Source organism: Rousettus aegyptiacus, unplaced genomic scaffold (genome assembly GCF_014176215.1).
Source record: "Rousettus aegyptiacus isolate mRouAeg1 unplaced genomic scaffold, mRouAeg1.p scaffold_m13_p_8, whole genome shotgun sequence".
Lineage (NCBI taxonomy): Eukaryota > Metazoa > Chordata > Mammalia > Chiroptera > Pteropodidae > Rousettus > Rousettus aegyptiacus.
The window spans coordinates 20,392,101-20,513,996 of NW_023416311.1; the positions used below are offsets into that span (position 1 = coordinate 20,392,101).

The following is a 121,896-nucleotide window of genomic DNA, read 5'->3' on the forward strand; positions in this document are numbered from 1 at the left end:
CAGAGATGTTCTAGCATCATACTTTCTGAATTGGGTAGACTGTAACAGAGACACAAAAAGAAAGCAGTGATGCTGCCACAATGCACCTTTCCTCAATAGTTGTCCCAAAAGGAAGCTTTGTGGGAAAATAAACATTCTTGTTGCAGACAAAGGGTACTGGGGAGGCACATTTCTCCTGGGAGTCGGGTAAAAATATAGCTCCCAGGACCTAGGCAGTCCCCAACAGTTGGATATTCCTGCCTTGTCAAGTTTTATGCCCCTGTCTGCAACCCTGCTCTGATTTCTCCCAGAAAAAAAAATCCCAGGTGTATAAGGAACAATCCAGGATGCTCTGATTCTGTGAGGCAAAGCCTTGTAAGTGGTTCTAGGGCAAATGAAAGTCCGGAGTAGATGAGAATGGGTGTCAGGGAGGGCGAAAGGGGCCTAGGGGATCGATTATATGGTGATGGGTGATCCAGAGTTTTCCTGCCCACAGCCGACATATCGGGAATGCTCAAATTGCAAGGCCAGCCATTTGAAATGCAGGTCATTGAGGACAACCAGGTTCCCACAATCACCTGAAATTCACCAAAATGTTGTGAGGAAAAGGCTAGAATGAAGCTCGAGGTCACTTCAAAGCAAAGGAAAGGTTCTGTACTCACTCTGTAGAAAGACATGTGAGACAAGCCACAGCCAGTCCCCATCCTCAGCCATCAGGGCCCTGGACCAAGGTTTGGCTTCAGGCTTACTGGGCCTCCTTGAGCCCCAAAGGCCACATGGGGTTTCCTCCTACTGGTGACAGAAGGCTCCAGGTCTAATGTGGATTCTCCCTTAACCTGAGCAGGCAGGCAAGCAGGAGCAGGCTGTGTGCTGCCCGGTGGCTATCAGCATGCAGCACAGGAAGCTCCATCCAAAGGATCTGAGGCATGTTGTGGGCAGTGTTGCATTCAGACAGACTTCTTAAATTAAATTCTTGGACTGTTTAAAATTGATATCCTTGACTGAAGCATGAACAGTCTCCAAGTTTATATCGGTTTCGGGTTCACAATATCATGATCTGATAGTTACATACCTCCTAATGTTTTCCCCACAAAAGAGTCCGGCCATCATCTGGCATCCAGCAAACTCTCACAATAGGACTCAGATGGTTCCCTTCCCTTTTGACACTCTTCCTTCAGACCAGACCCAGTCTAATGTTTACAGGACTTTCTGGGGAAAAATATGTGAAACACTCACACACTCATCTGGACATTGATACATGCAAAGGATACTTTATGCTCATGTGCTGACTTGCACTCACAATTTAGCAAAGATATCAAATGCCCACATATTAACCAACCCGGTACTCAAGAAATTTTCGCACAGGCACACACATGCAAACATTCACATATTGCTACCTTCCTGGATATCCACACATCCACATCTCTCTCACACATTCTTACACACACACATACAGACACACACACACACACACACACACACACACACACACAAAGACATCAATGTGGTACCAAACATATCCAGCGTGGTGCTTATTTGTTTTTTTCAATTTATTTATTTAATTGAAGAAATTATTTAAATTATTTTCCCCCATATACTTCCCCTCACTCCCTTCCCCCTACCTTCTGGTAACCCTTAGTCCATTGTCCATTTCCATGAGTCTCTGTTTGTCCGGTTCCTTTGTTGCTTTTAGGTTTACGGCCCACATGTAGGTGCTATCATGTGATTTTTGACCTTTTCTGTCTGGGTTATTTGGTCTAGTATGATTATTTCAAGGTCCATCCACATTGTTGCAAATGGTAGTATTTCATTTCTTCTTATGGCTGAGTAATATTCCATTGTATATATGTACCACACTTTCTTTAGCCAATCATCTATCATAGGACACCTCGGTTGCTTCCATGTCCTGGCCACTGTGAATAATGCTGCTATGAACATCAGTGTGAAAATATCTCTTCAGATATGGGCTTTAAAGTCTTTGGAATAAATATCCAGTAGAGGGATTGCTGGATCATATGGTAGATCAATTCTTAGTTTTTTGAGTAAACTCCATACTGTTTTCCACAGTGCCTGTATCAGTTTGCTTCCCATCATGGTGCTTATCGAACTCAGTTCACCTGATATTTAAGTACATGGCATAGCTATACAAGTCACACAGGAGGAAGGACCAATGAGGCAGGTAGGCCATGTCTGACTCTGTTTGACCCAAACACAGAAAGATATCTAAAGCACACCAGCATCCCAGCCAGGCCCTTGAAGACACCTAGTTTTTCACTTCAGGGCCCCGGCAGGCCTGGGCCTTCCACAGTCTTCTAAGCCCTCTGACATGCCTTACTAAATGAAGAAGGAGAATGTGCCTGGTGGCATGGCTGGGGCCAGGACATGTGGTCTTACTTTCTGAGCCACTTGCCAGGCTAAATGAGACATCATCAAATTTCATGTCCCCAGAATCCAGTCCCTGGCTGCCCTACCCTGACTGAAAACAGGCCTGCTCTTAGAAGCTGGGCACTTTCCTGGGTCTCGCAGGCCTTCTATTTGGGGCAAGAGTATCTAGGGTGAGGATTGGGGATGGGGAAAACTGACCTGAAGTGAGCTGTGAAATAGCTGGGCTGAGGAACAGAGGAGTGGTTGTTGAAGGGATGAAGATGGGAAAATGGGTGAGTGGAGGAATGCAGAATTAACAACAAGAGTTCAAGAAACCTGAAAGAAAAGGGAAATGGTCTGCTGAAAAATTCACATGAGTTGGAATGGAATGGGGCATAAAGGTGTAAGCTGTAAGTAGAAGGTAAATGGAATGAGGGAGTCAGGGAAAAGAATGGGGCTTGAGAGTAATGGTTAGACATAGCAAAAGGGTGAGGAAGGGGAGAGTCCCTGGTCTGGCCGGCATCAACTGGACACACAACAGCTGTGATTTATTGAGAGCTAGTCCTCCCTCCTACAGGCATTAATTGGGCAACTCACCTGAGCCAGTCCAGGGGACCAGAGAGGCTGAATTTATGTCAACTGGCCTCTGCCTGGCCAGAGCTCCCCTCTGGTTTTTCACCTGCCTTGGGCCTGGCCTCTTCAAGATAGCAGTAGAGCCAACTGATGACAGGGCCAGAGAGAATGAAAATCCTCCAGAGGGAAAATGCCAGGCTGAATAAGTTGTTCTTTTCCCTTGTTTGTCAGCTAACTTGGCTCAGTTTTGGGTTAGGTTTAGCTCTGAAGGGAGGGCTTGATTTAAATTTGGCTTGCATTTAGTTTCAGAGTTAAGGTGAGGACCAGAAATTTTTTCTAGTGAGAATCGGGGTTAGGATTTAGCTGAGGGGTAGATATGAGTGTACATTTGAATTTTGGTTGAGTTTTGCATTCTAAAAAGGCTAGCCTAGGGTTTGGGTTAGGGTCAGGTTCAGCGTAACTGTTGAATTGGGATTACACTGAGGGCGAGGGTTGTAGTTTGCTTTGAGGTTAGGGTTTGGATTCAAAATTGGATTAGGGTTTGGTTTGGAGTAAGGTGAGGGCTATGTTCTAGGTTGGCTTTAAGGTTAATGTTAGGATTAGGTTTATAACAGATTGAGAGGTTGCCTTGAGCTTCAGGTCCAATGTCAGTCACATCAAGAATCATGATAAAGGGATAAGGTAAGGGAAGGTTAGCACAGTCTTACTGTCAGCATTAGGGTCAGGGCTGAGTCTATGAAGGCAGTTAGCTTTAGGCACACAGTTAGCCTTCAGGTCTGGGATTCTTTCTAAATTCAGCTCAGGGGTCAGGATGAGCTCTGGTTCCCAGCTAATAAAAGCAGTTATGGTCAACCTTCCACCACAGAGGGCCCTTGTCTCAGAGAAAACCCAGGAGAAGGTCTGAACAGCTCCTTCCCAGTTCTTCAATAAGTAGGCCTGAAAATCGACTGGATGTTAAAGGTCTGAATGTCTCTGCTCTGCCCACTCCTGAAGCATTGAAAGTTGGTCTGGTCCCAGGGTGCCCATGACACAGAAAGCCATGTGTGGTTCCAATCTCACCTGTGCTCTGACCTCCTGGTTCTCCAGTTGGCATGATTTATCTTTAAGGCTTTTGGTTGACTGAGAAAGACCAAAAGCCACTCCGTCTACCCATCCCCTTAACCCCAGGAGCTTTGTCTCTCCCTCACCTGGTCCTCAGTTTCCTCCTCTGCCAAAGGAAAACAGTTCAGACCCCAGGCAAGTTGAAGCTCTGGGATGGGAGGGGAAACTTGTACATGTATTCAGGTTCCTTCTACATCATGACCAGCCCAGGTGAGTTGCCCAATCAATGCTCCGTGGAGGGAGGACTAGCTATCAATACATCGCAGCTATTGTTAATGCTATTGATGCTAGCCAGATAGTGAGGTCTAATTTCTCAGCTCTTAGTTTTGTGTTTGTTTGTTTGTTTGTTTGTTTTTGTCTTCTTTTTATTTCTCATTTTTTCTTTTGTTTTTCTTTTACTTTACTCTTTCATAGTCTATTTGTCTTTCAAAAATTTTGGCCATATCACTTAATTTTTTTTACCTATATTTGTACCCTTGCAGGAAATTTTTCTTAAGCACTTCTTCATCTTTACCTTTCCACTGGCACATATTATCAATACCTTACATATTTCATCCTCAGTAAGTGCTTCCTTGCATGCAGACTCTCTGTCTCTATATAAGTTTTTTGCTCTGCTGTTCTTTTGATTAGGAAGCCAGCTGTTTTTCTCTTTGATATTCATTATTTTCTGGTGCTTTTTATTGACTACTTCTGCCTCTTTTTATTTTATTTCTTATTATATTAGGCTGTTTTCCCCCCAGTGTTCATCAGCAAACTAATATCTTGTTTGTCTTCATAATTCCTCAAACCTTCATTTTTTATTTTTGCATGTCTCCTTAGTTTCTTTAATATTTTTTACTTGCTTGTTATCCTTCACCAGTATTTACTCTTTAATGGATTTCTTTACACTCCACTTATGTTAATTTTATCAACCTTTTCAGTCTTTCTCTAAACCTCACCTTAGATAATTTTTTTCCCTTAGAACTGCTTGAGCTTAACAAGGTGATTTAATTCTGACGAGTATGTTGCTTAGACTAAAAATATAGGAATTGTGGTCTGACAGTAAGTTTTAAATATTTTCTAATGCATGCATTCTGAGGCATCCATCTATATTGTTGTCATGTTCATTTCCATCTCACTCTGGGGCACGACAACGGACTGAGAAGGACCTATGTCCAGACAGATGAATGGCAGTGGGCAAAGGCATGTTGACTTGAGGTCTTGGGCATGCATGCCTGACTTGTGGGAACTTAAAATTTTTTAAATATTATATTTTTGTAAGAAACATTTTATTTCAGACTGTATTTTTCTCTTTTTTCTCTTTTTTTTTTTGGTAAACTTTAGGAAGGTTTTCCTGTGATAGTTTTTAAAAATGTTATTTGCAATTAATTCTTTTAAATCATTTTTAATCTTACATTTGAACATTCTCTTACTTAATATTAACTTACATATAACATAAGTTGTTTGATCTTTAAAACAGCTCTTCTATTTAGATTTTTCTAGATTTAATGTTTCATTTCCTATCATTAATTTTTTATTATTCATGCCTTTGAATATTTGGTTATAAATTTAACTTTTTCAGTATTAATTTGAAAATTCAATAATTAGTTTCTTAATAATTTTTGTTCAACTATTTTATCCAATTATTGGTTCTTAGCCCTTTCATTCATTCTTATGTTTAAATGTTTTGAGTTTTTGCATAGTGTTCAATTTTGTGTGTTGTTAATTCTGACTAAATCTTTCAGATATCTTTAGGCTGTTTTTATGGAGTGGTTTTTTATTTTGAACTGAAACATATTTTGCAAAATTGCTCAAATAATTTTGTCTTTATTACTCCTGTTTATAGACTTGGAAATTTTCTTCTAAAATGGCCCATTGTTTCTCACTCTTCCCTAAGCACTTGATAGATATTTACCATTCATGTAGAATATAAATTTAATATATGCCAAATAGAGCCACCACAATAATTATGTGAATGAGTGCTTTTGAATTCCTAATTTGATTTATTTAAACTTTCCTAACCTAGGAGCACTGAATTAAATTTTTCTCTACTTTTAAAGAGTTTGCCTATTTATTAATGATTTTTCATTATGAGGGTAATTTATTTACCATTCAGATATTTATCATGCCTTATATCCCCTTAAAGTTGACTTTTTAAATTCTTTCTGTTCCCAGTCCTGTAAGATACTAATTTCTTGACTCTGCTCAAAGTTGACAGAAAACCTGAAGAGATCTTAGCATCTCATGTAGATTAATAAGTTTCTTGCTCACACAGCATTCAAAACTCCATATATAGGTTGCTTTACTAAACTTTAATGCACAGATGAAGTATATATTACACGTTCTGTATCACAAAATAAAGTGGAGAAGTCTCCAATCAATTTCTTCACCCTTGAAGAATCTTGACGCAAATTGAATATGAGACAATGATCTTTCCCATTCCATTTACAAATCTAGTTGCAATCATTCTCCATAATGTATTAGCTTTGGGGCTATAGCAGAATATCAGACAATAAATTTTAAATGGTAAGATTAACTCCAGAACCAAAGATTGGGGAGAAAATAACATCTATGTTTGCTTCACTGGTGAATTTACCCAGATGATCAAGTTAGAAGTAATACAAATTCTATGGATTCTGGATTAAAACATGAAGGATATGTAGTACATCCTTTCTTCATTTGGGCAACCACATTAACCTGATACCAACAGCAGACAAAGATATTATAAGAATATAATAACGCAGTGTCTCTCCATAATTTAGATGCATAAATTCTCAACAATGATCTTAGTAACTTGAATCCAGATATGTATATGGGAATATATTATGACTCGGAGATCTCATGCAGTTATTCAAATGTCCCACAATAGCTCTATATCAAGTAATGTTAGTCAATGTATTAGCAAAGGAAAAAGATTCGTTGCAGAAACCATGTGACGGAATGTAACATTCTCTCTTAATAAAAACTCTCAGCAATGAAGAACAGAAAAAGGGCATTTACAAAAACCTATGGCTGATATCATACTCAATAAGGGAAAAAATGAATGCTTCCTTCCTACCATTAGCAAACATGTCGATTCTCACCACTTATCTTATGCATTTACCATAGGCTTTCACAAGTACAATATGGCAGGAAAAATGAGTGACAGAAATCCACAAAGGGAGAAGTAAAACTGTCTTTATTCAAATATGATGTAGTTATTGATCTAAAAACTTTCGATTTACAAAACCATGCCATAAAATCTAATATGGGACTTTAGAAACATTTCAGAATACAAGAAAAACAGTAAAATCAATTGTCTTTTTATCTACTAATGGAGATAAAATAGAATTTAAAAATTTCCCCCATTTACAATAACATACTGTAAAATGTATTAGGAAGAAATGACAAAATTTGTGCAAGGTTCATGCACTAAAAATCACAAAATTTCTGAGAAAATCTTAAAAATAACCAAATAATATATGTGAAAAGTTCATGGGCCAGAGAGCTCATGTCAAGATGTCTATTCTTCACAAAATGATTAATTAATTTAATGCAATACCAGTCAAAATCTCAGCAGATAACTTTTTGTTGAATTAAGTAAGATTATTTTTTGATTCATATTCAAATAAAAAGCACCTGGGAGAAATAAAAGTTAAGAAAATAAGAAGAAAATTGGAGGAATTATTCTCCTTGGGTTCATCTTATTATAGAGATAATATAATGTGGCATTTTGTAATAATTGACAAATAAATGGAATACAATAGAAAGTTCACCAGTTGACATAAAGGACTAGCTTGCAACAAAAATACAAAAACAAATTTGTGAAGAGAGACTGGTGTTTTCAAATATCGTTATGGAATAATTGGCGATTGTTCTAAAAGTTAACTTTGATTCACCCCTCAGTAATATATTAAGTCAAAATGTATCATTGGCCTAAATGTAAAACTGAAAAGATGGAAACTGATAGAAAAAAATAGAGCAGGAAGTGTGAATTTTGAGATTGCTTTCATGTAACAACAAAATCACAATGCACAAACTAAAATGAAAAATTGTTAAATTATGTTTATGGTGTTTAAATACTTCGGCTCTTTAAAAGATGCTATTGAGGAAAAGGAAACACAAGCCACAGACAGGGAGTCACATATCTGAGAATGGACTTGAATCCAAAATGTATAATAAATACTCAGAACTTTATAATAAGAATATAACCCCAAAGGGGAAAAATATTTGAATTGATACAGCATCAAAGAAAGTACATGAATCGCAAATAAGCATGTAAAATGATGTTTTATGTGTAGTCATAATGAAAATATAAATAAAAAATTCCAGGGCTTTCCAACTACATAATGCCTGGACCTCTTCTGCTCAGAAGTTGGTCAGAAATTTTTTTGGATGTGGCTTCCAGGCTCGTGATACAACCCAAAGGCCCTACTCTCCCTGACCTTCATGGACAAGACAAGTTCTCACTTTTCCCACATAGTGACTGGTCAGAGGATCCCTCCTCTGATATGCACCTCCTGCCACCCTAACTCTCCTACACTGACCATAATCAATAGCTGCCATCAAGCCAGGGATTATGTAAAAAATTTCACAAAATGCCACATTCCATATTTTGGCCAATGTTACAGAAAGAAACAAGGAGAAAAGGAAACTCTCAGCAAAAAAAAAAAAAACAATCTAGATGGGACAAAAAGTGCATAGACACACTCACAATGCACATGCACACACACAGGTTCTCACACAGGTAAGAGTAAAAAATGCTGAAAATTTACTGCAAACATAAGCACACCTTTTAACACCTTCCTGCAATGCAAGGGAGCCAGCTGAGATGACAGGTATTAATCCTAGAAGGCACTGCTAAAGACAGAAATACCACATTGAAACAAATCACCTAATCCTTCTCTAAGGACATGGGCATGTTGATAAACTGAATATTTTAGAAGCATTGTCTCCTATTACAACCACAACGGATGCACAGAACATAGGCTGTATCAAGTAAATCCCTCATTAAGCATCAGTATACTCAGTCAAACACAGATACATGCTACATGGTTAGATAAAGCCCCAATAATGTAGTTTTTGCATCTTTTCCTGTAGAAATCAGTAATCAGAATCAAAGAAGCCATTAGCCTCTCTCAAAAAAGAATCTCCTTATCTTCTTTTGCCTCTCAGGATCTTGGGCCAGAATTCCTCAGGTCCTCAGAGTCAATTCCTGATCATTTGTGGGACATGTTCTCTTTAGGCTAGTTGAGCTCTGAAACCCCTGGCTTCTCAAATCTCACGTCAACAGTGCCCTTGCCAGCAAAAGGCACCCAGACAGACTGAGCCCTGGCTCCTGACACTGACATCAGGCCATCAGTGTTTCAGGAAGCTTCTGTGACCTGATCTGTGGGTCCTGGCAGTAGAAAAAGGTGGAGTTTCAACAACCTCACTTATTCTAAACCCTCCAGGAATAGATGGAGAAAATCACGCTGACAAGACACACACACACACACACACACACACACACACACACACACACACACACACGGTAATGGCTTTCTTCTTTCTTCAAAGTATTGAGAAATACAAAAGGAAAGAGAGGGGGCACAAATTTATAACTTATCGGTCAGTGCTTGTGACATTTCTGTGCCTAATTTACATAATTATCAGAATAAACAGCAACACCACCAGATAGTGAAACATACACCAACACACACAAATGCACACACAAATTTACATGTGCTGCTGTTACATTTTTCTTTGGCTAAAGCACAAAAGATATCCAGAGTAGCTCTGGTTCCTGTTTTAAATAAAGGATGGTGGGGAGAAACCCCACCCAGGACCAAGTCATCATCTCTATAGACACTTGGGTTCAGGTATACAAGACAGTTCCCAAAAGTCATATTGCATCAAATGTGTAAAAGCTGTGGGGGTCAGAAGAAACAAATCAGAGAGGTCCACATGGTAGGGTTTGCCCAACAAAGAGACAAAGCCCTGCTTTGAAGCTGAGCTGAACAGAGGATGGAACTGGAACAAGACTGTGAAGGGCAAAGCACACTGCAAGGACAAGAAATCTCTGGGTAGGTTACAGCAGATTCCCACTGTCACCATAAGCCCTCAGCCTGTGGATTCATCATAGAGCCTGTGCCAGGCTGGTGTGCTTAGACCTCACCGTTCTGGTTATGGGAGCAGCTAGACTTTCCCTTTTTTTTCACTGCTTTACTAAGAAACTCTGGGGATCACACTGCTGTAAAACCCTGTGCCTATCTCCTCCCATCCTGTTGAAAAACAATTCAGAAAAACATGTTTGGCACTCTTCTCCTCCCCTGAAGCCTATGATTTCATAATGATTTAATGAGGCTTTTGGAACCACTGCATCCTGAGACAGAAGGCTCCACCATGCTGTGCCCAAAAGAGGCTGGGGGCGGTTGTGTCTGAGAAGTGTTCTAAGGGATTCGACAGCATTAAGTTAAAAAGGGTTGCTGTTGGAATCAACAAGAGACCTAGTAGAATATTTTATGTCACTTTAGCAGAAAAAGGCTGACGCCAGTCACTGATGACCACATACACAACCCACGGTAGACACTTTATCACCCTGTCTTAACATGACTCCCAGATCTGCAATATCTTCAAATGGTTTTAAGGTTTTTAATAAGCTGCATGTTTTATTTTGTTTCAGTGATTAAAAGTTTATTTCTCCCTTTCACTAGGTGAAACTCCTTAGCCCTCAACCTCAGAGGCTCTGCCTGTCCATTGATAATTCTGCCACCAAACCCTCATCATTACATGGTTTAATGTGCCACAGCTGAAAATAACTCTGTTTTTGACCCAACATTTATTTCCTTTCTGTCATCATAATCTTTTGATATCACTTTTCATTAGAAAAGTCTTCAAAAGAATTTTCTGAATATGTTTCTTGCATGTCCCTCCCTCTCTTGAAAATGCTTGGATCAAGCTTCTTATGACCAATAACCACTTAAGCTCAAATGCTCTTTGTCAGGTTTGTATGCCACTTGTATGAGTTACCATTTGCTGTGTGAAGATCCACTTTAGAATGTAGTGACTGGATCAACTCTCTATTAAGTCAACCTTCTGGAGTTCAGCCGTGTGATCTGGGCTCAGCTGTGTAGTTCTGTAGGTCTTTCATTGCCCAGTCTTGTGTCTGTAGTTGGGGTGATGAGCTGGCTCTAGAATGTACTCAATCACATGTCTGGTGATCCACAGGCTGTCAGCATTGGTGCCTAGATTTAATTTCATGCCTCCTCTATGCACAATAACTTGGGTTTGCTCACATGGCAGTGACACTCAAGAGGACAACAGAAGAACCTACAAGTTCTCTTGAGAACGAGGCTCAGAAATCGTACCGTTTGCCCCATTTTGTTGCTTAAACTGAATCTCATGGTCAGCATGGATTCCAGGCATTGGGAAGAAGAATACATCTATTGAGGAAAGGTTGCTCTTTATAAACTAATGTCACTCCTCTTCTTCCTGAATCAGTTAGCATAACTTTATATTATTAACCTTTGATCTCTCTTCTTTCTCTTTTAAAACAATTTTGTTTAAAACAATTTCAAAACCATCAGCACTACCAATATAATAAACTAAAGCTATCTTGTGCCTTGGAAGTGTCTCCTGACTGCCCTTCACTGCCTTCCATCCTTGGAAAACCTTTGTCTAATTTCCGTCACTGTGGATTAATTTGCATTCTAGAATTTTATATTAATGAAAACAAACAACAAACATTTCTCTTGTTTATCTGGAATCTTTCACTCAGCAGACATATCTTGAGATTTATCTATGTTTTTGTGTGTATCGTTTTTTTTCTTACTACTTGGTAGTGTTTTATTTTACAGATAAACTAGAAATCGTTCACCCATTTACCTTGATGGAACAAAGGTTATTTCCAGTTTTAAACTCTTACAAATACTCTGATAAGAGAAACTAGCCCATCAAGCTGTACATCTGCACACCCAGACTGATTCAAATCACTAGCATTCATTGTTGTATTGCAGTGTGCTAGCCAGTTAACAGACAAATTCTTGACAACTACTTGAGGACCTGGCTCTGCCTCCTGTCAGTAGCCTGCACTGTTAGGCTCTCCTGCAGCTACTCCTTCCAGCTATACAACCACATGCACCCAGCTCCAATCCTTTTGTTGTTTTCCAGTGCCATGCACACACACATAAGACCCAGCAGCCACATTTGTGTACACTGACTGCCAGAGATCCCACAGCTCTCAATGCATCTGCAGTAGGCTTTGCCCTTACTGCTGGCTTTGCCTTCCACCACTATGTTTGTGCCAGCCACTGCCCCCTACCACTATGCAGGTCCCTGCAGTTGGGCCTTGCTGCTCTGGCTGGTATTGCTGCCCAACATGGTTTCTAGCTGCTGTGCAAGGAGGATGGTTTCGGCTTAAGAGAAAGAATAAAAATACTATTTTCTTCTGTATGTTTTTATGTTCCGTATTAATTTCATTTTAGGCCTTGTTTGCAGAAGTATAAAAATATTAACAATATTTCCCTCTTAGGAGAAAAATTTATTCAGGCCTTGAATAATGAGGGCAGACAAACTGAGTAGGAAATGAAGAGTATTTGTCAATCTTCCCAAAGGAAAATTTACAGATTTGGAATAAAATAATGTTTGTGAGTTCTCAGTCTCTAAGACTTTAATTGTTTTAGTACATGGAAGAAGGGGATGCATAGGGTTGAAGGCAGAACATGTGACATCTGGGTCAATTAGAACAGACTAAAAGGTGTTGTCAATCTGAATTGATGCTTCCAAAACAAATTTTTAGAAAGGAGGGGAAGCAGCCTCTTTTTCTCCCCAGAGCCTCATCAGATTTCATCTTTTGCAGGTTAGAATCTATAGGTTTGTTGGTCATTGTTTAGTTTTGAATTTTGAGCAGTCCCTTTCTGAATAACCAGGATTGGTACAATAATGACAGATTATTTCAGGTTTAGGTTTAACTTTACAATTGGCCTTTACCTCTTACAATTGGCCTTTGCCTCCAATAATTAGAGTTGAGGAATCATGATATGATTTACTTTGTTTTCTCTAGTTTCATGGAAGTTTGCATTAGGTAATCAGCATGGGTCACACATTGAGCACTGAGAAAAACTTCCTAGTCTCTCTGTTCTTTTAGAGCAGTTACCTTTCGAACCCATTAGGAAAAAACTGGATTTAAGGCAGATGTTGTTATCTCAGCATCATTAGGCAAGCCCAAATTTTCCTGAAAGACAGTGTGGACCCAGGTGAAGTAAATATAAGTGGGTGGATTTCTCTTGAAGACTTTTACACTCTTGAATTTGAGAGCAATCTATAACTTTTGTAAAAGCTTGAGGAATAGAGTCCTGCAGCCATTCTACAATGCAGTTGCCTTCTTCCAAATCAAGGGACAGATTCCAAAGTAAGACTCCTAAACAATCTTTAAGGTCTCAACAGCCTGCAAGTAGTATCCAGAGTTGTGCTTGTCCAGGCCCCACTAGCAATGTTAACCAGTTGACATAAATCTGATAATGTGGGCTCTGGGAATGTGTGGTAACATCAATCTCTCACTTAAACAGGTGATAGTCTTTATGTACCTATGGAAAGATCTTAGCTATAGTGCTTAATAATGCCTTAGAGGGGACAGTATCAGATATATCAGTGTTTTATCAGGAGGCTCTGCCGAGGCATTCTAAACCTAAACCTAAACCTGGGCCTTACCCTAGCCCTAACTCTTACCCTAAATCAAACCCTAAACAGAACCATAAACATAACCCTAATCTTGTCCTACTCTAAACCTACCCACAACCTGAACTAATTTAAAACCAAACTCTAACATGGCAACTCATTCTGTCACAAGTCCAACTTTAACCCTAATTAATCATAAATTCAATGTTAACCCTAATTCAAAACCTGCTCTAATTCTAAAACTGGCCCTAATTCTAATGCTAAACCTAAACCTGACCACAGTTTTACCCTAACACTAAATCTACACTTAACCCAAATTTAGACCCAAACTTCAAAATCAGAGGTAACTCCAACCCTACCCTTTATCATAAACTTAAGGCTAAACCTAACCCTAACCCTTAAACTTAACTTGAAACTTAATTCTAACCCTGAACCAAAACCTAATTATAATTTAAACCTAAAACTGAATCTCACAACTAACTCAGCCTAGCTATAACCCTAACCTAATCACAAACACAACCGAACCCTAACGCTATCACAAGTTCGCACCCTAACCATATCTCAAAACCTACCTTTAACCTTAAATCTACACCAACCCTAGCTCTAACCCTAACTCTAACACTCTCTCTAACTCTATCATTTATCCAATATCTAGTAGTAACCCTAAACCTAACCCAAACCTTCAATATTGGCTGAAACCTAACCCCTATTTAAATCCAAATCCTAACCTCAAAGCAAATTGTCACCCTAAATATAAATCTGACTTTCAAACTAATTCAAAAGCTTTTCCTATACATCTCACCTTATCCCTATATCTCACCCTAAAACTAAAATTCTAACTCAAAATCTAATCCCAATGTAAACATAACTTAAACACAAACCCTAAACTCACAGCAAAATCTAACCTTAACCCAAACCCTATCCCTAATACTCATCATAAAATCAAAATGAACTGGAACCCTGGCCCTAACCATAACTCTAACTCTAAACCAAATGCTAAACCTAACCTAAACTGCAAAGCTAACACTAATCCTGAACCTAAACGTAAACCTAACTTTAACCCTAGCCCTAATTCTACCTCTGATCCTACCTTACCCCTAACTACATATTCAACCCTACATCTCACACTAATCATAAACCTAAAGTTATGCCTTACCTTCATGCTAACCCTATAACTAACCCTAATTTGAACCCATGCTCTAAACCTAATCATTAACACTATTTCTAACCCAATTCCTAACTCAAAATTGAACATTAACCCAACCCAAAGAACTAAATCTAAGGCTAATGCTAAGTCCTTACTCTAACTCTCACTCTAACCTTAATCATAACCTTAACTCAAAACCTAACCCTAACCAAACCCTAAGCCTAAAGCTAACACTAAACCTAGTCCTTACCCTAATACTTACTCTAATCCTAACCACAATTTAAACCCAAAGCCTAAACTCAAAACTAACTCTCACCCTAAGCCTGACCCAAACCTTAACTCTAACCCTGACTCTAACCCTAGATTTAACTCAAAACTTAATCATAACCCTAACCCCAAAACCAACTCAGAATGCAACCATAAACCTAACACTAACCCTAAACCTGATCCAACACCCATGTCTCACCCTGTTAACTTAAATACTAAGCCTCTTTTTAAACTCAGTCTTACCTCAAAGAATTAGCAAACTATTCCAACTTTCACCCCAATCATAAACTTAACAATAAATCTGCCCCTAAACTTAACCCTAACCCTAACCATAACACTAACTTTAATTCAAAACAAACCCTAACGCTAAGCCTAACCTTAATCATAAATTTGACACTAACCCTAACCTTAACTCTAAATATAACTCTAAATTTGATTCTAATCCTAATTAAACCTAAACTTAAACCTAACATTAGCCTGACCCTAAACCTAGCAGTTACAATAATTCTAACTATAAACTTACTATAAACACCAGCCATAAAACTAACTTTAAACTTAACCCTTACTCAAGGCTTCACATTAAACTTGAATTAACCCCATTTAGACCCAGTCACTACCCTCAAGGCTAATACAAACTTTAACTCCAATCCTAGTCATAAACTGAGCACTAAACCTAAACCAAGCTTAAATTGCGCCCATCTGGCATGATCTCAAAACCCAACCCTAAATTCAACCTTAACCACAAGCCTAAACCTAATTCCAACCAAAATGCTCACCCTGACCCTAATTCAGGAACTAAGTGTAATCCTGAACCTGACTCTAACACTAAACCCTAATGCAAACTCTAATTTAAACCTAGGCACTGACTGCCAAATCAACACTCACTCTAATTTAAATTGCAAAGCTAAATGCAAGCCAGACCTTAACCCTAACATGAAGGAAAATATGAGCTCTCAATTTAACCCTAACCCTCAACCTCACCATACCCTAACCCTTTCTCTAGCCCTTACACAAACAGTAGCCCTAATCAGCAACCCATTCCTAGTCCTTCCCCTAGTTCCTAACTTGAAACCTAACAAATACTTTCCAACTCTAACCCGCCACCTGACAGTTACACTAAGCTTACCACTAACCCTTATGCTGACCCAAAGCTAATTCTAACCCTAAGATGAACCCTAACAGTAAATTCACCCTAACTCTAACCCTATATTGATCTCTGTTTCTAACCTCACCCTAACCCTAAACCTGACCTAAACTCCCACCTGTATGTCACCTTTAACCCACCCCAAAATCCTACTTTTAGCCCAAAGCCAAATATCAGAGCTAAGCTTAGACCTGACCCTGACCTTTAACTTAACCATAACATTAATGTTAACCCTAATACGAGACCTAATTTAAACCCAGGCCTTCACCTCAAAGCTCATTTTAACTCTAACGCTAACTGAGGCCCAATCAGAATTTCAACCCTAACCATGACCCTCACGGTAAACCCCACACTAACCCAAGGCTGAAACCCATACACACATACCCAGCCCTAAAACTAACCCTCAGTTTGACCCTAATCCTAGTTCTTACCCTGAACCTAAACTCAACCTAACAATAGAGACAACTCAAACTCTACACTCAAAGCTATGTCTAGTCCTAACCCTAAACCTAACCCTCATCACAACCCCAACTCTAACCCAAACCCAAGCCTGAATCTTAACACTCATACTACCTTAAACTTAACACTATCCCTAGCATCACCTTCACCCTAACCTAAACATAAACCCACACTCTACCTGCATGAAGGTTAAGCCTAATCCTAGACTGATACCTGCTTTTACACTCAAGCGACATCTCACCCCCTAACCCTAATGTTAACCTTACCCTCAAACCCCCACTCAAAACCTAAGCCTATCCCGAAACCTAAACTCAACCCAAAATTCAATCCAAAACCTTGAATTAACCTTTAATAGTTACCTTAACCTATAAATGCACTCAATCCTGACCCTAACTTTAACCTTATTTTGGAGCTTCGCCTAAGGCTCAGCTATGAACCTCAACTCAAAGCAAACCTTCAACCTAACCCTAAGCATCAACCCAGAGCTTCACACTGACACAGACTCTAACCCTAATCTCAAATACAACCCTGAGCTAACTTCAACTCAACCCCAAACTCATAACTCAACCCAAAACCTCACCTTAACTGAAACTGGATGTACTCTTAACCCCAAGCCAAATGCTAACATTCTCACTCACAGTCACCCTAGTTCTAGGCTAAAAAATAACTACAAGAACCTGAGCCCTAATGCTGCCTATGACTTCCAGTTTATCCCTCAACCTAAGCAAATTCTAATCCTACCTCAAAGTTACCGCTAATACGGAAGATAAACCTAACTGGGGTCTGACATTTACTCCATATTATTGACAAGTCACTTCCATATAGTGTGATTCATCACACTTGTCTCTCAGTGAGTTAAAACAAAATTGATTCTCTAATGCATGTGGTTTTTAAAGATGGTGTCAATGAGAAGTTTTCGACATGGGACTGGCACATCAAGATCACATTAAGAGTCTAACCAGAACACAGCTTTGATGGAAAATGTAATTCATACTTAGCTTACAGCTAAGATTAGGGCGTGATTTTTTTTCAGTAGTGTTTGAAAAGGCAATTTTAAAATGCTCTTTAGCTTAGTGGCCTTATACTCTTCCAACTCCCACACGATGTGTAAAGCGATTAGTTAGAACCAGGATCTTTCCTGTTGTAAATTCATACCAAACAGGAGGTTGGAAAAGGCGTTTTGAAGAGAGTGTATATGCAGAAAAGACCTAACACCCTAGCTGTAATACCTGTGTTTCAACACAATGTGTTGTCCATACATCATAGAGAATGTATTTGAAAATTTTGTTCATCAAACACAGGTTATCTGAAAATGGCCACAAAATGCATTCTCTAATGTGTGGGGTCTATAACCCAAGTTCCCAAAAGACGTTTGTGGCAAAATCTTAACACACTATGTGGACACCAAGCTTGCGCTCTGAACGATACATAAAGAATGGATACCTCGCTTACCTCTAATACATGCTCCATCCCACTGGGTTCTTGCTTGGAATAGAACTCAAACACATCCTGTAAGGCATGTAGCTAAGTTTATCATGTGACTTGTTAAAAAAAAAATCTCCCTTCTAAAGAGCCGATTGTCTAAAACCTTTGGAACATTGGTCTTTCAATCATGAAATACATATGTACTGCGTAAAGGGATTTTTAAACATTGTCATCTTACCTGTAAATAATTCATACCACATGGGATATTTCCAAAGAGTATTAACAGAGAGCTCATATGCTAAATAAATCTATAATCTTTATTGTAATGCATGCACTAATGTGCTTATTATGATGTGTAGTTTGTATGTTATAAAGAAGGTACTTACAAACTTTGTTCATCAGCAAAGGGGAACTAATCCATTCCCTAATGACTGTGGCCCATGACCAATGTGTCCAAAAGATGACTTTGACAAAGTCCTAACACACTGCATGAGAACAAAGGCTGTGCTCAACAGTGCCTACTTACAAAATGCAAATCATACCTGCTTGTAATTTACACAGTCAACTGTTTCACTTGTGCACACTCTATCAGCAGGAGTTTTTTCGTGGTATAATACCCAAATCCATTCTCCAAGAAATGTATCTCAGAGTAGGATATGGCTTGTTGTTGAGCTTTTCTCATAGACTAGTTTTTTAAAAACTTAAGATCATCAAACACTTTATACTTTGTGTATTGCAGGTAATAGAGGTTAGTATTACTAAAGAATATGGCCTTCAGTGACACATCAGAACCTCAAACCTCACCATAAACCTATATCTGATTCTAACCCTACTGTTTGTTAAGAACCAACCTAAATCTCAAGGCTGTCTTTAACCCTAACTCTCATTTTAACCATAATCATAAATTCTCCCCAACCTTCTCTACCCCTGAACATAACCCTAACCCTAATTCTAATCTTAAACCTGACCCTAATCTATAACCTTGCCCTAACCCACATGTTTACCCATATTTTAATTTAACACTAACCCTGATATTTGAGCTTATGCCAACCTTTACCTCAACCCTAAGCCTCACCCTAACCCTAAAGCACATGCTAACCCTAAACCTAACTGTATCTCTGGCCCTTCCTTAATCCTAACCCTGATTTAAATTAAACCTGAACCTCAAAACTACTTCTCTAGCTAATCCTAAACTTAACTCTAATACAAAACCTAACTCTATCCTTAACATTAAATATAACCCTAAATTTAGCTCTAACCTAAACTTAAACAAACTCTAATTTTATTTTAAACACAAATCCTCAGCTGAGGGTTCATACTAACTCTGACACTAATCCTAAATCTTTCCATAAACTCAATTTGAATTCTACACTGACTCTAATGATACTTGGAATTCTAACCCTAACAGAAAACCTAACCCTTACTCTAACCTAAAACCTCACCCTAAACCTACCACTTTCTGTAACCCTAACCCTAAACCTAATATAAACTCAAATCCTAACCTCAAAGCTAACTTGAATCCTGACTCTAACCCTAAACCTCTCTCAAAACCTAACCCCAACCCTAACTCTAACTCTGACCCAAACACAGGCTTAGAGCTCACCTTGATCCCCAACCCAAATTTAACACAAACCAAGACCTGAAAGCTAATTGTATTCCTAATGCTAATCATAATCAAGACTCAACTCAAACCCTAAAGCTAACCCTTACCTTAACCGAACCTCCACTCATCTTTATAGTAGTTCTTGACTTAATTTAAATTGAACCTAAAACACAAAGCAACCTCTAAATCTATTATAAACCTAACCCTAACTCCAAATCTGACCCTAACATTAACCTTAAACACAACCCTGAACATAGTTCTTACCTTAATTCAAACCAAACCCTTATTCTATTCTTAACCCAAATTCTAAACTTAAAGCTAACTATAACCTTCACCCTAAGTGTACCCAAGTTCTAAAGTTACTCAGAACTTAACCCTAACCCTAACATTATGCCAGCATTTACATGAATGCTAAAGCAAACCAAGCTCTAATTCAAACCCAAACTCTAACTCATATCTACTTCTAATTCTATCCTAACCCTAACCAAACTCTAATTAAAAACACGAAGCTTACTTTAAGCCAAATGTAAAACCTAAACATTATTCTAATCCTGGCTTTTAACAAACCCTTAATTTACTCTAAACCTAATCTTTATACACAACCACTAAACTCAAAGCTAACTCAAAAACTGATGTTCACATTAACTCTAATCCTAATCCTAAACCTGACCCTCACTTTCACCCTAACACTAAACCTAACAATAACTCAAAACCTATCCCTAACTCTGATGGTAACCCAAAACATATCCCTAATGCTAGCCCTTACTCCAATCCTAAACTGAACCCAATTTTAAATTAAACACTAACCTCAAAGTTAACTATGCCCCAATAGTAACTGTAAACCTAAAACGAATCCCAACCCTAACCTTAAAAATAACCTAATCTTAAATCTAACCCTATTTTAAACCCAAACTCTAGCCTCAGAACAAACTCTAACCCTAACCCTCACAGTTGTAGTTGTATGTCAACTACAACTGAAAAATAAAAAAATATTTTTAAAAAAGAATATGCATCACTTCCACTCACTGAAATATCATTGTTTTCAACGCAGTCTGCAAGTATATGTTTAAAAACATTTTATTTTTAAGTGTTTATTACACTATATACTATGTGCATTAGAGAATTGGTATGACTTTCATCCTGGAAGGAACATTTTGATATTAGGAAAAAATTATCTTATTTTCGAAACCTTTGGTAACTTTAGTTTTAACACATACCCCAAATCTGTAAGGCATAATATTATCACCAAAATGTAACACATGGTTTCCCATTGTTCTCTGGCTCTCTCTAACTTCTAAATATTAGTTTTACAAAGACTAAATCACAGTATAGAAGTTCTAACTAAAAATTCAATTTTTATTGTAATAAAAACTATCAAAAATTATTATCGGTAGATTTTGATAAGAAAAATTATCCCTAAAAGATAGTTTATGACTCTCCAACAAATTTACCTCTACTTAGATTTTTTAAATAGCAGCCATATTTGTATACTGGAGCCACAGGCAGTGTTATGGTAAAGGAATTTCTACAGATAATCAACACTTTTACACTGGGTCATATAATTCTTTGATTTTATTTTCATTTTAGCAAATACTCACTGAGGGTCAACTTTGTGCTAGTCTTTGTTCTAAATTCTGAGGATATAGCAGCTAACAAGATGGTTAAGTTACCTGCTCTCAAGGAGCTTACATTCTAGTTGAGGAAAATATACAATAAGCAGAAAAATTTTTAAGTAATATAATTTTGATCAGAATAAAATGCTATGAAACAAGCTCAAAGAAAGCTAGAATCAAGAGTGATAGGGCTCAATAACATAAAGAATGATAAGAATGGACTATTTTTTACGATCTTTCTCCTTTTTTATATTGGTACTACCCTGAGTCTGCAATGTTTCAGACCCAGCTTTCATTTTATAAAAATTTATTATTTCTGCTTCCAATTGTCTTTTTTCCTCTTCAATCTTTATTCTCTCCTCTTGTTGGACTCTTTTAAGATGCTCAGACTTGTCCTGTAGCTGTGAAACAAATATGCAATTGTGACTCAAAGCACACTATGGTGGCACATCCCCAGGAATTTGTTTTCTTTTATCTGGTTATTAAACATATATTAATCATCAGGGTAAAGCTTGATATTAATAAAGACTTCAAAATTTTATATTTAAAGTAAACATTGAGATATAAAAATGTTTTATCAATTAAATTTCAAAAATGTTTCAATCGAACCAAATATAATAAAACCCACAGTTATAAAGAGCACTCAATTTTTAAAATACTTTGCTTTTTCTAATGAGGAATATATTATCACTCACTTTCCCATCATTCTCTTCAGCTGAAATTTGATAGATTCATGCTCACTAAAAATATATACATTAAAATATAGCATGAATTGTGAAACATTTGTTGAGACTTTAATTGTTAAAGACTTTATGAAAAATGTCATAATTTTCTTGTTAAGTAAATTAGCATAATTATAGAAACAAACAAAAATCTTCAAGGACTTCATTCAGTTACTTTTTATTTACTTGTGAGGTCTTATTTAATCTGTGGGATTTAAAATAAATCAAATTAGCCATATGAAAGAGTTGCTATCACTGTGGATTCCATTAGAGATGGGCCTGGGTCTTTAACATGACTTTACTGAAGGACATAAAAATGCTTATATGCATTGGAGGAAGTATATGTTAACAGTGGTTGTTTTATTATTCTAGATTTCCATTAGAATTATTCAGGAAGCTTGCAAATCTCCCAGTATTCAAACTGTGAAGAAACTAATTATATAGGACTATCTGGAGCTGAAACCCAAGCATCAGTGCTTTAAAAAAAAATTGCACAAGTGATTTGACTGTGCAGCCAAGGTTAAGTTTCATGGCTCTAAATAAAGATTTTTTTTTTTCCTTTCCTGGAATCATATGTCTCTTGGAATTACATCTTCAGCCTGGAGAAATAAATGAGCATCTAAAAACAATGGCAAGAAATTGGTACAGCCACTATGGAAAACAGTATGGAGGTTCCACAAAAAACCTAAGAATTGATATACCATATGATCCAGCAATCCCTCTACTGGGTATTTACCCCAAAGACTTTAAAACACATATCCAAAAACATATTTACACACTGATGTTCATAGCAGCATTATTCACAGTGGACAAGACATGGAAGCAACCAAAGTGTCCTACAACAGATAATTGGCTAAAGAAGCTGTGGTACATATATACAATGGAATAGTACTCAGCCATAAGAATAGATGAAATACTGCCATTCGTGACATGAATTGACCTCAAAATAATCATACTAAGCAATATAAGCCAGACAGAAAAAGTTGAATGTCACATGACATCACTTATATGTGGGATATAAACCTAAAAGGAATGAATGAACAGTACAAACAAACAGAGACTCAGGGGCATAGACAATGGACTAGTGGTTACCAGAGGATAGAGGGTGGGGGAGGAGGGGAGAAGTAGAGGGGGTAAAGGGAGTCAGTATAGGGGGATTGGGAGAGGGTGAAGTGGGTAAAGGGGATCAAATACATGGTAGCTGAAGGAAACTGGACTTTGGGTGGTAATCACACAATAGAATATATAGATGTTGAATTTTAACATACACTGGAAAATTATATAATTGTATTAACTAATGTTATCCCAATAAAAAAAATAATAATAAAAGAAAAAAGAAAATAAAGGATGTTAAGTAATAAACAAACAAACAAATGAACAAATAAAACAATGGCATGAAGAATGATGGAAAAGGCTGGAGATATGAGAGTTTTCTATCTGTAAGTGATGGCAAAATTAACTGAGAAAATGTTTTACTTAAAAATGGAAGGATGAGAGTAGAAATCAGACAAACCTAAACTTCGCCTTAATATATAAATACTTCAAATATTCACCACTCTGGTGAAAAGCTTGATGTTTTCCCCAAAATCAGAAACAAGGCAAGGATGCTCCCTCTTACCACATCTTTTCAACATTGTATTGGAAGTCCTTGCTAATGCAATAAAGCAATAGAAGGAAATAGAATGTATACAGATTGGAAAAGAGAAAATAAGATCATCTTTTTCATGGGTAACATGCTCATCAATGTAGGAAACTAAAAAAAAAATGACAAAAAAACCTCTCCCATAAGTAATAAGAAATCTAATAAAACATATTTAGCAAGTAAAGATAGTCTCTTTAACAAATGGTACTGAAACAACTGAACATCCACATGCAAACATATAAATCTAGACATAGCTTGTTTTCATAAATATCAGCTAAAATCGATCATAGACCTAAATTTAAAATGGAAAACTATAAAACTCTGAGAAAATAACACAGAAGAAAATAGATGACTTTGGGCAAGGTGTTGTTTCTTTTAATGGTGATGGCTTTAGATATAACCAAAGACGCAATCTATGAAAGAAATAATTGATATGCAGGGCTTTGTTAAAATGAAAATCTTGTCTGTAAAAGAAAATGTGATATAATTATAAGAAAAGTCATAAATTGGTAGGAAATATTTGCAAAAGGCAGGTCTGACATAGGAGTCTAAGTTATATAAGATATACAAAGAACACTTAAAATTCAGCAGCAAGAAAACAAAACGTGATTAAAAATGGACCAAATACCTTAGCAGACACCTTCCCGAAGAAGATATAAAAATGACAAATAAGCACACAGAAATCTCCATCATATATCATCAGAAAAATGTTCAAACAACGAGATGCCACTACACACCTATTAAAATGGCCAAAATCCAGAACACTGACATCTAATGTTGATGAGGATGTGGAGCAATAGGAACTCTTCACACAATGCTGGTGGGAATGTAATATAGTACAGCCACTTTGAAAGAGAATTTGTTTTCTTACAATACTAAACATGCTTTTATCATATGATTTAGCAACTGTGCTCCTTAGTATTTACCCAAAGGAGTTGAATCTTATGTCTAAACAAAAACTTACACATGAATATTTACAACAGATTTACTTATTATTGCCAAAACATGGAGGCAACAAAGATGTCCTTCAGTAAGTGAATGGATAAACTGCGATACATTCAGAGAATGGATATTATTCAGTGCTAAAAATAAATGAGCTATCGAGGCATGAAAATACATAAAGGAATCTTACATATTGCTAAGTGAATGAATTCAATCTGAAAAGGCTACACACTATATGATTTCAATTATATTACACTTTGCAAAACTTTAGAGATAATAAATATATCAGTTTTTGCCAGAGGTTGAGGAGGAGATATAAATAAGCAGAGCATAGAGGATTTTTAGGGCAGTGAAATTCTCTATATGACATATTAATGAATATACATTATTATATATTTGTTTAAACCCATAGAATATATAACACCAAGAGTAAACCCAAAAGTGGACTTTGGGTGATTATAATTTGTCAATGTAGGTTTATTCCTGGTAAAGAAAAATGCACCATTCTAATGAGTAATGCAGATAATGAAATAGGCTGTGCATGTATAGGTATAGGAGGTATATGGAAAATCTCTGTATATTCCTCTCAATTTTCTTAGAAACATAAAACCACTCCCAAAATATAAATTATTTTTTAAAGTTTATCAAAAAATATGTTTTAAATATGTGCAGTTATAGCAATTAGCCCTCAATAATGTTTTTAAGATTAAATTGACACCACCTCATAAGTAGAGGATCCAGCAGCATGTTATTAATGTGATATATGATATTTACAGATTTAAAGAGAAAACCATATTATCTCAGTACATATCAAAATATCAGTTTATATTAGCAACATAATTTTAAAATGTATTAATTTGGAGGGGTCTGGGCAAGAAGGCAGAGTAGGGAAATGTGCTTGCCTCCTCTCATGATCATATTAAAATTACAACTCAATTAGAATGATTAACCTGGAGACCTATCTGAAGTCTAGCTGTACAGAAGTCCTGTAATGAAGGATGTAAGGAATGTCAAGACTGGTAGGAGGTGTAGAAATGAGAAATGGGTTGGCCCTACCCAGGTGAGATGGAAGGCTGCTGGAAACCGTGGCACCCTCTTAAAGAGCCTATGCACAGACTTGCTCATGGGTACACTGGGCTCCAGGGGAGGGATGGAGACTTGGGAGGTACCAGAGACACAGGGAGAAACTGAGTTGTGTGGCTTAAGAGCGAGGAGTGGGGAGACAGCTGCCATTGTCCTTGTGTTGAGCTCTTCTCCCATGCAGCCTATGGGCAGGCACCAACTTTCCTGTGTTGAGCCCTCCCCAAACAGGGCCAAATCTGAATCTGCACTAACCTGGTGAAATCACTCACTCCACACTTGTGACTACCTGGGAACCCAAGCCATCCAACTTACACACCACTGAAAACACTTTGAGCATACCCCAGGAGGCATTTTTAATGATATGCAGCCATCCCAGACCCATGCTGTATTATATTTTGGACACCTGGCAGAGTGTGCAGGCGTCAAGTGGCTGGCAGCTGGCTGTGATGTGTTCTGATCCTTTGGCTAGGCAGCCTCAGGCTCAGCACTGGCGCCAACCCTGAATCTGCATTAACCTGATGAATACCACTCTCCCCGCCCTTTTATCTCCAAGAGATCCCGCCTCACCTAACTCATGTACTATTGGAGATTTTTCAGTGGCTGAGCCTTATAAGCAGCCAGCAGGTGGCGGCAGGACTTGGGCTGCCTTGGGGTTTTTGTTGAGCTGCCCAAAACCTATACTGGTGGCAGCCAGTCTCAGTTCACAGTATGATCTCTCCCATATGACTACAGTTAGCAACCAACTGCAGATCACTAATAGTTCCTACCAGGTAGCTTCAGGTTGATCACAGGCAATGGCTGAATTTGCCCTTCATGGGAGGCCCTCCCAAGAGGCCCTATAATTAATATACCCAGAGGCTGGATTCAGACCATAACAAAGTACCACCCAGTTAATGCCACAAGCAGTGCACACAAAGGGAGGTCCCAGCAGACACCAGAGCTCCTGGGGCTAATCCAGCTTTGTGGAGTCAGGCCTCATACAGTAGTAGATCATATGCTGTGAGCATGGTGAATAGTCAGAGCCAGTCAGCCAGAGGGTCAATGCCACCCACTGACATGGCCAAAGTAATCAAGGCTCACTACAATAGGTGAGCACATGCCATAAAATAGACACTCCTAGAGGACTCAGTGCAGGTAATCAGGGAAATTGTACCCCTGGGACCCACAGAGCATCTACTACATAAGGCCACCAAACCAAGCAAACACACACACACACACACACACACACACACACACACACACACACACACAAAGAGGCAGCCAAAATAATGAAACAAATAAACAAAAAACCCTAAAGGAAAGAACAAGAGAAAACTCCAGAAAAAGAATTAAGTGAAATGAAGAGAAGCAACCCACCAGATACAGAGTTCAAAACTCTGGTTGTAAGGATGCTCTAAGAACTCAATGAGAACTTCAAAAAAGAAATAGTAAGCATAAAAGCAGATATAAAAATAAGAAAACATATAAAGAACCAGTTAGAAATAAAGAACACAATAACTGAAATGAAGAATACATTAGAAGGCATTAACAACAGATTACATGAAGCCGATGATTGAATCAGTGATTTGGAAGACAAGGTAGAAGAAAACGATTGAAAAAGCAAAAAGAACAAAGAATCTAAAAAAATATTAGAATAGTTTAAGGATCTCTGGAACAACACAAGAGTAACAACATTTGCATGTTAGAGGTACCAGAAGGAGAAGAGAGAGAGCAAAATATTGCAAACTTCAGTGAAGAAATAATGAATGAAAACTTCTCTAACCTAGCAAAGGAAAAAGACATACAAATCAAGGACATGCAGAGAGTTCCACACAAGATAAATCTAAACAGGCCCACATCAAGATGCATTATAATTAAAATGGCTAAGTTTGATGAAAACATCAGAACCATGGCAGCATAAGAGGTCACCTTGATCTCTCCCTTTGAAGATTTAAAGTTGAACAACAAAGGATTCCCTGAACAACATGAACACATATGAGAGATCCATGCATCAAAACATCTGAAGGTGGATGAATCAGAGTGAACAAGGGAGGGGAGAAGAGAGGAGAGCCTATATGGGTGCCAGCTTACTGCAGGTCTTAGGAAAGTAGAGCAATCAAGTTGCAGTGTGAACTGTCTATAGCCCCAAGCATTCCTGCCTGAATGATCAACCTATACTGTGTTGAATCCAGTGATGGGACAGAGATGGAATACAGAGGTGTGACAGCTGTGGTCTAGCAGCCACCGTTACCAGGCAGACAAAAAACCATGGAGCCTGGCTGCTTACTCCCACCCTCCCAGAGCTCACCTCTCATCACATTGCTAGAGATAGTAGTAGACTCCAGAAGAAGCTGTAGCAGTGAATGTCAGTTACAGTGCATAATATCTATCTACAGCACTTAGAATTGAAGAGACAGTTCCTAACAGCAGATGCATGCCACAACTAATCTCAGTGACGGGTAAGGGTGAAGAAACAAGGCAGCTGAGGTCTAGTAGTTGCCATTACTGGGAGGAGAACAAAGTCACAAATCTACAAGCATCCTCTCCCAGTAAAAAGGCATAATGGTAACATCCAGAACTTAGACATATAACATAAAAAGAAAGAAACAGAGGAATAAATCATAGAATACTGCCAAACTGAAATAATAGGGAAAAAAACAAGAGCAAAGAAACAATAGAGACACCAAGCTACAGGCAAAACAAAAGATAAAATGGCTATAGGAAAACTTATCGATAATCACCCTAAATGTAAATGGACTGAACTGACCAATAAAAATGCACAAAGAAAAGGATCAAAAAACTTCCAACCATATGCTGCCTTCGGGAAATGAATCTCAGCTGCAAGAAAAAATATAGACTCAAAGTGAAACAATGGAAATGATACTCCAAGCAGATGGCCATACTTATATCCGACAAAATAGATTTCAAGGTAAAAAAGATAACAAGAGAAAAGGATCGACATTTTCTAATGTTAAAGGGGATGATACATCAAGAAGACAGAACAATTATAAATACATATGCACACAATCAGGAAGCAACAAAATATATATATAAACCAACTAACAGAACTAAAAGGAGAAGCTGACAAAATCACAATTATAGTAGGGGACTTAAAGATCCCAATAGAGAGATTATCCAAACAGAAAATCAACAAAGAAATATAGGCCTTAAATGATACATTAGACCAAAGAAACATAATCAATATATACAGAGCGTTCATTACAGAATACCAGATTATACATTCTTCTCTAGAGCACATGAAATATTCTCAAGGATCAACTATATATTGAAACACAAAACTTGTCTCAACAAATTTAAGAACTTGAAATTATAAAAAGAATATGCTATAACTGCAATGATTTGTAATTGGAAATCAACTGCGAAAAAATGCAAAGAAAAACCAACAAATATGTGGAGATTAAACGACATTCTATTAAAGGACAACTGGGTCACTGAAGAAATTTAAAAAGATATCAAAAACACAACGAGAGAAATGAGATGACAATATGACACATCAAAATTTGGAGACACAGCAAAAGTGGTAATAAGAGGGAAGTGTATATCATTGAAGCCCTACCTCAAGAAATAGAAAAATCTCAAATAAACAAAATAGCATTTCACCTTTAAGAAGTACAAATAGATCAAATGAAGCCCAAAATCAGTAGAAGAAAAAATAATAAAAATCACAGCAAAATTAAATAAAATAGAGATGAAATCAAGAACAAAAAGATAATAAAAATGGAACAGAGAGCTGGTTCTTTGAAAAGATGAATAAAACTGACAAACCCCTGGCTAACCTCACTCAGAAAAAAAAAGTCAATTGAACAAAATCAGATACGAAAGAGAAGTTACAATGGATACCACAGAAATACAAAGACTCATACGAGAATATTATGGAAGACTATTATACCACAAAATTAAATACCCTAATAAGACATACATATGTTCTTAGAAATATAAAACCTTTCTAGAAAAAATCACTAAAAAATAAAATCTAAATAGCCCAATCAAGAGTAAGGACATTGAAACAATCATGGAAACCTCCCCAAAAGTAAAAGTCCAGGACCAAATAGCTGCACTAGTAAATTCTACGAAACTTTCAGAAATGATTTAATACTTATTCTTCTTAAACTCTTTCAAAAAATTGAAAAAGCGGCAATACTTCCAAACTCATTTAATAAGGCCCACATTATAAAAATCAAAACCTTGCAAGGATAACACAGAAAAAGAAACCTACAAACCAATATTTTTAATGAATACGGATTCAAAAATTTTAAAATACTACCAACGAGATACACCAATACATTAAAATATGATACATGATGATAATTTAGGATTTGTACCATGACCGAAGACTGACTCAATATACACAAATCAATCAATGTGATCTATCTCATAAACAAAATAAAGGATAAAATTATATAATTATATCTAGAAATGAAGGAAAAGCATTTGGCAAGATACAACATCAATTTATGATTAAAACACTCAATCGAATGGATAAAGAAAGTGAGTATCTCTACATAATAAATGCCAGGTATGACAAACGCTGAACTAATATACTCAATGTTGAAATCTGAAAGCTTTTCCACTAAAATCAGGAACAAGACAAGAATGTCCACTCTCACCACTATTATTCAAAATAGTATTGGAAGTCTAAACCAAAGCAGTCAGGCAAGATAAAGAAATAACAGACACCAAAATTTGGAATAAAGAAATAAATGATTCATTTTTCACAGACAATGTAATTCTTTATTTTTCTGTTTTTTTTTAATCTTTTAAGTTTATTGGGGTAACACTGGTTAATACAATTATATAATTTTCAGGTGTACATTAAAATTTGACATTTATATATTCTATCTTGTAATTACCACCCAAATTGCAGCTTGCTTCAGCTACCATATATTTGATTCCCTTTACCCACTTCACTTTCCCTGACCCTCCTATATTGACCCCTTTTACCCTGTCTGCTTCTCTGTTCCTCTCCCACCCACTATCCTCTGGTAACCAGTAGTCCATTGTTCATGTCCCTGAGTCTCTGTTTGCTGGTCCTGTTCATTTGTTGCTTTTAGGTTTATATCCCACATATAAGTGATGTCATGTAATTTTCAAATTTTTCCATTCATGTTGTCACAAATGGCAGTATTTCATCTCTTCTAATGGCTGAGTAATATTCCATTGTATATCTGTACCACAGCTTCTCTAGCCAATCATCTATCTTAGGACCCTTTGGTTGCTTCCATGTCCTGGCCACTGTATATAATGCTGCTATGAACACCAGTGTGCAAATATTTTTACAGATATGAGTTTTCAAGTCTTTGGAGTAAATACTCAATAGAGGGATTGCTGAATCATACAGTAGATCAATTCTTAGTTTTTTTAAGGAACTTCCATACTGCTTTCCATAGTGGCTGTACCAATTTGTAGTCCCACCAGCACTGTATGAGGGTTCCTTTTTCTCAGCATCCTCTCCAACATTTGTTATTACTTGTCTTGTTGATTAAAGCCATTCTAACAGGTGTGAGATGGCATCTCATTGTGTTTTGATTTGCATTAACCTAATAGCTAGTGATGTTGAGCATCTTTTCACATATTTGTTAGTTATTTGTATTGTTCTCTAGGGAGAAATGTCTGTTCAGGTCCTCTGCCCATTTTTTTGTTGGATAGTTTGTTTTTCTGTTGTTACTGAGTCATATGAGCTCTTTGTATATATTGGATATTAGGCCTTTATCGAAGTCGTTGCTTGCAAATATATTTTCCCATTCAGATGGTTGTCTCTCTCTTTACCTTGTTGAGGGTTTCTTTTACTGAGAAGAAGCTCTTTAGTTTGATGTAATCTCATGAATTTATTTCAGCTTTTACTTCTCTCGTTTTTGAGGTCAAATTACTAAAACCCTCTTTAAGTCCAAGGTCTTTGAGTTTAGTTCCTATGTTTTCTTCTACACATTTTATTGTTTCAGGTCCTGTATTCAGGTCCTTAATCCATTTTGAATTAATTTTGGTGTGTGGTGATAGACAACTGTCTAGTTTCATTCTTTTTCAGGTGGCTTTCCAATTTTCCCAGCACCATTTATTGAATAAGCTTTCTTTTCTCCACTGTATGTTTATGCTTTTTTGTCAAAAATTATTTGTCAATATAAATATGGATTTACTTCTGGACTCTCAATTCTGTTCCACTGGTCCGTGTGTCTGATTTGCTGTCAATACCATGGCGTTTTAATTACTGTTGCTTTGTAGTATAATTCGAAGTTGGACAGAGTGATGCCTCCAGCCTCATTCGTTTTTCTCAGAATGGCTTTGACAATTCAGGGTCTTTTGTGCTTCCTTACAAATCTGATGATTTTTTATTTCTTTAAAAAAATGCTGATGGCATTTTAATGGGGACTGCATTAAATCTGTATAATGCTTTAGTTAATAAGGTCATTTAACTATATTGATTCTTCCAATCAAAGAACACAGAATGTCTTTCCATTTCGTTGTATCTTCTTCGATTTCTTTTAATAGGGTCTTGTAGTTTTATTATATAGGTCCTTCACATGTTTCACTAAATTTAGTCATAGGCTTTTTTATTCTTTTTGGCGCAATTGTGAAAGAAATTATTTTTTCCATTTCTTTTACTATTGATTCATTATTAGAGTATAGGAATGCTGTGGATTTTGTATCCAAACAATTTACTGTATTTGCTTATTGTTTCTTATGGAGTCTTTAGGATTTTCTATATAGAGAATCATGTCATCCTCAAATAGTGACATTTCGACTTCTTCATTTTCTATTTGGATGCCTTTTATATTTTTCTCTTGCCTGATGGCACTTGCTAGGACCGCCAATGTTATATCGAATAATAGTGGCAATAGTGGAAAGCCTTGCCTTGCTCTTGACCTTAGAAGGGAGATTTTTCACTTTTCACCATTAAATATAATGTTGCCTGAGGGTTTGTCATATATGGCCTTTATGATGTTTATGTACTTTCCTTCTATACCAGTTTTGTGAAGTGTTTTGATCATAAATGGATGCCGAATCTTGTCAAAGGCTTTTTCTGCATCAATTGCTGTGATCATATGATTCTTATTTTTTAATTTGTTTATGTGGTGTATCACATCAATTAATTTGCATATGTTGAACCATCCCTGTGCCCCTGAGATGAAGCCCACTTGGTCATGATGTATAATCTTTTTAATTTGTTGCTGTGTTCAGTTCGCTAGTATCTTATTCAGGATTTTTGCATCTGTATTCATGAGAGATATTGGTCTCTAGTCTTCTTATTTTGTGTTATCTTTACCAGGTTTTGGTATCAGAGTAATATTGGCTTCAAAAAATGAGTTTGAAAGTATTGCCTCCACTTCGAATTCTTGGAAGAGTTTGAGAAGCATAGATATTACATTTAAAAAAAAAATATTTGGTAGAATTCACTGGTGAAGCCATCTGGTCCTGAACTTTTACTTTTTGGTAGGTTTTTGATGATTCTTTCTATTTACATACTGCTGATTAGTCTATTTAGTTTTTCTAATTCTTCTTGATTCAGTCTAGGGCGATTGTATTTTTCTAAGTATTGATCCATATCTTCTAGGTTTTTAAATTTGGTGTTACATATTTTCCGTATTATTCTTGTACAATCCTTTGTATTTCTACGATATCAGTCATAATTTCCCCTCTTTCATCTCTGTTTTTGTTTATTTGTGTCCTTTCTCTTTTTTCTTAGGTGATTCTAGTCAGGGGTTTGTCAGTTTTATTAACCTTCCTAAAAAAGTAGCTCTTTGTTGCATTTATTTTTCTATTGTTTTTTTGTTTTCAATTACGTTTATATCTGCTCTAATTTTGATGGTTTTTCTTCTGCTGATTTTAAGCCTCATTTGCTCTCCTTTCCTAGTTTTTTAAGAGGAAGCATTAGGTCATTTATTTGGGCTCATTCTTGATTTTGGAGGTAGGCCTGTAATGATATGAACTTTCCTCTTATGACTGCTTTTGCCTTGTCCAAAAGTTTCATATGTTGTACTATCACTAACACTTGTTTCTATGTATCCCTTGATCTCTGTTTTTATTTCTTCTCTAACCTAGTTGTTCTTCAGTAGCATGTTTTTTAATCTTCATGTATTTGTGGTTATTCCTGATTTCTTTCTGCAGTTGATCTTTAGTTTCAAAGCATATGATCAGAGAATATAATTTGTGTGATTTCAACCCTCTTATATTTGCTGAGGCTATTTCTGTGTCCCCGTACATATGTGGTTGATTCTTGAGAATGTTCCGTGTGCACGAGAGAAGAATGTATAAGCAGCTGTTTGGGGATGGAAGGCTCTGTAAATGTCAATTATATCCAGTTGGTCTAATGTTTCATTTAAGGATGTTATTTCCTTATTGATTTTCTGTTTCGATGATCTGTCCATATCCGACAGTGGGGTATTTAGGTTTGCTACTACAATGGTGTTTTGGTCTGTTTCTCCCTTTAGTTCTGTTAGTAATTGCTTTACATATTTCGAGGCTCCCTGATTGGGAGCATAGATATTAATAAGTGTTATGTCTTCCTGGTGCATGATTCCCTTTATCATTATGAAGTGTCCCTCAATATCTTTCTTTACCTTTTTTATTTTGAAATCTAGTTTATCTGATATTAGTACCACTACTCCTGCTTTAACTGAAGCTATTTGCTTGAAATCTCATTTTCCACCCTTTCACTTTAAGTGTATACTTGTCTTTGGAGCTGAGATGTGTCCTAGAGGCAGCCTATGGTTGAGTTTTGTTTTTTGATTCAATGTGCAAATCTGTTTCTTTTTATTGGTGAGTTCAATCCATTTACATTTAGGGTGATTATTAAAAAGTGAGGTCTTCGCATAGCCATTTTATCTTTCGCTTTCTGGTAGCTCGGTATTTCCATTGCTTCCTTGTCCTTGTGTTTCCCTTTCCTTTATTTTGGTTGGCTTTTGTGGGTTTTCCTTCTGCCTCTTTTTCTTTTATGTCATATACTTCAGTTCTGAATCTTCAGTGTGTGGTTATCATTACAAATATGAAAAAAAAATAGTTATATGTATATACAATCATCCATTGTCTTCTGCCCAATCCTTATCTCCAGTCCCCTTTGCAAATTTGGTCCTTCGAATCCTCTGCTTTTTAGTGATTGTTATCTCAATTTGTTCCTGTGTATGCTGAACATTCATTACTATCTTGCTATAGTATTTCTTTTCTTGTTATTTAAGCTATAATGCCCCGTTCTTGGTAAGGGTTGCACTCCTCCACTCTATTTGCCTGATAGTGTCATTACTCCCAATTATGTATTTTTTGTATTTTGTTTAGAGAGCTGACCCTTTTCAGTATTTCTCATAGTGTAGGCCTCATGGTGGAGAATTCCCTCAATTTTTGTATGTCTGGAAACGTCTTGATTTCTCCGTCACATCTAGTTTAAATATTTAGTTCCATTCCTTTCTGGCTTGTAAGGTCTATACTGAGAAGTCTTACAATAATCTAATGGGCTTTCCTGTATAAGTTACCATTGATTTCTGATAACTTTAACACAATGTGTCTTGGTGAAGCCCATTTTGGGTTGAGATAATTGGGTGTTCTGTTTCTTCTTGAATTCCAAGCTCCAGGTCATTCCTTAGATTTGGGAAATTCTCATCCACTACTTGTCTGAAAATGCTTTCTAGTCCCTACTCTTTTTTTCACCTTTGATAATGCCCATTATTCTTTTGTTTCCTCTCCTGATGGTATCAGCTAGTTCTTGTATTTCTCTTTCATTATTTTTTATTCTTAAGTTTCTCTCTTCTTCCTTTTGATCTATTTCTAGATTTCTTTCTTCAATACATCATTAATCCTTTCCTTAATTTAGTCGACTCTGTTTTCCAGGCTTGCTATTTCATTTCTTAACTCTTGCAGTGTCTTCTTCATCTCCAGTTAACAGTCTGTTCTTCTTGAGGGTTTCAATCTCCTTGCTTTGCTCATATAGTTGTTTTTTTAGTTCCTCAAATTGTTGCTAGAACTCGTTTTGGATATCACTGAGATTTTTTTTTTCAGAAGTATCATCCTGAAGTCTGTCATTTAAGCTGCATATTTCCATGTCCTTAAGCTTGTTTTAGGAGATTTTTCTCTTCTTTCTGAGATGCCTTGTCACCTTGGTTGTTCAACATGTTTAATGGACTTTTGGTTGTTCAACATGTTTAATGGACTTTTTCTCTGCTGTTTTATTCGGAAAGAAGATTTACTATATAAAGGTCTCTCTTTACCCTGCTGCAAAAAAGGCCCTTTTTGGGGGGTTTCCAGTAGGTGGCTTCCAGGCCTCTTGGCCCCTTGTTTTATATAATATCTAAATCATGTCTTTTTTATTTTCTTGTAGATATTTTATCACACTCCCTCCTTTCAGTTTCAATCATGGTCTATGTTAGCGTCAGTTTTGGTAGTGTTTGCTCAGACTCCCCTGGGACTTTATGGTGATCAGTTATATGTAATATGAAAGATAACTTTAAAGACCTAAAAATAAGCTTAACAAAAAAATGAGCGAACCCTATATATATAAATTCTAAATAATTTTTCTGAGTAATATAAATGTGTATTCTGAATAAATTGGAAAGAATACAATATCCTCAAGGTAAGTCTCAATGTTGGTAAAGTTGTTATTTTTCTGGAAATTAACCTATCAAGTCAGTGAAATTACAATCAATATATAAAGAACTTATACAACCCAACAACAAAAAACCCATACAATCCTATTAAAAATAGGCAGAAGACCTGAACAGATACTTCTCCAAAGAGAAGAGGGAACTCTCATATACTGTTGGTGGAACTACATATTGGTACAGCCACTATGGACAACAGTTTGGAGCTTTCTCGAAAAAATTAAAAATGGATATACCTTTTGACCCAGCAACAACACTTCTGAGTATTTATCCAAAGAAAATCAAAATAATAATTTGTAAGGATCTATGCACCGCTATGTTCACAACAGCACAATTTACAATAGTCAAGATATGGAAGCAACCTAAATGCCCATCAACAGACAATTGAGAAGTTATGGTTCATATATACAATAGAATATTACTCAGCCATTAAAAAAATGAAATCCTATCATTTGCAATGACATGGATGGAACTAGAGGTTATTATGCTGAGTGAAGTGAGTCAGACAGAGAAAGATAAATACCATATGGTTTCACTTACATGTGGAATCTAAAAAACAAAAAGAACAAACTAATTAAAAATAGTCTCACAAATATAGAGGACAATCTGGTGATGGCCAGAAGAGAGAGGCATTGGGGGTCTGGGAGAATGGGATGAAGGGTTAAAAAAGTACAAATTAGTAGTTGATAGAGGTCACAGGGATGGGGAGCATGGCGTAGGGAATGCTAGGTGGAAAGCCAGAGGAGAGAAGGAGCAATTAGGGAAATAATTTCATAAACTATAGAAATGTCAAATCAATATACTGTATACTTGAAACTAATAACAAAATTAAATTAAAAATATATACGTTCAACAGGATGTGTTAGAAACTTGATAAGATATAAAATGTATCTGAAAAATACAATATGCAATAGTAGTCAAGAAAATTTGACAATATCGAGATGAGAAGAGAGATTTGCCTTAATAGATACTAAAACAAACTTGTAAATCTGTGATAACTAAAATTCAGTAACACTGAAATAGAATGAGAAAAACATATCGATGAAACAGATAGAGAGAGTCCATAAATAAACCATTTATGGAAATTTAATTCTATAATATGTAAAGTAGCATTTTGATTCCACTAGAGAGTGGATCACTCAAATGATATTTGTATAATTGTCTACCAAAAAAAACCCCTATTATCCAAATGTAAGATACAAATTTATTAAAATATTAGGGGAAAATATAGGAATATACATTTATACCCTTCAGGTAATTACATAAGTCCTCCTTAAGCAACAGAAAAAAAACACAAAGGTTATAAATGACAAGAGTAGTACATTTGACTACAACAAGGTATAAATTTTTCTTTGAACAAAGACTATAAATAAAGCTAAAAGACAGGAAACAAGTTAGGAAAAATATTAATATATTTGTGAAATATATAAAAGAGAAAGACAAACTAAAAGGAACATGATAAACAGGTAATCCTCTGAAAAATACATGAAATAAATTAAAATATATTTTTTAAAAAACTTTCCAGAATTTAAGAATGTACAAACATGTTATTTTTTTTAAGATGTGAAAAATTTTAAAGATGTAAGATTCCAGTTTAATTTACCTCTGCGAGCCTTCACTGTCCTCGTCCGTTAATCAGAGTTGCTATTTATTTATCATGTTTTAAATAATTGTTTCTTTTCTGAGCAAGCCAGGTAGGGCTGTTTTCCTGTCTCCTTATTCTCTATGGATGACTTTAAAATCCTGGTTACTTTATTTCTACCAGAAAGAAATTCATTTGCTTCTTCCTACAGGCATTATTACACCCTATTAAGAATACCTACTACTCATCACTTTGAACAACTAATTTTAGGCTTTGGTTTGTTCCTGGGAGGAATGAAAGAAAAACTGATCTCCAGAGAGCAAAAATAAAGCAGATGTACAGAGATAAGTACTGTAAATAAGGGGAATGAAGTAGGGAAGAAATACAAAACTTAAATGGTTGATTAGGTTTCTGGTCACTTCTTACTTTGGGTTTAAGTCCTCCTGAGATCCAGTTATGCTCCCTGTTCTTGAATTTAATAAGATATTTTTGAAAATTTCCAGAATATTTCCCTTATATGTAAGCTAATGGAATTTCTATTATTTATAGTTCAATTATCCCTACTGACACATTTGGTATACAGCACCTAGTGACTATCTTGTTTCTATGAAAAAAAGAAGTTCATATTCTAATTTACTTACTAAAACTAAATATTCTTAGGTTAAAACAACATTTACATGAGACAAAAATACTTATGTTCCTAATATATTTCTTTGCCAAAAACTACCAGTGGCAAATAATCAAAACTATATTAATAGTCCCTTTTCCCATTTCCTTGGAAACAGAATGAAATGAAATGAAAAGGAGAGCCACATAACTCAGCAACTAAAATGTCTTTAATTAATTAAGACATGCATTAGTCAACATTTACCTGCTTATTTATAAAATGTGGAAAGTTTCCTAATACAGTAGTAATGTTAGAAAGTACATGACTCCCCAGAAGTAAATAGCTTGAATTTGTTATAAATTAAACTCTATGCATGAAATTTTAAATTATAAATAAAGAAAAATATATTTTTAAATTTTTTAGGAGTTACTTATAAAAGGAAATTTTCCAAATGCTCCAAAAAAAATTACAGACTATAATTTTGAAAGGCTGTATTCAAAATCTGTGGTAAATGGCCTCTTTTTAAAAAATAGCAAGTGGTCTCCAAAAACATCAGCTAAATTCTTGAGATTAAGTTCCCTAAATTACTAGGACACTTAAACTGAATACAAATTATACCAAACTAGAAGTACTTGCCTCTTTTTCTGCGTCTTTAAGTGTCATTTCTTTGTCCTTTACTTGCTGCATAAACTTCTGTTTTAATTCTTCTTCTTCCCTCTGGCATTGATCATAGAACTCCTGTCTTTTGGCTTCATAAATCTCTTGAAAACTAAAAAGAAATTTTTATTACTTATTAAAATGTTAATATAAATAAAAATGCAAAGATATACTGTATATTAAGTCCCATGTAAGAAAGTTTACCAATATTCTTTCATGTATAGAAATGGAAATTTCTCTATCATGAGATGCAGAAAATGAGGTTAGTGCAATACGGAATATAAAAGCATATAAAGAGTACATGTAAAGAGTAGTGAAAATTTTTAAAAAGTTACATTAGTAATTTATTGCTTTCACCATTTTTTATTATATCATACTTCACATCTTTTCACAATAAAATTTAGGAAAACCTCTAATTTCTGAGATTCTCAAAGTAATCGAAATAAACCAGGTGTTTTTCAAACTATGACTCATTTAATATAGACAGTTCAATTTTGATTGTCTTCAAAGTACCATAAATAATAGAACTAGATTATACTATACTATCATTCTTTCACAGCACAAATCCTGTTCATATTCAATATAACTAAATACACCTGCTCTCCAACTATTTTCACCTGGCTTCCATGACACCAAGCTTCTGTTATTACTCTTTCTGCCACCCAACTCTCAATACTCTTTGCATCTTTTTCAATATCCTTTTCTAGCCTTTGTTAGTCTTTATTAATATTTGTCAATTTCATTCCTAAACTTCTCTTTTGGATATACATATTAGCACATATTTTAACATCTAAATGATCTCTTGCATTGTTACTCCTAATAATGCTCTCCATCTATATCTGAAGATGATTAAAAAACATAAAATTCAGGAAAACCCAAGAAATGAGTAGTAGTTATTCTCATTCTCAAATGATTATATCTCACAATTGTAGAGGTGTTATAAATCATCCACTAGCTTGTTATAAAAAAATTTCTACTCACCTAACAGGCTGGTTGTCTGGGCCCACATCAATAAAGCCAATTTTATGCAGTTTGCAGCACCTATAGCGTTCATAGTGCTGAGTATGAGTTTGTTCTTTCAGGTCTTCCATATTTGTGCAAAGAAGCATATCCCGGAGCTTAACAAAGTCGCAGTGACTTTCATTTTCCACTAGGCAGAGAAATAATAAAGCCATGACACATGAATTCCTGGACTCGGTAAGTTTTACTGAATAAATGCATGCATGAAAAACATTTTAACATAACAGTTAAGAGATCATTCTGATTAATAGCTATAATTGTTTTAATCATGTAACTATGTTTATGTGGTATATACAAATTATAGACAGAATTTATTTGTAGATCAGAAAATTTGATTTAAATTTATTACCCAAAGAATAAATATGAAACAGTGAAACAACATGCTGCATTAGTGAATAGCACAAGTTTTCATTAATAATTATGTTCATATTTTATAAACTATCCTTGAGGTATTTTACAGAATGCTAACAAAGCATATAATTTACTTTCACTAAAATAAATGATTTCAGTAAATTAAATCCAGCTAACATAAAGATCTTGATAATTATACATGCTTAAGTTATCAAATTTCATTTATTTATTTTTATTAAATTTATCGAGTGACATTAGTTTAAAAAATTACATAGGTTTCAAGTGTTTAATTCAGTAATACACTGTATGTATATAACAAATATAAGGTGACAGAAGGAAATTTAACTTTGAGTGGTGATCGCACAACACAATATACATCAAATTCTATTTATACAAGATATTAATGCGACTGAATTAGTCAATATTCAAAATAAATCAGTAAATTCATAAGGTTTTCTTCTGTGTTTGTTATATCCAAAAGACTGAGCACAACATATTGTACATTGTGTACAATATTGTAACTAAATTTAATATTTATTAAAATATATGGTTTTAAAGTATGTTTCAAATATTTAAATTGTCTAATATCTCACTTAAAAACAATATTTGGAAACTAGTACCTAGAGATAGAATCCAATCCCTCATAAGTATTACAAAAATATGAACTAGACAATAAATGACTGATTATTAGAATATTCCAACTCATCATGATGCTAGACAACTAATATAAAAGTCTAGTTATAATTTATACAAAGGTGATTTATATTTATTTATTTAAAAAATAGTTTACTATCCTTTTTTCTAGTGACCAATTTAAAATGTTTTATAAATTAGGTAGTATTTAATTTATACATCTTTTAAACAGTAGTATTTAGGCTTTAAGGTTGCTCAAAGTTCTTTTGTTCAAAGTACTTCTCAACATTCTGAATGTGATGGCTCAAGTATAGAAAGATAATATGCACGTATAGATTGGGGTAAATGAGGGGGTTCTTTCCAGACTCTGTGGATTTTTTCCTAAAACACCATCCAGCAAACTCCTATGAAAATTAATGATAAAGTAAGTGTTAGCTTAAATAAAACAGAATCTCTTCTCCTTATTAGTAACTGTAAATATATTGTTTAGCAACAGTTACCAAAATTGGCTCAAATTAAAATGATATTTTGAGATTATGATAACATACATATACTATATATATGTAGCTTAAATATAGTATACATCATTATAAATAGAAATATAAATATGTGTATATATATGTGCATATATATAAATATGTGTATATATATAAATATGTATATATATGCATATATTTATGTGTGTGTATATATATATGTGTGTGTGTGTATATATATATATATATATATATATATATATATATATATATATAGTCCAGAGTAACTCTGCTTACTATCATACCTTGTAAAACTCCCCAAGGGTACTGGCGACCTCTGACCATCCTTTTCCCAACTTTCACCTCATCTATACTTCCCACTACAGCAAACGGTAAGTGCCCCTAGAAAGAAAGAACAATTTAAATCGTGTTCCCTTATGCCAATGTAACATATTCTGTTACTCTTATATCTGTTATGGAAATAACAGAGATAAGCATAACATAATAAATTTATTCAAACAAGGGATCTATCCTGCCTCAGATTTTATGACTTGGCAGTAAATATATGCAAATAGATTTCTGCAAGCATTAGCGTCAGTTCATACACACAGTGGAAAACTATTGAGTAGAGTCTAAACCAAGACATTATGCTGTGGGAAATACAAAAAAAAATTTTTTAGTAGACATTTTTCTTACATTATCTTTACCCTGAAACACAAAGATAATGTCAAGAAAATAATATACAAATTACCTTAACTTCAGTACAAAGTTAAAAGACAAAGTATTGAAATAACTATAATAGTTAATGTGTATACAATATAAAATATTTTAATAAATAGTGCTATATATACATATTCATATATATATATGAATTCTAAATATAATTAAAGGGTCATTTTGGATGGTGAGAGACAAAGGAAGTTTGAAAAATGAGGTCAAACGAGAGATTTGAGGAAAAGATAAGCAAAGTGGGAAAGGTAATTATAGGTAAAGATAAGGTTTTGAACAGAATGCAGAGGCAAAATATGTAAGATTTTAATGATCTGTCAGAAGTTATATAGATTGTCCGAATAGAAGAGTTGATATACAATGTCTAAGATAAAAATTATTAAACATTACGTTAAATATTGAATTAACAGTACTGTATTAATCAGTTTTGATGAAAAATTACTCCCATGAGTTCCTTGCAGTACAATTAGATAAGAGATGTCGAAATATTTAAGACAAGATATAAAGAAAATATAATGCACAAGAATAAATAAAATTTTATATTACTCAGCTTTTTGATTCAGAAAACTTAAGTTTTGATATCTTAAAATAATTGGGGTATAAAAACAAGAAAAGGAAAATTTTTAAAATGAAATTAATATTTACCTGTTATATTCTAGACACCATGTGTCAGGCACTTCACAAATATTCTCTCATTTATACCTCACGAGAAGCCTCAATAGAGGTATCAGTAACCCCATAGTGTAGATAAGTTAACAATCTGAGGGAGAATTGAAATTGTACAGGATACAATGGCTTTTACGTAGAGGACCTAGGATGGAAATCTAAATCTATTAACTAAAAATTTTATCTTTCAAAATATAATCTGGATCTTAGATGTTTATTAGCATAAAGAAATTTACAAAAATAAAGAACTGAGTCAATCAGTATTTCCCTGATACCAAAACAAAAGAAAAATAGTACAGCATTTTTCACTCAGTACCCATCTACATATCTCTGAGACTAAATTGTTGGGAGATGTATTTGGGAAACAAGGTCCCTTCTATCACTCAAGCCCCATTTGTGAAATAGAGACTCTACCTTGGACAGCACATGACTGGGGCCTTGATTATCCTTGCCCCAACTTGTGAGGCAGTAGCTCCATGCCTGATGGGGCAAGCGAAAGAACCTCAGGCTGATGTCTCTCCTCACTGGGCACTCAGTTATCAGAATGTGCTGACACTTAGGGGAAAACTTGCCAATGTCCCTACCAAGAGATTTTTCTTGGAAGGAGAAACAAGAAATAATACAGGGAGCATCTAATCTCTTCCCAAAAGAGCCGACTTAATTTGCAATAACGGATGGAGAAAGAAGTCTAAGGGTGCTCTGAAAAAATAATGGAGAAGACCTTTTGGACATGTAAAGAACTTTGAAGTTATCATCCCTGCTCAAACATTAATTAAAAAAAAGTTGAACAAACTGAAATAAACTCAAAATCAATACAAGAAGGAAAAATCTAAAAATCCACAAATATGTGGAAATTAAATAACATACTCAAACAAATAATGAGTGAAAGAAGAGATTGCAAAAGAAATTAGAAAATGTCTTCAGACAAATTTTCAAGAAAATACAACATACCAAAAACTATGCTATACAGTCAAAGAACTGCTAATAAGAAAGTTTGCAACCGTTAAAACATTTTTAATAAGAAATATCTTATTAACAACCTAATTTAACACCACAATGAACTGGGAAAACAAACAAAACTCAAAGCTAGCAGAAGGAAGAAAATAATAAACATTAGAACAGAGAGATATAAAATACTGATTAGAAAAACAACAGGAATAATCAAAAGGGACTGGGCAAAATGACATAGATGATAGAAGCTTTGTTCATCCCTCTTGCGACCACATCAAATCTATGATGCAAACATGGTGCAAACAGCAAGCAGAGTTGCCTGGGGTGTAGAAGAACAAAAGCCCTACAACTAGGGAGAAAAATAAGAAATCGCCATGCAATGGTAGAAGGTAGGAGGGGGCGAAGATGTGAGGCTACCCAGTCTGGAGCGGCTGAGTAGTACAGAAGCTACAGCAGCTGCAGCCTGTAGGTGTAGCCACTCCCCTGAAAGGAATTGTGTCCACAACCAAACTTTCATGGTGACAGACTTGCTGGCTCTTAGCACCAGCATCAGGTGGGCTGCCCAGAGGACACCAGAGAGTTTCAGAGGAACACTGAATTGTCAGAGCAAGGACTGGAGGTGTTCTCCCAGGTAGAAGTGCTGGTGGTATCCACTGTTCCCCTGTTGAGAGCTTACCCCTCCCAGTGCACAAACTGCCATAGCTGAGACTTCATTGAATTGGACAATAGAGGTCTCTCTGCCCAGAGGATTCCCTGAAACTCTGCCTCCCCAAACTCCCATATTTACCCAAGCCACATTCAGTTGTATCCTCAGTGAGTCTTGTGCCACTTACCGAGGAGCTCCCAGACTCATACTGGTGGCAGCTGAAATCAGTTTCTGACGTGGCTTTTTAAGGAAATTATATGCAGAGCATCTGTGGGTTGCCTGCTGAATTTTAATAGGTGGGCCCAAAAGGGCACAGTCTGGGGATAAATTTTGCCTGTAGGTGAATCCTACTCAGGACTGTGCCTCTGGACACCTACTATGCAAAACCACACTAATAAGATTGGGAGACTTAGGAGCTTGGATTAGTACGTAGAAACAGACACAGAAAGGCAGTCAAAATGGGAAGACAAAAAAAGCAGAAACCATATGAAAGAACAAAAAAGAGATCCAGGAAAAAAGGAGTCAAACAATCTCACAGATGCAGAGTTCAAAACACTAGTTATAAAGATGCTCAATGAATTTAGGGAAAGTGTAGATGACTTCAGTGAGAACTTTAACAAGGAGATAAACACACACACACACACACACACACACACACACAAATGAGAGTGATGTCAAAAGCATAGCAGAGTGAGATATGTCCCAGATCTTTCCCTTTGAAATAACAAGAGGCTGAACATCTAAAACTCAACAAATAACACCCAACCTTCACACAAGCATGTTTGAGTGAAGAATCTGTGAATAAGAGCTACCACTGGTCAGAAACACGGGAGTCAGGCTATAGACCAGGAGAAACAAGAAGCTGCCTCTTGCAGCAGAGTTCCCTACAAGAAGCATAGGGAAGAAGGTGCGGCAGGTTCCCTGAAAATCCCTGCCTGAGAGAGCTGTGAGCTCCATGCAGCAGCACTGCCCAGGGATAAGAGGAGAAAACACAGAAGTGGGACTGGCAGAGAAGAAAGAGGTGATTATTACCACTAACGGTTGCAAAACACAAGGCTGAACCACAGCCCCCATCCTCCAACCCAGAAAGCACTTGCTTCCATATCCTCCAAGACCAAACACCACAGAGCCCCAAGGGAATCTGAGCAAATGCGACCAAAATTGTCATTAAACTGACAGGTACAGAGACTAAGAGAAGTGAGCATGACTGAATACTGAGTACTAAAATAACTCCCTTTAAGTTTATGACCTAGAATGGGCAAATGAGACTTTGCCATACTTGTTTCATGTATCTCTACATGTTATAGAATGGAGCTATAATATATATATATTTTTTCTTATATAACCACAATGCTATTGTATTATTGAACAATCATCTGTAAATGTCTGATAGAATTCCCCATCTGGTTCTGGGCTTTTTGATCAATGATTTAATCTTCTTCCTCATTCCATTTTTTCGTGATCTCATCTTGATAAGTTACATATTTCTAGGAATTGATTCATTTTTTTTCTGCAGATTATCCACTTTCTTGGTGACATTTTCTTCGATCTGTATTATAATCCATGTAATTTTTGTGACATCAGTTGTAATATCTCTCTTTTAATTACAGATTTTATTTATTTGAGTCTTCATTCTTTTTTTCATAGTTAATCTAGCTAAGAGCCAGTCAAATTTGTTGATCTTTAAAAAAAAAACCTATGATCTTTGTTGATTCTCCCCAGTTTTATTGAAATAAATCAGACAATTAGTTGTTCATATTTACATGGTATAATTCGATGAGTTTTTTTTCAATTATACTTGGCATACAATAATATATTAGTTTCAGTTGTACAGCACAGTGATTAGAGATCTATACAACTCACAAAGTGGTCACCCCTCTAAATCAGGTAACTCTCTTCCCCCTTAAATATGTATTACAACATGGTTGACTATTTTCCTTATGCTACACTTTATACCTCCATGTCTGTTTTGTAAGTATCCATTTGTACTTCAAATCCCTTTGCCCTTTTTCACCATCCCTCCAAACTCCCCTCCCATCTAGTAGCCCTCAAAATATTCTCTGTGTCTATGAGTTTATTTCAGTTTTTGTTGTTGCCATCGTTTATTTTGTTCTTTAGATTCCACATGTATGTAAAATCATGTCTTTCTCTATCTGACCTACTTCATTCAGCACAATACCCCCTAGGTCCATCGAGGCAGTATCTTTTTCCATTCCTTTCCTTTAAGTCTGTGTGTGTCTTTAAATCGGAAGTGAGTCTCTTGCAGGCAGCATATGTAGGGGTCTTGTTTTCTCATCCGTTCAGCCACTCTATCTTTTGGTTGGAGCACTTAATTCTTTCCATTTGAGGTACTTGTTGATAGGAACGTAGTTATTAGCATTCTTAAATCATGTTTTTGATATATGTTTTTTCTTCTTAAAGAAGTCCCTCCAACATATCCTGTAATACTGGCTTGGTGGTGATGAATTCCTTTAGCTTATTTTTGTCTGGAAAGCTCTTTATCTGTCTTTCGATCCTAAATGATAGCTTTGCTGGGTAAAATATTCTTGACTGTAGATCTTGAATTTCCATCACGTTGAATATTTTGTACCAAACCCTTCTGTCCTGCACAGTTTCTTTGGAGAAATCAGGTGCCAGTCTTATGGGTGCTCCCTTGTAGATAACTAACTGCTTTTCTCTTGCTGCTTTTAAGAATCTCTTTTCGTATTTAACCTTTGTCATTTTAGTTATAATGTGTCTTGGAGTGGGCCTCTCTGAGCTTCCTGGGCTTGTATGTCTATTTCCTTTACCAGGTTAGGGACGCTTTCCATCATTATTTTTTAAATAGCTCTTCAACGTCTTGTTTTCCTTCAGGTACCTCTATGACACAGATATTTTTACATTTAATTATGTCCCATAAGCTCTTTAAATTATTATTATAGTCTTGGCTGCTTTTTTATTGCTGTACTGATTGAGTATCCTTGGCTTCCATTCCCTATATCGGTGTTTCAATCCTCTTCTTCCTCCACTCTGTTGTTACCCTCTAATACACTCTTCATCTCAGATAATATATGCTTCATTTCTGAGTGTTTCCTTTTTATAATTTCCATTTTCCATTTTTATGGTTTTTATCTCTTTGTTAACATTCTCACTGAATTCACCTACACTTCCCCTAAGTTCATTGAGCATCTTTATAACCAGTGTTTTGAACTCTGCATCCGTGAGATTACTTGACTCTATTTTTCCTGGATCTCTATTCTGTTCTTTCATATGATTTCTTCTTCTTTGTCTTCCGAGTTTGGCTGCCTTGCTAAAAAAAACTTATTTTGCTGATCTAGTTGTTTTTTCAACTCCTGAAATTGTTGATATGATTCGTTTCAGATCTCCTTGAGTTTTTCCAGAAGTACCATCCTAAATTCTCTGTCATTTATATCGCATATTACTATTTCTTTAAGCTTATTTTCTGGAGATTTTTCTCTTTCTTTCTCAGCTGCCTTGTCACCTTGGTTGATCATAGTGTTTAAAGGGCTATTTTTCCACCTGGGCATTAATGGAAATACATCTTGCTTCCCTTCCCACCGCCCCCCTCCTGAAAGATTTATTATGTAGAGGTCTCTCTGTAGGCTTTTGCTTAAAAGGTGTTCTTCTTTTGGTTTCTAATAGATGATGTGCAAGCCTCTTGGATCCCCGATTTATATAAAAGCCTTAATAATGTTGTTTTTTCTTATTTTGTGTGTGTTTGAAACCTTTCGTAATAAAACATATTTACTGGCAACCCCCCAAAAAAACATTTACAGAAGAATTAACACCAATGTCTACAATCCTCCTGAAATTTTTACAAATGTATTAAAAAGTAAGAAAATTGATTCCACAAATCAAGCATTAACTTAATGCCAGAGCCAAACAAAGTCACAGGGAAAGGAAAACTGTGGACCAAAATCCCTGATAAATATTGATGCAAAAAATGTAAACAAAATGTAAGAAAACCAAATTCAACAGCATATTAAAGGATTATACACAATGACCAGGTAGTTTTATGCCCAAAATGCAAGGATGATTCATTATATGAAAATCAATTAATGTAATACACCACATTGACAAAATGAAAAACAGAAGGCGCATGATGCATCTCACTTGAGGCATAAAGCATTTGACAAAATGCAACACTCTCATGACAAAAGCACTAAACAAACTAGGATTAGGAGGAAACCATTTCAACATAACAAAGTTAATTTATGAAAAATTTACGATTAACATCATATTCAACAGTGGAAAATGGAAATCTTTCATCTAATATCAAGAACAAGACAAGGATACTTCTTATCATACTTAGTATTCAACATTCAATATAGTACTGGAAGCCTTAGCCAGAGTAATTAAGCAAAAGAAGGAAAGGAAGAAGAAAGAAAAGAAAGGAAAAGAAATGAAAGAAAGAAAGAAAGAAAGAAAGAAAGAAAGAAAGAAAGAAAGAAAGAAAGAAAGAAGAGAAGAAGGAAGGAAAGAAGGAAGGAAGGAAGGAAGGACCAGTAAGTCTAATGCAAGGAAGGAAGGAAGGCACTGGCAGGTAGGGAGTGAGTGAGTTATTGTTATGGGCGTTAGGTTATCCTTCTTACTTCCTTGGCGCGTCCGTCCTTCCGTACTCCTTCGTTCCTTGCCGGCCGTCTTCATTCCTTCCGTATCCTTCCTTCCTTCCTTCCTCCCTCCTCCGCCCAGTCCCCCCCACTAAAAAGAATCATCGGTAAACTCTGCTGAGAGAGGACATGGTTATATATATATATATATATATATATACATGTGCACACACACATATATTTTAATCGAGATACAATTGGCATATAACATTGTATTAGTTTCTCATGTACGACATAATAATTTGACATTTGTTTACATCGTGGAATGATCACTACAATAAATCTAGTTAATATCCATCACCATACATCGTTAACGTTTTTCTTGTGAAGATTTACTCTATTGGCAACATTCCGATACGTTTAAAAAAATTATATTATAATCAACTTGCTATACATTGTATTCCCAGTCTTATTTATTTTATAACTGAAAGTTTGTACCTTTTGATGACCTTCACCCATTTTGTCCACCTCTAACCTCTTACATCTAGTAATAACCAATCTGTTTTCTATGTATGTGAGTGCAGGGTTTTTTTTTTTTTTTAAGAATTCATAGTAAGTGAGATTATACATTACTTCTTCCTCTGGTCTGGCTTATTTCACTTAGTATAATGGCCTCAAGGACTATCCTTCTTGTCACAAATGGCAATATTTCATTATTTATAGCTGAATATTATTCTATTTTATATATATGTAATCTTTTCAAAATTAAATTTATCTTTTCTTCCATTCTATAGGTTGCCTTTTCACTTTGTTGATTTTTTTTCCTACTGTGCAGAAGTTTGTTAGTTTGATCTAGTTTCAATTGTTTGTTTGTGCTTTAGATGACAAGTCTCCCCCCAAAAAATCACTGACTGATGTCAAGGAAATTACTGCCAGTATTTTCTTCTAGAATTTTATGCTCCAGGTCTTACATTCAAGTCTTTAATCCATTTTGAGTTAATTTTTGTGTATTGTGTAAGATAGTGATCTAGTTTCATTTTTTTTGTGTGTATGTAGCTGTCCAATTTTCCCGAAATCAATTTATAAAAGAGACTATCTCTTCCCCATTGTATAGTTTTAGCTCCTTTGTGTTAAATTGATTAAGTATGTATGTGTGAGTTTATATCTGACCTTTGTTTTGGTTACACTAATCTCTGTGTTTGTTTTTTATGCCAAAACCATACATTTTGATTACAAAAACTTTGTAATATTGTTTGAAATCAGGAAGCATAATAAATACAACTTTGTTTTTCTTCTTCAAGATTGCTTTGGCAATTTAGGGTCTTTGTGGCTCCACTGAATTTTAGGATTTTTTTCACTATTTCTTCAACATATGGTGCTGGAAAAATGATCAATAGGCAATAGAATAAAATTGGTCTCTTATCTCATAACATATAAAAATTAACTTGGTCAATTAAAGACCTCAACATAAAACCCAAAATGATAAAACTGCTAGAATAAAACTAAGAGGTGGATTTGGCAAGGATTTCATGGATGAGACACCAAAAGCACAGGCAACAAAGGCAAAACAGACAAATGAAACTACGTCAAACTTAAAAATGTCTGTGCATCAAAGTACATACTCAATGGAGTTAAAAGGCAAGATTTGTAATGGAATATAATATTTTCATGCCAAATCAGATAAGGGGTTAATATCCAGAATATATAAGTAACTCCTATAACTCAATAAAGTGAATAAACAAATTTAAAAATGGCAAAACACTTGAATAGACATTTCTCCCAAGATGAATACAAATGGCTAAGAAGCATATGAAAATATTTTCAACACCATTAACCATCAGATAAATACAAATCAAAACCAATATAAGATATTATCTCACACTCATTAAGGTGGCTTCTATTTTTTAAAAAAGACAATGCCAAGTGTTGGTAAAGATGTAAAAACATTGAAACCTTTCTGAACTCTTGGTGGAACTGTAAAACAATGCAACCATTATAGAAAAAAGTATGGTTGTTTTCAAAATTAAAAATGAAATTGTCATATGACCCAACAATTCTCCTTCAGAATATATCCTAAAGTACTGAAAGCAGAATATCTGAGAGATATTTAAACACTCATACTAATTGTGTCATATTTATAATAGCCAAGAGGTGGAAGCAATCTATATGAATATATATATATATATATTGATTTGTCCATCAACAAATTAATATATATATTCATATAGTCTTAAAAAAATGAAATTCTGTCAAACACTAAAACATGGATGAACCTTGAAAACATTACGCTAAGTGAAATAAACTAGCCACAAAAAGACAAATAATATATAATTCCACTTTCATGAGATATCCAAGACAGTTAAATTCATAGAAAAAAGAAAGAGAGAGAGAGACAGAGAGAGAGAGAGAGAGAGCGAGAGAGAGAGAGAGAGAAAGAAAGAAAGAAAGAAAGAAAGAAAGAAAGAAAGAAAGAAAGAAAGAAAGAAAGAAAGAAAGAAAGGTAGGTGATTGTCACAGCCTGTGACAAGTTGTTGGTAATGAGCATGCAATACTAAAATGTTGAACACCAATGATATCAGTTGAACAACAATGATAATATATTCAACATAAAATAACCTGAAAGAATAGAAAAGTATGCTCAGATCATAGTAGAATAAAACTAGAAATCAATAACAAAAAATAGGTGCAAAACGTGAAGATAAAACTACACACTTCTAGAGTGGGTAGTAAATGCTGCACTTACCTACTGTCATGACTACATAAAAATTACAAAGAAGTTATAAAACAGTCAACCTGGAGAACCATTTAAAGATAGCTGTACAGACTCTTATTACCAAGAATATAAAGAAGTCCCATTTAGAGTTGTAGGAGAATCAGAAACAAAATGGGTTGCTTCTACATCTACATGTTGTGGTTGAGAATTGGAAGGCATCTCAGTTGCAGAGGTCACCTCTGAGGAGCAAGGGATCCCAATCCTACACTGGGCTCCCCAGCCTAGGGCTCCAGTGGCCAGAAAAAGAGTTCCAACATCTGCTTGTGAAAATCAATGGGGATTCTGTCAGGATGAGACAGAGGGCTGTTGGAAACACAGATATCATCTCAAAGAGTCCACAAAGACTTACTCGCTCACAAACACTCACCCTAAGCTTCAGCAAAGGGACACCTGCTCAAAATGTATCAGAGTCATAAGTGGAGAAACTTAATTGTATGGCTTCAGGGCAAGGACTGGAGGGATAGCCACCACTGTTCCTGTGTTGAGCCCTCCTCCTACACAGTTGGCCCACAGTGCTACTTTTCTGTGTTGAGCCCTTACCTCACACAGGATGCAGGCACAAACAAGTGGAAAATATGAATTTGCAATTAACTGGTAAAATAGCTCTTCCCACCTTGGTGACTCTCTGAGACCATTCTACCAAACTCACACACTGCCAGAGGCCTTTATAGCTGCTATGCCTCATGGGAAGCTAGCTTTCACCCATGCTGCAGACTTTCTTAAAATCTTTCCAAGGCCTACAAGACAAAAGCAGGTAGTAGCTGGCCTCTGCATGCCTTGTACTTCTTGCTGAGCAGTCCCAGGCCTGGTACTGCTGCCAAATCTTATTTGCATTAACCTGGTAAACACCACTCATCTCATCTTGGTGACTACTTGAGACCCCACCCTACCAAATTCACACACTGCCAGAGACTCTTTTAGCTGCTGTGCCTATGGGAAGCCAGAATCCATCTGAACTGCAGACTTTCTTAAAAATTTTCTAAGGTCTGCAGGCCATGAGCAAGTGGGAGCTGCCCTCAGTGTGCCCTGTACTCCTTGCTCAGTGATCCCAGGTCCAGCACTGGTGGTAGCCAGTCTCACATTGCAGCATGTCTTCTCCTACACATCTGGAGCTAAAAACCACAGATCATTTTGTAGCTCCCACTGGGATGTGCATAAGCAGCAACTGAGCTTGGCCTACACCAGAGCCTCTCCTAAAGGGCCCTGAAACTAAAACACCTGAAGGCTGGCTTCAGAACACAACAGAGCACCAACATTTAAATCCACAAATGGCAAACCCAGAGGATGGTATTGACAAATACCAGGACTTAATTAATTGAATCTCACTCTAGGAGTTCAGTCCCCACAAAGCAGCTTGTTTGCTGTGGTCATGGCCAGTCCTCAAAGCCAGTCAGCCTGAGGGCCAACCACATACATTGACATTTCACCAGCAATCAAGACTTAAATAAAATAAGAGAGCACACACAACCCACACAAGGGGCACTCCTGAAGCACCTGCTTAGTTGACATGGACGATGGCAACACTAAGCCCCACAAAACAACTACTATATAAGGTCAATCTTCGAAGGCCAGTCCAGGTAGCAGATCTACCTATACATACAGACAAACACAAAGAGGCAGACAAAATGAGGAGACCAACAAACATGTTCAAAACAAAAGAACAAGACAAACTCCAGGAAAAAAAATTAAACGAAATGAAAGCAAGCAATCTACTAGATATAGAGGTCAAAACAATGATTATAAGGACATTCAACAAACTTAGGAGAAGAATAGATCAATTCAGTGAGAATTTTGAGAAAGAGATAGTAAACATAAAAAAAACAAAACCATAATATGTTGAACCATCCTTGTGTCCCTGGAATGAATCCCATTTGACTGCACTATACAATCTTTTTAATGTATTTGTGTATTTGATTTACTAGTATTTTGTTTAAAACTATAGTATCTGTATTTCTCAGAGATATCGATCTGTAGTTTTCTGATTTTTATTATTCTTACAAAGTTTTGGTATCAAAGTAATGCTGGCCTTATAAAATGAATTAGGAACTATTGTCTCTTCTTTAATTTTTTGGATGAGTTTGAGAAGGACAGTATTAAATAATCTTTGAATGTTTGGTAGAATTCACTAGTAAAGCCATTCAGTTCTGGAAACAAATTAATCAATGTGATACATCACATAAACAAAATAAAAGATAAAAATCATATGATTATGTCAACAGATGCTGAAAAAGCATTTGACATGATACAACATTCATTTATGATTATAACACTTAATAAAATGTGTATAAAAGGAAAGTACCTCAACATAATAAAGGCCATATACAAAAACCCTCAGCTAATATCATACTTAATGGTGAAAAATTGAAAGTATTTTATCTGAGATCAGGAACAAAACAAGGATGTCTGCTCTCACCGCTCTTACTCAATATAGTTTTGGAAGTCCTAGCTAGAGAAATCAGGCAAGAGACAGATATAAAAGGCATCCAAATTAGGAATGCAAAGGTCAAATTATCACTTTATGTAGATGACACAAATCTCTGCATAGAAAAGCCTAAAGACTCCACCAAAAAACTATTAGGAATAGACACAAATACAGTAAAATTGCAGAATACGAAATCGATGTTCAAAAATCCATTGCATTCCTATACACTAACAATGAAGTTTCAGGAAATGAAATAAAAAGACAATTCTTATTACATTGCAACATAATGAATAAAATACCTAAGAATAAATTTAACAAAGCATGTGAAGACCTGCTGAAAAATATAAGATATTAATAAAAGAAATTGAAGAAGACACAAAGAAATATAAAGATATTCCACATTCACGGATTGGAACAATCAACAGTTAAAATGGCCATATTACACATATACAATAACATATTACTCAGTCATTTAGAAATCTTACCATTTGCAACACATGGATGGACCTTGAGGGTGTTATGCTACGTAAGACACAGAAAGTCAGATACAGAAAAACAAATACCATATAATTTCACTTATATATGGAATCTAAGAAACAAAATAAATAAGCAAACAAGAACTGACTCATAGATACAGAAAACGAACTGATGATTGCCACAGGTGGTTTGGGAGGTTCAGTGAAAAAGGTGAAGGGATTAAGAAGTACAATTTGGTCGTTACAAAATAGTCAGGGGGATGTAAAGTATATCATAAGTAATATAGTCAAGAAAATTGTAATAGCTATGTACAATGCCAGATGGGTACTAGACTAATTGAGGGAATCAGTTCATAAATTATATAGATGTCTAACTACCATGCTGTACATCTGAAACTAATATAAAATAATATTGACTATCAACTGTAATTGAAAAAAAATAAAAGAGAGATAAAAATGTTTCCAGACAAATGAAAATGGAGGGAGTTTATTACCATTATATCTACCTTACCTTAAAAGTTATTGAGTTCTTGAAATTAAAATAAAAACGTGCTAAACAACTTGAGAGCCAATAGTGTATAAATCTTTCCACTAGAGGTAACTATAAAGACAGAGTATTGTAATGCTGCAATGTTAGCACATAAATCACTTTTTACACTAATGTATAGTTTATTTATATTTTTAAATTAAATTTATAGCGGTGACATTGGTTAATAAAACATATAGCTTCCAAGTGTACAATTCAGTAATACATCATATTTATATTGCATTGTGTGTTCAATACCCAAAGTTAAATTTTTTTCTGTCACCATATTTTTGACCCTTTTACCTCCCCTTTCTCCACTTCACTCTGGTAACCACTAAACTGTTTTCCATGTCCACAATTCTCAGTTTGTTTGCAACATTTGTTAGTTGTTTTTAGTTATATATCCCACATGTGAGTGAGATCATATGATTCTCAACTTTTTTTCTGACATATTTCACTTAGCACATCTCAAGATCCATCCATGTTGTCGAAAATAGCAATATTTTATTTTTTGTAATATTCTGTTATAATTTAAAAGATAAAAATATAACTATAACTACAGAAATTTGTTAATTGAAACATCATATACAAAGAAGTAGAGTTACTGTATACCAATTACATAGAGTGAAATGTAGAGTTACTGTATATGATTGAAATTGTTTTTAGCATAAAGCAGACTTTCATAAATATAAAATGTTTGATGTAATCCCTATGGAAATGATAATTCACAAAGGTAAAGTAGATGAATAAAAGATAAGTCGAAAATATTCAAAGCACATCATCACAAAAGAAATTAAGTCACAAATAAAGGCAAGAGAAGAGCTAGAAACAAGATAACCTACTACAAAAGAGATAGTAAATTAAACTTGCAAAAGTTAGAAGAATAAGTCATTACTTATCAATTAAATCAAGTGTAAAGTGACTAAACTCTCAAATCAAAGACACAGAGAGGCTGAATGGATAAACAAAAGACTCTACAATAGGCTGTCAAGAGACTAAATTTAGGTTTAAAGACACACATAGGTTTCAAGTGATGATGGAGGAAGATATTCCATACAAACTGTAACCCAAGAAACAGGAATGGTTATACTTTTATCAGACAAAATAAAAGTAAAGTCAAAAACTGTTACAAGAGATAAAGAAAGTAATTATATAATAATGAAGTGTCAAATCCATAGAAATACATAATAATTATAAATATATTTATTACCAACATCAAAGTTCCTAAGTATAAAAGGCAATCACTGACCGGTCTGAAGGGAGAAATAGATAGAAATTTAATAATAGTGAGAATCTTCACTATTCCACTTTTCAAATGACTTAAACATGAAATCAATAGGGAAACAGCAGAACTGAACAGACAATACTATAGAGCAAATGAACCTAAAAGATATATACAAAATATTCCAAATCACATCAGATCATTCATTCTTCTCAAGTGTAAATCAAATATTCTCTAACATAAATCATATTAGGTCACAAAACAGGTCTTAACAAATTTAAGAATATTGAAATCATTTCGAGTATCTTCTCTTATCTGAATGGAATAAAACTAGAAATATTAATAGAAATGGGAAATTTTACAAATACTTCAAAATTAAAAAACATTCTTTAACAATTATTGGGTTAAAGAAAAAAATTAAAGAGGCAATTAGAATATATCTCAAGACAAAAGGAAAAAGATCTCAGCATATCAAAACATATGGATGCAACAAAAATAGTACTCACAGAGAATTTATAGCAATAAACTACATTTTAAAAAATGAGAGAAACCTCAAATAAATAAGCTAACTTTATATTTCAAGGAGCTAGAGGGAAAGAGCCCAAACTAAAACTAAAATTAGGAGAAGGAAGGAAATAAAAATGATTGCAGCAGAAATAAATTAGTGATTAGAAAAATAAGTTTAAAAACAGAGTTGACTTTTGGACAAGATAATCAAAATCAATAAATCTTTTGCTTTATTTTTTTTAAAAGAGAGAAAATTCAAATAAGTAAAATCAGAAATTTAAGAGGAGACATTACAAGAGATCCCACAGACATTAAAAGTGTCATAAGGGATTATTATGAACATTATACTTTAACAAATTGGACAACCTAAAAGAAATAAAAATTCCTAGAAACATACAACTTACCCAGAATAAATCAAGAAGTAATAGAAAATCTGAGCAGACCGATAATTAAAAAGGAGATTAAAGAAATATATATATATATATATATATATAATTAAAAAGGAGATTTTGTTTGGATGAATTCAACCAAACAAAATACTGGCAAACCAAATGCAACAGTACATGATCAAGTAGTATTTATCCTTGGGATGCAAGAATGGTTCAGTATACACAAATCAATCAATGTGATACACCACATTAACAGAATAAAAAGTAAAAATCACATGGCTGATCACCCTGATAAATGCAGAAAAAGCTTGGCACAATTCAATGTTCTTTTATATAAAACCCTCAATAAATTAGAGATAGAAGAAAACTACTTAAATGTAATAAAGATCATTTATGAAAACTCTAAGACTATCATCCTCAAGGGTGAAAAGATAAAAGCTTTCCCTCTAATATCCAAAACAAGGCAAAGATGCCCACTTTTATTTATCCTATTTAACATATCACTAGAAGTCTTAGAACAATTAGGCAAGAAAGAAAATCTTTCAAATCAGAAAGGAAGAAGTAAAATTATCTCTGTTTAAAAATGACATATTATACATAGAAAACCTTAAAGATTCCACAAAATATTTTTTAGAATAAGCAAATGCTGTAAAGTAGCAGGATTCTAAATTGACATAAAAAATTTAGTTGCATTTCTATGCACTCACAAAAACCTGTCTGAAAAGGTAATTAAGAAAGTAATTCTATTTACAAAAAATTTTTTTTTATTTTTTTGTTTGTTGATGTGTGTTTTTCTTTCCTTGAAGTGTTTTAGCCTGCTGTATTATAAAAAAAAAAATGCTGGCCTCATAGACATGTTCCTTTTTCTTCAGTTATTTTATTATTAAATTTATCAGAGAAACATTGGTGATTAAAATTATATAGGTTCCAAGTGTACAATTCAATAATAAATCATCTGTTTTTTGAGTCAATTTTGGTGTGTGTTGACAAATAGCAATCTACTTTCATTCTTTTGCATGTAGCTTTCCTATTTTTCCAGCACCATTTATTGAAAAGGCTTTCTTTCCTCTATCGTATATTTTTGGCTCCTTTGTCAAAAATTATTTGTCAACATATATGTGGGTTTATTTCTGGATTCTCAATCTTGCTTCATTGATTCATGTGTCTGTTTTTCTACCAATATCATGCTGTTTTGATTTTTGTCACTTTGTAGTATAAGTAGAAGTCAGGCAGAGTGATCCCTCTGACCTTGTTCTTTTTTATCAGGATTCCTTGGGCTATTTGGGGTCTTTTGTGATTCCATGTAAATCTGATGTTTTTTTGTTCTATTTCTTTAGAAAAATGCCATTGGTATTTTATGAATATTACACTAAATCTATATATTGCTTTGGGTAATTCTCTTAAGTTTTTAAAAAGTTTGTTTTTAATTCTTTTTTATTTTTTATTTAAATTTTTTGAATTTTTTCAATTAAATTTACTGGAGTGACATTGATTAACAAAATTATATAAATTTCAAATGTACAACTCAATAATACATTATATGTATATTGCATTGTGTGTTCACCTTTCAAAATCAAACTTTCTTTCATCAACATATATTTGACTCCCTTTACCCTTATCTATGTCCTCACTACTCCTTCCCTCTGATAACCACTAAACTGTTATCTGTGTCCATGATACTGTTTGTTTGTCTTGTTCTTTTGTTGCTTTAAGTTTTATACCCTACATAAGAGTGAAATAATATGATTCTCAACTTTTATTTTTGACTTTTGCTTAGCATATCTAAAGATTCATCCATGTTGTCATGATTGACCATAATGTCATTAATAAACTAAAATCATTACTCCATTAGTTCATTTATTTTCCCCTTCTTTAATCCCCTCCATCACTTCCACTCCTGACCTATGGATGTTTACATCTCTCCTTAAGAACTGGATCTCTGAAGATGGGGTGTCTCCTCTCACACACTCGTGGTGCTGCACCCAGGGCCTGGCGTCCCCTGGGTATGGTCTGTGGCTCCATCTGAGGCATGAACCCAGATCTTTCTGTGTGTAAAGCAGACTTGCTAACCACTACACCATGGAGCCACCCTTCAATTATTTTTTTAATTCAACAAATATTTAATGAGCACTAACTATGTTTCAGGCACTTTTCTAGGCACTAGGAATACAAAGGTATCCGAGAAAAGAAATAACTAACTTGCCCTCACTGAGTACACATTTTCAATGGGAATGATAGACAATATATACATAACTAACAGATATATAATCTAAGGTCAGAAAGTGAAAAATTATATAAAGAAAAATAATGGGCTGCTATTTTAGATAAAATGGCATGATGGTTAATTTTATGTGCCAACTTGACTTGGTCATGGGGTGTCCAGATATTTGGTTAAGAAAAGAGAGGATGTTTGCCATAAAACCAATGCAATTAAATGTTATATTGAGGAAACTGGTTTCAAGGATATAAAAGTTCTGTTGATTGTATTTGCAACTTTTCTGTACATTTTAATTCTTAAAAAATAAATTATTAGGAATAAATTTAATTAAGGAGATGAAAGATTTTTACAGTGAAACTATAAAATACTGAGAAAAAAATTAAAAGGCAAAAATCAATAGAACATCCCATGTTCATGGATCGAAAAAATTAACATAATAAAATATTCATACTTTCCGAAGTTTTCTACAGATTTAATGCAAACTCTATTAAATCTCAATGGAATTTTTCACAGAAATTGAAAAAAAACAATCTTAAAATTCATTAGGAATTACAAAACTCAATAATTGAACGCCCAAAGAAATATTACAAAAAACAAAACTTGGAAGTATCACATTCTTGAAATTCAAACCATGTTACAAAGATAAAAAATTCAAAACAGTATGGCATTGGGATAAGAAAAGAAATAACGAATAATGGTAAGAATAGAGAACCCAAAAATAAACTCACACAAATACAGCCATCTAATCTTTGACAGAAAGTCAGGAATACACAATGGGGAAAAGACACTCTCTTCAATAAATGTTGCTGGGAAAGTTGGATATCCATATACGAAAGAATGATTTTGGATCTTTATATCATACCATTTACAATGAGCGACTTTAAATGTATTAAAATCAAATTTAAAAGCTGTAACAATAAAACTTTTAGATAAAAACAAAAAGAAAAAATTTTAGACATTTGACTGGCTGATTATTTCTTGGATATGACACGAAAAACATAGGTAACCAAAGCAAAAATAGTGGGACTAAATCAAACTAAAAAGCTTTTATTTAACAAAGGAAATACTTAACAAATGAAAAGACAATTGGTAGTAAATATAGGCAAACAACATATCTGATAAAGAATAAATATCCAAAACATATAAGAAACTCCTACACTTCAATAGCAAGAAGACAAATAACCAATGTAAAATGGGCAAAGGATTTGAATAAATATTTCTTCATGAATTACATACAAATGGCTAACAGGTACATGAAAAGGTGTTCAACATTACAAATCATCAAGAAAATGCAAATCAAAACCCTAGTGATATAGCAACTGACATATCTTAAGGTAATTATTATGAAAAAAACAGAAATTGACGTTAAGGATATGGAGAAAAATAAATTTTGTGCTTTGTTGGTTGGAATGTAAATCAGGATGATAGTATGCAAGTTTTTCAAAAAACTAAAAATAAATAAAATTTTCATTTGATCCAGTAGTCTCTCTTCTGGGTATCCAAAACAATTGATTTCTGGTGCAAAGACATATCTGCACTTTTATGTTCATTGCTGCATTACTCAAAATAGTCAAGATGGAAGAACAACTTAAGTGTTCATATGGATGAGTAGATTTTAAAATGTGATATGTACATGCAATTTAATATTGCTAACTCTTTTATAAAAAGGGAAATTTCCCATGAGGAAAAACATGATTGGAAAACATTGCACTAAATGAAATAAACAAAATGCGAAAACACAAATACTATATGTGAAGAACATAAAATTATCTAACACGTAAAAATAAAATCAGACTTGAAAAGGAAACATGGTGGAGAGACAACCCCAGATCTCTCCCCTTGAAACAACACTAAGCTGAATATCTAAAACTTGAGAAAAGAACACCCAAACTACACACCAGCACATCTGAGCATGGGATATGCACATAAGAGCTACCACAGGTCAAACCCTGGGTGTCGGGCAGTGGACTGGAAGAAATAAAGAAGCTGACTCTCATAGCACAGGGAAATCCCTGTAGGGGGAGGGGGAGGGGAGAAGGAGTGAAGAGTTTCCTGATTAGCCAAGCCTGGGACAGTTATGAGTTCCATGCAGCCAGTGGCAGGGCTCAATCATCTGGGCAGAAAGCAAGGAAGCAGAAGGCAGAGACATAACAGTTGATTTTTACTGGCCCCAGTTGCAAAACTGAGGCTGAGCTGTTGTCCCCAAACCCCAGTGCAGATGTCCCCTACCCCCATATGCTCCAAAATCAAACACCACGGAGCCCCATGGGAATATGAACAAATGCTGCTGAGACTGTTGCTAACACTTACAGGGACTGAAACTGAGGGTAGAGAGCATGATTAAATATCCACAAGAAAATAAAGGTATTATATATCTCTGTCATGAACACAGCAAGAATCTTAAGATACTAGCGAAACAAAAACAGCAACATATTAAAAAGATTATACACCACGATCAAGTGGGCTTCATCCCAGGGGCATAAGGATGGTTCAACATATGCAAATTTATTAATATGATACATCACATAAATAAAGTAAAAAACAAGAATCATATGATCATATCAATAGATACAGAAAATGCCTTAGACAAGAAAAGCATTTATTCGTGATCAAACACGTAACAAAATCAGTATAGAAGGAAAGTACTTAACATACTAAAGGCCATCTTTGACAAACTCTCAGCCAACACTATATTTAACAGTTAAAAACTAATAACATTCCCTTTAAGGTCAGGAACAAGGTGAGGCTGTCCACTATCACAATTCTTATTCAGTATAACACTGGAGGTCCTAGTGAGTGCAATAAGACAAGAGAAAGATATAAAAGGCATCCAAATAGGAAAGGAAGAAGTCAAACTGTCACCATTTGTGAATGACATGATTCTCTAAATAGAAAACCCTAAAGACTCCACAAGAACACTACTAGAAACAATAAACAAATACAGTAAAGTCTCTGGATATAAAATCAATGTTGAAAAATCCATAGTGTTCCTATGCTCTAATAATGGAGTGTCAGAAAAAGAAGGGGGGAAAATAATTCCTTTCCTAATTGCAACAAAAAAAAAATAAAATACTTAGGAATAAATTTAACTAAACATGTGAAGAAACTATATAATGAAAACTACAAGACCCTATTTAAAGAAATCAAAAAAGATACAAAGAAATAGAAAGATATTCTGTGTTCTAGGATTGGAAGAATAGACACAGTTAAAATTATCATGTTACCTAAATCATTGTACGGATTTAATGCAATCCCCATCAATATCCCATTGGCTTTTTAAAAAAAGAAATAGAATAAAAAATCATCAGATTTGTATGGAAATACAAAAGATCCCAAATTGCCAAAGTCATCCTGAGAAAAAAGAACGAGGCTGGAGGCATCACTCTTCCTGACTTCAAATTATACCACAAAGCAACAGTAATCAAAACGGCATGATATTGGCAGCAAAACAGACACAAGGACCAGTGGAATAGAATTGAGTTTCCAGAAGTAAACATATATTTATAAGGGCAAATAATTTTCAACAAAAAAAAGCCAAAAACATGCAGTGGAGAAAGTAAAGCCTCTTCGATAAATGGTGCTGGGAATACTGGAAGGCCACCTACAAAAGAATGAAACTAGACTGTTGTCTATTACCACACACCAAAATTAACTTGAAATAGATTAAGGACCTAAATATAAGACCTGAAACAATAAGAGTTATTTTTCAGTCAAAAAAAAAGACAAATAAATTCAATGAACACGTGAATACACTATACCTAGGGATAAAAAGAAGTAAAGGAAAATATGATGATAATATTGCATATAACATAAAATATTAATAAAGAAATAGAAATTATTAATAAGATCAAATTGGAATTCTGTGTCTGAAAAGTACAATGGCTGTCTACAGCCATCCCACTCTGAACGTACAGAATCTTGTCTGAAAAGTACAATGACTAATAATAAGAAAATTGGGACTGTGTCTCCAAAATTGATTTGAACTGGCAGAGGAAAGAATAAATGAATATGAAGATAGAGATTATGCAAGGAAAGAAAAAAAAAACAAGAGAAAATTGAAGAAAGACTCAGAAATGTGAGGTTGAGACTCAGACAAATGTAGGGTACCATTAAGTGCACCAACATGCATGTAATGGGAATACCAAAGAGAGACGAAAGAACAGAAGAAATACTCAAAGAAATGGTTATGGAGAATTTGCAGATTTATTGAAAAACAATAACCAATGCACCTAAGAAACTCAACCAAGATAAATGCAAGGCGATTCACCAATGGACACATCATTGTAAATATGTAAATTCTCTACAACAGAAAAAACTCATTAATTACTAGGAAATCCCAATAAGATTGTTATTTGACTTCTCAACAGAAATGTGGAGACCAGTAAGCCATGAGATAATGCATCGAAGTGTCCAAGAAATAGAACTTTGCCAACCAGGAATCCTAGATACAAAGTTTCTTTTGCAAGATGAAGAGTTCTGTGGATAGATGTAGATCATGGTAGCACAATGTAAATCTATAATGCCACTCAACTGTACACGTTAAAATGTTTAAGATGGTGAATTTTATATTATGTTTATTTTGCTATAAATTTTAAAACTTTTAGAACAAGACATAAGTAAATCTTTATTACCTTGGATTTGGCAAAATATTCTTAGATATGACACCAAAAACATGAGCAAAAAAAAAAAAAGATAAATTAGACTTCATAAAAATTCAAATCTTTTGTGTTTCAATGGACACCAAAAAAAGTTAAAACATGACTAACAAATTGAAAGAAAATATTTGCAAATCCTATATTGTATAAGAAATTTTTATCCAGAATATATAAAGAACTCAATAACAAAAAGACAAAAGCACAATTTAGAAATGGGTAAAAGATCTAAGTAAATGTATCTCCTGGGAAGATATACTAATAGACAATGAGCATATGAAAAGACAAAATATTGTATAATTCAATTCATATAATATGTCCAGAACCAAGAAATCTACAATGAAAGAAATTGATTAGAGTTGATGGAAAGGAGGGCTCACAGGTAGTAGAGGGAGGGAGAGAGCTAATGGTATAGGATTTATTTTTGAGATGATAAAAATGTTCTAAAATTGATCGTGGTGGTGGTTGTGCACATCTGTGAATAAACTAAAAATTATTGAATTGTATACTTTAATAGGTGAACCATAAGCATGTCAACTATATCTCAATAAATGTTAAAAATAGAATTAATTATCAGTGAATATTTTTTAAAATAAGAAAATGAAACATTTTTTTCACAGTAGTTTTTGGGAAAAAACACCTAATTTATAGTTTTTTTTGTCAGAAACAAGTGACAATATATTACTAATATTATTTAGAGATTATATTGATTCCCACATATAAAACAGAATTGATACTCAATAGTTAGAAGCTTACATTCATTGAGGAGTTCACTTGAGTGGTAGTTTCATCATCTGTTGGAAACTGGTATATCTGGATGCCATGAGTAACCAATTCATTCATTATCTTACACTTAAATTTCTGTAAATCATTTTTAGAAATTGTATCTGCTTTGGCAATCAGTGGTATAATATTCACCTATTAAGAAGAAAAAAATCTTACCGTCGAGGATTAGTTGTTAATCTTAGAATTTTTATACTTGAAATCTCACACTCTCTCACAACAAATATTTGTGACTAATCACTGACTATTGTGTCATCCTCACAAAATTGTTTTCCAAAATACTCAGTACTTTTGAAAATAAATTTATCATAGCTCAGGTTTAGAAGTCTTAATTTTTGTTCATTTCTCAAACTTTCTTACACTTTTAACACATCAGGAATTAGTAAACATAAGCAGTAGGATGATGAAATCTATTTAATTCTTTATCAATTTATTTTATTTATTATTTAATTGAGTGCTTATAAAGGCAGAAGAAGGCTTTTATCAAAATTATAAAACAATTTTTCCTTCATTCATTTGTATCATCGTCTCCATAAACCCATCTTAATCAACATTTCAACATATCATTGCTCTACCTATATGTCTTTGCAGAGACATTTGTTTGTTTTCCAAAGACCACCTAGAAACAATAGACTTTTTGTTACCATACTCTAAAAGCTGAATGTATGTATGTGTGTGTATAGCAGCTTGCTCAAAATATGTTAATTTGTAATTTGTAAAATGGAATTATTTACATATAGCATATTTGAGGGTGAAATTATTTATATTTTCTTTCTAGTTCTAAAATATAATCATTTTGTTCTCCATGCATTTACATCTTAACAATTAAATTCTGTAGAAAATAATAATACGCAAAATTCTAAAATGTTTTATTACTGTCACAAAGTACATTTAAAAAATCCTTGTTCAAATCTAAGGCTTTAATATTGTAACATAGATGCTTAAAGTTGTGAGTAATTGTATAATTTTAAATAATAGCTTCCACAGTAGAAAGCAGACAGCTACTAAGATACATCCAAGTCTAACATAAATTTTTGGGGTTGTATTGGTGAGAAAGCTGGGAAAAGATACCCTCCCATGATAGTAAATCATTAACACATAAAAAATAAAAACTTTCCATGTTAATCATTCCTCAGGTGTTCAGATTTGAGGAACAAAAGACACTCACTGAAGAAATAGCTGAACAACCTGGAACAGAAGACAACAGACATGTATGAATCCTTGCCAATCTCTTTAGGTTCTGATACTTGCCAAAATTAGCAATTTCCTATATCTGGAAATTGTTTAATGATTACCAATACCCTTAAAACTAAAGATACAACTGTGTGTTCCTGATTATTGAATATAATACAAATTGAGAAATTAAAGTAGCCTTCAATTTTAACTAGAAATCTAACTTCTTTCCTCGGTGGTATATGAGATTAACCACAAAATTTCCAGTTTGAACAACACATAAGTCAGGCTTTCTTTGACAAAACAAAACAATTTTAGAACTTTTCTCTCCTCAATTAAATAAAATCAAAAACAACATGTTTTATCAGGGCTGAGTGCAGGGAAGAATCTCATGACATAATTTTCTTCCATATGTATATTGGCCCTCTGTTGGAAAAATATATATGTTGCATTTTGCATCCTCTCTAATAAGATCAGTAGTCAGAATCATGAAGCTTCATGTTTCACAATATCCATGGCACCAGATAAACAAGGTTATTTTATAGTACTTTAAATTCAATTTCAAAAATACAGGCAAATGACCATGATCTGAATTATCATTTAATCACAAAAAAACTAAATTTTTAGTTTAATAATTTTTATCTGCATCTCATCATCTTAATGCATTTTTTAAATTAAATTTCTCCAGAAAGCAAGCTAAGATTAAATTTTTCAAATGCTATTACACACACACACACATACACACACACACACCACCTCCCCATGCATATTTTGAAGCCCTAATCTCCAATATCTCAGAATGTGACTGCATTTGGAAATACATTTTTAATGTGGTAATTAAGTTAAAATAAGGCAATTAGGAAGGGTCCTAATCTTATCTGATGTCTATATATTGGTATCTTTATAATCTTATCTTGGTGTCTTTATAAGAAGTGGAAACTTGGACACACAAAGACATATTAGATGTGTGCACAAAGGAAAGCCTGTGTGAGAATACAGTGAGAAGGTAGCCATCTGCCACCCAATGAGAAAGGTTTCAGAAGAAACAAAATTTGATAACACCTTGATCTTGGATTTCTAGTCTTGAGAACTGTGATAAAATTAATTTCTGTCATTTAAACCACTAAGTCTGTGGAACTTCATAATGATCATCTCAAGAAACTAATACATTTGTTTTAAAAATTAACAGAAAAAATATATTCACATATTAAAAAATAAGTTCTTGTATATGTATACCTGAAATATGTATTATCTCTAAATAATTATCAAATCTTGATATGTTGATAGATTTACCAAACACACCTTATTGTCAATGTTCTTCATAGTTAATAGATCCAGGGACTTCAGAGAATGTCCTGTAGGTGAAATGAAGTAAAGGCACACATGGATACGAGAATCATGGTAGTCGACAAAGGAGCGTTTAATTTTTAATTCTTCTTGAAGATAGGACTCAAATTGAGCATCTATGTAGTCAACTATTGGTTGGAAGCTGAAAAATAATTAAACAGTTAGCATAACATTAATAACATCTGAAGTCTGTATATTTACCATTTAATAAATAGTTACTCTATGTACTCAGTAATTTGTTGTCATCATCAAAAATGTGCATAACATGTCCTTACAACAATAGCAATTATGAACCAATAAAAGGCCCATGCTTTACATTGTTTATAGAAATAGCAAAATGATCTATCAATTCAATGCAATCCCAATAAAAAAACAAAATTTATACACACACACACACGCGCACGCGCGCACACACATATATATGTATATATACAAATGCAAAAGACCAAGAGTGTTCAAGACATACTGAAGAAAACCAAGGAGATATATTCTTCATATACAGTCTTATTATAAAGTTGAAATAATACAGTGTGGTAGAAGCACAGGAAAAGATAAAGTACAAGAGAATTTTTTAATGCAATAGAACTATTCTATATCACAACTGAAATGATGGATTCACAATTCTGTGCATTCTTTAAAACCTAGAGAAATATACACTACAGAATACATTCAGAAACATATGATTTCACTTATACATGTAGGATATAATACTGACAGCAGCATACGAACAAAAAACAAAAACTCATACACACAGATAACAATTTAGTGGTCACCAGAGGGAAAGGGGATGGGGAAGATGTAGATAAAGGTAAAATGGGTCAAATATATAGTAATGAAAGGAAATTTAACTTTGGGTGGTGGACACAGTGATATACATATGATATATTATTGAATTATATGCTTGAAACCTATATGGTTTTATTAACCAATGTCACCCCAATAAATTTAATTTCAAAAAGTGAGTCTCAGTGTTATGGTAAGAAATACACCCCACCTTTTTAACAACTAAAAATCTTATCTATCTACAAACAAAAGTGCCTCTGTGGGAGTTGTGGAACCCAGCACCATATTCCAAGGAACCAGAAGGAGTCTTTCCCAACTATGCATCTGGTAATAGGCAGACACACCTTTTTAGAAACTGTGGTACTAGCCAAAGCCAGAAAACATGCCCCAATCCCTCTTTTATGTAGTCAGAGAGAAACTGGAGAGTGCTGTCTTGAGCATACACCAAGAGATGAAAAAGATATTTTGAAGTTAAGCAGTAAAGACAGGAGATTCCATTAAAGCATAAAAAATAAATAAATAAATTTGGATGTATTGGAGATAATAGAAGAAAAATTGTCGATGTTAAACTTCCCCCAAGGCAGCATAGCTTAGGGCTAAAATAGATGCAGTAACCTCTCTCACAGAGCAAAGAGATTATAGTGAGTAAGTGCCCAGCTACTCTAGCTGTGTAGGATGCTGCTGAGAAATACATTTCTCTCTAGCAGCACCCAAAATACTGAGGCAGAAATTGAAGGGAGGGAGGAGATTAGGAAAGGGACAGATAAAAATGTCAAAGTGATTAAAAGGTCACGATCCCTGCTGACTAGGCTCAGGACTTCAGCAGGAAGCTCACTCATCAACTTCTGGAAGAACTTCACCTGATTATTTCCCCACCAGGGCTACATGCACTTCCAAAGGTCAAGTGCTAAATCCACATATTTTCCCATTCTTCAGCTGGCTCTGTGTACACACTCTTGAGCATATCTGTGAGAGTAAAATCCAGCAAATGAAATATGCTCAGAAAAATCAGAGCAGAATCTATAGGCAAGGGAGAAACCATTTTTTTTTCTGAAAAACTTGAACTATAGCAACACTTTCTGGAAAAAAAAAAGAGAGAGAGAGAAGTTTCCAATGGCCCATCATGGAGATGTAAGAGCTAGAGAGGACCTCAAATCATAAGGCTTTTGCCACAATAAGGAGCAAGTAAAGTGGGGCTAAGATATTATGCAAGATCATAGATAACCGCAGAAACAACAGAACCAATGAACAATATATTACCCTTGAATGCAACGAGAAAAGATTTGAGGAGGTGTCTGCTACTTCAAATGTAAAATCAGCAATGTGAAACTCCAAGGAACATGAAAAATTAGGGAAAAGCATTATCACCAAAAGAATAATAATCCTCTGATAATTGAATCAAAAGCTTGGAGTTTTGCAATCTATCTGATAAGGATTTCAAAATGCTTTTTAAATGAAATTCAATGAGATATACAAAAACACAGAAATATAACTCAATGAAATCAGGAAAACAACATATAAGCAAAATGAGAAATCATTAAATAGTTCCAAACGAATTTTTGGACCGTAAGAATTCAATGAATTAAATGGAAAATGCAGTAGTGAGCATCTACAGTAGAAGGATAGAATCAGTGAGCTAGAGAATAGAAACTTTGAAATAACCCAAACAGAAGAGAAAAAAAAGACCAAGAGAAATGAATGAATAAAAGTAAAGAAAGCCAATGCGATTTATAGGAATACATAAAACTTATAAATAGTAGAGTAAATGGAGTTTCAGAAGGAGAAGAGAGAAAAAAAGAGGGAAGAGAGTTCATTTTAAAAAATAATAGCTGAGAACTTTCCAAACCTGGGGTGAGACTCAGACAACTAAGTTATCAAACCTAAGAGATCACCATATACCTAAATGCAAAAGGTCTTCTCCAAGACATATAATATGAGACTATCAAAAATCTAAGAAAAAAAATTAAAGAAGCTAAAAACAAACAAACAAAAAATTATGGGACCTCAGAAACATGGTGACGTGAGTGGTCCCTTTGCTCATTCCCCTCAAAATTACAACAAATCGAACAGCTACAGTTCAAAAGAAAATTTCCAGCCTAAGACACAAACATATCTGAGGAATCTATGCAGCAGAGAACCTGAAGGTGGCAAATCAGCCAAGCTAGGAAGGAGGAAAGGGAATGGATCAGACACCAATGCCGCAGAGGCAGCCCAAAGTTCCCTGTGGGACTCAGGGAAACAGGAGGAATCAGACTGAAGAGCACACTTTCTGTAGCCTGCAGCATTCCTACCTGAGTAATCAGCATATACTGTGGCAGTGGAATCCAGTGATCAGGACAGAGATAAGGGTAGAGACCAAATGCAGAGGCATGACAGCTGTTTTCTAGCAACTACAATTGCCAGACAGAAAGCTGAGTTATGGAGGCTGGATGCATCCCCTTCCCACCCTTCCAGAGCTTACCTCCACACACACACTTCCAGAGCTAGCAGTGAGCCCCAAGATTGCAGTTCTGAAAAAACTCAACAAGCTGCAAGAAAACTCAGATAAGCTGTTTAATGAACTCAGAAATGAAAACAGGGAACAACAGGAATACTTTACTAAAGAAACTGAAACTTTAAAAAAGAACCAAATAGAAATTCTGGAGCTGAAAACCTCAATAAAAGAGATGAATAATAAAATAGTAAGTTTAGGAGGTACAATGGACCAGATAGAGGGAAGAAATAATGATATCAAAGACAGAAATCTGGAAATGATGCAGATGGGAATAGAGAGAGACTTTAGAGTTAAAAAAATAATGAAAGAATTCTACAGGAACTATCTGACACCATCAGAAAGAGCAATATAAACATAATGGGAATACTAAAAGGAAAAGAGAGGGAAAAGAGAACAGAGAGCCTATTCAAACAAATAGTTGGTGAGAACTTCCAAAACCAATGGAAAGAACTGGATCCTCAAATCCAAGAAGCAAACAGAACATCTAATTTTCTCAACCCAAAAAGGCCTTCTCTAAGACACATTACATTAAAACTGTCAAAAATTAATGACAAAGAATTCTCAAAGCAGCCAAGAAAAACAAAATGGTAACCTATAAAGGAAAATCCTTTGATTATCATTGGTTTTTAAAGCAGAAACTACAAGGTAGGAGGGAGTGAGATCACATATTCCAACTATTGAAAGAGAGAAATTACCAGCCAAGTTTCCGCATTCTCCTTTAAAGATGAAGTAGAAATAAAGACCTTTTCATGTATACAGAAGCTAAGGGAATTTTCTGCCACAAGGCCAGCATTACAAAAAATACTAGAGGGGGTTATTCTACCCGAAACTAAAAGACTAAAGCATACAAAACTATGAGTAAGATGACTAACAGACAGAAGTAAAAAGTGCAGCTGTTATTTAGAATAGAATATTATACACTTAAATATAACATAAAGGTTAAAGGTAGTAAAAACATTGATAAAAAGGGAAGACAATAGCTACTGCAACTCAGAAATGAACTCATAGCATAAACAGAAATAATTTGAAACAACAAAAACAGAAAAGGGGAGGGAGTAAAGGTCAGAATTTGCAAAGATGAATGGAGATAAGATGCATTCAGAAGAAAGAGAACTACTATATATATAAAACTTATTTTTACATAAACTTAACAGTAACCACACACACACACACACACACACACACACACACACGCGTGCGCACATGCAACAGAACTGAGACACATAACAACATATAAAAAAAGATGGAAGAAAGGAAATATCATAGAATACCACCAAACTAAAATAACAGAAAGATGCAGGGCAAAACAAAACAAAACAAAACAACAACAAAACAAACAATAGAGACACAGAGCTACTAGAAAACAAAATAAAAAATGGTTATTAAAAAAATAACCCTATATGTAAATGGACTGAACTTATCAATAAAAAGGCACAGAGTAGTATTTTGGATAAAAAAATGAAACTCAATCATATGCAGCTTTCAAGAGACACATCTCAGCTGTAAGGACAAATATAGACTCAAAGTGAAAGGGTGGAAAACGATATTCCAAACTAATGGTATCCAGACAAAAGCTGATGTAGCCGTACCTATATCTGACAAAATAAATTTCAAGATTAAAAAAAAAGAAGTACCAAGAGACAGAGATGAACACTGAATAACAATAAAGGAGGACAATACATCAAGAAGACAGAACACTCACCAATATATATGCTCCCAATCAGGGAGCTTCAAGATATACAAAGCGGCTACTAACAGAACTAAAGGGAAAACTGAAAAAAAAAAAAAAAAGAAAAAAAAAAACAATAATACACCACTACAGTTATAGATAGATCATCCAAAAAGAAAATCAATAAGGAAATGTCAACCTTAAATGACATATTCAACCAATTGGACATAATTGACACATACAGAGCCACTCATCCAAAAATTCCAGATTATACATTCTCTAGTGCATTCTCTTTTTAAATTAAATTTATTGGGGTATAATTGGTAAATAAAATTATATCGATTCCAAGTGTAAAATTCAATAATACATAATATGTGTATTGCATCATGTGTTCACCACCCAAAGTAAAATTTCCTTCTGTCACCATATATTTGACCCTCTTTACCCTTATGTACATCCCCCTTCTCTCCTTTCTCCCTGTAACCACTATATTGTCATCTGTGTCTTTGAGTTTTGTCTTGTTCATTTGTTGCTTTCAGTTTTATATCCCACATATATGCTAAATCACAATTGTTTTTAAATAGTTATTAATATTTAGAAAGTGAATATCACCACAGTACAAATAGTCAATACTTCTAAAAGTATTTTTTAATGTAGAATTAAGCCTAGGGTCTATATGTCTAATGTATTATTTGCATTTCATTGTATTGTGGAATAAGGCCCATAATAAGTGGTGCACCCAGTATTAATTTCCTGAATCTGTCATAAAAAAAATTACCATAAATGGGGTGGTTAAAACAACAGAAACTTATTCTATCACAGTTTAGGAGGCCAGAAGTCCAAAATCCAAGTATCGTAAGATCACACTATATCAAGGGGCTCTAGAAGAGAATATTTTCTTGCTTTTTTTGACTTCCATTGGCTGTTGGCATTTCCTCTGGCTACATCAATCCAGCATCTGCCTTGATGTTCATGTGGCTTTCTCTTCTGCTCCTCATGCATCTCTTTTAAAGACATTTGTTGTTGAATTTAAGGTGTACCCAGATAACCCAAGATAATCTAATATCGAGTCTCTTAACTGAATTATATCTACAAAGACTAGTTTGTTCATATAAGATCACATGTAGTAATTCCAAGGATTAAAATGTAGACATATCCTTTTGGGGATCATCATTCAACCCATTATACCTACTTTATATTATAGGGTTGTTTCTTAAAATTTAAAATAATTGATGTTTACCATTTATTTACTTGTTTGATTATTTTCTAACAATTATCCAAATCATAAATGAATATATTACTATAAAATTTAAAATAATCCAGATGAAATGAAACTCACTTAGCCAAACTTAAGCACTTTGCACTATTTATTTTTCCAAAAATAACCACTATTATGAGTTTTACTAAGTAAACTCTCAGACCTTATCCCTTATGCAATTATTAAATTTTTATAATAATTGAAATACATTTGTAATAATACATAAAAAATTTCTTTAAAATATATCACATATAATAGAAAAATGCATAAAATGTTTGTGGACAATTTAATAGATAACTTCAAACAAACATCCTACATAAGCACCTTCTTATTCAAGTTATGAACTGCTCCCCAAAGGTCTGAGGAATTTCCTTTTTCTGATCATAACTCCTAGTGAAACTTGTATAAGCAGAAAGGAAAATTTTGACAATGGTTGAGTAAGGAGAAATGGAGAGCTGCTGTTCAATGAGTATAAATTTTCAGTTGTAAAATTAAAACGTTCTAGAGGCCTGTAAACATAATGCCTATATTTAATGGTACTTTATTATATATTTAAAATTTTATAATGAGGGTATATCTCATGTTAAGTGGTTTTTACCACAATTAAAAAAATCTATAGTATACTGCAAAAGTATTTAGAGGGAAATTTATAGCATGAAATCTCTGTATTAGAAAAATAAAGGAGAATCTGAAATCATTAATGTAAAGTTACACATTAAGAAACTAGCAAATAAGAACAAATTAAACCTAAAACAGGGGAAAAAAATAAGAAACATTATAGGAAAGCAGAAATTTCTATAAACAGGGAAAAGCTTGTTCTTTGAAAAAAATCAATGAAATTGAAAACTTCTAGCCAGATTGAGTAAGCAAAAAAAGTGAGAAGGCAAAAATCACCAATATCAGGAATAAGAAAAAGGGAAACATTATTAATGATCTTACATATATTAAAAGAATAAGAGTACTACAAAAAATTCTGTGCCCATAAATATAACAATTTAGATGTTAGCTATGGGCTTTTCATATACGGTCTTTATTGTGTTGAGATAAATTTCTTCTATACCTAATTTTGAGAGTTTTTATCATGAAAAGGTATTGAATTTTGTCGAATACTTTCTCTGCATATATTGAAATGGTCAAGAAATTTTTATTCTTTAATCTGGTTAATGTGGTATACTACATTAATTAATTTGCTTACTGTGTGAATCATCCTTGCATTCTAAGAAAAAAAAACATGGTCATAGTGTATGTGTGCTGAATTCAATGCGGTAGTATCTTGTTGAAGGTTTTTATATCTGTGTTCATCAGGAATATTGGCCTATACTTATTTCCCCTTATGGTGTCTTTCTTTGGAGTAATTCTGGCCACTTAAATTGAGTTTAGAAATGTTCCTCAACTTTTTGGATGAGTTTACAATTTTTTGATGTTAATTTGTCTTTAAATGTTTCTTAGAACTGTAGCTATCTGGTCCTGGGATTTTCTTTTTGTGAAGATTTTTGATTACTGATTCAAACTTATTATTCATTACTAATCTACTCATATACTCTATTTTTTATGAGTCAGTCTTAATAGGTTGTATGTTTATATAAGTTTATTTCTTGCAGATTATCTAATTTGTTGGCATATAATTGCTAATAATAGGTTCATATGACCCTTTTCATTTCTGTTGAACAAGTTTTAATGTTCCCTCCTTTTAATTTTATTTGAGTGGTCTGTTTTCCTAAGTTTGGCTAGGGGGTTGTCAATTTTATTTATTTTTTTAAAACCCCAACTCTTAAAAGAGAAGGAACATGACAGAGTGACAGACGACCCCAGGTCTCTCCCCTTGAAACAACAATACGCTGAATATCTAAAACGCAACCAAAAAACACCCAAACTGCACACCTGCATGATTAAGCATGGGATCTGCACATAAGAACTACCACAGGTCAGAACCCCAGGTGTTGGGCAGTGGACTGGGAATAAGAAAGAAGTCACCTCTCACATCTGCTGGAGCTCCCTGCAAGAGGATGGGAAGAGGAGGAGTGGCGAGTTCGTGCGGTGACTTCCCTGAATATTCCTGCCTGGGACAGCTGTGGCTGCAGGGACTAGTCATCAGGGCAGAAAGCAGAGAAGGAGGACAGGACCACAGAGAAACATAGCTAATTTTTGCTGGCCACAGACGCAAAGCCAACGCTGAGCCACAGCCTCCAACATCCAAACCAGAGGGCCCTATACCCCATACCCTCTGAGACTGATCACTGCGAAGCCCCAGGGGAATCTAGGCAAATGCTGCCAAGACTGTCACTGACACTGACAGGGACTGAAATTGAGGTTAGCAAAAGTAATTATCAACAAGAAAATTTAAAAAGCATTATTGAGACTTTATATAAAGCAGAGATCCAAGAGGCTCACACGTCGCCTACTGGAAACCAAAAGAAACCTTCTTTGCAACAGGCTAAAAAGACACCTTTATATAATAAATCTTTCTGGAAAAACAACAGAATATACTTCCATTAATGCCCAGGCAGAGAAATAATCCATTAAAAACCATGAACAACCAAGGTGACAAGGCAGCTCACAAAGAAAGAGAAAAATCTCCAGAAAATAAGCTTATAGACAAAGATATATATGACTTAAGTGACAGAGAATTCAGGATGATAATTCTAAAACAACTCAATGAGATCTAAAATAACTCAAATCAACAATTTTAGGAATTGAAAAAACAACTAGCTGAGCAGAAGAAGGAGATCAAAACCCTCAAAAAGAACCAAATAGAACTCCTGGAGATAAAAACCACACTGCAAGAGTTGAAATATAAAATAACGAGCTTGGGAAATAGAGTGGAATAAATGGAGGAAAGGATCAGTGATATCAAACACATAAATCTAGAAATAAATCAGAAAGAAGAAGAGAGAAACTGAAGAAAAAAAATAATGAAAGAGATATAAGAACTAGCTGATGCCATCAGGAGAGGAAACATAAGAATAATGGGCATTATTGAAGGTGAAGGGAAAAGGAACAGAGATTAGAAAGCATTTTCAGACAAATAGTTGATGAGAATTTCCCAAACCTAAGGAATAAACTGGAGCTTGGAATTCATGAACTCAACAGAACACCCAATTATCTCAACCCAAAAGGCCTTTAATGTGTCACCAAGAGACATTGTATTAAAATTATCTGAAATCAACAACAAAGACACAATTCTCAAGGCAGTCAGAGAGAAGAAAACAGTAACTTATAAAGGAAAACTCATTAGATTCTCTTTGGACTTCTCAGCACAAACCTTACAAGCAAAAAAGGAATGGAATCAAATATTTAAACTATTAAGTGAAAAGAACTACCAGCCTAGAATAATGTATACAGATAAGTTCTCCTTAATATATGAGAAGAAATAAAAACTTTTCTACACATACAAAAATTGAGAGAATTCTTGACTACAGGAAATACTGAAAGAGGTCAGTCCAACTAAAACAAAATGACAAAAAATATATATATATAATTAGAAGTAAAGTGACTATTTGGAAAATAGAAGCAGAGGAGTGTAAGCCTTATTAAAAACAGGGCTTTATAGGCTTAAATAATAAGAAAAGAATTATTATAACAAGATAGCAATGAATGTTCACCATACATAAGAACAAATTAAGATAACAATGACTGAAAAAGGGGGGATTCAAAGATCAAAATATGCAAAGGGAATGAAAATAAGCCATGTGCAGAAGAAAATGGATGACAGTATATATATATATATATATAACTATCATTTACATATTCATAATGGTAACCACACACCAAAGATTCAGAACCGTTGTATGTAACACAAAACAAGAAGTACCACAGGGAAACCCCACACAAGCTAACCAAAATAAAAGAAACAGAAGCACAAGGACAAGGAAGCAATGGAAACACCGAGCTACCAGAAGGTAAATGATAAAATGACTATAAAAAGACCTTATATTTCAATAATCACCCAAAATGGAAAAAGATTGAACTCACCAATAAAAAGGCAAAATGGATCAAAAAAACAGAACCCAAGCATATGCTGCCTCCAAGACACACATCTCAGCTCCAAAGACAAATATACACTCAAAGTGAAAGGGTAGAAAATGAGATTTCAAGAAATGACATTCAGAGAAAAGTGGGAATAGTGGTATTAATATCAAATGAAATAGACTTCAAAATAAAAAAGGTAAAGAAAGATACTGAGGAACACTTCATAATGATAAAAGGAATCATGCACCAAGAAGACATAACACTAATTAATATCTATACTCCCAATCAGGGAGCCCCGAAATATTTAAAGTAATTACTAACAGAAATAAAGGAAGAAACAAACCAAAACACTATTGGAGTAGGGGACCCAAATACCCCACTCTTGAATATGGACAGACCATCCAAACAGAAAATCAGTAAGGAAATAAATCCTTAAATGAAACATTAGACGAACTAGACATAACTGACATTTACAGAGTCTTCCATTCCATAACAGCTGCTTATACATTTTTTTCTAGTGCACATGGAACATACTCAAGAATCAACCACATACTGGGACAGAGAGATAGCCTCAACGAATATAAGAGGATTGTAATAATACCAACCATATTCTCTGATCATAATGCTTTCAAACTAGAGATCAATGGCAGGAACAATTAGGAAGAACCACAAATACATGGAGATTAAACAACATGCTACTGAAGAATAACTGGGTCACTGAAAAAATAAAAACAGAGAACAAGAGATACATAGAAATGAATGATAATGATAGTACAACATATCAAAACTTTTGGGACATGGAACAAGGCAATCATAAGAGGAAAGTTCATATCATTACAGTTCAATCTCCAAAAACAAGAACAAGCCCAAATAAACATCCTAACGCTTCATTTTAAAAACTAGAAAAGGAAGAACAAATGAAACCCAAAGTCAGCAGAAGGAAAGAAATAATCAAAATTAGAGCATATATAAATGAAATTGAAAATAAAAAAAAACAATAGAAAAATAAATGCAACAAAGAGCAGGTTCTTTGAAAAGGTTAATAAAATTGACAAACCTCTAACTAGACTCACTAAAGAAAAAAGGGAAGGGACACAAATAAATAAAATCAGGGATGAAAGAGGAGAAATTACGACTGACATCAAAGAAATACAAAGAATCATGCAGAAATACTATTTTAAAAGTATATAATAACGAATTTAATAACCTAGAAAAATGGTTCAGTACTTAGAAAAAGTCAATCTTCCTAGACTGAATCAAGAAGATCTGGAAAATCAAAATAGACCAATCAGCAGTTTAGAAATTGAAACAATCATCAAAAACCTACCAAAAAGTAAAAGTCCAGGACCAGATGGCTTCAATAGTGAATTCTACCAAACTTTCAAAGATTTAATACCTATTCTCCTCAAACTCTTCCAAAAAATCGAAGTGGAGGCAATACTTCACAATTCATTTTGTGAGGCCAATATTATCCTGATACCAAAACCTGGTAAAGATAACACACACACACACAAAGGAAACTACAGACCAATATCTCTCATGAACATGGAAAAAATCCTAAATAAGATACTAGAAAACCAAATACAGCAATATATTAAAAAGATTATACACCACGATCAAGTGGGCTTCATCCCAGAGATACAGGGATGGTTCAACATATGCAAATCAATCAATGTGATACACCACATAAACAAATTAAAAAATAAGAATCATATGATTGTATCGATAGATGCAAAAAAAAAAAAAGCCTTCCACAAGATACAGTATCCATTTATGATCAAAATACTTCGCAAAATCAGTATAGAAGGAAAGTACCTAAACATAATAAAGGACATTTATGACAAAACCTCAGCCAACATTATATTTAATGGTGAAAAGCTAAAAAACCTTCTATCTAAGATCATGAACTAGGAAAAGCTGTCCACTATCGCAATTCTTATTCAATATAACATTGGAGGTCCTAGTGAGTGCAATCAGACAAGAAAAAGATATGAGGCATCCAAATAGGAAATGGCATGATTCTCTAAATAGAAAACCTTAAAGACTCCATAAGAATACTACTAGAAACAATAAACAAATACAGTAAAGTCTCTGGATACAAAATCAACATTGAAAAATCCATAGTGTTTCTATACTCTAATAATGAAGTGTCAGAAAAAGAAGTAGAAAAAATAATTCCTTTTGGAATTTCAATAAAAAGAATAAAATAACTAGGAATAAATTTAACAAAACATGTGAAAGATGTATATAATGAAAACTATGAGATCCTATTAAAATAAATCGAAGAAGATACAAAGAAATAGGCAGATATTCCGCGTTCTTGGATCTCAAGAATTAACATAGTTAAAATGATCTTATTAACTATAGCATTATACAGATTTAATGCAATTCCTATCAAAATCCCATCGGCATTTTTAAAAGAAATAGAACAAAAATTCATCAGATTTGTACAGAAGCACAAAAGACCCCGAATTGTCAAAGCCATGCTGAGAAAACAAACAAACAAACAACAACAAAAAAACGAGACTAGAGTAAGCACTCAGCCTGACTTCATGGTATTGGCAGAAAATCAGAAACATGGGCCAGTGGAACAGAATAGAGAGTCCAGAAGAAATCCATATTTATATGGGCAAATAATTTTCAACAGAGGCCGGAAATATACAGTGGAGAAAGGAAATCCTCTTCAATAAATGGTGCTGGGAAAACTGAAGCCACCTGCAAAAGAATGAAACTAGACTGTCGTCTAACACCATACACCAAATTTAACTCAGAATGCATTAAGGACCTGAATGTGAGACCTGAAACAATAAAATGCATAGAAAAAAAACATAGGAACTAAATTCAAGGACCTTAAACTTAAAGAGAATTTCATGAATTTGACCTCAAAGGCTAGTTAAGTAAAAGCAAAAATACATGAATGGGACTATATCAAAGTAAAAAGCTTCTGCTCAGCGAAAGAAATCATCAACAAGGTAAAAAGACAACCGTCCAAATGGGAAAATATATTTGCAAGCAACACTTCTGATAAGGGCCTAATATCCAAAATATACACAAAACTCATATGACTCAATAACAACAACAACAACAACAACAACAACAAAAACAAATGATCCAATCAAAAAATGGACCAAGGACCTGAACAGACACGTCTCCCCAGAGGACATACAAATGGCCAACAAATATATGAAAAGATGTTCAACATCACTAGCTATTAGGGAAATGAAAATCAAAACCAAAATGAGATATCACCACCCATCTGTTAGAATAGCTATAATCAACAGGACAAGTAATAACAAATGTTGGAGAGGATGCAGAGAAAAAGGAACCCTTACGCACTGCTGGTGGGACTACAAATTGGTATAGCCACTATGGAAAACAGTATGGCGTTTCCTCAAAAAACTAAGAATTGATCTACCATATGATCTGACAATTCCTCTATCAGGTATTTACCTCAAAGACTCGAAAACCCATATGCAAAAAGATATTTACACAGCGATGTTCATAGCAGCATTATTCACAGTGGCCAGGACATGGAAGCAACCGAAGTGTCCTACAATAGATGATTGGCTAAAGAGGGTGTGATACATATATACAATGGAATATTACTCATTCATAAGAACAAATGAAATACTGCCATTTGTGACAACATGAATGGACCTCGAGATAATTATGCTAAGCAAAATAAGCCAGACAGAAAAAGTTGAAAATCACATGATATCAGTTATATGTGGGATATAAACCTAAAAACAACAAATGAGCAGGACAGACAGAGACTCATGGACATGGACTATAGACTAGTGGTTACCTGAGGACTATAGACTAGTGGTCTATAAGTGGGGTGTGGGGGGAGAGGGAAGGTAGATGGTGTAAAGGGGAACAAATATAGGAAAATAGGGTGAGGATGATGTAGTTAAAGGGGATCAAATATATAATAACTAAAGGAAACTGGACTTTGGGTGGTAAACACAATGGAATATGCAGATATCGAATTATATTGTACACCTGAGAATTATATAATTTTATTAACCAATGTTACCCCCATAAACTTAAAAGAATAAATAAATTAATTAATTAAAAAATAATAATTATAAAAGTGGGGTCATTTGAGTTCTTTCTTTTTAAAAAGGTAGGCATTTGTCACTATAAAATTCCTTCTAATTACTGCTTTTGCTGTTTCTAGAAGTTTGGGAATGTTGAGCGTTGTTGGTTTGTTTCAAGATATTAAATAATTTTTGTTTTGACTACTTTTGTGAACCAGTGGTGGTAATGAGCACATTTTTTTGGTGAGGGCTTCTTTTTTTCCCCCAGCTTTATTGAAGTATAATAGACAATTTGTTGTTCATTGTACAATTCAATGAGTTTTATTTCAATTATAGTTAGCATACAATAATATATTAGTTTCAGTTGTACAGTATAGTAATTAGAGATCTATATAACCCACAAAATGGTCACCCAACTAAATCAGGTACCCCTCTGCCCCTTTAAATACTTATTACAACATTGTTAACTATTTACCTTATGCTACACTTTATATCACCATGTCTATTCTGTAACTATCCATTTGTAATTTTTAATTGATTTGCCCATTTTCACCATCCTCCCAACCCCTTCAAAATATTCTCTGTGGTATGAGTTTGTTTCCACTTTTGTTGTTGTTGTTGATTTTGTTCTTCAGATTCCACATGTATATAAAATCATATGGTATTTGTCTTTCTCTATTTGACGTACTTCATTCAGCACAATACCCTCTAGGTTCATTAGGCAATATCTTTTTTTATCTCCTTCCTTTTAGTCTGTGTGTGTCTTTTAATCTGAAGTGAATCTCTTGTAGGTAGCATATGTAGGGGTCTTGTTTTCTTATTCAGTCACTCTATCTTTTGGTTGGAGCACTTCTTTTCCATTTGAGGTACTTGTTGATAGGAATATAGTTATTACCATTCTTAATTCCTGTTTTGATATATGTTTTTTCATTTTAAAGAAGTCCCTCCAACATTTCCTGTAATACTGGCTTGGTGGTGATAACTTCATTTAGCTTATTTTTGTCTGGGAAGCTCCATATCTGTCCTTCGACTCTAAATGATAATTTTGCTAAATAAACTATTCTTGGTTATAGATATTGGGTCTTCAATACTTTGAATGTTTTGTGCCAAGTCCTTCTGTCCTGCAAAGTTTATTTTGAGAAGTCAGCTGCCGGACTTATGGGTGCTCTCTTGTAGGTAACTGCTTTCTTCTTGCTGCTTTTAAGATTCTCTTTTTCTATCTAACCTTTGGCATTTTAATTATGATGTGTCTTGGTGTGGGCCTTTTTGGGTTCCTGTTTTGGGGGACTCTCTGAGCTTCCTAAAGTTTTATGTCTATTTCCAGGTCTATAACCAGGTTAAGGAAGTTTTTCATCATTATTTCTTCAAATATATATTCAACTTCTTGTTCTCTCTCTTCAAGTACCCCTATGACACAGATGTTACCTTTAATTTTGTCCTATGGGCTCCTTAAATTATTATTATAGTCTTGGTTACTTTTTTCTTGCTGTTCTGATTGGGTGTCCTTGGCTTCCTTATCCTCTATTTTGGTGATTTGATCCTCTTCTTCCTCCATTCTGTTGATTCCCTCTAATATACTCTTCATCTCAGATATTGTAGTCTTCATTTCTGACTGATTCCCTTTTACAATTTCCATTTCCTTTTTTATTTTTTATCTCTTTGTTAAAGTTCTCACTGAGTTCATCTACACTTCCTCTAAGTCCACTGAGCATTTTGAAAGTTTTTAAGCAGTGTTTTGAACTCTGCATCTGTGAGATTGCTTGACTCCATTTTTCCTGGATCTCCATTCTATTCTTTCATGTGGTTTTTGCTTCTTTGTCTTCCCATTTGGGTTGCCTTTCTGTATCTGTTTCTGTGTAATTATCAAAGTTCCTAAGTCTCCCAGTTTTATTATCATGACTTGTGTAGTAGGTTTCCAGCAGCACAGTCCTGAGAAGGGTAACTGCAGGCCAAGTTTAGCCCCAGCCTGTGCCTCTCCAGGGCCACCTATAAAGATTCAGCACACAACTTACAGATGTTGTGCTTATAGTTGCCTCAAGAAGCCATACCAGAAACCAAGGCCAGTGTGAGTCTTGGCACTGCTCGCCAAGTGGCACAGGACTTGACAAGGACACAACTGAATGTGGCTTGTGTGGGGCTGTGAGTTGGGAGAGGCAGAGTTCAGGGAATTCTCTGGGTGGAGCAACCTCTGTTATCCAGTTGGATGACATCTCAGCTATGGTGGCACCGAGTCTGCACACTGAGAGTGGAGAGGACTCAAGAGAGGAACAATGGACACCATCAGCATTTCTGCCTGGTAGAAAACCCTGTCTCTGGCCCTCAGTCTGAAAACCCAGTGTCCCCCTGTAAGTCCCCAAGCAGCTGACCTGGTACTGGTGCACAGAGTGAGCAGGTCTATCAGTAGGAAAGTCCAATCTAGGACATGGCCCCTTTAAAAGGTTGCCATAGCCTTTGTCCCACTCAGCCTCTGGTATCTGGGTAGCCTTACGCCTTCGCCCTTCTTACCTCCAACCATTGCAGGGTGATTTCTTATTTCTCTCCCTAGTTGTAGGACTTTCTTTCATCTATACCCCCAGACGACTGTACTTACTATTTCCTCCGTGTTTCTGTCTCAATTTTGATGTGGTCACAAGAGGGAATGAGTGAAGCTTCAATCATCTATGCCATTTTGCTCCTACTTTCACGAGTGTTTTTAAATTTCTCTACATTTGTGAATTTTTAAATTTTTCTTATTGATTTCTAATTTTGTTGTATTGTGGTGAGAAATAATAGTATAATTTCACTGCATTCTTAAATTTAAGTCTTGTTTATAGGCGCACATATTCTGTTGTGTGCAACGTTACGCATGTATTTGTTAGTTCTACTTATTTTATTGTGCTACTTAGGTTTAGCTATTTCCTTATTGATTTTATGTCTGGATGTTTTATGTATTGTTGAAAGTGGGTGTTGAAGTCTCTTACTATTATCATGTTTCATGTGAATTTTTGTGAATTTTTGCTTTTTATAATTAGGTACTCTAATGTTGAGTCTATGTGTATGTGTATAAAATAAATATATATTTTTGTTATCTTCTTATCCAATCGATAATTTCATCATTATGAAATTCCTTTATCTCTTTTGACAATTTTGACTTAAATCTTATTTAACTGATATATCACCACCCCTGCTTTCTTATTTTAACCATTTTCATGGAATATCTTTTTTTATTCCTTTATTCTCTGCCTGTGTGTCTTGTTTCTAAAGTGAATACATTGTAGATAGCATGTAATAAATATATATATATACACATATACATATGTATATATATGTGCATGTGTGTGTGTGTGTGTGTATATATATATATATATTAGTCAAGGCAACCCTTGGTTGACCTTACAGATTGCAAGGACCTTGTCAGCTTACAATCCCTTATTTTTTACGCCAACAGCACCTGGTCTTCCTAGGTGGTCTCCTATCCAAGTACTAACCAGGTCCGACCCTGCTTAGCTTCTGAGATCAGACAGGATCCGGCTTGTTCAAGGTAGCATGGCTGTAGACTGGATATATTTTTTAAAAATTCATTCAGCTCCCCTATGTCTTGCGATTGGAGAGTTAAATCCATTAAAGTAATTATTATATATGGTATATAATATATGATATATAGTAATACATTTAAGTAATAATAATAACTAACTATTGTCATTTTGTTAAATGTTTTTCATCTATCTTGTAGTTATTTTGTTTCTCTTTTCCCCTATCTCTTTTAATTCCTTTGTATTTTGTTGATTAATTGTAGTGTTGTTTTTATTCCTTTCTCTTTTTATTTGGTGTATCTTCTATAGGTATTTTCATGAGACTTACAAAAAACATCTGACAGTTATAATGTCTAACTTAGTAACAACTTTAATCACATGCAAAAACTTTACACTTCCACCTCTTCCCTATTTTATGTGTTTGGTGTTAAAGTTTACATAGTTTTATGTGGTATATTCATTAACAGGTTTTTGTGTTTGTGGTTATTATAATACCTTTTTATTTTAAGTTTTATACTAGAGGTAAAAGTGTTTTAATGTCTTCATTACAGTATTACAGTATTTTCTATCTGGCTATATACTTGCCTTTATCTTTGTTTTTTATACTCTCATGTGCTTTGTGTTACTGTTTAGTGCCTTTTGTTTCAACTTGAAGAACTGTCTTTAGTAGTTCTTTTAAGGCAGATCTAGTGGTGATGAATTTCCTCTTTACCTGTTTGTGAGGTATTTTTCCTTCATTTATGTAGGGTAGTTTGTGGGGGTATAGTATTCTTTGTTGGATATTTTTTCTTTCGGTACTTTGATTATATTATCCAATTCCCTTATAGCCTGCAATTTTATGATGAGAAATTAGCTGATAGTTATACATGTGTTTCCTGATACATGATGAATTACAATTCTGTTGCTGTTTACAAAAGTTCTTCTTTGTTTTGACTTTTGGCAATTTGAATATATTGTGTCTTGGTGTAGACTTCTTAAGGCTTACCTTTTTTGAGGGTCTTTCAAGTTTTATAAATGTGAGTACATTGTCCTCTCTCCATATGGGAAGTTTTCAGCCATTATATCTTTAAATAAGTTTGCTGCCCATTTCTCCCCTTCTTCTTCTAGGACTCTCATGATAAATATATTGGTTTTTGTGATAGAGTTGCATAATTCTCTAAGGCTTTTTTCACTTTTTTCTTTTTGTTTTTCTGACTGGATAATTTCAAATGGTTTTTGTCTTTGAATTTGTAATTCTTTCTTCTGCTTAATCAAATTACTGTTGAATCCCTCTAATATTTTCTTTAGTTCAGTTATATTCTTCATCTCCAAGATTTCCATGTTTCTCCTTTGTCATTTTTATGTTTACTGATATTACACTTTTGTTTACATATTACTTTTCTGATTTTATTTAGTTATTCATGTTCTCTTATGACTCACTGTATTTCTTTAGGGTGATTATTTTGAATTCTTTGTTAAGCAATTTATAGAATTCATTTTTTATGGTCATTTACTAGAGATTTATTTTGTTCTTTGGTCGTATCATGTTTTCCTTATTTTATATGTTCCTTTTAGCTCTTCATTAGTGTCTGAACATTTGAATAATAGCTCCTTTACTTAGTTTCTACAGACTGGCTTTGACTGTGAAAGACAATCACCAGTTAACCTGGCCAGGGATGCTGGATCTTTGCTCCTAGCTGCCCTAGATATCCAATCTTTTTGTGGAGTCAAAGGGAACACTTAACCTCTTGCTTTCTATAATATATAGCCATTTCAGTTCTATCAGTGATTTCTGTAATGTGAGAGAGAAATGGGCCACTTGGGCAGTGTGCTGAAAGACTGAGGATACTGGCAGCATTCACCACTATTCCTTCTCCTTCCTGGGGAAAAAAGCTTTAGTTATACACTTTTCCCCTATATTGCAGATTTGTGACAGCTGCAGTTTCTCCAGGCATCTGAACTATGCCAGAATTTTAGTGTTTTGTGTGAGGCAGAGCAGAATTCAACCTCTTGGTGGATGCATTGAGAGGCCGGAGATGTTGAACACATGCTCCACTACTCCTTTTCTCCTGAAGGAGAAGCTTCAGTTATGCAGTTTCTCCAAGCCTCTCAGAGAGCATTGCTGATTATAGTGAGATGCCTGCCTCCCCTAGTTTCTTTCCCCAGGCACCTGAACAATGCCAGTTTTATTAACCATGCGTGTGAGGTGAAAGAGAAACCAGCCCCTTGAGATTACTAAAAGACTGGAGGTATTGGACACTATTCCCATTCTCTCCCATCCTCTGGGAGGAATTGTGACATCTCTAAGTCCTGAGCTGTAATGGCTTGGAGCAGGGATTAACATAGGTAAAGTGAAATTACTCTTCTTGGGTGTCTCATGCAGCTGATCTTTATCTTGTGCTTGTCTAGAGGACTTCTTAACTAGATTCTAGACTTCTCCAAAAAGTAATATTGTTACTTATATATTTGTAAAATCTCTGTTTCTATGGGGAAAAAGGATTTGGACTTTCTATTCTGTGATTATGCTGATGCCACTCCCACTATTTCGTATTCTTGGTACCTTTTTCAAACATTAGTAGACTGTATATGCACACATTTATTTCTGGACAATCTATTCTATTACATTGCTCTATATGTTTATTTTTAGGCTGCTACCACATTGTTTTAATTACTGAAGTTTTGTAATATATACTGAAATTAGAAAGTGTGAAAACCTCGTGCTTCTTTTTTTCCCATCTTCATTGAAATATAATAGACAATTAGCTGCTTGTATTTACATTGTACAATTCATTGAGGATCTTTTTCAATTATAGTTGGCATACAATAATATACTAGTTTCAGTTGTATAGCTTAAGGATCAGAGATCCATAATACTCCCACTAAATCTAGTACCCCTCTTCCCCCTTATATATGTATTACAATATTATTAACTATCTTCTCTATGCTACACTCTACAGCTCCATGTCTATTCAGCAACTATCCATTAGTACCTCTTAATCCCTTTGCCTTTTTTTGTCCCCCCCAAACCCTTTCCCATCTAGTATGCCTCTAAATATTCTCTGTACCTACACATTTATTTCCACATTTGTTGTTGTTGATGATGATGATGATTTTGTTTAGATTCTACACATACGTGAAATCATGAAATATCTGTATTTCTCTATCCGACACATTTCATTCAGCACAATACCCTCTAGGTTCATCAAGGCAATATCTTTTTCCATACCCTTCCTTTTAGTCTCTGTGTGTCTTTTAATCTGAAGTGAGTCTCTTCTAGGCAGCATAGGCAGGGGGTCTTGTTTTCTTATCTGTTCAGCCACTCTGTCTTTTGGTTGAAGCACTTAATTCTTTTCCATTCGAAGTACTTGTTGATTGGAATGCAGTTATTACCATTCTTTATTCTTGTTTTCGATACAGTTTTTTTCATCTTAAAGAAGTCCCTCCAACATTTCCTGTAATACTGGCTTGGTGGTGATAAATTCCTTTAACTTACTTTTGTCTGGGAAGCTCTTTATCTGTCTTTCAACTCTAAATGATAGCTTTGCTGGGAAAAGTATTCTTGGTTTTAAATCCTGGGTTTTACTCACGTCAAATATTTTGTACCAAGCCCTTTTGTCCTGCAAAGCTTCTTTCGAAAAATCACCTGCTGGTCTTATGAGTGCTCTCTTGTAGGTACCTAACTGCTTTTCTCTTGCTTCTTTTAAGATTCTCTCATTGTATTTAACCTTTGGCATTTTAATTATGATGTGTCTTGATATGGGCCTCCTTGGATCCCTGAGTTTTGGAATTCTCTGAGATTCCTGGAGTTTTATGTCCATTTCCTTCATCAGGTTAGGAAAGTTTTCCATCATTATTTCTCCAAATAGGCCTTTAATATCTTGTTTTTTTTTTCAGGTACTCCTATGACATGGATATTTTTACATTTAATAGTATCACATAGGCTCTTTAAATTATTATTATAGTGTTGGCTTCTTTTTTCTTGCCATTCTGATTGAGTGTCCATGGCTTTCCCATCCTCTACATAGGTCATTTGATCCTCTTCTTTATTCACTCTGTTTATTCCATGTAATATACTTCTCATCTCAGGTAATGTGTTCTTCATTTCTGACTGGTTCCCTTTTATAATTTCCATTTACGTTTTTATGTTTTTATTCTCTTTGCTAAAGTTCTCACTGAATTCATCTACACTTCCCAAAAGTTCATTGAGCATCTTAATAACTAGTTTTTTGAACTCTGCATCTGTTAGATTACTTGACTCCATTATATCTGGATCTCTGTTCTGTTCTTTCATATGGTTTCTGCTTCCTTGTCATCCCATTTTGTCTGCCTTTCTGTGTCTGTTTCTATGTATTAATCAAAGCTCATAAATTTCTGATCTTATTAGTGTGGCTTTGTGTAGTAGGTGTTTAGCCCTGCTTATAGTTGCTTATAGGCCACATCAGAAACCATGGTCAGTTGCCCACAGTGTGAGTCTAGGTGATGCTCAGAAAAGAGCACCTGATTAACAAAGATGCACCTGAATGTAGCTTGAGTGTGGTTGTGAGTTGGGGGAGCAAAGTTTCAGGGAATCCTCTGGGTGTTATCCAGTTTGATGACATCTCAGCTATGGTGGTGCTATATGTGCACACTGAGAGAGGGTAGGGCTCAACAGAGGAACAATGGATACCACTGGCACTTCTATTAAAAGCAAGTCTCACCTTGGCCCTCACTCAGACAACTCTGTATCCCTCTGCAATTCCCTGATGCCCCCTGTGCATAACTGGCACTGGTGCTTCAGGAAGTCCGCTCATGGACACAGCCATAAGAAAGTCTTCTCATGGACACGGCCCCTTTAAGAGGGTTCTGCAGCTGTCGGCTGTTGCTGACAGAGCCTCAGTCCCCCTCAACCGCTAGGGACCGGGCAGCCTTGCCCCATCCTACCTTCTGTTGTATAAGGTGATTTCTTAGTTCTTTCCCTAGTTCTATGGTTTATTCATTTAGATCTCAGGGAATTTTTCCTTGCTGTTTACTCCTTATGTCTATCACAACTTTGTTTGGTCTCCAGAGGGATGAATAGAGCCTCTATCATCTACACCATTTTCCCACACTCTGCTTCATTATTTGTTTTTCAAGATTGCTTTGGCTATTTAGAAACATTTTCATTTCTGTATGACTTTTGGTACTGTTTTCTTTCTTCTATTTCTGTATTTAAAAAGCCACTGGAAACCTGATAAAGATAACACTGAATTTGTAGATTGCTTTGAGTAGGATGGGTATTTAAATAATATTAAATCTTCCAATTAATGAACACAGTGTATCTTTTCATTTATTTGTGTCTTTTAAAATTCTTTTATAAATGTTTTGTAGTTTTTAGTATACAAGTCTTTTACCTCCTTCTTATTTTTAAGTATTTTATTCTTTTTTTATGTTACTGTAGATGAGACTGTTTTCATGTTATCTGCAAAGATAATTTCACTTCTTCCTTGCCAGTTGGATTTCTTTTGTTTTTGTTTTTTACTCCTAATTGGTCTTAGTATGTCTTTCAATATTATGTTGAGTAGAAGTGGCACAAGTAGGCATTCTTGACTTGTTCCTGATTTTAGATGAAAGGTTTTCAGCTTTGCCACTGAGTATGATATTTACTGTGGATATGCATATATGGTTTTTATCATGTTAAGGAAGTTTACTTTTAATCCTAGATTATTGAGTGTTTTCTGTCATTATGAAAAGGTGTTGATTTATGTCAAATGCATTTTTTTGCATCAATTCAGATAATCATCTGTTTTTCCCTTTTCATTCTAAAAATGTGATGTATTAATTAATACTCAAGTTAAATTCTCTTTACATTCTTGGAAATAAATCCCATTTCCTTGTGGTAATAATCCTTTTATTTTACTGTTGAGTTTGCTAATATTTTGTAGGGGATCGTCACAACAATATTTATGAGAGATATTGGTGTGTGCTTTTCTCTTCTTATAGTATTTTAGCCTGGCTGTATTATTAAAAAACTATTGGCCTCATAGCATCAGTCAAGATATATTTCCTCCTCTTCAGTTTTTTATTATTATTAAAGTCGTTGGGGTAACATTGGTTAGTAAAATTATATAGGTTTCAAGATAATACATCATCTTTTTTATAGTTAATTTTGGTGTATGGCGACCGCAGTCTAGTTTCTTTTGCATATGGCTTTCCAGTTTTCCTAGCGTCATTTATTAAACAAGCTTTCTTTCCTCCATTGTATATTTTTGGCTCCTTTGTCAAAAATTATTTGCCCAGGGAGAGAAAAACTGGCCAGAGGGAATCAAATTGAAGTTGTGACAAGGAGCAGCAGCAAATAATTGCCTGGGATCTAAATGAACAAGCCATATAACTAGGGAGAAATCCAAGAAATCACCCTGCAAAGGCAGAAGATAGGATGGGGCAAGGATGCAGGGCTGCTGGGTCTCGAGCAGCTGAGTGAGATAGAGGACTGCTGAGCACGGCAGCAGTAGCGGTAGGGGCAGTGCCAGTGGGAAACGCCTCTTAAAGTGCTCATGTCTATGAGTAGATTTTTGTGGTGACAGATCTGCTTGCCCTGAGCACCAGTATCAATTTGGCTGAGTGCAGGAGGCACCAGGGACTTACAGGGAGACATTGTCAAAGTGAGGGTCAAAGCGAGAATTGCCTTGCACAGAAGTGTCCAGCGGTATCCATTATTCCCTATTAAGCCCTCCCCTCTCCCGGGGCCTGGACACAGAGCTGCCATAGCCGTGAAGTCATCAAACTGGATAACAGAGGTCACTCTGCCCAGAGCATTCCCTGAAACTCCAACTTCCCCAACTCACGGCCCCACCCAGGCCACATCCAGGTATATCCTCAGCAAGTCAGGTGCTCCTTTCTGAGTAGTGCCTAGATTCATACTGGAGCCAGCTGGCCTCAGTTTCTGGTGTGGCCATCTGTGGATTTCTTGCTAATTTTAACATGTGGCCGTGGAGGGGCAGAGGCTTAGGCTAAATTTGGCCTGCAGCTAAACCCCTCTCAGGACTGTGCCACTTCACAATACACACTAATAAGACCACTCCTGGTCTTAAGAGCTTTGCTTAGTACATAGAAACAAACATAGAAAGGCAACTAAAATGAGAACACAAAGAAGCAGAAACCATATGAAACAGAACAGAGATACAGATATAATGGAGTCAAGTAATCTAACAGATAACAGTGTTCAAAACACTGGTTATAAAGATGCTCAATGAACTTTTGGGAAGTATAGATAAATTCAATGAGAACTTTAACAAAGAAATTTTAAAAAAACCATAAAAATGTAAATAGAAATTATAAAAGGGAACCAGTCAGAAATTAAGAACACATTATCTGCGATAAGAAGTATATTAAATAGAATAAACAAAGGGATGAATAAAGTGAATAAAGAAAAGGATCAAAAGACCTATCTAGAGGACAAGAAAGCCAAAAACAGGCAATCAGAATGTCAAGAAAAAGGATGTCAAACCATAAAAATAATTTAAGGAGACTAATTAGGGTCCAAATATCCATCTGATTGGTGTACCTGAAGGAAAACAAGATGTTCGACAGATGTTTGAAAAAATAATGATGGAAAACTTCTCTAACTTGGCGAAGGAAATGGACATAAAAACCCAGGAAGCTCAGAGAATTCCAAAAATCAGGGATCCAAAGAGGCACACACCAAAACACATCACAATTAAAATGTCAAGGGTTAAATACAAAGAAAGAATATTAAAAGCAGCAAGAGAAAAACAGATAATTACTTATAAGGGAACAACCATAGACAGCTGATTTCTCAAAAGAAACTGCAGGACAAAAGGGCTTGGTACAAAACATTTCACAGGATGAAGACCCAGGATCTACAACCAAGAAAAATTAATCCAGCAAAGCTGTCATTTAGAGTTGAAGAATAGATAAAGAGCTTCTCAGATAAAAATAAGCTAAAGAAATTCATCACCACCAAGTCAGTATTACAAGAAATGTTGGAGGGGCTTTGTTAAGAAGAAAAAACATGTATCAAAAATAGGAATAAAGAAAGGAGAACAGAGTCCATTGGCTGGGTAAGCCATGCTATTGATGGTTGTGTTCACTTTGTCACATGGGCAACTACCAGTAAAGTGAAGGCTGACATGTACCTGGATGCTGAAGACACCCTGGGTCTAGTCCCACAGCGAAGCTTGTTTGGGGTGAGAAACATGGCAAAGTGAGAGATGTACCTAGATCTCTCCTCTTCAACCAACAATAAGCTAAACATCTAAACTAAACAAAAAACACACAAATTGCACACTAGCACATATGAGCATGGGATTTATGCATAAGAGCTACCACAGAAACATGGTGAAGTGAGAGACATCCCTAGATCTCTCCCCTTCAAATAACAATAAGCTGAACATCTAAAATTCAACAACAAAAAAAAACACCCAAACGTCTCAGTGTCAGATCTGCGCATAAAAGTTACCACGGGTCAGAACCCGGGGTGTCAGGCGGTGGATTGGGACAAATAAAGAACCTGCCAGGGAACTTTCAGCTGCCAAGTTCCCTGTCGGAAGAGGGGAAGGGAAGAAAGAGCAGTGAGTTCCCTGAACAGACCTGTCTGACAGAGCTGTGAGTTTCACACAGCTGGCAGCAGTACCTAGTTATCAGGACAGAAAGCAGAGAAGTGGGATGGCAGAAAAACAACAGCTGATTTTTACCGACTGTGGTTGCAAAACCAAAGCTGAGCCACAACCACCAACTTCAATAACCTCAACCCAAAAAGACCTTCTCCAAGACACATTGTATTAAAATTATCGAAAATCAACGACAAATATAAAATTCTCAGGGAAGCCAAAGAGAATAAAACAGTAACATATAAAGAAAAACCCAATAGATTATCCTCGGACTTCTCAGCACAAATCTTACAAGCCAGAAAAGAGTGGAGTCAAATATTCAAACTACTAAGTGAAAGAAACTACCAGCTTAGAATAATGTATCCAGCTAAGCTCTCTTTTAGACTTGTAGGAGAAAGTAAGACCTTTCAAGATGTACAAAAAGTGAAGGAATTCTCCACTATGAGGTCTGCACTATAAGAAATAGTAAGAGGGGTCAGCTCACCTAAAACAATAAAAAAAAATACATAATTAGGAGTAAAGTGACTATCGCACAAACAGAAGCAGAGGAGTGCAACTCTTACTAAGAACGGAGCATTACAAGCTTAAATAATAAGAAGAGAATTGCTATAGCAAAACAATAGTGAAAATTCAGCATACATAGAAACAAATTGAGAAAACAATGAATGAAAAGGGGAGAATTCAAACATCCAAATTCTCAAAGGGGAAATGGAGATAAGGCACATGCAGAACAAAATGGACGACTATATATATATATATATATAACTATATATATATATAGTTATATATATATATAGTTATATATATATAGTTATATATATATATAACTATTCTTTACATATTCATAATAGTAACCACACACAGAACATTCAGAACTGAAGTATATAACATAAAACAAGAAGCAAAGGCAAAACCCACAAAAGCCAAACAAAATAAAGAAAACAGAAACACAAGGACAAGGAAGCAATAGAAGCACCAAGCTACCAGAAAGCAAAAAATAAAATGACTATAAGAATACCCTATATTGCAATAATCACCCTAAATGTCAATGGACTGAACTCACCAACAAAAAGGCACAGAGTTGCAGAATGGATCAAAAAAAAAAAAAAACCCAATCATATGCTGCCTCTAGGACACACATCTCAGCTCCAAAGACAAATATACACTCAAAGTGAAAGGGTGGAAAATGAGATTTCAAGCAAATGGCATTCAGAAAAAAGTGGGATAGCGGTACTAATATCAAACTAAATAGACTTCAAAATAAAAAAAGATAAAGAAAGATATGAGGAACACTTCATAATGATAAAGGGAATCATGCACCAAGAAGACATAAAACTTATTAATGTCTATTCTCCCAATCAGGGAGCCCAGAAATATTTAAAGCAATTACTAACATAAATAAAGGGAGAAACAGATCAAAACACTATCGGAGTAGGGGATCTAAATACCCCACTCTCGAATATGGAGAGATCATCCAGACAGAAAATCAATAAGGAAATAACATCCTTAAGTGACACATTAGATGAACTAGACATAATTGACATTTACAGAGCCTTCCATCTCAAAACAGCTGCATATACATTTTTTTCTCTCATACATATAGAACATCCTCAAGAATCGACCACATACTGGGAAACAGAGATAGTCTCAACAAATATAAGAGTATTGAAATGATACCTACCATATTCACTGACCACAATGCTTTGAAACTAGAGATCAATTGCAAAAGCAGGAAGAACCATGAATACATGGAGATTAAACAACATGCTACTGAAGAATAACTGGGTCACTGAAGAAGTAAAAACAGATTAAGAGATACATGGAAATGAATGATAATGATAGCACAACATATCAAAACTTTTGGTACATTGAAAAAAGCGGTCATAAGAAGAAGGTTCATATCATTAAAGGCCTATCTCCAAAAACAAGAAAGAGCCCAATTAAACACCCTAACCTTTAATTTTAAAAACTAGAAAAGGAAAAACAAATGAAACGTAAGTCAGCAGAAAGAAAGAAATAATCAAAATTAGAGCACATATAAATGAAATTAAAAACAAAAAAGCAATAGGAAAAATAAATACAACAAAGAGCTGGTTCTTTGAGAAGGTTAATAAAATTCACAACCCCCTGATGAGAAAAAAGAGAAAGGACACAAACAAAATCAGCGATGAAAGAGGGAAAATTATGATTGACATCACAGAAATACAAAGGAACACACAAAAATACTACGAAAAAATATATAACACCAAATTTAATAACCTAGAAGAAATGGACCGGTACTTAGAAAAATACAACCTTCCTAGACTAAATTAAGAAGATCTGGAAAGTCTAAATAGACTGATCAGGAATATGGAAATTGAAACAATCATCAAAAACATACCAAACGGTAAAAGTCTAAGACCAGATGGCTTTACCAGTGAATTCTACCAACCATTCAAAGAATATGTAATACCTATTCCCCTCAAACTCTTTCAAAAAATTGAAGAGGAGGCAATATTTCTAAACTCATATTATTAGGCAAATATCATCCTGATACCAAAACCTGGTAAGAATAACACAAAAAAAGAAAACTACAGACCAATGAACCCAGTTGCAAAAATCCTAATAAGATACAAGTGAACCAAATACAGCAACATATAAAAAATATTATATGCCACAATCAAGTGCACTTCATTCCAAAGACCCAAGGATGGTTCAACATACGCAAATCAATTAATTTGATGCATCACATAAGGAAATTTAAAAAAAAGAATCATATGATCATATCAATAGATACAGAAAGCCTTCAACAAGATACCCACTCGTGATCAAAACTCTTAACAAAATCTGTATAGAAGTACTTTAACATAATAAAGGCCATCTATGACAAACCATCAGCCAACATTATACTTAATGGTGGAAAACTAAAAACCTTCCCTTTTACATCAGGAACAAGGAAAAGCTGTCTACTATCGCCTCTATTATTCAATATAACATGGAGGTCCTAGTGAGTGCAATCAGACAAGAGAAAGGGATAAAAGGAATCTAAATAGGAAACGAAGAAGTCAAACTGTCAATATTTGTGGATGACATGATTCTCTATACAGAAAACCCTAAAGACTCCATAAGAACACTGCTAGAAACAATAAACAAACACAGTAAAATCTCTTGATACAATATCAACATTGAAAAATCCATAGCATTCCTATACTCTAATAATAAAGCATGAGGAAAAGAAGTGGAAAAATAATTCCTTTTGCAATTACAACAAAAAGGATAAAATACCTAGGAACAAATCTAATGAAACATGTGAAGGACCTATATAATGAAAACTACAAGACCCTATTATAAAAAATTGAGGAAGATACAAAGAAATGGAAAGACATTCTGTGTTCATGGATTAGAAGAATCGACATAATTAAAATTACCATATTACATAAAGCATTATACAGATTTAATGCAATCCCCATCAAAATCTTATTGGCATTTTTTAAAGAAGTATAACAAAAAGTCATCAGATTTATATGAAAACACAAAAGACCCTGAATTGCCAAAGCCATTCTGGGGGGGGGGTGGCGGGGGGGGGGAACAAGGCTGGAAACATCACTCTGCCCAACTTCAAATTATACTACAAAATGACAGTAATCAAAACAGCATGGTACTGGCAGCAAAACAGACACATGAACCAGTGGAACAGAATAGAGAGTCCAGAAGAAACTCATATTTATATGGGCAAATAATTTTCAACAAAGAAGCCAAAAACATACAGTGGAGAAAGAAAAGCCTTTTCAATAAATGGTACTGGGAAAATTGAAAGCCACCTGCAAAAGAATGAAACTAGACAGTTATCTATCACCACACACCAAAATTAACTCAAAATGGATTAAGGACCTGAATAGAAGACCTGAAACAATAAAATGCACAGAAGAAAACATGGGAACTAAACTCAAGGACCTTGGACTTAAAGAGGATTTTATGAATTTGACCTCAAAGGCTAGTGAAGTAAAAGCAAAAATAAATGAATGGAACTACATCAAACTAAAAAGCTTCCGCTCATTGAAAGAAACCGTTGGCAAAGTAAAGAGACAATCATCCAAATGGGAAAATATTAGTTTTCCACCATTTTTCAAGCAAAACCTCTGATAAGGGCCTAATATCCAAAATATACACAGAACTCATACAACTCAATAACAACAAAAAGAAACAAATGATCCAGTCAAAAAATGGGCAGAGGACCTGAACAGACACTTCTCCCCAGAGGACATACAAACGGCCAAAAAATATATGAAAAGATGCTCAACATCACTAGCTCTTAGGGAAATCCAAATCAAAACCAAAATGAGATATCATCACACACCTGTTAGAATAGCTATAATCAACAGGACAAGTAATAACAAATGTTGGAGAGGATGTAGAGAAAGAGGAACCCTTATGCACTGCTGGTGGGACTGCAAACTGGTACAGCCACTATGGAAAACAGTATGGCGTTTCCTCAAAAAACTAAGAATTGATCTACCATATGATCTGACAATTCCTCTATCAGGTATTTACCTCAAAGACTTGAAAACCCATATGCAAAAAGATATTTGCACACCGATGTTCATAGCAGCATCATTCACAGTGGCCAGAAAATGGAAGCAACCGAAGTGTCCTACAATAGATGATTGGCTAAAGAGGGTGTGGTACATATATACAATGGAATATTACTCATCCATAAGAACAGATAAAATACTGCCATTTGTGACAACATGAATGGACCTGGAGATAATTATGCTAAGCCAAATAAGCCAGACAGAAAAAGTTGAAAATCGCATGATATCAGTTATGTGTGGGATATAAACTTTAAAGCAATAAATGAGCAGGACAAACAAACAGAGACTCATGACATGGACTATAGACTAGTGGTTACTAGTGGGGTAGGGATGTTGGGGGAGGTAGACAGGGTAAAGGGGTCAAGTATAGGGTTGAGGGGAAGGGTGAAGTGGTTAAAGGGGATCAAATACATGGTAGCTGAAAGAAACTGGACTTGGGATGGTAAACACACAATAGAATACACAGATGTCAAATTATAATGTACACCTGAAAATTATATAACTGTATTAACCATTGTTATCTCAATAAACTTAATTTTTTAAAAAATGAAAAAAATACAGTAAGGAAACAGACAACTTGATACAAAAGGGCAATTTTATACTAAGAAGAGAACAATATTTGATTAGGGAACTAAAATTTGGGAGGAAAGTTTTCAATTGTCTTTAAAGAATATTACAATTTAGTCTATGGAGAAAGATGAAAAATCCTTAAAATAAGAAAAGCTTTTAATTAAAATAAGAAAATACTAACCTGGCTTCTTTGTTTATTTGATCACCATATCCCACTGTTTTCACAACAGTTAATTTCAACTGAACATTGCTTTCCTGAAGTTCATATGTCTGAATTTTAAGTTCAATATTTGAACAAAAGTGTGAGGATTTTTTGTCTTTCAAATTAGTATTAAACAATGTGTCAATCAGTGTTGATTTTCCAATTCCTGTTTCCCCTGTAATAAAGATAGATACATCAAAAAGGAGTGTAAGATGGCTGAGAAGGAGAAACTTCTGAACTCCTATAAAAGGTCCCAAATACTTCAAAAACAGAGATGTCCTTGAAACTGTATGTTAATCCTGGCATCTTTGGTCATTAACAGAATATAACAAGAAAATATACACAAAGATATATCTGATTTTGAAAAGCACTGAAACATTTAAAGAAAAAATGTTTAAATAGCATGGCTAGAAGATGAAATCAATGAAAACAAAGATATGTTCTTGAATTAACAGTACAGTGTTACACTGAGGAAGATAAGTTAAAATGAGCATTTGGAAAAATTAAGTAATAATTCAGATGAGAAGTTTAGCACTTACCCACACAGAGAACATTAAAAGAGAATCCTTGTTGAATAGATCTGTTCACCAACTGATGAGGCAAACATTCAAAACCAAAATGACCAAGCATATTTAAGCAACGAATATTATCTTCTCTTTTCTTAAGAAAAAAAAAGATTTTAATTAAAAAGGGAAATATAAATGAAAACATAATTATAATATTTCAAAGAAATTTGGATTATCATTTGATTATCATATTCGAGCAAGATGAAATGAAGTAAATTTGTGAGCAAAGAAATCTTTGTTCAGACACATACATTTTGCTATCATTTTTATAAATAGTAACTCTATCTGTAATCACACTCAAAGATATTGCATTTCTAAATTTAAAGATAAGAAATTAAAGAAATACCAAAATGAAGTTCAGTGTTAAGAAAAAAAATTTAAAATTAGCATCCTTTCATTCTGTTTCAGTGTATTAATATATTTAAGTAACCCAATATATGTTAACACATGTAAGAAAACCAAAGTCAATTTGAAATTTTTTAAAAAGGCAACAAAAACTTTGACTTTAAATTTGTCATACACTCTCTGAGAACTCGTTTTATCAAATCATTAAATGAATCTATTGCTAATAACCTAGAAAATTAGAAATTGATAAATATTACACATAAAGTTACCAATTGATTATTTTGAAATGGTGGAAAAAAACAATTCAAAGAAGGCTTAACTGTCTATAGCAATTTAATCCCTGAAAATATCTCCAAAATGACTACAAAATTTCACAAATGCTTTCTGTAGAAACTGTTTACTTGAGCTCTCTTTTTAACATTCAAATATATGACTCCCTGAAATAAGAGAATATCCAAATAAATGGTACATTTATTCACACATTGGGGCATTCTTAAGTTATTAGAGCTATTATGGCAAGTGCTTTAATATACTGAAAAATATTTATGTGAAAATATTAAGTAAAAAAGGTAAGGTACAAAATTGTGTGTACATTCCTTCTTTATGGTGATATCATAGTAACTTATAGCATTTTACTTCCTCACATATTAACAATCAAAACAACTGTTTTGAAGGCACTGGAAGAAAAAAAAGGCAAAACAAGAAGAAATCAAACCCTGGAAACAAGGGTAGCAAAATAAATGAAACCACATTTATCCACATAGTCTCATGAATCACTCCCCAGTGAATGAGGTGTTTGGGAAGTAGAGCATAAGCACGGAGTAACAATCTTGGGCTGAGAAGTCTAAGATACTAGGAAAACCAAAATAGCAGAATATTGAGAAAGAAATCCTGGAAGAGGAAGCTACAGAGAGGAGAAACCCAAATCTAAAATTTTAGAATACTTGACTAAGCCTAACTCTGCATATGCAGCCATTACTACAAAAAGATTAGTGAAAATTGAGAGAACAGTTGCCATTCTGAAACTCCTGAGCTGGTATTTCAGAATTGGTCCTGTGAAGTTCTAAGGAAACAGAGTTTAAAGTTCAAGCTTCTCCCAAGTTATACAAGTTTTATAAACACTTTGGACTTTTTATTTAATCTCTTATAACTCCTTGCTATAGAATTAAAGATTATGTTCTAAGTCAAAGGGTTACTTCCAGATCAAAGGGTACAACTAAAATAGATCTACCTTTATAAAGCATAATACCATGACTCAACAGGGTCCAAATGACTTGCCAGTAATCTAACTGCCTGCTAAACAAAATATAATACTCTTTAGAGAAATATAATAACAGAATACAGACATTCTACAATATACTTGCCACAGTACTCAATGAATAATCAAAATTACTAAATGTAAAGAAGCAGGAAAAAAATGTATTCATAGCCAAAAAACACAATCATTAGAAAGACCCACACAATGAGGATACTGGAATTGTCAGACACATACTACAAAATAACTGCTATGAATCTGCTTAAGAATATACATAGAAAGGTGGATATAATAGATAAAGCGATGGATAATTTTTGGAATAGGTATAAAAATTCCAAAAGTAAATGGAAACCAGAATGGGAAAACACAATGTCTGAAATAAAACAATTCTTTAAATGAGACTGTTTTTCTTCCAGCATCACAAATTACACATCCCACCTTCCCATGTATAATTAGAAACTGCAAAAAATAAATACACAAGGATCTGAAGAACTGGAGAGTGAACAAAAGTGGGCAGATACTGAAGGGGAGACCAAACTTAGAAGAGATGGCATGATGAGTTTCTATCTAGATAAATTTTAGCTTGAGTATAAGTCAAAGGAAGTGCCACACAAGACATCAAATATTCTAAAACAAATCTCCTAGTAATTTTTTTGCATGAAAGACCAAAGGAAAGGGTTTAGAGAAACCACAGTGGCTGGAGAATAAGAGCAGAATCTCAGTAAGAAGATAAGAAGAGAGAAGGGTCTCAAATTCTGTATATGTATTATATGAAAGTTTCAGGCTGAACTCTAAAGCAGAGTGCATGAAAATGGTTATAAACAGTTCAGTTATAGGTGAAAAAACTTAATGGATATTTGAGCTATCATACAAGAGACATATTTTCCTTTTGAGACAAAACAAGGTAATTGCCTGCTAAATCAACACTCTTTAGAAGAATATGATAGAATCTCGAAACTGAAGGGTAATATTTAAATATTCATGTTATAGTCTAAAATTACTTGATATTGTGTATCAAAACAATCAGTGAAAATGACCTATGTGTTAGAATTGCTGAGAGGGATTTTAAAGCAGCTATTATAAATGTGCTTAAGGACATAAAGGACAGTATGTATGCAATGAGTTAAAAGACAAATATCCTAGGAGAGAAATAAAAACTATAAAATTAAAGTTTGACTTTCCATGGTGAACACAATACAATATACATATGATGTATTATTGAATTGTACACTCGAAACCTATATAATTTTATTAACCAATGTGACCCCAACAGATTAATTTAAAAAATAGAAATCAAAGAAGTAGAAAGTATACACTTATAAAAGTAAATAGGCCAAATTGTGAAGAGGAAGATGGTGGACTAGGTAAAAGCAAGGTTCGCCTCCTCCCAGGTCCACATTAAAATTACAATCAAATTATAAAATAATCAATGTGGAGAATCACCTGAAGCCCAGCTGATCATAACACGTAATTCTGATAATATAAAGAAGGAGTCACAAAGAAGCTAGTAGGAGGGGAAAATCCTGAATCTAGCTGGACTCATCCACATGGGTGGTGGAGGATCACTGGAAGAGAGAGCAAGGCCGCAGAGGTTTCCCTGGCCTCATTCGGGGAAGAGGAGTTTCCAATAACTCTGAGTGTAAAAACCAGGGGGGATTTCAGCCATCTGGATGAGACGAAAGTAGACTGAAACTCTAGATGCCCCTTTGAAGGGCCCACACAGACTTTCTGACCTGCTGACACTCACCCAGGGCACTGGTGGTGGGTCAGAGGCTAGCAAAGAGTTCATACTGAGAAAGTCTGCATTACCTGGCACTAGAACGAGGGCTGGACAGGCAGCCACCATTGTGCCTTAGTTCGGCTCCTCTGTGGGGCAATCTACGGGCCACTCCAACTTGACTGTGTAGACCTCTCCCACAGGGCCATTAGGAAGTGTTGGCCTATGGAGATCAGCCCACCCCACCCAACCTGCAGATTGCCTGGGGCTTTTGTTGCTGGATGGCTGCCACACCCTGTACCAATTCAGAGCCAAACATTCACAGCTGGTAGCCAACACCGTGAACTCACAATTCAGAGGCAGTTTCAGGCAGATCACTGCTGTCAACTTGAACTTGAGAGGATCTTGGGGATCTCTGGGTTACACTCAGAAAGCAACTGGTCTTGCTGTGATCTGGGACTTCATTGGGAACATGCAAACAGTTACCCAAGTTGCAGTAAGATTGAGGATGTATTGATCTGAAGGCCATTATCTCCCTGAGACCCCACCCCACCCAACCCACAAATTGCGCCAGGCAGACTGACCCACTGACACTAAACCACCATGGCCCTGTCCCCTCCCTGCCTTCTTCCAATTCACATAGGCAATAAACTTTGGCTATCACAGAGCTGGCACTGCATGGAAATCAGTTACAGGGAGAACTTTGCTGCCTGCAAGAGTTGCAATATTGTGTCCAAGGATCACAGGGATCTGTGGTACTGCCTCAGATGACAGTTGGTCTCACTGTGATCTGTGACTACAGTGGGAAAGCCTGGGCACAGAAGTCAAAGCAAAACTAAGGTTGCATTAGCCTGATGGCCCTTGTCTCCCTGAGATCCCACTTCAACCAAGCCACAAAGTGCCGAAAGCACATTGACAGGCAGCCTCCCCTGCCCTGCTTGTTTCTGGGGTTGTGCATTCTGCATAGGCAACAGACCTTAGTTAGTGCAGTGAGCGCATTTTGGGGAAAACAGTTGTGGGCCGACCACTGCTATCTGTCCAAGCTGCAATATCTCTTGAGGGGATCGCAAGAGTCTGTGAGACTGCCCCAGACAGCTGCTTGTCTCCAGGAGATCTGTGATGACTGCAGGAATGTGCAGACAGAAATTGCAGAAAACTGAGGCTATTGGCCGGATGCCCCTTCATTCCCTGAGCTTTTGTCTCATCCAATAAACAAAGTGCCCACCACACATTTATAAGCAGCTGCCCCTGCCCAGGGGTGGTACATTCAGGCCTGAGGTAGGCAGCAGCTGGCCTTGCTGTGATTGAAAAATTGTACAGAGAGCCACAAAAGACAGTGCTGCCAAGTAAACTGATGCTGCAGTGGCAGGGGGAAATTTACTCAATAGTTCCAGGTGATTCCCAGGGTCCCTGTACTACCATACATGCATATCACCCAGAGGCTCTTTCAGTTTCAGATATTTATGGACAACTGACAGGCGGCATCAGGCCTTGAGGAGAACTGGTCCCTCTGATAACTTCCTGACATCAGGGACAGGGGATAACTAGACCATGCCTTTAGCGTTGTCTCTTACACTTACCTATAGATCCAGCATAGGCAATGATCATCTGCAGATCACTTTGTGGCTCCCACCAAGTAGCCCTGAGAAATCAAAAGCAGTGCCTGACCTTGGCATACATGGGAGCGCTTCCGAAGGGGCCACAAAACCAATGCATCCAGAGGTTGGCACTAGACCACAACAGAGCAAATCCTGATACAAAGGGTAGTTGCAACAAGTACACAAGCCTGCTAGGGAAAATTCCACTCTATTTGGTCAACCCACACACAGCAATTCTTACTCTGTGGGTGTAGCCAATTCCCACAATTTGTCAATCTCAGCATTAATCCCATCCACTGAAGTACTAATAACAATAAGGCTTTAGCTACAGCAGAAGATCACATACAATCCACACAAAGATTATGTCCAGAGTCCCTGGCAAAAGAAATCAGGAAGAATGTGCCACTGGGCCACACAGGACACCTTCCACTTTAGGACATCTGGCCAAGGCAGAGAGATGAAACAAATATTCCTGACACATAGAAATGAACACAGAGAGGCTAATAAAATGAGAAAACAAAAAGCATACCACAAATGAAACGACAGGGGAAAACTTCAGAAAATAAACTAAATTAAATAAAGGCAAGCAACTTTTCAGAGACAGAGTTCAAAATAATGGTTATAAAGATGCTCAATGAGCTTAGGGGAGAAATGGATAAGCACATTGAGAACCTCAACGGAGACAGAGTAAGCATTAAAAAGTACATAGAAACCATAAAAAATGGACAGAAATGAAGAATACAATAACTAAAATAAAGAATACACTAGAAGGATTCAAGAGTAGATTGGATGAAGCAGAAGATCGAATCAACAAACTCGAAGACAAGGTAGCAGAAGACACCCAATAAGAACAACAGAAAAGGAAAATGAATTTTTAAAAATGAGGATAGTTTAAGAGACCTCTGGGACAACATGCAGTATAGTAATATCTAGATCATAGGAGTACCCAAAGGAGAAGAGCAAGAGAAAGGGATTGAGAATCTATTTGAAGAAATAATGACAGAACACTTCCCTAATCTGGGAAAGCAATTAGACATACAAGTTCAGAAAGCAGAAAGAGTCAAACAAGAGGATTTCAAACAGACCTGCACCAAGACATATCATAATTAAAATGCCAAAAGACAAAGAAAGATTCTCAAAAGAAGCAAGAGAAAGGCAGTGAGTTACTTACAAGGGTACCCCCATAAGACTGTCTGCTGATTTCTCAATAGAAACTTTGCAGGCCAGAAGGGACCGGCAAGAAATATTAAAAGTTATGAAAAACAAGAATCACAACCATGAAAACTCTACCTACCAAGGCTTTCCATTAAAATGAAAAGTAAGATAGTTTCTCAGATAGGGAAAAGTTTAAGGAATTCATCACTAACAAGCCAGTTAAAGGGACTTCTGTAAAAAGAAAGGAGGTAAAAAAGAGAAAGGAAAACACAAATATGAATAATAAAATGGCAGTAACTATGTACCTATCACTAATCAATTTAAATGTAAAAGGTTAATCAAAAGACATAGGGTAGCCGAATGGATAAGAAAACAAGACCCATGCATATGCTGCCTACGAGAGACCCACTTCAGATCACATGATACACACAGACTGAAAGTAAAGGGATGGAAAAAGATATTTCATGCAAATGGAATACATACATAAAGCAATTATTAACTGACATAAAAAGAGAGATCAGTAATAATACACTCATCGTAGAACTTCAACACCCCATTGACACCAATGGAAAGATCTTCCAGGCAAATAATCAACTAGGAACAATGGCCTAAAAAACACACTAGAACAGATGGATTTAATAGATATTTTCAGAGCATTTTACTCCAAAGCAGTAAAATATACATTCTCCTCAAATGCACAGGGAACATTTTCAAGGATAGACCACATGTTAAGACACAAATCAAGTTGAAATAAATTTAAGAAGATTGAAATCATATCAATCGTCTTCTCTGATCACAATGGTATGAAATTAGATATCAACTACAAGACAAACACTAGAAAATACACAAACACATAGAGGCTAAGTAACATGCTACTAAACAATGGATGTGTTATCAATGAGATCAAGGAAAAAAACAAAAGATACCTAGAGACAAATGAAAATGAAAACACAAAAACTCATAATCTATGGGACACAGCAAAAGCAGTTCTAAGAGGAAAATTCATAGCAATACAGGCCTACCTCAAGAAACAAGAAGGAGCGCAAATAAACAATCTAACCTTACAATTAAAAGAACTAGAAAAAGAACAGCAAACAAAGCCAAAAGTGAACAAAATGAAGGAAATAATAAAGATCAGAGCAGAAATAAAATAGAGTCTAGAAAAACAATACAAAAGATTAATGAAACTAAGAGCCAGTTCTTTGAACAGATGAACGATATTGAGAGACCCTTAACCAGACTCATCAAGGAAAAAAAGAGAGAGGACTCAAATAAATAAAATCAGAAATGAAAGATGAGAAATAACTATGGACTCCATGCTAAACAAAGGATCATAATAAAATATGAAGAGCAATTATATGCCAACAAATTGGACAATCTGGAAGATGGATACATTTCTAGAAACATACAATTTCCCAAATCTGAGTCAAGAAAAAAACATAAATCTGAGCCCAACGATTAGCACCAGTGAAATTGAATCACTAATTAAAAACCTCACAACAAATAAAGTCCTGGACCAGATGGCTTCATAGACAAATTTTACCAAACATTCAAAAGAATTAACACCCATCCTTCACAAACTGTTCCAAAAAATTCAAGAAGAGGGAAGGCTCCCTAATTCCTTTTAAGGCCACCATTACCTTAATTCCAAAACCAAATAAAAACATTACAAAATAAGAAAACTATAGGCCAATATCTCTTATGAACATTGATGTTAAAATCCTCAACAAAATATTAGTAAATTAAATTCAGCAATGTATTAAAAAATCATGCACTATGATCAAGTTGGATTTATTCCTGAGATGCAAGGTTGGTTCAGTATTTGCAAATCAATTAAGTGATACGCCACATTAACAAATAGATAAAAACCATATGATCATGTCAATAGATGCAGAAAAAGCATTCGTCAAAATCTAGTATCCATTTATGATAAAAACTCTCAGCAAAGTAAGAATAGAGGGAACATATCTCAACATAATAAAGGTCATATATGACAAACATAGCAAACATTATACTCAATGGGGAAAGGCTAAAAGCATTTCCTTAAAATCAGGAATAAGACAAAGATGCCCACTTTCACCGCTCCTCCTCAACATTGTATTAGAAGTCTTAGCCACAACAATAAGACAAGAAAGAGAAATAAAAGGTATTCGAATTGGAAAAAAAGAAGTAAAACTCTAGTTATTTGCCTATAACATAGTACTATATATAGAGAACCCTAAAGATGCCACCAAAAAACTATTAGAACTGATCAATGAATTCAGTAAAGCAGCAGGTTACAAAATAAATATACAGAAGTCAGTGGCATTTTTATATGCTAATGATGAACTTTCAGAAAGAGAAATTAAGAAAATAATCCTATTTATAATTGTATTAAAATCAATAAAATACTTGGGATTCAAATTAACTGAAGAGGATAAAAGTTGTTCTCAGAAAGTTATGTCATTGAAAAAAGAAATTGAAGAAGATACAAACAAATGGAAACATATACTGTGTTCATTGGTAGGAAGAATCTATGTCATTAAAATACTACCCAAAGTAATCTATAAATTTAATGTGATCCCTATCAATATACCAATGGCATTTTTCAGAGAGCTAAAACAAATGATCTTAAAATTTATATGGAACTATAAAAGATCCCAAATAACCATGGCGATCTTGAGAAAGAACAACAACTTTGGAGGTATCACACTACCTGATATCAAAATATATTATAAAGCTACAGTAATCAAAACAGCATGATACTGGCATAAAAACAGATACAATGATCAATGAAACAAAGTAGAGAGCCCAGAAATAAATCCACATCTATATGCTTGCTTAATATATGACAAAGAAAGCAAGAATACATAATGGGTAAAGACGTCTCTTCAATAAATGGTGTTGGAAAAATTGGACAGATACATGCAAAAAAAACACACTGGACTACCTTTTCGCACCATCTACAAGAATAGACTCAAAATGGATTAAGGATTTAAATGTAAGATCCAAAACCATAAAACCTCTGGAAGAAAATATAGGCAGTAATCTTCTGATATTTCTACTAGTAATTTATTTTCAGACATATGTCCTCGAGCAAGGGAAACAAAAGAAAGAATAAACAAATGAGACTACCTCAAACTAAAAAGGTTTTTCACAGCAAAGGAAATCACCAACCAAACAAAAAAACAACTGACTGAATGGGAGAATATATTCACTTATGATATATCTGATAAGAGGTTAATATCCAAAATACACTTAAAAATTCATACAACTCAATGACAAAAATCAAATAATCCTATTAAAAATGGTAAGAAAACCTGAACATATATTTCTCCAAAGAGGAAATATAGATGGCCAATAGATGTATGAAAAGATGCTCAAGGTCATTAATCATCAGAGAAATACAAATTAAAACTATAATAAGATATCTCCTCAGACCTGTCCAAATAGCTATCATCAATAAATCAAAGAAGAGCATGTGTTGGCGAAGACATGGAGAAAAGGGAACTCTCATACACTGTTGATGGGATTGCAAATTGGTACTGTTATTACGGAAAACAGTCTGGAGGTCTCTCGAAAAATTAAAAAAGGATATATCTTTTGACCCCACGATTGCACTTCTGGGTATTTATTCAAAGTAAACCAAAGCAATAATTCGTAAATATCTATGCATCCCTATGTTCACTACAGCTCTATTCACAATAGCCAAGATATGGAAACAACCTAAATGCCCATTAACAGCTGATTGGATAAAGAAGTTATAGTTCATGTATACAATGGAATATTACTCAGCCATCAAAAAAAGAAAATCCTACAATTCGCAATGACATGGATGGACGTAGAGGTAGTTATGCTGAGTGAAATAAGTCAGATAGAGAAAGTTAATACCATATGATTTCACTTACATGAAAAGCTAAGGAACAAAAGGAACAAAATAATCAAAACAGACTTACAAATATAGAGGACAACTTGGTGATGGACAGAGGAGAGGAGAGTTTAGGGGGCTGGGAAAATGGGGTGAAGGGTTAAAGAATTACAAATTAGTAGTTGATACATGGTCACAGGGATGGAGAACATGGTATAAGGAATGCAGTTAGCATTAATGTATTGGCTAGGCGGAGAGCCAGAGGAGAGAATAGCAATTAGAAGGATCATTTTATAAACTATATAAATATCTAACCAATGTACCGCATACTTGAACCTAATAAAATAAAATTTAAAAAAAAGAAAATTCAAATCATATCAAGCATAATTTCCAATTACAATGACATGAAACTAGAAATCGTTTACAAGAAAAATCTGAAATATGCACATAGAGATGACGGCTAAATAACCTGCTATTAAACAATGAAAGGGTTAACAATGTGATCAAGGAAGAAATCAAAAGATACCTAGAGACAAATAAAAATGAAAACACAACAAATCAAAATCCATGGGACACAGTGAAAGCAGTTTTATGAGGTAAATTCACAGCAATACAAATCTACCTCAAAAAAAAAATTCTCTCAAATGAATAATCTAATCTTATTCTTTAAAAAATGAAAAAAGGACAACAAACAAAGCACAAAATAAGTAGAAGAAAATAATAAAATCAATGCAGAAAGAAAAAAAATGGAGTAAAAAAAAAACAATACAAAAGATTAACAAAACCAAGAGCTGGTTCTTTGAAAATAAAAACAAAATTGATAAACCTTTAAGTAGAAAAGAAAAGAAAAAGAAAAAGAGAAGACCCAAGTAAATAAAATCAGAAATGAAAGAGAAGTGACAACTGATTCCATAGAAATACAAAAATATTATTTTAAAAAATACTACAAGCAATAATATGCCAACATACTGGACATTCTGGAAGAAATGGATGAATTTCTAGAAACATACAATCTTCTAAGACTGAATCAAGAAGAAACAGAAAATCTGAATAGACCGATTACTACTACTGAAATCAAACCAGTAATCAAAAAACTCCCAACAATCAAAAGTCCTGAACCAAATTTCTTCAGAAGTGATTTTACCACTCAAAAAAGAATTAACACCAATCTTCCCAAACTACTCCAAAAAATTCAAGAGAAAAGCTCCCAAGCTCATTTTACAAGGCCACCATTACCCTGATTCCAAAACTATACAAAGACATCACACACAAAAAAATTATGGGCCAATGTCCCTGATGAACATAGATGCAAAAAACCCCAACAAAACATTAGCAAATGAATTCAGTAATACATTAAAAAGGTTATACACCATGATCGAGTAAGATTTATCCATGGGTTGCAAGGTTGGTTCAATAGCCACAAATCAATTAATGTAATATACCACATTAACAATTCGAAACATAAAAATCATATAATTCTAGGTGGAGAGCCAGAGGAGAGAAAGAGAAATTAGGGGGATCATTTTTATAAACTATATAAATGTCTAACTAATGTACTATTTATTTGAAACTAATAAAATAAAATTTACAATTTAAAAATATTCTCCACAGAAAAAAATGACCTCAAGCTTATGCTTGGTAGTAGAAAATGGAGTATTTAAACTCCATTTCTAGTGGCTATGTCAAAAAACAATTCAGTCATGCACATGCAATTATAATATATGTAAAACACAATATCATACAGTAAACACAAGCTTGTCCTCATAAGTAATGCTTTAATTTTCTGACATATAGAGGAACTCACATTTAATAAATTAACTTCAACGAAAAAATCATATAATTATGTCAATAGATGCAGAAAAAACTTTTAACAAAATCCAGTATACATTTATAATTAAAACTCTCAGCAAAGTGGGAATAGAGGGTACATGCCTCATCATAATAGAGGCCATGTATGACAAACCCACAGCTAACATTATACTCAATGGTGAAAAGCTAAAAGCATTTTTCTTAGATCAAGAACATGAATGTTCACTCTCACTACTTTTATTCAACATAGTATTGGAAGTTCTAGCCACAGCAACCAGACTAGAAAAAGAAATAAAAACCATCTAAATTGGAAAAGAAGTAAAGCCATCATTATTTGCAGATGACATGATACTATATAGAGAGGACTTTAAAGATTCCAGTTAAAAAGTAATTGTTGGACTGATAAACAAATTCAGTAAAGTAGCAGGATACACAATCAATATCCAGAAATTGGTTGCAGTTTTATACAATTATAATAAACTATCAGAAAGAGAAATTAAGAAAATAATCTTATTTACAATTGCATTAAAGAAATACCAAGAAATAAATTTAACCAAGGAGGTAAAAGACCTGTACACAGAAAATTGTAAGTCATTAACGAGAGAAATTGAAGAAAATGCAAATAAAGGGAATCATAACCATGTTCATGGATAGGAAGAATGAACATCATTAAAAATTTTAAATCACCTAAGAAATCTATAGATTCACTGGAATCCCTATCAAAATGCCAATGGTATTTTTCACAGAACTAGAACAAATAAGTCTAATATTTATATGGAACCAGAAAGGGCCCAAAGAGCCATGGCAAACTTGAGAAAGAAGAACAAAGTTGGAGGTATCATGTGACCTATATCGAACTATACTAAGAGACTATAGTCATCAAAACACCATGGTACTGGCCAAAAAACAGATAAACAAATCAATGGAACAGAATAGAGAGCCCAGAAATAAATCCATGATTATATGGTCATTTAATCTGTGACAAAGGATACAAGAATATGTAATAAGATAAAGACAGTCTATGCAATAAATGATGTTGGGAAAACTGAGTTAGAGGCCTGGGTGCAAAAAAAAATGAGACTGGATCACCTTCTTACACCATATATAAGAATAAACACAAAATGCATCAAAGACTTAAACGTAAGACCTGAAACCATAAAACTAGAAGATAACATAGGCAGCAAACCCTCTGGCATTACTCTTACTAATTTTTTCTGATATATCTCCTCAAGTGAGGAAAACAAGCAGAAAAGAAAAATAAATGGGATTACATTAAACTAAAAAGGTTTTGCACAGCAAAACCAAATCAACCATCAATCAAATGAAAAAACAACTTACTAAATGAGAGAAAATATTTGCCAATGATACATCCAATAAAAGGTTAATATCCAAATGTAAAAAGAACTCCTACAACTCAACACTAAAAGAATCAAACAATCCAATTAAAAATGGGCAAATGATCTAAATAGGCATTTTTCTAAAAAGGACATACAGATGGTCATAGACTTATGAAGAGAGGTTCAACATCACTAATTATCAGAGAAATGCAAATAAAGCCTATAATTTAGATATTACCTCACACCTGTCAGAATGGCTATCATCAATAAATCCAAAAAGAATAAGTTTTGGTGAGGATATGGAGAAAAGGGAACCCTGATACATTGTTGGTGGGATTACAAATTGGTACAATCACTGTGGAAAACAGTATGGAGGTTCCTCAAAAAATTATAAATAGACATACCTATGACCCAGAATTCCGTTTCTGGAAATTTATCCCAAAAAATCCAAAATACTTATTTGAAAATATATATGCACCCTTATGTTCACTCCAGCATTATTTACAACGGCCAAGATATGACAGCAACCTACATGTCCATCAATAGACGATCGGATAAAGAAGTTATGGTACATCTATACAATAGAATATTAGCCATTAAAAAATGAAATCTTACCATTTGCAACAATATGGATATACCTAGAGGGTATCATGCTAAGTGAAATTAGTCAGACAGAAAAAGGAAACTGTCGTGTGATCTCACTTATATGTGGGATCTGAAGAACAAAATAAACACATGAACAAAACAGAAACAGACTCATAGATACGGAGCACAAACTGGTGATTGTCAGATGGGAGGAGTTAGAGGCCTGGGTGAAAAAGGTGAAGAAATTAAGAAGTGTAATTTGGTAGTTATGAATAGTCATAGAGATGTAAAATACAGCATAGGGAATATAGTCATTAATATTGTTAATAACTATGTATAGTGCCACGTGCATACTAGACTCATTGGGAGGATCACTTCATAAAATATATAGATGTCTAATCACTATGCTGTACACTTGAAGCTAATATAAAATAATATTGAATGTAAACTCTAATTAAAAACTGAATTTTTAAATTAAAATATATAACAAAGTACGTTTATAAAAAGTCCATTAAAATAAACTAAAAATACATGGGAATTAAATTAACAAAAGATATGTAAAGTATTTACACTGAAAACTAAAAAGAAAGATGAGAGCAAAAAAGATACAACTAAGTAAATGAAAATATAGATTATGTTTATACATTGAAAAAAACATAATATTAAGATGTTCTTTCCTCCCCACATAAAAAGATTCACGTGCAATCCTAAAACCACAGGAAAATCTGTTTTAATGGCACCTGCTAGCCAAACGTTGCATATGTAAGCATCAACATTAATAAGTGTGGGATTACTGGTCTTCCATTCCAAGTTTATATTTTCTTTCTACCACTTCCTGGATCACTCTGCTGTGGGGCTCTTACTTAAATTCAGTAATAAAAGTAAAATAGATTTACTATGTCGTGTTTTTAGCATATAAACCTAAAAGCAATAAATGAGCAGGACAAACAGAGACTCATGGACATGGACTGTAGATTAGTGGTTACCAGAGGGTAGGGGATGGGGGAAGAGGGGGAAAGTAGACAAGGTAAAAGGGGTCAAATGTAGGGGGATAAAGGGGATCAAATATATGGTAGCTGAAGGAAACTAGACTGGATGGTAAACACACAATAGAATATACAGATGTCAAATTATAATGTACACCTGAAAATTATATAATTGTATTAACCAATGTAACCCCAATAGACTTAATTTAAAAAGGCAAAAAATAGTTTGAATAATGTGGTCGAAAATCAAAATTATTTAAAATCTTATCTTCACAAAGAAAGCATTGAATTGGTAGTCCTAAGTAAAAGCATGCTCCAAATACTTTTTAGAAACATTCTTTGCATAGAAAATAAAATGATGCTATTTCCTTTCCATAGCAATCTAATGTGATAGATACATTAGATGTAAGAACATCTGTATTATATTGATAGTATCATTCTGATTATTATCAGAATTAACTTAATCTTCTCATGTCAAAAGGAGTTAAGATCCAAACAGGCTCTCAATATTTGTTGGTGAATGAACAGTGAGTGGGAATAGGACTTGAGTCCTAAATACCAGGAATCAATCACAGATTAATTGATAGGAATTCCATATTTAAAGAGAGCATATTTAGCATATTAAACTGAAAATATAATCAAATAAAAAATAAGAAAAAATATCCAAATCCTTACTATTTGTGCTTTTAGAAGACAGGGTTTTATATATGTGGTAAATTCTGAGTTCTCTACTTTTGAAGGGAACATTCTGATCCACATTATCTGAAGATTATTTTAATGTAACAATAATAGATTCAGACACTCCACTATCCACTCTGGCATAGACGTCCTTGTAACATATTTTTCTCATTTTTTAATCTGTAGTTCAGGGAGGTATCAGATCAAAGTGCTTTGTACTGCAATAGAACAAAATATAGCCCATCATCTTATCAAAAATAGATTAGAAACCTTGGCCTCATTAGCACCCAGTTCTCACCACAGAACAAACATAGAAAGGAGGGATTTCCAAAGTATCAACACTATTACTTAACGAATGCCTTCTAATAAGCCAAAAGTTTTTTCTTAAAGTATCTATTTTTATAAAATGTCAGTATCTATGTAGAAAACAAATATTTCAGATTCTACTAATTTAGAATTTGTAATCATTCAAATCTTGTTCTTAAATTCACCTTTCACCATCTACAAATACGGCAAATTAAGAAGTAAATGAGGTTTACTTCTTAAATAGTTTAACCTACTATAAAAGAATTACTTCATATGTAGTAATTACTACATGCAATCTGTGTGTCTTTGATAGCAAGGACACACAGATTACATGTAGCAAATGAGATAATGTACATAAATTCACAGGCTATAAACTATAAAATCCTCTGCAAGCTCTGACAATCCCTAATATTTAACCTGTACTCACTGAACTCTGTTTTCTAGTGGAACTGAAAAAAGTTAGCTGAATAAGAAATTCACTAGTCATTGTGGCCTTTGGGACAGTCACTTTTGTCTGTTTTTTTTTTTCTTTTGTAAAATGAGATCATTCGACTAGGTGAGCTTAAAATTTTTTCATACTCTAATATTCTTTTAGTCGAGTCTTATTTATGAAGAGCCTACAATTTTAATGAGAATACAAGTCATGCAGAAATTTTAAAATTTTTGTCAATATTGTACCAAGTACCTAAATTATAGAAAAGTCAATAAATAATATAGGAACTTGATAGATGACTGTGGTGTGGAGTAAAGAATAGATGGAGGATAGATGACTGTGGTGTGGAGTACAAATAATTCAAAAAGACTGCAGTTTGCAGTGACATGGATGGACCTAGAGGTTATTATGCTGAGTTAAATAAGTCAGATAGAGAAAGATAAATACCATATGATTTCACTTATTTGCAGAATCTAAGGAACAAAAAGAACAAACTAATTGAAAACTGACTCACAAATATAGAGGACAATCTGGTGATGACTAGAGGGGAGAGGAGCAGAAGGGCTGAGATAAAGTGTGAAGGGTTAAAGAAGTACAAATTAGTAGTTTGATAGATGGTCATGGGAATGGGGAGCACAGCATAGGGAATGCAGTCAGCAGTAATGTAATGGCTATGTGTAGAGGAAAGAATCAGGGAGATCATTTCTAAAATATATAAATGTTTAATCAATGTACTGTATACTTGAAACTAATAATAAAGTTAAATTTAAAAAAAGACTACAGATTGGCTCTTGAAGACAGGATAATATTTGTATGGAGGGGGTAAGTATTATGAACAGGAGATAAATATGGCAATGTGCTTAGAGGTAGAATTATAGACTATGTGCCCTTGCATAGTAAGGAACTTGCACACATAAAGAGAAAGATTTAAATTGGGAAACTGAAGGAGGGAAAATTAAAAAGATAAAAATAACTCTAACAATAGAGTTTTAGTATGAGACTAAGAAATATTTAAATGGTAATGAATAGTGTCTGAGACTCTTGAGTCAGGGAATGTAGAAGGAAGAAGCATTTCAAAAATAAGGTTTTAGTATTTGATAGACAGTCATGGGGATGGAGAGCATAGCGTAGGAAATTCAGCTAGCATTAATATGTTTGCTAGGTAGAGAACCAGAAGAGAGAAAGAGAAATTAGGGGATCATTTTATAAACTATATGAATGTCTAGCCAATGTACTGTATACTTGAAACTAATAAAAATTTTTAAAAAATGATTAAGGAATTGGTATACAAAGTGGCCTGGAGAGGAAAACAGAGCTAGAATATGAGTTGTGGTGCCATTTTCTTAATAAAAGTAATGATGATAACATTACTGGTGTGAATGGAAAAAAAAAGAGAAAGATGAGAGAAGTTCTGAAATAAAGACTCAAAATAACTTGAAAAAAAGAACCTTATGCTATAATAAGTAATGAGAAAATCAGAAGAGAAAGTTAGTATTTTTATGTGTAAGAGGAAAATAAGTTTGAGTTTTGAAATTTTAATTTTAAGGAAAATGTAGAAATACCCTGAAGGCAATTAGATACATTTGAGAACAGTGGAGACTTGAAGGCAGATAAAGAACAAAGGCACAAGAATGACACAAGGGAAATGCCCAGTTTTAGGCGGTGAAGAGATAAGCCTAAAGAAGAAATAATGAATTAGCAGACAGAGAGACAGAAAAAAATCAACATAGAATATATTATGAAAATGTTATACAGGTGAGAAAACTACGTGAAATCCAAAAGAATTAAACATATTATGTTGCATTTACAACTCATGGCTGAATGGGAAATGAAATTTAATAAAAGCATAAAGAGAAAAGAAATAGAAACTTAGTTAATTGTAAATGTAAAGATTTGATATTATAACTTCAGAGAAAAATTTATGGTGATTAGTGTATCCAGATAAAAGATGGGCAGTCTGAACTTATCTCTGCTGGTTAAACCTTTCTTGGAAATTCATCTTTAACTCTAAGAAGGACACTATAACACTGTATGTCAGTTCACATTTTGAGTAATTCCTAGTACAGTGTTGGTGCTCATTAAATAGCCTGGAAGAAACTGGGCAAGACAGGGAAGGAGGAAAAGAGGAAGAAAGAATGAGCGGAAGAGAGGGAGAGAAAGAGAGGAGAGAGAAAAAAAAGAGGGAACATAAAAGGGAGTGACTAGGCTAATAACAGAACTCAAGTTAAAACAATGTGAGAAAAGAGCAGATCTTAAAAGTTCTCATCACAACATAAAAAGAAATTATAACCACAATTATAACAAATGTTAACCAATCTCACTGTGGTTATCATTTTTCAATATATACACATATAAAATCCTTTGTTGTGCACCTAAAACTAATATGATATTATGTTCATTATACCTCAATTTTTAAAAGATTCTGAGAAAACTGAATATTTTAAATATGAGCAAAGTAATCATTCTAGAGAAACAGACCTGAAAACACAAAAAGACTGTCACATAAAAAAAGGTATTGCATTTGTTTTGCAGTGTTCAATGGAATGGCAAAGGAAGACAAGTTCCAAGGGTCTAATTTTATACAATATATAAAAAGGATTTCATATTAAAGTTATCCAAAAATTAAATGGGTCTATAAGTGTAGAATTCCAATATAGGAGAGAGATTAAAAAAAACAGGCATCCTCACATATTGATAGTTGGAGTATAAACTGGTATATCTTTGTAGAGTGATTTGGAAAATGTTAACAAATACAAAATTGTATATCCTTTCTAATGCAACAATTTCATTTCTATGAAAATATTCCAACATGTACATGTAAAGGTATATAGGAGGATATTTGATGTGGAGTTGTACCAAGTAGCAGAATAAAAAGAAAAAAAACACAAATTACTGAAGAAAGTACATTCATAACAGCAAACGTACAGATCAATTAAAAAGAATAAGGTTTATATGGATGTCCTGACTTGAAAAGTTGTCCAAAGATTGGTTCCTGCTGGTTTAAAAACAACAGTGATAGAAAATTTTCTCTCTCCTACTGTTTGAAAATTTTTTTCAATAATGTGAGAAAGTTATTTTTAATATTTAAAAGAGAAAATAAATGAAGTTGCCAATTGTAAACGTTTCAACAAAAGGTTAAAAAATTACTTGCTAAAACATCTGTAGCAAGTATTTTTATATCAGATTAATATTTGACTAACTGGCCTTTAGGATCTCTCCTTATTCTAAAATTTTATGATTTTAATGTCATGTAAACAAAGAAGCACTCACCATGATTTAATGCAGAAGAGGGGTCAAATATAATATGAAATAAGCATAAGGTTTAGTCACTGAGACATGACTTTGACAGTTTCAGAAAAGCAGTGAAGATGAAAGGCAGATCAAGTATGATTTTAAAGGTGTGTCTGATAAAAAACAACAACAGCAACTACAAAGGTCGAATAAGTCATTCCCTCCAGAGAAGTAACAATGAGAAGGGTAAGAAAAAAAATATGGTAGTTTAGTGGTTCGAACTAAGATATAGAAAAACATGCATGTCTGGAGGAAAAGAAAACACCTAAAAGAAAACCTGTAGCTATTCATAAGTGATCACTATCTAACATAGCTCAATATTCATGAATATATTTGATATTTTGTTCAAAAAGAATTCCAAAGCCCAGTTTTTACCCATTCAGACATTCTATCTACTCAGTGTATATTTTTATGTTAATTACTGTATGTCTTCCCTGTACAAAGGCTCATCTTAAAATGGAACTTGGTTCAATCTCTCACTCAGTAAAGTGATAAACAAGCAGGCACTCAACCATTTCCAAAAATAATTTCATTTAAAATTTATTTATTATCTGTATATAAAGCTCCACAAACATATTCATCAAAATAGGACTATGCTTGTTACCTAATGGAAGATCCTGGAGTTTTAATTTGTTATTTTTTGGTGATAAATAGTATAATCTTTCACACTACTAAAAAGAGGTCTATAGACTCAGGAAACATGCAACAATCACTTAAACCATCATTGATATTTAACTCCAACTAGTATAAAAGTTCATTCATGTCCAAGCATAACAAACATAAGCCTTTATCATCTAGGTTTTTCTCAGTTTACTCAGTCAATATTTTGAAGCTACACAATCTTGTTGAAGTATAAAAATGAACAGTTCTATTTGAAAGATATACTCAACTATATCTTCATCATCAGGTATCTGTGTGGGTATACACGTTGGCTTTTCTGCCATGCCAGACTGAAAGAGCTGAAAACAAAGGATAAAACTCTTTTAAAAATTATTTTAAAAACCTATATTCCTACAATATAATTTAGTCAATAAGAGAGTCTAATATAGACATTGTCCCAGGTTTTGGCTTTCAGTCTACACTATTATTGATCTGTTTTAAATCATGGCAGTTTTGTTAGAACAGGCTTCTGTGTAATATATAATATTCAACTTATAATGTAGAAAATTACATTTAACAATAAACATGCAAAAAGCATCTAAAGAAAGGTAAATTCCCTTTTGAAAACAAGACGAAGAATCTTCTTCTTTAAGGAACTCTCTGAGCATGAGAAGGGAAATGGGGAATTTTGCTTTAAAAAGTGCTTAAAAAAACAGGAAGACACTTATAAGTACTTACCTTTCTAGAGTAAATTACCAGGGGAGACTAGGGTGCTAGAGTGTACTTACCGAAAAAGAATTAGGAAAGCAGAGCTTATAAAATCTAAACAAATGTGTTAGACACTATACTAATGATAGTTGTCATTTATCAAGTACTTATTATGCACCTAGCATTGTGCTGACTGCCTGAGTGCTTTATCTCCTTTAGTCCTCTGGTAAATAAATATAAGACACATTTTTTTCATTGATATGCAAGGTGAGAAAATTCAGATTCAGAAAAATTAAGTAACTTACCTGTCTAAGATTTCAGCTATGCAGGAGACACAGGTCTGAACTGACTCCAAAACTGGTGTTATATTTGTGGACAAAATAGTCACTGTGTTTGCAACTGTTCGGAACAAGGGAGGAGAGATACAAGAGAGCATGTTGTGTTGATTTATAAGCAGAACTGACTTAGAAGGACATGCTACCCTACTTTTTAGTACAGCACAAAAATACTCAGAAAATGAGGCATGTTTTAAGAGAAAATATTATTAGATGGGTATAACAAAAAGAAAAGCAAATAAATTAAAGAATTGCTCTGTATGCTATGGTTTCTCTATTTGCTATATCCTAAGGATTATTCCACTTTAGTATACAGATTTATCTCGCTTTTCTCTAATGATATTCTCTAATACAGATCATGTTCTGTTCTATGGTATGGTTTACTCTAGTGTACACAAAGTTGCTATATTATTTAGAACATTAACAGTGAGTATCTCAGTGATTTCCAGTCTTAAATGCAATCAACTATTTACTGCAATAAATATTTTAACTACTGAAAAAGCGTTGCTTCTTGACTTCTTATACTTATCTTCTCTCAGAATTCAAAGTTATTTTAATTTCAAGAGTCTCACGTTTCAGTTATGCAGACTAAAAAGTTCCAGAGATCTAATGTACAACATGGTGACTATAGTTAATAATACTATATTGTACACTTGAAATTTTCTAAGAGTAGATCTCAAGTGTTCTTACCCCACCAACACACACACACACACACACGAAACTATGTGAAGTGATGGATCTGTGAATTAGTTTGATGTGGTAATCCTTTTACAATGTATATGCATATCAAAACATTACATTGTCTACCCTAAACATGTATAATTTTTACTTTTCAATTATATCTCAATAGAGCTGGAGAAATTTTTAAAAAGAGTATCTCTATATAAATGCTGACTTTTTGGCAAGTCTACAGAAGATGGTTTGAAAATTAGAGCTACAAGTTATCTAGTATTTAAAAACCTAATTAATGATGCTTTAAACACATAGAGGTTTGCTTCTTTCATAATTCTAGGGCAAAAGCTCTCAGAGTACACTCCCTGGAACCCTGGGGGTCCCTGAGACTCTTTCAGGGGGTCCATAAGGTCAAATTTTTCT

At 34.5% G+C, this 121,896-nt stretch overlaps 1 protein-coding gene and 1 pseudogene across 1 annotated transcript; both read right to left on the reverse strand.

Moving 5' to 3' along the window:
• Positions 1-21,194: 21,194 nt before the first annotated feature.
• SEPTIN14 (septin 14) lies at positions 21,195-120,866 on the reverse strand. Its single transcript, XM_016138509.2, has 10 exons — positions 120,772-120,866; positions 120,049-120,117; positions 99,790-99,910; positions 99,230-99,425; positions 67,571-67,757; positions 65,069-65,230; positions 41,891-41,987; positions 40,087-40,255; positions 39,085-39,217; positions 21,195-21,691 (listed from the first exon to the last, which is right to left on the reverse strand). Exons 2-10 carry the CDS (start codon positions 120,100-120,102, stop codon positions 21,512-21,514), a joined length of 1,299 nt encoding a protein of 432 aa, XP_015993995.2. The 5' UTR covers positions 120,103-120,117; positions 120,772-120,866; the 3' UTR covers positions 21,195-21,511.
• Positions 85,247-85,365, reverse strand: LOC118607395 (annotated as a pseudogene).
• Positions 120,867-121,896: the final 1,030 nt, after the last annotated feature.

Excerpts from the sequence above, each read along its gene's own strand:
- SEPTIN14 (XM_016138509.2), bottom strand. The coding sequence starts at position 120,102 with ATGGCAGAAAAGCCAACGTGTATACCCACACAGATACCTGATGATGAA. Across the intron at positions 40,256-41,890 it reads CCCTTGGGGAGTTTTACAAG|TGGAAAATGAAAGTCACTGC; the intron begins GTATGATAGTAA and ends TTCTCTGCCTAG. Across the intron at positions 21,692-39,084 it reads TTAAAGACGCAGAAAAAGAG|CTACAGGACAAGTCTGAGCA; the intron begins GCAAGTACTTCT and ends TTTGTTTCACAG.